At 39.1% G+C, this 144,179-nt stretch overlaps 4 protein-coding genes across 6 annotated transcripts; 1 reads left to right on the forward strand and 3 right to left on the reverse strand.

Moving 5' to 3' along the window:
• Positions 1-11,599: 11,599 nt before the first annotated feature.
• Positions 11,600-70,230, forward strand: LOC126413299 (protein PBDC1). Its single transcript, XM_050083202.1, has 5 exons — positions 11,600-11,734; positions 11,829-11,894; positions 25,141-25,200; positions 47,252-47,392; positions 69,960-70,230. Exons 1-5 carry the CDS (start codon positions 11,711-11,713, stop codon positions 70,167-70,169), a joined length of 501 nt encoding a protein of 166 aa, XP_049939159.1. The 5' UTR covers positions 11,600-11,710; the 3' UTR covers positions 70,170-70,230.
• A 31,917-nt stretch (positions 70,231-102,147) lies between these two features.
• Positions 102,148-116,350, reverse strand: LOC126413310 (nuclear receptor-binding factor 2-like). Of its 3 annotated transcripts, none has more exons than XM_050083213.1 (5): positions 116,123-116,348; positions 112,035-112,219; positions 107,103-107,243; positions 105,924-106,176; positions 102,148-102,905 (listed from the first exon to the last, which is right to left on the reverse strand). In XM_050083213.1, exons 1-5 carry the CDS (start codon positions 116,144-116,146, stop codon positions 102,633-102,635), a joined length of 876 nt encoding a protein of 291 aa, XP_049939170.1. In that variant the 5' UTR covers positions 116,147-116,348; the 3' UTR covers positions 102,148-102,632. The 3 variants fall into 3 exon arrangements, with proteins under 3 accessions (XP_049939170.1, XP_049939178.1, XP_049939187.1); XM_050083221.1 differs by lacking the exon at positions 116,123-116,348 and adding an exon at positions 115,864-116,017; XM_050083230.1 differs by lacking the exon at positions 107,103-107,243 and having other exon boundaries at positions 116,123-116,350.
• Positions 116,351-119,509: 3,159 nt separating this feature from the next.
• Positions 119,510-120,028, reverse strand: LOC126454904 (piggyBac transposable element-derived protein 3-like). The gene has a single exon (XM_050091136.1). It carries the CDS (start codon positions 120,026-120,028, stop codon positions 119,510-119,512), a length of 519 nt encoding a protein of 172 aa, XP_049947093.1.
• A 33-nt stretch (positions 120,029-120,061) lies between these two features.
• LOC126454920 (piggyBac transposable element-derived protein 1-like) lies at positions 120,062-121,177 on the reverse strand. Its single transcript, XM_050091138.1, has 4 exons — positions 121,055-121,177; positions 120,736-120,865; positions 120,381-120,661; positions 120,062-120,307 (listed from the first exon to the last, which is right to left on the reverse strand). The coding sequence occupies exons 1-4, from the start codon at positions 121,175-121,177 to the stop codon at positions 120,062-120,064; spliced, it is 780 nt and encodes a 259-aa protein (XP_049947095.1).
• Between the last annotated feature and the right edge of the window lie 23,002 nt (positions 121,178-144,179).

Consider the following 144,179-nt stretch of genomic DNA (forward strand, 5'->3'; position numbering starts at 1 on the left):
TAATTAAGTTAATTTAACAACATACTTAAGTTAATATAACAACTTTTTTTATTTTTTGTGTTTTTTTTTATTTTTTTAATATTTTTTGTTTTTTTTCTTAATTTATATCTAAAAATTCCTCTATGGAGTAGAAGGAGTTGTCATTCAGAAATGATTTTAAATTCTTCTTAAATACTTGTTGGTTATCTGTCAGACTTTTGATACTATTTGCCTAAGTGACCAAAGACTTTAGTGCCACTATAATTCACCCCTTTCTGTGCCAAAGTTAGATTTAATCTTGAATAGTGAAGATCATCCTTTCTCCTCGTATTGTAGTTATGCACACTGCTATTACTTTTGAATTGGGTTTGGTTGTTAATAACAAATTTCATATGAGAGTATATATACTGAGAAACTACTGTGAATATCCCTAGATCCTTAAATAAATGTCTGCAGGATGATCTTGGGTGGACTCCAGCTATTATTCTGATTACACGCTTTTGTGCAATAAATACTTTATTCCTCAGTGATGAATTACCCCAAAATATGATGCCATATGAAAGCAATGAGTGAAAATAGGAGTAGTAAGCTAATTTACTAAGATGTTTATCACCAAAATTTGCAATGACCCTTATTGCATAAGTAGCTGAACTCAAACGTTTCAGCAGATCATCAATGTGTTTCTTACAATTTAATCTCTCATCAATGGACACACCTAAAAATTTGGAATATTCTACCTTAGCTATATGCTTCTGATTAAGGTCTATATTTATTAATGGCGTCATACCATTCACTGTACGGAACTGTATGTACTGTGTCTTATCAAAATTCAGTGAGAGTCCGTTTACAAGGAACCACTTAGTAATTTTCTGAAAGACAGTGTTGACAATTTCATCAGTTAATTCTTGTTTGTCAGGTGATGATTACTATACTTGTATCATCAGCAAAGAGAACTAACTTTGCCTCTTCATGAATATAGAATGGCAAGTCATTAATATATATTAAGAACAACAAAGGACCCAAGACTGACCCTTGTGGAACCCCATTCTTGATAGTTCCCCAGTTTGAGGAATGTGCTGATCTTTGCATATTATGAGAACTACTTATTTGAACTTTCTGCACTCTTCCAGTTAGGTACGAATTAAACCATTTGTGCACTGACCCACTCATGCCACAATAGTTGAGCTTGCCTAGCAGAATTTCATGATTTACTCAATCAAAAGCCTTTGAGAGATCACAAAAAATCCCAATGGGTGGTGTTCAGTTATTCAGATCATTCAAAATTTGATTGGTGAAAGCATATATGGCATTTTCTGTTGAAAAACCTTTCTGGAAACCAAACTGACATTTTGTTAGTACTTCATTTTTACAGATATGTGAAGTTACTCTTGAATACATTACTTTCTCAAAAATTTTGGATAAAGCTGTTAGAAGGGAGATTGGACGGTAATTGTTGACATCAGATCTATCCCCCTTTTTATGCAAAGGTATAACAATAGCATATTTCAGTCTATCAGGGAAAATGCCCTGTTCCAGAGAGCTATTACACAGGTGGCTGAGAATCTTACTTATCTGTTGAGAACAAGCTTTCAGTATTTTACTGGAAATGCCATCAGTTCCATTTGAGTTTTTGCTTTTAAGCAAGTTTATTATTTTCCTAATTTCAGACTTACGACTTATCTTAGAAGAAAGATTAAGAAAAGGCAAACCTACGTTCCTAGCATTTGTAGACTTAGAGAAAGCTCGTTAACTGGAATACTCTCTTTCAAATTCTGAAGGTGGCAGGGGTAAAATAGAGGGAGCAAAAGGCTATTTACAATTTGTACAGAAACCAGATGGCAGTTATAAGAGTCGAGGGGCATGAAAGTGAAGCAGTGTTTGGGAAAGGAGTGAGACAGGGTTGTAGCCTCTCCCCGATGTTATTCAATCTGTATATTGAGCAAGCAGTAAAGGAAACAAAAGAAAAATTCGGAGTAGGTATTAAAATTCATGGAGAAGAAGTAAAAACTTTGAGGTTCGCCGATGACATTGTAATTCTGTCAGAGACAGCAAAGGACTTGGAAGAGCAGTTGAGCGGAATGGACAGTGTCTTGAAAGGAGGATATAAGATGAACATCAACAAAAGCAAAACGAGGATAATGGAATGTAGTCAAATTAAATCGGGTGATGCTGAGGGGATTAGATTAGGAAATGAGACACTTAAAGTAGTAAAGGAGTTTTGCTATTTAGGGAGTAAAATAACTAATCATGGTCGAAGTAGAGAGGATATAAAATGTAGACTGGCAATGGCAAGGAAAGCGTTTCTGAAGAAGAGAAATTTGTTAACATCGAGTATAGATTTAAGTGCCAGGTAGTCGTTTCTGAATGTATTTGTATGGAGTGTAGCCATGTATGGAAGTGAAACATGGACGATAACCAGTTTGGACAAGAAGAGAATAGAAGCTTTCGAAATGTGGAGCTACAGAAGAATGCTGAAGATAAGGTGGGTAGATCACGTAACTAATGAAGAGGTATTGAATAGGATTGGGGAGAAGAGAAGTTTGTGGCACAACTTGACTAGAAGAAGGGATCGGTTGGTAGGACATGTTTTGAGGCACCAAGGGATCACAAATTTAGCATTGGAGGGTAGCGTGGAGGGTAAAAATCGTAGAGGGAGACCAAGAGATGAATACACTAAGCAGATTCAGAAGGATGTAGGTTGCAGTAGGTACTTGGAGATGAAGAAGCTTGCACAGGATAGAGTAGTATGGAGAGCTGCATCAAACCAGTCTCAGGACTGAAGACCACAACAACAACAACAACAACAATTTCAGAGGGAGAAGTGGGTGAGATTTCAATTGTATCAAATTGCGTGGGTATGGCCTCTTCCATTAACAGCCTAGCATATTCTAATGAACACCTGGATCCTACTATATCCACAACAATTAGAAAATGATTATTAAAAATATTTTCAACTTCTGACTTTTTGTTCGTAAAGTTTTCATTCAATTTGATGGTAATACTGTCTCCCTGTGCTCTTGGTTGACCTGTTTCTCTTTTAATAATATTCCAAATTGTTTTAATTTTATTATCAGAGTTGCTGATTTCAGACATGATACACATACTTCTGGATTTTTTAATAACTTTTCTTAATATAACACAGTAGTTTTTATAATGTTTGATAGTTTCCGGGTCTCTACTCTTTCTTACTGTCAGATACATTTCCCTTTTCCGGTTACAAGATATTTTTATACCCTTAGTAAGCCATGGTTTGTTACAAGGTTTCTTATGAGTATATTTAACTATTTTCTTGGGGAAGCAGTTTTCAAATGCATTTACAAAAATGTCATGAAATAAATTATATTTTAAATTGGCATCAGGTTCACAGTACACCTCATCCCAGTCTAACTGCTGCAGGCTTTCCCTGAAATTTGCAATTGTTAAATCGTTGACTGAACGTACTACTTTGGAGGACTGTTTAGTTTTGCTGAATGGAGCTAACGTTACGTGATTTATTTACGTTTTCACAATACTAACACATACTAGCATGCAAAACGGCTTACCAACAAAAAAGAGGTAGCAGCTCGAAATGAAGAACATAAGTTCTCAGCTTCAGCATCAAAACTTAGGACAGAAGAACTGTACAGGCGAGTGATGTTGATATGGATTCCACTGGATTCAAAATTATTCATTTAGACCTTCTTTGCAGGCTATAAAGTTTTCATGTTCATGTGTTAGCTGTAAAAATATGGAATGCATTAATGTTGTTGAAGGAAGACGAGTGGGAGTGCCTTGTGTTTTGAAATTAATTTGTGATTTGTGTGGCTCTAAATTTTAATTTTCCTCCTCAAAAAAAAAAACTGACACTGGTCTCTGTGAAAGTAATTTTAGGTTAGCGTATACTCTGAGATGCCTTGGACAGGGCAGGGAAGGAGGTAATTTATTGTGTGGTTTTCTAAACATGCCTCGACCTCCATCAAGGTTTGAAGAAATAAATAAAGAAATGTCTGATACTGTATGCGATACTGTCAAAGTTTCTATGAAGAAAGCAGTGGAGGGATTGGTGGAAATAAAAACCAAAACGAAATAGGTCCTGGGGTAGATATGCATGACAGTGAATCCCCTACAAATGTTACTTACCTGTGTTCATCTGTAGATGGGACCTGGATGAAAACAGGTCACACATCTCTGTATGGATTTTCATCTGTTATTGGTATTGACTCAGGTAAAGTTTTAGATGTAAAAATTATGTCTAAATACTGCCACCAGTGTGCAACATGACAGTGCAAGAAGACAGTGAGAAACTGTGGAAAGAAAAGCATGCAGTAACATGCTCTAAAAATTATAGTGGCTCATGTGGGGGCATGGAGGCTGCTGCAGTTGTGACGATGTTCTCCAGATCTGTGGACCAGTATGGTATTAGATACATTAAATTCCTTGGTGATGGAGATTCCTCTTTGTTCAAAGCTGTAACAGATAAAAATACATACAGTACAACAACAGAAAAGTTGGAATGTGTTGGCCACATTCAAAAGAGTCTTGGTGGTAGGCTATGTCGCTAGCTCAAAGAGAAGAAAGGTGAAGTACCTGGAGATGGAAAACCACTAGGAGGAAAAGGCAGGCTTACTCTGAAAGAAATTGAATCTCTTCAGTTATTTTATGGGAGAGCTATCAGGAAAAATACACATAATTTAGAGGCAATGAGGTGTGCTGTGTGAGCAATTTTTTTTCCAACAGACCTCAATGCACAATCTGTGTATGAAAGACGATTGGTGTAGGTTCAACAACAGAAATGAAATGTATTCACATAAACACTCATTACCAGAACCTGTGATGAATGCACTTAAGCCAACATTCTGGTTTCTTACAAACCCTGATTTATTGAAAAGTGTCTTCACAGAAAGACACAAAATGCAAATGAAAGCCACAGTAATTTAATTTAGATTAGATACTCAAAAAGGACATTCTGTGGATTTGAAGTACTGAAAATATGTGTCTATGATGAAGTTTTGTACTATAATAACGGAAATAATCCCAGAATTGAAGTGCTGAAGAGAGTGGGTATAGCTCCTGGTGTGTTTACAACAAAAGCATTTTACATCATCGTTAAGAGCAGGATCAATAAAGCTAACAGATCAGTGCCTTACCTGCCAATACAGCCATGCAGTTCCAAAGAGGGGAGAAGAGAGACGTGAAGGATGAAGAGTATCAGTATGGATAATTTTAAAATTGAAGTAAGCTTATTGAATGTAGAAGTATGAGAAGAAAATCTTTGAACCTCATTTTCACATTTTTTTATGTTATTAGAAGGCTTTAATGTATATGTACTAATGCTATGAAATTTTCAGGAACTGTTCACAGCGTGTTGCTGACTCCCTGAAACTTAAAAACACGAGATCCTGCAAATTCATTTCGATTTTTGTATGGCTGTTTGTAGAAAAATAAGTCAATTTTGAATGTCCAAAATTAAAAACTCTGTTAATGATACAGTTTGTAACATAAATTAATGACTGTAGTTCAGTGGTCTTATAACCTTCTCAGGACACTACAATAAAATTTTCACATTAATTATATGATTGAAACTAAGTTACAGATTTTTATAAAAAAGACAATAAGAAAAATTAAAATTCAAATTTCTCTTTTGCTTTACACATGCAAAAATTTAGATTTGTGCATTTATAAATGTTTACATTTTCAGTTACATCCCCACTTAAAACTATATAAACAAACACCCCTGTACATGGGAATGAAAATTTACAATAAACGCAAGGGTAGAGATGTACTGAGCATGTAGATAGGTTCGCTGAAGAGAAACTATGTGATATCCTGGTGGAAAAACGCTACTATTCAACTGAGGAATTTATGAACGATGACATCACCATTTGAATAGTGTGACTGTTTAATATTACAGCATTGTGTATAATATTGTATACACATATAAATGTACTGTTACATCATCAGAAAAACAATTTAATAATATTACTATGGCTGTCATTTGTATATTGTGACCGTTTAATATTATAGCATTGTGTATAATTTTGTATTCATATATAACAATAATGTACTGTTACATCATACAAAAAACAATTTAATAATATTACTATGTCCAATATCAACTTGTACTGGTAAAAAGTGGTGTTAGGGAATTACGTGTATCGTAAGGCTGAAATTGACATGTCTCCTGTACAGTATGATCAGATGATATGTAAATGTATGTTACAAGTTGAATAAGATACAAATACAAAAAAAAAAACGCTACAGTAAAAATTTGAGCCGATTGCTATGGTTAATTATTTAGCTAATTGTGACCCATTGTGCAAAAATGACAAAAAAAACGTATTTGGTAACTTTGAACCTCTGGGCATCGGTAAAGGATAGTAATATCAAGGAAAATTTCAAAGTTTCTCAGAAATATCATAAGACAATATCGTACAACTTGTGACAATCTGTCATGAATAGAAATTTTAGAAGTGGTCATCCCCAGAATTGGTACTTTTTGGACCAAAAAATTGTGGTTTTTTTGTTATTTTCTGAAGACTCGCTCATGAACAAACGGTGCTTTTGGAAGATGGTTAAGGTCCACACTAGATCACACCTACTGCAAAAGAAGCAATCGATTTGTTCAATTTTTCTGGGCTGGAGAAAGTGTGTAATGTTCAATCAGTAGGTTTGATTTGTTGTCACAGTTGAAAACTGATAAACCACAAGTCGATGTAGGAGTAGGCAGGTCACATCAAACTTTCAAAAAGTGTTTGAGAAGTTAGAAGACAGAAAAAGTTATGAGAAGAAGAAAGTTTTATTGTTAGGTTGCTCACAGGACAGCACAAATGGTCACAGGTTTGTTTTATCCATTGGAGATTGTCACAAAGATACTGAAGGAACTGAACTGGAAGACTCTTGAATATAGTTGTAAACTATCCTGAGAATGTCTATTAACAAAGTTTCAAGAAGTGACTTTAAATGATTACTCCAGGAATGTACTACAACCCCCTACGTACTGCACACTTAGGGATCATGAGGATAAGATCACAATAATTGCTGCACACACAGTGGCATTCAATAAGTCATTAATCCTGCACTCCATATGTGAATGGAACAGGGAGAAACCCTAATAATTGGTACAATGGGATGTACCCTCTGCCACACACCTTATGGTGGTATGCAGAGTATTGATGTTGATGTAGCAGGTGTTGGATAACGGTTGCAGGATGAACTATGGTCAGGTTACCAGGTCACAAGTTTCTTTAAACCTAGTGCAACTCTGGGTGAGGTGACGGAGGATGTAGATTCACTTTGCAAAAACTTCATAAAGGAAGGCATCACGGAAAGTTTGGGTGGAAGAAGCAAAAATATAGACAAGGACCCTAATTATTCAATTGAGGGTGACAGCTAAAGATAGCTTCAGCAAAGAGACATACTGATGTTGGCCTCATATCTGTCCAGAGGTGCTATGACTGGCCTCATTTAAACTCATCTGGTATGAGAGTTAATTTAGAGGTGAAGCGGCTGCTTGGATAAGGTATGGAGTCTCCCCATATCAGTGTGGTTCCTGTTGACTCTATCAATAACTAGAACTATACTAGGCATGGTCTTCACCGCAACAGGATAGGGAAGGGGAAACTGTCAGGGCTAATAGCAAAACACTTAATGGGGGTCACAATCACAAGTTGTAAAGTACCAATGGTTACAAGTTACAGAACAGCAATTTTTAGTTTTGGGAGGGCAGAAACAAAAGATGTTCAGAGACAGGCTGAAAATGGCATTCACATTGATAAAACAGGCAGCCAGAAAGCAAATTTTAATATACACCATTAATGCAGAAAGCCTCTGATTGAAATTGGAGACATTAAAAAAACTAACAGAAGAATTAGGTTCATCCAGTTGTAATTCAGCCAGTGCACAAAATCAGCTATCCTTATTACATCAGAATATGTGATGGCTAAAGGAAAAGCTTAATGAGTTGCTTATTTGTGTTGAAGAATTAGAGTTGAGCAAACCAGTTGATACAATGTCTCTCTGAAAATTATGTGACCACCGGTATAGATATGTTAAATGCTACAGGATGCAGGTTAGCCTTTTGCCACATTTGCCAAAAACTGTTTTGATTTCAAGAATACTGATATTAATAAATTTTGTTGAGGGCGGTACTTAGAAGCTTGTACAGCAGAAGTAGTATTTCACAATAAGTCCTTTATAATAGCAAGTAATTTAAAGAGCACCTTTATGAAACTTCAATCTCTTCATAAAAAATCGACTGATGTCCCATCTCACAGTAAAAAACAAGGAAGTAGTAGTTGTTGGTGATTTTAATGTGGATTTATTGAAAAGCTCTGTCAGTGAATAATTATTGCAATCAGTAACATTTGTGGTAAGGTCTTATGGGACCAAACTACTGAGGTGATCGGCCCCTAAGCCTACACACTACTTAATCTAACTTAAACGAACCTACACTACGGGCAACACACACACCCAAGCCTGAGGAGGACTCGAAACTCCAACATGGGGAGCCGCACAGACTGTGACAAGGCACTTCACACTGCACGGCCACCCTGTGCTGCCAATCAGTAACACTGTCATTCAATTTTATTCCCATAGTGAATTTTGCAACTAGGGTATGTAAATGCTCTGAGACTGCTATTCATAAGAACTTTGTAGACAAGTCTAGGAAAAAAAGTCCTGTCACAAAACCATTTAAAAATGGGCTATCTGATCATGACATGGAGCATTTAGTGTTACATGTTGAAATTTGTGAGGATAAAAGACCTATTCAATATGAGTACAGGAGAGTAATAAATCAATCAAAAATTGAGAAATTTAGGAGATTGCTCAAAGACATGAAGTGGGTAGATGTTTAGAGTACTTCTGAATGAAAATACAAAGCATATTAACGTTGTTAGTCAAAGATTACTCATTTGGGCTGAGTTTTTTCTTAAGTTATTAGTGTTATCACTCTCTTATCGGCGGAAATTTTCTGGACTGGCTAAAATATGCTGAAGTTAAGCTTGTTTACAAGAACAGGGTTAAGGAGATGCCATCAAACTATCAACAAACTTCACTTTTGCTGGCTTTTTCAAAAATATTTGAAAAGTTTGTGTTCAAACATCCCCTAGAGCATTTGACTGCAAATATTTCACTGTTTGTGTATCTTAAGGGTTCCAATATAGAGAAAGCTATTTCCACATAGAATGAGAGTGTATTTAATTCATTAGATAACAAATTAGAGGCTACTGGCATTTTCTGTGACCTGTCAAAAGTCTTTGAATGTGTGAACCCCAAGCATTCTCTTAAGTAAATTAGAATATTATGGTACCATTGGCAGTGTTGCAAAATGGTGTGAGTCTTACCTAACTAACAGGAAACAAAGAGTGTCACTGCAAAGTAACTGTGAAGCAAGCAGTCAGTCTTCATCTGACTGGAAATTAATTATATGTGGCGTTTCTCAAGGTTCCATTCTCGGTCCATTTCTTTTTTCTTGTGTACACTAATGATCTCTAGTCTGTTACATTGCCAGACGCTAAGTTTGTTTTGTTTGTAGATGATACAAACATTGCAATAAGTAGCTAGTCAAGTATAGATTCGGAAATGACTGCTAATCAAATTTTCACTGACATTAATAAATGGTTTAAAGCTAATTCGCTGACATTAAACTTTGAAAAGACCCATTATATGTAGTTCAGAACTGGTAGAAGATTTCCTTCCCGAATGTTTTTAACATGTTGACATGCAAATCAAAGAGGTGGACAGTGTTAAATTTGTGGGATTGCAACTCAACAATAAATTCAGTTGGAAAGGGCATACCGCAAAACTGCCGAAGCAGCTAAACAAGTCTGTATTTGCAGTGGGAATGATGTTAGATGTAGGAGATATAAATATGAAAAAATTGCATACTTTGCTTACTCTTGTTCTATTATACCATTTGGGATCATATTCTGGGGTAACACGTCAAAATGAGCAGAAGTTCTTAGCGTCCGAAATAAGACTCATTTGTTTAAATTCAAGAACGCCATCCATGCAGAAACCTGTTCAAGGAACTTTTCATTCTAACCCCTGCTTCTCAGTATATTTATTTCTTAATGAAATTTAGTAGTATACATCTATTTCCAACCAATAGCTCAATACATAGTATCAATACTACTAATAAGAACAATCTACATAAAGAGCTAAAATCACTTACCTTGGTCCATGAAGGGATCCAAGACATTTTCAATAAATTTCTAGCAACCATTAAAATTTGGTTTAAGATAAAGCCCTGTTTAAACAGGGTCTGAAAGAATTTTTGATTGGCAAATGCTTGTAGTCTGTAGATGAATATCTTAACAGGGACTGTTACCGAGCTTACTGAAACATGACTGCTAGATTTCGGTTTTGACATCACTTGGCCACAACAGTCAAGATTAGGTATTTTGTGTGTGATATATTTATAAAAGTGCATAGCTATGTTTCATTTTGATATTAATTCTACATATATTAGCAGTTCCACTTCATTGTAACCTATCACCTATTTTGGAAATCTCCTGACAAATGATCAGAATAGTGAGCATTAATTCAACTGTTTTACCTTTTTATGTTATACTTTCTGACTTATTCCACACCCACGAGAATCATGTCATTTTTGGGTATATGGAATGAAAACTGAGTCTAATCTAATCTAAACTTTGACCCTGTACTGTAGGATAGCAGTTCTTCCAATAGTTGTCGAAATGGTCGCTAGGCCGATTGATATGCAAAACAGTTGATCTCTTTTGTCTGAGGTCAATATAACCCGAAATATGGTCCCCTGAAAAATTGCATTGAGGAGTGCGGCTTTTGGAACATATTGGTACCATGGCCTGATGTGTATGAACTGTTTGCGGTTTTGAAGATCTACTTCATGTTTAATAAGGAATTATATTTATTATATGGTTCGTCCAAATGAGTATTTTGTATGTATATCCGATATTTCCTGGATTTTGTTATGTTTAAATAATGCCAGACCTTCTCTAAAATAACAATAAAACTGGGCCAGTATGTCAAGAGATACGGCCCCATCACACATCTTTCACCGGGCACAGTACTGGCTCTCAGCAGCCATTACTACAATACATGGATCTCCAGGTCACTGTCATGTACGCGTCTTTTGCATTTATGTTCAGCGTTTAGTAAGAAATTATATTTATTCTGTATTTCGTCCCAGTAAGTGTTTTTTGCGTATATCCAATATTCCCCGAACTGCGTTACGCTCTAATGGTGTCAGACGTTCTTTGAAATAACAATAAAATTGGTTTGCTATATTTAGAGATAAGGTCCGAACACACATCTTGCCCCAGACCCAGTCCTGTCTCCCAGCGGCCCTGACTAACACAGCGATCTACGGGTCAAATAAAAAGAAAAACCAGTTTTTTTCCCCATACTATGTTGTAGACCATTTACAACGGATAAGCAAACAAAAACAGTAACATAGCTTACAATGTAGTAGCATGGCAGTATTCGTTATTACGATGATTCCACAAAGCAAGAATGTTAAATATTTATCGAATTCCTGGTTCTTTTAATATTCTGATATTTTATGCTTATTTAATTTTATCTGCAAAAAGGGAAAATTACCAAAACCCACTGTAATACCAAAGATATAGAGATTCTACCTCTTTGGTAAGTAGCGTGAATTGTGTGTTGGTTTTAGTGTCAGTTCGGCATGCAAAGAAATTCAGCTGGACGAGACGCTGAAGTATTGTCACACACTGGTTAATGGAAGCGGCAATATAAATGAGGAGCAATGGCAAAAGTGTCGGGGAATGTGGTGTGTAATATATAATTGTGTATTGAAAGGATTTGTTTATTTCATTCCTTACCATATTTTTGAAGATGATGATTTCTCATTTATTTTGTTTTAGGGAGCTGATGAACTGCTAAAGGGAGCTGGAATACTATCGCGCCCAGCGGAAGAATTTGAGAACGATGTAAGATATTTCGAAAATATTTGTCGTCTGCAGTATGTATGACAACACGACGCGGGTTTATAATGCTTCATGTTTTTGTGGAGAGTTTGTCCAAAAATAAATTACATTAAGATGCTGCAGATCACTGTGTTGTGTGAAGTACACCCGTATGATAAAGCTGTCAACCGCACCTGCAGCCACCACATACTAAATGTGTTGAAACGTGCTGCTAAAATAAGAACCATATATTTGCGTATACGGTTCGTTGACGGTCATTTGTGAAGTTTGCCCAGGATTTCAAGGCTAGGTTCAGTGGTACTTATCAGATGAATGTTTGTAATACTGAGTAGATATAAGGCCTTTGTTTGCATAATTAATTGACCTGACCCCTGTGCTAGATGTCAGGTTGTTCTCTGTAACAATTCTCATTTCAACTGTATAAACATCAAAACTTTGCAGCAATGTGGGCTACATTGCTCAGTGTTTCGTAACAGCAACTCATAGAAGCATGACCAGGGTGTAGCAACGTCTCTGAATTCGAAAGTATATGCCTTGGTTCCTTCAGAAGAAGATTTGAACTGTACAATTTTTGTGATGTGTGTTCGTTGGGTACCTGGTGTGCGTCATTCGGTTACCTCAAGGGGTGATAAAGTTGTAAAATTGTTGTTTCTTTTTAATGTTTTGGATTTTAGGTTGTGGTGATGTACTGATCTGTAACACAGACAGGTGTTACTTTGGTTGAGAATTGTTCAGGTGGCATGGAAGGGGTCAGGAAACTACCCACTTCGGCATTATGCAGATTGTTTCAGTTTCTTCCGAGAGAAGTTGAACTCCATAAATAACTATCAGAGAAAACAATAACTGACTCAGCAAACCCAGAATTACCAATAATTCGAGTTGTACCATTAATCACATGGGAGAATATGAAGATAATGTATTTCTCAAATCAATGCATATGCTTACTAACGTGTTATTGAACAAATACACTCCATGTCAGAAATAAGTTTTTAAAATCAAAAACAAGTTTTTTTAATCAGTCAATAGCTAGAGCTTTTTAATTGAGGAAGTGAGTCATTGTAACAACTGCTTTGAGCTCTTAGACCCACAGTAGGCTTTAGTTTTACTACTGTTACTTTGAGCTTCAATAATTGGTGTAACACAATTTTGTAGTGCTGTGTTGAATGATAAGGCAGTTACAAAATCATCTGACAAGTAAAGACCAATGGGAAATACTTTTTTGTTCACTGAGAAAACTTAAGTGTGTTCAAAAGTATACATTGTCCAGGTTGTCAGACTACACAGTGATTCAATGGTGTTCTTTACAGAATGAATATGCATTACCATCTGTCTTTCATCTTCACACTACTACAGGAAGTGTACTGTGATACTGTTTGTAGTTTATTGAAATAGCTCTTCAAATCAGCATTCTAAACACAGTTAGATTTGACCCCCTGATTTACCTCAAATTGCTTGCAGATTTGAAGATGGTGGTAACAACTGGCCAGCTGCTATACTGACTACTTGTTAAGGATGGAGTTAAGCAAAAAGATTACTGTAATGACAGTCATCAACCTGACAGCTTCATGTGAAACTGTTGACCATCAAAAGCTGCTGATTATAGGCCCATGATGTGATGTGATGTGTGGGAACTGTCTGATATACTTGGTTGGAACCATTCTCAACAGCAGGAGATCCTGTATAGTCAGTCTCTATGGGAGAGCAGAGGGGTATTGGGTAGAGGAATCAGAAGAATGGCTTAGCACAAAAGGAAGCATCCTGACGCAGATACTGTACAACATGTATGTAAAGGAAAAGTCGGCATCAAATTGTACCAGGCAATTCATTTACCCCAACAATACAGTAATAGCAACCTAACATTAGAGTGCCTCAGAAGTAGAAGAGAAACTGACACAATTATTGAAAAAACACACACACACACACACACACACACACACACACACACACACACACACACACACACACACAGTATTAAGATACCAAGTGAAAGTGTGTGCTCTTTAAGTCATTGGACTAATATTTAGCATGACAATGACTCAAATCTCTGTCCATCCATCCACATTTAGATTTTCTATTGTTTCCATAAATCACTTAATCCTGGTTTGGCTTCTTCAAAAGAGCTCGACCAGCTTCTGTCTCCAATCCAAGCTTATGCTCTCTTTAATGACCTTGATGTTGACACTAAACCTTAATACCCCTCTTGTCTATTAAGATGCTAACTGTCTGAAATCAAACCTCAGCAAGATGCAGTCAGCATTTTTTACTCCAATAACAGCATGGTGAGAAGCTAATGAGGTGAAAGACTCTAGCAGTGCTCACAGCTTAAATGTCTAGTTTAGAACTTTGATCTCACAATGATATGTAAACAGAGCTACATAAACACCCAAAGCCAAGATATAACAGGAACAGTACCCGTGTGCAGCACATCTCCAAATGCAAAGAAGGCAGACACTGCAGTAAGTGAGTCAGTGTGGATTGTGATGGGATAAGAAGCCAGAACTAGTACAGAATTTCTATTCGCACAGTGACATTTCACCCCCCCTTCACACCCAACAGGACATGGTGTCAGTGGTGAGAGGATAAAATTGGAAGCCAACCCTGAATGCACAGATCACAGCCCATTGATAAGACACCTCCAATCCAGGAAAAGCTTCATTCGGAGAATGCAGGTCCTCGTGCTTGCCTATCACAAGCACATAGAGGAAATGGATGGCAAAACTGGAGATATGCCCCAAGAGCAGAGCCTGCCTCTGGCAGTGAGATCTCTTACCCTGTCTGGTGAAGGATAAAAGTGGGAGTGCTGTGTTGCAAGGCCAACATGCAGAAGGTAGACTTGTCCCAGATAAATCAGATATTCTACATGAATGTGGCAAGATACAATGTATGGGCCACTGTCTTGTAGATGAATCTTGCACACAGAAGTGCTTTTTGAAGTTAACAGCAAGGCCATTTCAGTCAGTTTTTTTGGAAGCAACTGGATTAAGTGCATACAAGAAAGAAAGTAAAATAAGAAATTGCAGCTGAATCCAGGCAGAAAATGAATAGGCTTTTTAGTGTTGGTAAAAAATTGAGAAATTAATGTCAGTGGTCACAGTCGGTAGACTACAACACAGGTCATTTGAAGGAAATATCACCTATTTCTGTGTTTCAACATGTGAATCCAGAAAACTGGCTGTATTAAGTAGGTCATGGATAGTGTTGTTAGTCTCCCCTTCCATGTTAGTTGCTATAGAAAGGTAACTCTGGCAGTGGCAAATTAGCATTTGTAACTACTGAGTTGGGACATTAAGTACTTACAACCCTTTTCGATGACATGATGTAGGTATTGGTGGACTGCTTTCATTTCGTATAATCTAACCACATTCAGAGTATGTGTGTTCTTTTTGGGAAGATAATATGAATATAGAAACTTTTTCAATTCTACTAACCAGGAGTGCTATTGTTTGTGGTTGACGAGAAAATGTCTAACACCAGGTAGGTTGTACAATGTTCTCTGATTTTTTTAAAAAAAAAAAAAAAAAAAAAAAAAAAAAAAAAAAAAAAAAAAATCTAATAAGTAAAATTTTATTACAAATCAATATTAGGACATTATGATGTTCCTACTAAAACCAGGAAAATTACTAATCCTCAAACTAAAGACTAGAGATCAGTGTTGCAAAAACTGTTGTTAGTATTTCTTATTTATTTATTTTCATTTCTTAAAATAAGCTTTTATTCACCTCGCCTCTCTGGCAGCTCATTAAATAATATTGGTCCAGGCAGTCATTTTTGTGCCACCATAAAGCAATTTAAGTAATCCAGTTGTTACATAACACTTTAAAACTGGACACATCAGACTCTTGCATCACAATTTCCTCTACACATTTTGGAATACAACCTGATTGTTACAGTCATTCATTTTGCTTTAGTTATTTATCTAAACGTCAACTGTATTCTGGATTGATGTTCGCAGTAGAACTGGCTGGAGACGATAGTTCTGTGCATCAATTCTGCTGCCTTTTCTTTATATATATAGTTATGATGGATACTCTTTTTAAATCACTGGGAATAGTTTTCTACTTAAAAGCTCTGTGCTAATAGCCTGAAGATGTTAGGCTATCAGATACTCACAACAGTTGCTTTTTTGCCATCAAAAACTTCAAAAACAGAGGTAATAAAATAGTGCAAAGTACCTAGAGTTGCCAAAATTTATGCTGTTGCTGCTGCCATTATTACTGCTGCTGATGCTGAAGAAAAATTTGCTGTTGTCACAAGCACCACAGCTTTCGCTGGTTGGTGTTGACTTAAAAAGAGCAGCACATTTCATTACAAGTTCACTTAGTCAGCACAAAAACATCATGGGGATGATCTCTCAACTCCAGTGGCTGGTGCTGAAAGAGATCCATTAAGCATTATGTGTAGTTTACTGTTAAAATTCCAAGAGCATATATTCCAGAAGAGTCGCTGAATATATTGCTTCCTCATATGTATATCTTATAAAAAGACAATGAAGAGAGATTCAAGCCCACACACAGTTTTACCTGCAGTCTTCCTTACTGTGAACCTTTCATAACTAGAACGTGAAAGGGGAGAAAGTGACAGTGTTACTCAAAGTTCCCACGAACACAAACACAAGGGAACTTGCGAAGTGTAGGTGTAGAAACTGGCCAACGAATCTTTTTTTAGTTTAGTGTTTTTGGAAATTAATGTGCCCCTTAACCCCAATGTAATTTCAGTTTCAGAATTTAGTTTGTATTAATGGTTTTTGTAAATGCTTATGGCAGCCTGTGCATTATATATATCTAGCAAAATGGCATTCCCACTAAACACTTAAAAAAAACTGTAGTACACATAGATAGTGAAGAAATGAATGAGTACTGTAAGAGTAAAGATTCATACCTAAAAATATTTCATTTGTGATTTCCTGCAATACTTTTCATAAGGATCACAAGTAGTCAGGCAGCATGACTGTACCCATTTGCCTTGATAATGCTTTTCCATTTGAGAAATAGCCTGGTGGAACTGTTCTCCATGTGCCTAGTTTATCCTAACAGGAGCCCAATTGATTATTCACAAAATTTAGTTTAAGTGACATTTTACACCCCCTAAGGCATCTCAGTAGTTATTGTACAATATCATGCTAGTTCGCTGCCCCATGGTTTCGTGAAAAGTTCTTGCAGACACTTGTGAAAGACAGCCATTTCATTCTTGCAACATTACTCAACAAATCAAGAAAATGTTCATCAGACTTTAATTCTCTATATTGTGAGCCTGGTAATATTCCTCCTTTATTTATGATTCACTGATCCTTGGAAACATTTCTCATATGTCAATGAATCTATGTGAAATTTAGTCCACAGCTTTCACATAGGTTTCAATGAGACCCAGTTTAATGTGGATACACATTTTTGGGATCAACAAGATATGTGTGCACCACATTCTTCTGCCCAGAGAATAGGTAAGTCTGAACAGGGCATATTTCTCTCTAATGGAGTTTTTTAGTGACTCTGCTGTCCAGCTCTCGTAGAAATTTGCAGTTTTTTGTATGTGCAAGCTGCACTCCTAGAAGAACTGGAATTGCTTGAGATCTCCACATGTAAACGTTTACATTTCTCATGCTGGGTAAGTGAGACTAGCAGTTTAAAGTTCTCATATGCCTCTTCAGATTAACTGCATGAGCAGTTGGAACAGAGCGAAATTTGTTCCCATTGTGGAGAATTACTGCATTCAGGCCAACTTTTTTGGAATCGATGAACAGGCTCCTTTCCTGTAGACTTAAGTTATGGCTGAGTCTCTCCATAGCAGACTCTATATCGTTATGAAAAACCAAATTGTTTTCCCCGGGGGAAAAACTCAGAAAAAGAGAATGGTGGTTATGATCAACACTCGGAGGTGGTTCTTTCCTTGCAATCAAGAAGCCAAAAGCTTAAGCTGTTGCTCTGACAAATTGAAATTAAAAACAAAATTATGGAGATCCCCTTTGGACAAAAAGTGTAACCCATTTGATTCACAGTTGCCACCTCCTGTGGTTTTGTCACTCTATTTGTCTTCACTCATTGTCACGTTCTTTGTAGGCATTAGTATCAGCAGTTCTTCAGTGTGACGTAAAGGCTTTATGGCAGATGCTAAATTTTTTGCACTTTATTTTACAGGTCCACCTTGATTACATAATTTTTTACAGTTCACTATGACCTGTTTCGGCTACTGACATCTTCAGATCATAAAATATTCGGATGTAGTATCAACGTCAAACTAAACATGTAGGTACATGGTAAGCTGAACACTAGTGAACAGGGTTCGACAAGAGGTTCGCATACTTACACAACTTATTGGCCGAACTGCCTGTTTATGAGCCAAAAATATGCTTTGAGAATGGGGAGAGTTACCCCAGAATATAATACCATATGACCTAAGCAAATTAAAATAAGAAAAGTAGACTAATTTTCGTGTAGAATGATCGTTTACTTCAGATATTGTTCGAATAGTAAAAGTGGAAGCATTAAGTTTCTGAACAAGATCCTGAATGTGGGCTTCCCATGACAGTTTACTACCTATCTGAACACCTAGAAATTTGAATTGTTCAGTTTCACTAATCATATGAGCATTCTGCCAAATTAAAACATCGGGTTTTGTTGAATTGTGTCGTTTTGTGATTTAGCGTTAATTTATTTTATACAAGCCAAGAACTTATGTCATGAACTGCACTTTGACAAATGGAGCCAATGTTGCATCCAACATCCTTTACTACCAAGCTAGTGCCATCAGCAAACATAAATATTTTAGAATTACCTGTAATACTAGAGGGCATTTCATTTATATAAATAAGGAACAGGAGTGGCCCCAACACTGACCTCTGCTGCGCCCCCCACCCCACCATTTGACCAATCCCCCAATCAGACCCCACATCACAGCTATTTTCATCACTGTGAATAATGACCTTTTGCTGCCTGTTGAAAGTAAGAGGTGAACCAATTGTGAGCTACTCCCTGTATTCCATAATGGTCCAACTTCTGGAGCAATATTTTGGAATCAACACAAACAAATACCTTAGTTAAAAAAAAATGCCAAGCATTCGAAACCTTTTGCTTAATCCATCCAGTACCTCACAGAGAAAAGAGGATATAGCATTTTCAGTTGTTAAACCACTTCTAAAGCCGAATTGTACATTTGATAGCAAATTATGTGATATAAAGTGATCAATTATCCTTACATACACAGTCTTTTCAGTAACTTTAGCAAACACTGATGGCATAGAAATAGGCATAGAATATGTTGAGTGTCTCCATTCTAAGACTCGTTGCCTTATGATGGTGAGCAAAAAAGGAATGCTGGGACCACTACATTTCTTCCCTGGGCATGTATGCTTGCTGGTCGGTGTGGCCGTGCGGTTCTAGGCGCTTCAATCTGGAATCGCGTGACCGCTACGGTCGCAGGTTCGAATCCTGCCTCGGGCATGGACGTGTGTGCTGTCCTTAGGTTAGTTAGGTTTAAGTAGTTTAAGTTCTAGGGGACTGATGACCACAGATGTTAAGTCCCACAGTGCTCAGAGCCATTTGATATATGCTTCTTCATCACAGGTTTGGTCCAAGCTCTGTAGCCACCTGGGCCGCTAGTGACTTACTTCTCCACATGACACAGCTCCAGACCTGGATTCCATCCACAGCCAGATGATTCAATATTTGGATGTTACCCAGAGGCAATATCTGCTCAGGGTCTTTAACTGCATTTGGCTCACAGGTACTTTCTTGGCAAGGCAGTGTTGTCCCCGTTCTTAATCCCGGGAAGAACATGTCATCTCTCGACAGCTACCACCCGATTAGCCTAACGAATGTACTTTGTAAACTGCTAGAGGGGATGGTTAGTTTCCAATTATGTTGGGTACTCAAACCTCAGGGCCTTTTGCCAGGACGGTTCCTTTGAAAGGGCAGGCAGACTTCCTTCCCCACCTGTCCCGAAAACAGTGGGACCAATGACCTCGCTGTTTGGTTCCCTCTCCCGAATCAACCAATCGGTGATACTCCTTTCCCCCATGGACTATTATTCTCTTCTGTTATCTCATAGCCAACTGCTGGTTGATAAACTACTTCAGAAATGTAAATATTAAGGATTTCTGTGTGGTTTGCAGTACACTGATGCTCATGTTCTGTTGGAATTTGGTGCACCTCTGACCCACTAGGTCACTACTGGTTGCTGACACATGTGCCCCTGGATCCAACAAAAACTTACACTTCCTCTCCCTTACACACTGTTGCTCATTATACCTCTGCATGTGTACGTGTTGCATCTTATTTCAACAGGAATGGCTTCCAGTGGTCTTCAGGTTCCCTCTTATATTTAATGTTTGCTTCCTTCCTCTCTGTATAATCTTGACAGCATTGTTGCTGTGCGTGCTTTGTACACCCACATCTCATTCACAGAGAATATGCCACATCCCTTGACACATCGATCTATTCACATTCCATCGTAATCTAAGAGCTGAATGGAGGTCCTTAGTACTCGTGTGCACACCCTTGACATATCCAGTAACAAGCCTCTTTGAGTTCCCTTTGCTTGGCATCCTGCTGCAAAATTCCATTTACGTGTTTACTCAATCCAGCTCATATGTATATATGTTCAGTTTCCTTACACTGTCAGCAGGATCCTCTGTCTTCCCCCTGCCTCCTTTCGATAGCACTCAACCATTTCCAGTGTCAGTTCCTGGTCACGTTGCTCTGACAGGAAATGAGGCCACTGATGCTGCTGCCGAGGCTGCAGCTCTCATACCTCAGCCTGCTAGTTCTTGCATTCCCTCCAAAGATCTGTGTGTTGCTGTCTGTCAGCAGGTGATATCACTTTGGCATCATCACTGATCCTTTCCTTCATGTGAACAAGCTCCAGGTTATTAAGTCTTTCCCAGTGGCTTGGACGACCTCCTCCCAGCTCTCTCACCGTGAGGAGATCACTTTAACTAGGTTGCGTATTGATCATTGTCTTTTTAGCCATCACTGTTTAAGTGGTGCTCCCCTACCACTTTGTGTACATTGCGCTCAACGTCTGACGGTCTACAATTTCCTGATGGAGTGCCCTTTTTTAACTGGTTACATTCTCGTTTGTGTTTGCCGTCTGCGTTATCAGCTGTTTTAGCGAGCAACGCATGGGCTGTCAGCCACGTTTTATTCTTTATCTGTCTTGGCAAAATGGTGAAAGCCATTAATTTTTAGTTCTGGACATCCGTTTCTCAATGGTGTGTTTAACCAACCATTTTCCATGTCCATGTTTTTACCTGTGTTCTCTTCCATCGATAGGGATTGAGATGTAGTTGTTTTTAACTCCTCTTTGCCTTCGTGTTCTAGAGTTTTGACAAAGGTGCACATGATCCTAATTGTTTTTGCACCATAAAACAAAACAAAACAAACCATTCCTGTGAGAATCTCGAACTATTCTGCTTCTGAATCTGTGCAGGAGCCCCTGTTTTTAGTGCTCAAACATCTCTGTTTTCCTCTGAGCTTCCATGCATCTTACAGAGGCTTTTACCTCTCATGCCAGATATAATTTGGCTTCCTGCTACAATCATCAATGCCCACCCACATTGTTGGGCTCTCTACGAACACCAACTCCTCAGACTACCTTTCAGTGGCTAATTAGGCTAGTGGCTGATATATATGTTACAAGGTTTCATGCTCAGAGTAATGCGATTTCATCATTCGTCACTGCAAGCTTTTTCCATAAGTCCATATCATCTGCTTGCTCTTCATTGTGCTACTTCTTTAACCAATCATTAATTACCAAACTGAAGAACAAACAACATATTATTGTGCCTGATCATCATCTATCTAGATTACATATAGTGCTTCGCAACAAGAACAAAATGGTGGCACATAAAACAAGGTACTATACTGATTCAGCACATGGTGCATAATCCCCAAGCAGATTACACTGTGATCATCTAAAATGCTCCAAATAATGGTCATTGCTGTTGCCCGAAAACTCAGACACATCAGCCAAATCCTCTGGCCTAAACAAAGTAACTCTCAAGTTACGGCGACACATTCTCCTAGACTACCAAGTCTGTTGCACACACCAAGAGTAACTAACAGTTTTTCCACTGTTTTGTCTACACAGCAGGTTGTGGTCAGACATCTCACTGCATGGGTGACACACCCATACTGCCCACTGAAAATGATGTCACCACTTCTGATGCTAATTTGTGGCCAACCCCGGGGGTTGTAGAGTGGCCACATTGTCAGAATGTCGAATGGCTGAGAGTTGAGTCTGGATGGCAGGCCAATAAAAGTCGAGAGAGGAGCATCTGTCAAAATCAGTAATATGTTTTCTATTTATACATCAGCATTTCATTGATACGGGGAAGTGACAATGTCCCTGCCCCTTGGAAAGAGGACTGCTAGCAGACCAGTGGGCTGCTAGTGACTCGCCATTTGGCTGCAACATGTGCTCGTGCCCTGCTTTGGTGACACCTGCAGTCGGTGCCTGGCGTGCACCCTTATTGCATGAGCCACAGCATCAGCGTTGGCAACATGTGGCAGGAGAGGAATCTTGCAGGGATAGCCAACTCTGTGATGAATGACTGCACACAGGTGGCCAAAGTGTGCAGTCAGTAGGTGCACCCATCGCATTGTAGAAAGGCAGCTGCTGTGTCTGGTTGCAACCTGCTGCCCCTGGGCAGGAGTCCGGCTGCTGCTAGAGTGAACCGGGAAGGCCCACTGTGGTGTGGCACCAAGTCTGGTGGGTGGACTTAGTGCAAGTATCTGGTATTGCTGTGGAGACTCTAACCTGTGGCTTCTGCTGGCGACTCTATGCTGCCACCTCATCTGGCATAGCTCCCTCATGCTGGTAGAATACTGGGCTGCGATTTATTCTGCTACAAAATCAACACTATTTATTCCACATAGTAGCGCACTTGTTATGCCAATTCTCCGCTTCTCATCATTTACTTGGTAACACCACTAAAACTCTGTTGATGGCGAAATCCCCTTGCCTGTGCCATGCATAATAGCTCTGCTGGCATGTTACACAGAGTGAGCATAACCCGCTTGGAGTAATTCAGCACCATTACTGCCATAGCCCTAATGACAACACACTGTGCTCACCAGCTTCGTGCAGCTAATCCAATATTCCACTGTACCTTCTCACAGATTTGGATCTTAAAATGGTAGCGGCACTACAGTTTTGTCAAATTAACGGCACATTGTGATCTAACATATTCTCTGGCAGAGTGATATGTAGCCCTACATGTATCTAGTTGACGATTGATGTTTGTGGTCATTGAACTCTACAGTGATTGTTTTGCTTTTCTCACAAGGTGTCTTGGAAACATGAAATTAACCCTTTCAATCTCTCTGGCTACAATTGTGTACATTAACTTTTACTTTGTCTTAGTTGCAACAGAAGTATTTTTTCCCAATGGAAACCTGAGGTACACATTTGTGAATGTTCAACATTTTCATCATGCAAAAGTACTGCCAACTGGTGAGCATAACTATGAAAATATCAGGCAAATCAGTGTAGTGCAGCAGCTTGTGACAGTGCACAGTAGCTCGTGACCACCAGAATACACAGATTTGGTTGGTTCACTAATCCCACTGTTCAACTGAATATTGTTGTTGTTATTTTGCATGGTAATTGTTGAATTATCATTTTACTATTTATTACAATAGAGAAAATTTTCTAATTATAATTAGTAATTAATTTTATTCCATAAAATGAAGCCAAGTGAACAAAGTAAGTTTTGGAAATGGGTATATATTTTTATATAAGTCTTGCATATAAAATCATTTTAAAAAGTCACCTAAGAGGCTTGCCACATAAATAAAAATTTTCCTTCCTCCAGAAAAAATTCAAGTCAGGAAGGGTTAATCTCAACACTATCAAATTACTTAATGCTAGTAACTGGAAAATGACTCTTTCTGCACCCACATCCATACTCAGCTAACCACTGTGAAGTACATGGCAGACAGTACTTCCCATTGTACCACAAATAAGTTTCTTCTGTCACTTTTGCCTATGAAGCATAGGAAGTGTGACTGCATAAATGCCTCATTGTGTGCTGTAATTAATGTAATGTCTTTGTGTTTCCTGTGTGAGTGATACATAAGGTGTCACAGTAAATTTCCAGTTTTCTTTAAACTTCGTAAGTAGGCTTTCTCAGGATGGTTGAAGTCTATCTTAAAGTACCTGCCAGTTCATGTTCTTCAACATCCCAACTTTCCCTCAGCTCAAACAAAGATCTCATCTTTTGTGTTGGCCTTTATTTTATGTTTAATGTCCCTTGCTAGACGTATTTCATGTAAGTCACACACTTGAGCAGTGTTGCATGAGTGTTTCTTAACCAATCACCTTTCTAGCCTGATTGCATTTTCCCAAACCAGTGAATCAAAGTTTCCGTATACTTAACATTTTGAATGAGTGTATGTGACATTTCATTTCATATCCCTACAAATTGTTATATCCAGTTGTGTATATGAATTGACTGATTCTGATTGATTCTGTGTTTTGTTTAATGAACTGAATATTTCTGCTAATTTGCTTTCAGATAGCATTCATTACCAATAACTTCATTATCTGCAAAAATCTGAATGTCGCTGTTAATATTGACTACCAGGTCATTAACATTCAGCATTAACAGCAAGGGTCTCAATTCACTTATCTGGGGCATGTATGAAGTCACTTAGACATCTGTCAGTGGCTCTTCATCTAAGATGGCATGTGTCCTCCCTACTAAGTCACCTTTTGTCACACGTTTCATAGTATTTTTTATAAGTCAAGAAATACTGCACCCACCTGATTGGCTTCATTGATAGCTTTCAGAATGTCGTGCGAGAAAGTGAGTGTTGGGTTTTGCATAATCATTGTTTGCATTATCTGTGCTGGTTGGCATGTAGGCATAGAAGTAGTTATTCTGTTTGAGATACCATACTTCATTCTGTTAAAGTTCATAATATGGTCTGAGATTCTCGTTTGTTACAAGATGATAATCAAAGACATTTCTCTGCAAAGAATTACAAGGACTGATGAGTGTGTGGGAATTTAATGACTTTATGAACTTATTTTTGAATGGTTTATATAAAAAATACTCCTGATAATATATACAGTAACTAAATCCAGTACAGCTAATTCTAAAATCTTGGTGCATGTAATGAGCTGTTTTGGAGGAACCATTGCTATGATCACTGCTGTGTATGGAATTTTTTATTGCATTACTTAAGTAAGTTCTTGTGAGTTATTTTATGTACAGAAAACAGCTCATAATCAGTTTCAAAATATTTGTTTGCAGGCATCAGTGGAGGCGATGTGGGCTGTTAAGGCCTATGAACATGCAGAAGTATATTTCAATGTAAGTGATCAAGCATTAACATTTGAATGATACTAAGTGCCGTATTATTTAATCATTATGAGGAAAAAGCATATCAACATCCAATGCTGCATATTAGTGTTGCATATTCAACATTGGCTGTGCTGTCATAAAGTATCATGTAATGAGATATTGGAGTTCCATTTACACCTAAACAACAGATAAATATTTAAGCGACAAGGAGAGCAATGGATCTTTTCATTCTCAGTTACCAGGCATCTACAGTGGCAAGGAAAGCAATGTACCAATCTTTGATAATGATATAACTTGGTAGTTTTACAGGATTAGGTTTGAATGAGCAACACAGGATAAAATCTTGCAGGGAGTCTGCAATGCTGTACAGAACAATATGAAGAGGATAACAGGTGTCAGCAAGAAACTCAAAAGTGTAACAAAGCTCTGTCTACCCTAATTCATTGTTAACATTACAATGATGTGTACTGTTCCACTTTGAGATTTGTAAATTGCTTCATAGGTGTGACTCAGTGAGCAGTAAGTATCGGTCCACAAGCTCTATCTGTCCTGTGTATTTTTTGACACATGTTGTTTCCTTATCTTTTGAACTGCTATGTAAAAAATTCAAATAGCACTGTGGTTTGGATTCCATATTAACCATAAGTCCTCTTGTAATCAGCTTGATCAGTGAGAGGGGTTAAGGTATACCACCACCAATAGGAAAATCTTTGTGTTGTTCAAACCAATCTTCAGGTGTAAAATGTATTTTACATTCCACATGGCTTGATGGAAATGTTAAAATTGCTTTGATGTCACAATGACTGTATCCACAAGTGGCACTAGCATGAGGAAGAAAGATTTCTTACAACAGAAGAGTCTCTCTCAATCTAGAGTCTGAATGACCTCCACCTGCCCTCTCCATCCCCCTCCCCTCCTTCCCACCACACTGCCCCAACCAGTCCCTCTTCCCCACCTAAAGAAGAATAGTATAGTTCCCGAAAGCTAGGACTATTGTTTCGTGGTTTTATTGGCAGGAGTAGGAATTATGCTGCCTCTCTATCATCTACATCATACTTCACCTAATGGGGTGTGGCGGAGGGTACTTTCAGTACCACTTTCTGATCCCGCCAACCCTGTTCCACTCACAATTAGTGTGTGGAAAGAATTATTGTTGGTCAGCCTTTGTATTGGCTCTAATTTCTGGAATTTTCTCCTCGTGGTCAATATGCGAGATGTATGTGGGGGAAGTAACGTGGTGTCCAACTCCTCCTGAAAAGTATTGTCCTGCAATTTTAATAGTAAATCTCTCCGTGATGTACAACACCTCTCTTGTAACATCTGCCAGTGGAGTTTGTTTAGCATCTCTGTAAAGCTCTCTCCCCAGCTAAATGATTCCGTTGAAGAAATGCGCCACTCTTTGTTGGATCTTCTCTTTGTCCTCTATCAGTCCTACCTGATGGGCATTCCAGATAGATTAAAAATACTCGAGAATTGGGTGAACAAGCACCTTATCAGCCACTTCTTTTGTGGATGAGCTACATCTCCTTAAGATTCTTCCGATGAATCTGAGTCTGGTGTGTGCTTGTCGCGTTATTTGTTTTATGTGGTTGTTCCACTTACAGTCGTTGTTGTTAGTTACACATAGATATTTTACAGCAGACGCTGTCTCCAGCTGTTCGTCGTCAATAGTGGAGCTGTACAGTTGTGGATTTCTTTTCGTATGAATGCACACTATGTTATATTTATTCACGTTCAGGGTCACCTACCAGAGCCTGCACCATTCAACAATTCTCTGCAGGTTGTTCTGCAAATTTTTACTATCTTCTGGCGTTGCTACTTTGGTATAGACAACTGCATCATCTGCGAATAGCCTTAAAGAGCATCCAGAGCTTTCTACTATATGATTTATATACATTGTAAATAGCAAACAGTCCTATCACACTTCCCTGTGGTACTCCAGATATTACCTTTACATCTGTTGATTTTGTTCCTACCTGCAAGAAAGTCTTGAATCCAATTGCAGGTCTGCTCTAATACTCTATACTCTGTAAGCTTGTATTCTTTTCACTAAACAGCAATGCAGGACAGGGTCAAATACCTTACTCAAATCAAGGAAGGCATCAACCTCAGCGTCATTGTCCACTGTGCTGTGGATCTCGTGGAGGAACAGAACGAGCTGAGTTTCGCTTAATCTCTGTTTCTGGAATCCATGTTGATTTTTATGGAGGATATGTTCATTTTCCAAAAACGTCATAGGTCTTGAGCATAAAACGTGTTCCATAATTATGTGTTAGATTGACGTCAACGATGTAGGTCTCTAATTGTGTGGATCTTACGACCTTTCTTAAAAACGGGAATGACCTGCGCTTTTTTCCAGTCGTTAGGTGCCTTTCGTTGCTCAAGAGATCTATGATAAATTACTGCTAGAAGTGGAGCAAGTTCTTTCGCGTAAATTATTTTCTGATTGCAGCTGTCGAGACAAATCCAATGATTAGTAACAGTAAGGTCTCTGAAGGTCAGCGAAGGCTGAGAAGGTGGCATGAACGTCCATTACAGAAGAGGTGTTCAAAGTGATGGCCATTGGTATCAATGCAGTGCTGCAATCATCTTACGGATTGAGTGGTATTCCTAATCACTTCGGCACTTATCGAAGCACATGCTCTGACAATTCTCTCTCATATATTGTGCAAATAGTAGATATTTGCCGAATATGGCGTATCCATCTAACGTGCCATTGATATGTAAACACCGTTCGACAGTTCTGCAATAAGACACTAATAGGAATGGTAAGACTAGTATTGTCGAATCAAGTAAATGTGAATGATGTACTCCTTTGAAGACCAAGTCAATATGTTTCTCATTTACGGAGAATGCCAGTGAAATGCAGTGAGAGCTAGAGACTTAAACGCTGAAAGATATTTTCAACATTCTCACCCTACACTTTGTACATTTAAATATGTGTGCGATTAGTTGAGAAAAACTGGATCTTTAACACATCAGAAACATATCCGGCAAAGGAAAGTTACTAATGAGGAAACGGAAATTGGTACTCTTACCACTGTGATTCGAGGTCCTTGTATTAGTTCGCGTCAAATCGCAAGGGAATCTGGCATGAGCCAGAGTAGTGTTGTTCATGTTCTGAATCACCATAAATATCATCCTTACCATATCAGTCTCCACCAAGAATTAACTAGTAATGATTGTATGTGTTGCATTGAGTTCTGCCGATGGGCTCAAATTCAGATTCAGAGGGATGACACATTTATTAATTTGAATGTATTTACTGATGAGGCTACATTCACGAACCATGGAAATGTTAATTTGCGTAACATGCATTATTGGGCAACTGAATATCCATGTTGGTTGTGGCAAGTTGAACACCAAAAACCGTAGTCGGTGAATGTAAGGTGTCGGATTCTGGAGAACAGAATTAGAGGCCCCTATTTCATTGAAGGAAATCTTAATGGTAGGAAGTACACCACATTCCTGCATGAAACATTAGGTCTGTTATTGGAAGAAATACCTTTAGGAACAAGGAACAGAATGGGGTATCAACACAATGGGTGTCTGGCACATTTTTTTGCTGATGGCTAGAACTAAGTTGCAGAGACAATTCCCAAATCATTGGATTGGACGTGGAGGAGATGTGTCATGGCCAGCTCGTTCATCAGACTCGATGCCTCTGGATTTTTTCTTGTGGGGATTCGTAAAAGACATAAAGATGTTCCAACTACACCTGGAGATAAGCGAGAGAGAATTGTCAGGGCATGTGCTTCGGTAAGTGCCAATGCAATAAGGAATACCACTCAGTCCATGATAAGAAGATTGCAGCACTGCATAGATACCAATGAGTATCGCTTCGAACACCTTCTGTAGATGGACGTTCATGCCACCTTCGTGACTTTCGTTGACCTTCCAAGACCTTAGTGTTACATTATTGGATTTGTCTTGATAGCCGCTATCAGAAAATAAGTACCAAACTATAGCATCCCATTTAAAAAAAAAACAAAGTTGACCTTCATATCTCTGAAGCGACCTCACGTAGCAACAAAAAGCCAATGTCATATTATGGCCGCCGTTGTCCCATACAACTTTAGTCCCACAAACTTTTCACCTCCTATCATACTTTCGGAGTTATTCTTGGTGGCAATAGTTACACTCACCCTGTGTATCTACTGTTTATGTACTGTTATTATCTTAGAATTTACTTGTATACAATGGTATTTCTGAATGAAAATATTAACATTATAGGAAAAGATAGATTGCTACTTATCGTAAAGATAACACACTAAGTTGCAGACAGGCACAATTAAGACTCTTACCCATAAGCTTTTCAGCCAAAGCCTTTGTCAGTAAAAGAGAAACACACACCATTCATTCACACAAGCAAGCACACCTCACGCACACGATTGCGAACTCCAGCACCTAGGGCCAGTATTATTTCTCAAAGAAAATATTTTTACATGTATAAGTACTGAGTCTTCCCATGAACCACGAACCTCGCTGAGGTGGGATGGCTTGTGTGTGCGTCAACGATATATGAGGGTAATCCCAAAAGTAAAATCTCTTATTTTTTTATAAGTACAGAACTCTGTTTGTATGGCAGTTGGTCACACTGTTATGAAGAGTGCTTCACGTGCTGTGTGTAAACATGTGCATGCCGTGCTGAGGCGCTCAGTCTTGGCTTGGCAGCCATTGAGAATGGAGTGTCAGTTGGATGTTACTGCCAAGTGCGAATTGCACACAGTTATTAAGTTTTTGAATGCAAAAGGTACTGTGCTGATTGAAATCCCTCACCAATTGACGGAAGTGTATGGTGAGTCGTGCATGGATGTCAAAAATGTTCGTAAGTGGTGTAGAGAGATTGCGGCTAGTCGGACCAAAATTCACGACGATCAAAGGAGTGGGAGACCGTCAATTTCTGAGGAGACAGTGTTTAAGGTTGAGCAAAGCATGCACGAAGATAGGAGGATCACCCTGGATGATCTCTGCACTTTGGTTCCTGAGGATTCCCGAAGCACCGCTCACAGAATTTCGGGAAACCTCTCGGAGATGAGATACTGGCAGAAGTAAAGCTGTGAGTACTGGGCATGAGTCGTGCTTTGGTAGCTCAGATGGTAGAGCACTTGCCCGCAAAAGGCAAAGGTCCCGAGTTCGAGTCTCGGTCGGGCACACAGTTTTAATCTGCCAGGAAGTTTCATATCAGTGTGAAGTTCTCCTCAGCAGATAAGCTTGCAGTTTGTCTGCCATGCCCAGCCACCCATTCTATGCCCTCTTTTTGAATGACTTCCTTGTCTGCCACTATGGGGTGCATCCTTCTCTGTTACCTCAAAGAGTTCACTTTCGGTTACTGCTCCAGCAGCTTAACTTCACACTCCCTGCCACGTTCCCAGTTGTTATGAACCCTTCACTGCCTTGGCTTCATGCACTGGCCTGTGTTCATCTTGGAGTTCATTCACTTCCCACAGAAACTACTCCGGATTCAATCTATCGCTCTAAATTTTTTGACCTTCGCAAGCAACTTAGCGACAGAATCTTCATTTGCACTGATGGCCTTAAGAGGGATTGTGGTGTTGGGTGTGCCATCACCATTGACACCAACCATTTTCGATATTGGCTTCCAGAACACTGCTCAATATTTACAGCAGAGCTCTTCACCCTCTATCAGGCCATTCAGTACATCTGGCAGCACAGGCTTTTCAATTTTATCATGTGCTCTGATTCTCTCTGCCCTTCAGATCCTCTGTGTGCTGTACATGTCTATCCCTTAGTGCAACAGATCCAAGAAAGCTTTCGCTTGCTCACTTTTGAGGGGGCCACTGTGATGTTCATGTGGGTCTTGGGTCACATCAGTCCGATGGGAAACGAGGCTGCTGACACTGCTGCCAGGGCTGCAGTCCTCCTACCATGGTCTGCTAGCTCTTCCTTCCTTCAGATAATCTCCATGTTTCCATCTGTCGGCAGGTGGCGTCACTTTGGCATCACCACTGGTCTTCACTTCAAGGGACAAGCTCTGGGGAATTAAACATCTCCCACTGGTTTGGCCGACCACCTCTCTGTCCTCTCACCATGAGGAGATCATTTTGGCTATGTTGCGTATTGGGCACTGGCTTGTTAGCTATCACTATGTGTTAAGTGGTGATCCCCCAGCACTTTGCGCTCATTATCATTTCCTGACAGAATGCCCTCCCCCCCCGCCCTTTTTTTTAACCACTTATGTACTAGTGAATGAATGCCATTTGAGTTGAAGGCTGTTTTAGTGAATGATGTGCGGGCTGTCGATTGAATTTTACTTTACCATCATAGCAATATGGTGAAGGGCATTCAGTGTTTGGTTTGGGACCTCTGCTGTCTCTAAGGCGTACTTTGTAGTCTTTCTCCAAGAGGAAGTCCTTGCTTTTAGCTCTTTCCTTCTGTCAATTGGGCTTAACATATAGTCGCTTTTAATCTCTTTTTCTTATTAGTGTTCTAAGGTTATGACATTGGTGCTTATGTTATCAGTTGTTTTTATGCCCCATGGGAAAAAAAACCACCTATAAAAATCATATAGGAAGGTTGTGTAAATGTAAGTGAAGGAGAGCTGTAGGCACTGATTATACAGTAGTAAGAGATTTCAGAACCAGATTTTAAACTGCAAGAAATTTCCAGTGGCAGATAGGGATTCTGACCGTAATTTGTTGATTATGAACTGCAGATTAAAACTGAATAAATTGCAAAATGGTAGGAAATTAAGGAGATGGGACATTGATAAGTTGAAAGAACCAGACATTGTTGAGAGTTTCAAAGGGAGCGTTAGGCAATGATTGACTGAAACAGGAAAAGAAATAAAAAATAAGATGAATGGGTAGCTTTGAGAGATGAAATAGCGAAGGCAGCTCAAAAAGGTTGTAAAACGAAGCCTAGTGTAAATCCTCAGAACACAGGAACTACTGAATTTAATCGATGAAAAGCGAATATATAAAATTGCAGCAAATGAAGCAGGCAAAAGTAAATGCAGAGCTAAAAAATGATGATGACAGGAAGTGCAAAATGGCTAAGCAGAATATGCATAAAGGACAAAAGTAAGGTTATAGAAGCATGTATAATTGGGGGAAAGATTAATACCACCCATAGGAAAATCAGAGAGGCCTTTTGAGAAAAGAGAAGCAACTGTATGAATATCAAGAACTAGGATGGAAAACCAGTACTAAGCAAAGAAGGGAAAGGTGGAAGGGGTATATCAGGAGCTGTACGAGGGGAATGAATGTGAAGGCAGTATTATAGAAACGGAAGAGAAAGGAAATGAGATGAGATATATGTGATACTGTGAGGTATTTTGATAGCACAGAAAGGCCCAAGTGGAAACAAGGCCCCTGCGGTAGATGACATTCCCTCAGAACTACTGATACCCTTGAGAGAGTTAGCCATGACAAAACTGTTCTGCCTGGTGTGCAAGATGTGTGTGACAAATACCTGCTGGAAGAATGTAATAATTCCAATTCCAAAGAATGCAGGTGCTGTCAGGTGTGAATATTATTGAATTAGCAATCATGACTGCAAAATGCTGATGTGAATTATTTTCAGAAAATTGGAAAATTTGGTTAAAGCTGACCTCCGGGAAGATTTGTTTGGATTCCAGAGAAATGTGGGAACATGGGAGGACTCTACAACATATCTTAGAAGTCAGGTTTAGGAAAGGCAAACCTATGTTCATAGTATTGATAGACTCAGACAAAGCTTTTGCAATGTTGACTGGAATACACTCTTTGGAATTCTGAGGGTAGCTGGCACAAAATACAAGGAGCAAAAGGTTACATATAACTTGTACGGGGTTCCAGTAGTTATAAATATTGGTTGGTGTGAAATCAGTGGCTCAGAAGGGATGTGAGACAGGATTTAGTCTATCCCAGTTATTCAATTTGTCATTGAGCAAGTAGTAAATGAAGCAAAGTAAAATTTGGAGGACAACTTAGGTTTGCAGATTACATTGTACTTATGTCAGACACAGGGTTATAGATACAAAATCAAACAGGGGTAATGCGGGAGTAGGTTTAATAATGAATAAAAAAAATAGGAGTGCGGGTAAGCTACTACAAACAGCATAGTGAATGCCTTATTGTGGCCAAGATAGATACGAAGCCCATGCCTATTAAAGTAGTACAAGTTTATATGCCAACTAGCTCTGCAGATGACGAAGAAATTGATGAAATGTATGATGAGATAAAAGAAATTATTCAGATAGTGAAGGATACGCAAATTTAATGGTCATGGGTGACTGGAATTCAATAGTAGGAAAAGAAAGAGAAGAAAATGTAGTAGGTGAATATGGATTTGGGGCAAGAAATGAAAGAGGAAGCCGCCTGGTAGAATTTTGCATAGAGCATAACTTAATCGTAGCTAACACTTGGTTCAAGAATCATAAAAGAAGGTTGTATACATGGAAGAAGCCTGGAGATACTAGAAGGTATCAGATGGATTATATAATGGTAAGACAAAGATTTAGGAACCAGGTTTTAAATTGTAAGACATTTCCAGGGGCAGATGTGGACTCTGACCACCATCTGTTAGTTATGAACTGTAGATTAAACCCCTCAGGGGGCTCAGCATTTCGTTGCTGGGTACGGGCTTGGCGACCCCGGGGGGCCTGAGCTGGGGACTGGGAAGCGCCACAAGTCCTCAATACCGTAAGCTCTGACCGTGCTTCAACAACCACCGTAAGGCGCGACAGTGGAATGATGTATGGTACAGAGCACAGGGATCTTGCCTCAATCCCAAGGTGTGCTGCGCGCCGAGGAGACAGATGGCTGTTGAGGTAGAACAGTTGTCAGCGGGCGACCTCTGGGGAACCTGCCGCCCCCCGGTTGTATTAGGCTTACCCAGGCAAGCGGGGCTCTGTCAGGGTGGAATGTAGTCGAATTAAGTCTTGTGATGCTGAGGGAAATAGATTAGGAAATGAGACACTTAAATTAGTAAAGGAGTTTTGCTATTTGGGGAGCGAAATAACAGATGATGGTCGAAGTAGAGAGGATATAAAATGTAGACTGGCAATGGCAAGGAAACTGTTTCTGAAGAAGAGAAATTTGTTAACATCTAGTATAGATTAAGTGTCAGGAAGTAGTTTCTGAAAGTATTTGTATGGAGTGTAGCCATGTTTGGAAGTGAAATATGGATGATAAATAGTTTGGACAAGAAGAGAATAGAAGCTTTCGAAATGTGGTGCTACAGGAGAATGCTGAAGATTGGATGGGTAGATCACTTAACTAATGAGGAGGTATTGAATAGAATTGGAGAGAAGAGGAGTTTGTGGCACAACTTGACTAGAAGAAGGGATCGGTTGGTAGGACATGTTCTGAGGCATCAAGCGATCACCAGTTTAGTATTGTAGGGCTGTGTTGAGGGTAAAAATCGTAGAGGGAGACCAAGAGATGAATACACTAAGCAGATTCAGAAGGATGTAGACTGCAGTATGTACTGGGAGATGAAGCAACTTGCACAGGATAGGGTAACATTGGAGAGCTGCATCAAACCAGTCTCAGGACTGAAGACCACATCAACAACAACAACAACAACAACATGTCAGACACAGCAAAGGACTTGGTTGGTTAGTCGGTTGTGTGTTCCATATTTCGTTTGAACAGTTATTTTATTTAAATTATGTTGAGTGAGTCAGTTTCCAGGGTATGTATGTGTGATTGGTGTTAATTGAACTATAATTTTTTAGCTCATCTTGTGCAACCAGGCTAAAGAACAAGTTGTGGTGGGCCCTCTGCCTCACCCCTAAGTGTACCACTTTCTAAATAGAAATTCATCAATGAAATAGGAGTTGTCCAGGAGAAATGATTTTGTTATATTTAAAACTTCCTTTGTTGCCTGTCATGCATTTTATAGTATTGGGCAAATGATCAAAAACGTTTGTTGCTCTCTGTTGACCACCTTGCTGAGTCACAACTTTAACAATGGACACTAAACATCAGTTTTTTTCCTCTGGTGCTGTAGTTATGGACATCATTATTCTTCTCAAATTGTGATGGTTTATTTGTGATCATTAGCAATTATATTTATTGTGGTATAATTAAATAGCTTACCTCCTCGGAGAGGTATCTACATGACAGCTGTGGGTCAACACATATTAATAACTGCCCGATTTTGTGCAATCAACATTTTGTTTCTAAGAGATGAGTTACCCCAGAAAATTACTCCGTAAGACGTTGAGTGAAAATATGCGAACTATGTCAGAATGTTGATTTATTTTTTCCTAAGACGAGCAATTGTAGGAAGAACAAAAGTAGGTGAACTTAGTTGTTTTAGAAGCTCAGTAATGTTCTTCAGTTTCAAGTTTTCACTAGTATGTACACCCAATACTTTGGAGCATTTTGCCCTATTTACTGACTCTTGTTCATGTTCTACTTCAGTTGTTGGTATGGCTCTTATTTGTACTGAATATAGTGTTTTTTCTCAAAATTAAGGGAGAGTCCATTTTCAGAGAATCACTTAATTCTTTGAAAAACATAATTAACACTCTCTTCAGTGGCTTTCTCTTTAAATGGAATTTTTTATAACACCAGTATCATCTCCAGAAACGACCAATTCTCTTTGCTGAATTTTAAGTGCTTGGTCGTTTACACATAGAAGAAATAGGAGTGGACCCAAAATTGAACCCTGTGGGATTCAGTTTTTTTTTCTTATCAGTCACTGGAAGGTCAGTTGAGAGGGATGGGTACTGTCTTGAAAGAAGGGTATGAGATGAACATCAGCAAGAGCAAAACTGAGGCAATGGAATGTCGTCGAATTAAATCGGTCGATAATGAGGGAATTAGGTTAGGAAAAGAGACACTAAAAGTAGTAGACGAATTCTGCTATTTGGGCAGCAAAATAACTGATTGCCAAAGTAGAGAGGATATAAAATGTTGACTGGTAATGGCAAGGAAAACATTTCTGAAGAAGAGAGATCTGTTAACATTAAGTAGGTTTGAGTGTAACCTTGTATGGAAGTGCAATATGTATGATAAGCAGTTCGGACAGGAGGAAAACAGAAGCTTATGGAATGTGGTGCTATAGAAGAATGCTGAAGATTAGGTGGGTAGATAGTGTAACAAATGAGTAGGTACTGAATAGAACTGATGAGAAGCTCAGTAATGTTCTTCAGTTTCAAGTGAATCAGAACTTTTGACTGAAAGATTGGGTCGCTGGGTAGGGCACATTCTGAGACATCGAGGACTCTTCAGTTTAGTATTGAGGGGAAGTGTGGTAAGAAAATATAGTAGAGGGAGACCAAGTTATGAGTACAGTAAACACGTTCGAATGTATGTAGGGTGCAGTAATTTTTTAAATGGTGAAGAGGCTTGCAGAGGATAGAGTAGCATAGAGAGCTGCATCAAACTAATCATGGGACTGAAGATGATAATGCTGACGATGACATTATTACTTGTCACACAATTGTATAACAATCACTTTTACTTGCCATGTTGCTAACAGAAATTTTAAATTTGTGAATCTAAATATTCCTGTTCAGAAACAGGACTCTGGTTGTAGATTCGTGTTTGTTGGTGTTAAGCTGTATGAAAGACTCTAGTGAGTAGTGGGCTAAGATTCTCAACACTATCAAATAAACAGTGCCAATCAAGAATGCTAGCAGCTTTTAATTGTCGAATCCATAGCAAACAAAGCCATAGAGTGCTAATAAATTATATAGTAAATTTTCAGCTACAATGTCACAGTGTGTAACACTTGAAATTTTTGTCCACAAAATACTTTACATAAATTACAACCACGTATCAAAAGAAGCTTCCTATTCACCCACTCCTCCCTGCATTGCTCACAGAGACTCAGTTCATGAAATACTGCCTCTTACCTACAAACCACACCGTCTAGATGATCTATCCGGGTGCACTTACTTGACTCTTGAAACTCAACTACTTTGCTCAGCCTAAAACACCTCATTCAGTGTCCATTGTTGGCGTGAGCCAAAGCTACACAAAGACCTCTGCATTACGTAACACTAAATTTGTTAAAGAATATAGATAATGAAATGAATCTAAGTATAGTTGTGACAGTTTGCCATTTAGGTTTACTCAATAATTGCCAGTAAAATCAGAAATATATATGAAAGGATGAATTAATGAATGAAAGTTTGTCTTTATCTCATTCCATTTCTTGCATCATGCTTCACTTAATGCATTCTTTCTCCATAGTGACTCCCACAGCCAAAAAAGTTACAGCCTCTTTCCACTTTAGCATGACAGCTTCATGGGATTCACCGCAAAACTAGTCACTAGATTCATCAGTGAATCAACAATAAAAGCATTGCTGAAAATGAGACTTCCATATCTTTGGCAGGGATTCATCAGTACTATTGATTGTAGTAAAAGAGTTATACTTCGGACATCTGAATTGGTGTCATTCTGGTTCCCAGGTGGGCCATCAGTGAATGAATGCCAGTTCAAAGGGTTTTAATCAGTCTGTAATTTCATAATGTAGAAAAAGTATTTGCATGTTACTTGATACTTGCTGTACATCCTACAAATTCTGGTATTCTTTTTGTGAACAGATCTAGACATAATATTAGTCATATTTCAGTTCACCTAAAATAACTTCGTAATTAATTAGAAGAAAACATGATATCTTAGGGTTTCCCCCCATGCATACGGTGATTCATGAATCACTCTTAAAATTCTCTCTCTCTCTCTCTCTCTCTCTCTCTCTCTCTCTCTCTCTCTCACACACACACACACACACACACACACACACACACACACACACAACACTACTACTACTACACATTCAGAAATTCCTCTGTGGAGTAGGAGTTGTCAAGAGATAAAATTTCAGTTCATTTTGGAGGTTTACATTACATGGTAGGTGGCCAAAGATTTTATAGCTGAGTACCTTCTTCTGTGCGTTACTAAGACTGATTGATGGATGGTGTAAATCATTTCCCCAACTAATATTTTTTTAATTAATTTTACCATTTTTGTCTTTAAACTGTGATTGACTGTTGACAACAAACTTCATAAGGGAGGAACTGTACTGTCAGGTTGTTTTCATTGAGCACAACAGGTTAAAGAGACGTATATGAGAAATATATAAGAATTGTAAAAGAATGGACACGGAAAATTACATATCTATATCCCCAACTTTTGTTTGCTACAGAATCCTCAAACGTATTCTCAGTTTGAATATAGTAAATTTTCTCGAGACCAAGAAGCTTATGCCCACAAATCAGCAATGTTCTAGAAAGCCTCGCTCACGTGAAACTCAGCTTGCCCTTTTCTCACGTGATATACTGCAAACTATGGAAGAATGACAGCAAGCAGATTCCATATTTCTAGATTTCCGGACAGCATGTGACACAGTGCTCCATTGCAAGGTGTTAATGAAGGTATGAACATGTGGAATAGGTCCACAGATATATTGCTGGCTTGAAGACTAATTAACTTCTAGAATCCGATATGTTCTCCTCGATGGCGAGTGTCAGAGACCAGGGTATCATCAGGAGTGCCCCAGGGAATGTGATATGACTGCCGCTGTTTTCTGTATACATAAATGATTTGGTGGACGGGGTGGGCAGCAGTTGTTTGCTAATGATGCTGTGGTGCGCATTGTATTGTTGAAGGTGAGTTATTGTGGGAGGATACAAGAACAACCAGACAAAATTTTTAGTTGATACAATGAATGACAGCTAACTCTAAATCTATAAAAATTTAAATTAATGCTGATGTGTAGGAAAAACAAACCCATAATGTTCGAATACAGAATTAGTAGTGTCCTGCTTGACACAATCACGTCGTTTATAAATATTTGAGCATAACATTGCAAAGTTATGTGAAATGGAACAAGCAAGTGAGGACTTTGGTAGGGAAGGCAAATGGTCGACTGCAGTTTATTGGGTGAATTTCGGAAAGTGTGGCTCATCTCTAAAGGAGGTCGCATATAGGTGGCATGTGTGACCTTTTCTTGAGTACTGCTAAAGTGTTTATCTGTACCAGGTCAGATTAAAGGGAAACATCAAAGCAATTCAGAGACAGGCTGTTAAATTTCTTACCAGTAGATTCAAAGAATACGTGAATGTTGGAGAGGCGATTCAGGATCTGAGGTAGGAGTCCCTGGAGGGGATCTGATGTTGTTTTTGAGGAACACTATTGAGAAAATTTAGAAAATCAGCATTTGAAGCTAACTGCCCAACAATTCTACTGGTGCCAACATACATTGCGCATAAGGACCATATAGGTAAGACACAAGAAATTAGGCCTCATAGAGAGGCATATAGACAGTCATTTTTCCTTGCTCTATTTGCAAGTGGAACAGGAAAGGTAATGTCTATGAGTGGTACAGAGTACCCTCTTCTGTGCACCGTACAGTGGCTTGTGGAGTATCTTAGTAGGTGTAGATGTGGATGAGGTACTAGAGCAGACACCACATATTATCCTTACTATGTGCTTCTTTGCAATGAACACCTTATTCCCAATGATGAGTTGGCCCAAAATGTGATGTGATGAAACATTAGTGAATGAAAATGGGATAAGCAAGTCAACCTTTTTAAATTTTCATCTTGAAAATCTGATATTATTGGTAATGCAAAAGTACAGAGCTAAGATATTTAAGATGATCCGGACATTACTCACACTTGAGGGTATTGACAGCATAAACACCTAAGAATTTAAAGTATTGTTTTTTTATTGATTTACCCTCCAGTGTTACTTCTAATGGTGTGATCATCCCTTGTGTGTACCCCGGAATTACATGTATTGTGTTTTATCTACATTCAGTGATGTCCATTTGCAGAAGACGAGTTATTAATTATCAAGAAATTATTATTTATTTTTTTCAAATATTGAAGCTACTCCATTAGGCTTGATTACAATACTTGTCGACAGCTCGCTTAAGTTGTGTGGACTATCTGTTGAACGTGTTATCTGATGATGGCCTAAGAAGCTGAAAGCCGGTTCGTGATGAACTAATAAATATTATTGTGGAACATTAATATATTGCATTCAGGCTATTAATATGAAGATGAAGATGTATTGAATGAAGATGCTTACCATAAACTAATGACCCGACGCTGAGAACAATAAACATGACCACTGAGCTTGATGATAAGCGTTCATCGGGGGAAGAAAGTGCGGTAAAGAATATTCTCCCACAGGCACGAATACCACCTACTGTTCTTGTTCTACAGAAGATCCACGAGAACTGGATGCCCTTATGACTCATTCTATCCACCATTGGTTTACTGACATACTAACTGGCAAAGTACTTGGCAAGACCCCTCTTCACATATGGGTTACTTCGCACAGTCTTTTTAGAACTGAGCCGAGTTCACAAGTTGAATCTTTGCTTTATTGAGGGTGACATGTAAGTTTTGATGTGGTTGTGTGTTCATGAATGTGCCTATCAGACATCAATATGTTTTGAATTATTTGAACACACTTTCAGATCTTATTTTTTATACAGTGGCCAGTATTATGATCAGATCAGTGATGTTACAATGGGAAGCCCATTGTTGGCCACGATCCCAAACCTCTTCCTGGAGAAGTTAGAGGATATTGCCTGAGACGTGGCCCCATTAAAGACTAGTTGTTTGTTTCATTATGTTGATAGTGCCTGGAACAACCATTTCATTATGGAAAGAGTAGATGATTACACTTTGGCCTTCCTTGATGTCCTCATCTATCGCAAATGCAATGGATGCTTTGTCCACAGCATATACAGAAAACCAGTGCGCACTTATCTGTACCTACCTGCCATCAGACATTGCCTGAAACAGGAAAACAGTGTGATTATACATTGGTACATTTTGCAATAACACCATCAGACCCCAGTAATTTGTTGCATGTTGAGGCACTTCAGAGACAAATGGTACAGTGACTGCCTGATAAATGAAGTGATCTCAAACGAGAGTTGCAGTAAAACCACTGATGAGGAACAGTAAAATAAGTTTGTATTTCTACTGGTGTTCTTTGGCTCCATGTTAGATAAGCAATGTGCAGAAAGGACACAAAATTAAATCTATCTTCAGACCTTTGTCAGAAGCCTGGCAGTTCTCAGGATGTACAAAATACCCTGAGTTTGTGGGCAGTGCTATGTCAGACAGCGTGCACTGTAGAGGAATGCAGGAAAGAGCAGGAGAGGTTTTATTGCCTACAATACTTCAAAAAAATCTGCTTTAGCTGAGCATGCTGTAGAAAACAGTCATCAGGTGAAATTTGATGACACCTCTGTCATGGCTCTCACTAAAAATTTCAGGAATTAAAGAAGCCATTGAAATAAAAATCATTGAAAACTTTCTTAATAGAAGCAGTGGCCTGCATTCCAGAATCTAGTGATTGCAGGACTGCAGGACTGCAGTGGCCACATTGAACACCGTCAACATATGCTGATATATGTTGATACCATGGGCCCTCGGGATGTCACGGCTGGCAGGTAAGGGTGTTCGAGCAGTCATTCCACTTGACAGTGGCCAAGGGATACTTGGTGTAAAGCTTATGGCATTTTAACCACTTGATGTGGCTGGAAGACTGAGAAAATTTTACTCGGTGCTACTGCCACTTGTCTGTGCATTCTTAAACTAAATTTGTAGATTTCTTTTCTCATTATCTTCCAGGAAGCTTACCTTCAGTCAGTCACCAACTCAAAAGTGCTTCCGAAACTGTCTTAGTGTGGCCAAGTGACCACTTCACGCCACCAGATTGTCAAATTCTTTACCAGGTTGATTTCTTGGCACCTGAAAGTTTACCATGACAAAACTTTGACAAGCAAATGTATACTGATGTGTCGACAGAAGTTCCGACACAGTGGTATTTGAGGGGACCGCAATGCACGCTATAAGCTCACGAAGGATGACGTGAGGTCTGAAACAGGATACGTAATGAATGCTATAAAGAAAAGTACGTAGCTGCTGGAATACTTAACTTTAATCCATCCTTGTTGTATACATCGTTCTTGATGAGACATGCTTTATACGATAAGTATCAATTGCTATGTAAGGCTAATGGCGCCTTGCTAAGTTGTAGCCATGGACTTAGCTGAAGGCTATTCTAACTTTCTGCTCTGCAAATGAGCGAGGCTTCGTCAGTGTGCATCGCTAGCTACGTCATCCGTACAACTGGTGCGAGTGCTAGTCCGTCTCTCGAGACCTGCCGTGTGGTGGCGCTCGGTCTGCGATCACTGACAGTGGCGACACGCGGGTCCGACATGTACTAATGGACCGCGGCCGATTTAAAGCTACCACCTAGCAAGTGTGGTGGCTGGCGGTGACACCACATTCCTCCCCCGCAAATCGGCGAATGGTCGTGGTATAAGGTTTCCGCCCGCCGTGGGGAGGACCCCATGTTGACGTATGCGATGAGGTGGGGAGCCTAACAACAGGCGAGGCTGTGCCACCCGCACCCTGCCATTCGGTCCAAGGGGAGCTAGGAAACGCCTGAAAACCTAGTCCAGGGTGCACGTCAACATGCGGTGTATGCGCCCTGAGAGATACAGGAGGGGCCGAAGGGTCGACCTCCATTTGGTCGGGTCACCCGACGGGCGAAGACGACATCTGGTCCGGAGCGGGCAAGAGTTCCATGGCGGAGGACATCTGGTCACGGGAAGCGATCGGCGGCGCGTGACCCAGGGAGGCGCCAGGCGGTTGCAGCGACGCGTCCACTGCGGGCGGCGCCGGCAGGAGAACAGGCGGCGGCGTTGCGTCGCGATGGGGCAAAATGGAAGGCAGCGTTGGTAACACCTGGGGATGAGGCGAGCCAGTAGATGGGTCCCCAGGGCGCTGACCGGACGGCACCGTCGCTGAAAGCAGACGGGGAGCGGCAGAACCCGGGCGACGACAGAGGCGCAGCTGATTGAGATGCCGACGCACCCCACCAGAGGCCCCCAAAACCAAATACATCGCGCGGCCGAGGCAGTGAAGAATGCGCCCTGCGAGCCAACGCCGTGAACCGCGATAGTTGCGATAGAATACAACCTCGCCTGGAGCAAAAGCAGGAGTCTGCCGCTGCACAGGAACCTGATGCGGCGGATGCAGCAAAGACATCAAGGTTCGATGAGGACAACCATGGAGCAACTCAGCCGGCGAGCGACCATCTCGGGGCTGAGAGCGATACGAAGACAAAACGCAAAATCGTAGCAAGGACAGGGTCAGCAGCTGTGGCTGTAGCTACACGACGAAAATCAATCGGAAACGATTCGACCACGTCATCGGTTTCCGAATCAATGAACATGCAAGCAAGTTTGGAAGAATCGAATGCTCTATCCTCAGCAACAGGCAAACGGGACAACGCATCGGCATTTCCGTGCTTAGCAGTGGACCGATACAAGATATCGTAGCGGTACTGCGAGAGGAAAATAGACCAGCGAATGAATTTCTGCGCTATACGTGGAGGTACAGGCTTGTTCGGATGAAAAAGCGATGTCAAAGGTTTCTGGTCTGTGATGATGGTAAAGTGACGACCATACAAGAAATCATGAAACTTAGTAACACCAAATATGAGAGCCAAAGCTTCTTTCTCGATTTGTGAATAATTTCTTTGTGCTAACGAGAGCAATTTTGACGCAAAGGCAATAGGGCGATCATGCGACCCATCTTTGTGCGCAAGCACAGCACCGATCCCGAAATCCGATGCATCTACCATCAACAAAAGGGGTTTCTGGGGATCGAATGGCGTAAGGCAAGTATTTGAAAGCAACGCCGATTTCAACTGGCGAAAAGCACGTTCGCATTCCGTCGTCCAGACGAACGGAACACCTTTACGGCGTAATCGATGAAGTGGAGCTGAAATGGAAGAGGCATGCGGGCCAAAGTTATGATAATAGTTAATTTTTCCCAGCACACTCTGTAGCTGCTTCAAATTCTGCGGCGAAGGCACGGAGGTGCTCTGGACTGGGATGTATGCCTTGGGCATTAATTACATGTCCCAAATATGGTAAGTCACGAGCAAAAAACACACATTTGTCCTTCCGCAAGCGAAGACCATGTTGTCGCAATACCTGAAATAATGTTCGAAGATTTGCTAAATGTTCATCTGCTGTCTTTCCGGAGATCACAATATCGTCCAGATAGTTCGCAGCAGTAGGAACCGACGCACAAACAGTTTGTAAATATTGCTGAAACAATGCAGGGGCGGATGCACACCCGAATGGCAGTCTTTTGAATCGGTACAAACCAAGATGCGTGTTAACCACCAAGACGCGCTGGGATTCGGCGTCCACCGGTATTTGCAAGTACGCATCTGCTAGGTCCAACTTCGAAAAGTATTTACCCGGACACAGTTTATCAAAAAGATCTTCCGGGCGGGGTAAAGGAAAAGTTGCAATCACTAGTTGTGGATTCACTATTGCCTTGAAGTCCACACAAAGTCTCAATTTTCCGGAAGGTTTTGGCAAAATTACTAATGGTGAGGCCCAGAGAGAAGCCTGCACACGTTCAATTACACCTTGTGATTCTAAATCGTGTAATGTTCTTGCGATTCATCACGCAATGCATGGGGAACATTGCGCGCTCTGAAAAATTTGGGTTGCGCGTTTACTTTCAGTTCCAAATATGCTTCATAGTTCTTAGCGCAACCAAGGCCCGGTGCAAAAATGTCTGCAAATTCTTCACATGGACGAGAAACACTGGCGGAAGGCACAATCTAGTTCACTGAGAGGACCTGATTGACTATTGACAAGTTAAACAACTGAAATAAATCTAAACCAAACAAGTTCACTGCAGTAGAAGAACGAAGAACGTAAAATGACACAAGTTTTGTTTGTCCCTTGTATGTTGCAAGAAGAGTGCACTGTCCTAACACAGGGATCTGCTGTCCTGAATAACTAAGTAACTTAACAGTTGCGGCACGCAACGGAGGTTTGCCCAGTTGTTTGTACGTGTTGTGATTGATCAATGAAACTGCAGCTCCGGTATCGAGCTGGAATGATATCACTTTGCCTTCAAAGTCCAAGTCTACAAAAAGTTCATTGTCCTGCCGACGACAAGAGCGACTTTCTCGTGCAATTTGAACTGATACAGGTACATAAGCACTTGCGACCTGACGAGATTTCTGGCGACGTCAACGCACACTTTTTGTGGGACGCACACAGTCACTGTTAGAGAAAGTGGCACTGGACGGAGTGGAATTAACTACATGAATGTCCATGGGCGAAGGTTCACGAGCCTGAGTATTCGTGGTTCGATTCCGGCGCGAAGCAAAGGGCCTGGAATCGTTGTTTTTAGTGTCCGATCTGAGCTTTTTCTGGCAAACATTCTGAACATGTCCTTTTTTATGAAAGAAAAAGCAAATAGCTTGGCGTGACGGGCAATTCTCACGCGAATGTCTAGTAGCACACCGCGGGCATGATTTCACTGCATTTGCGTGCTTGCGCGGCACACGTGGCTGCGCGGACGTGCGCGAGGGCTGTTTACAGTTCCGTGCAGCTCGCCCGGCGGGCCGGTTAATGTGACACACAGCTGGCGAAGTTGCAAATGCTTCCTGAGCAAAGTCAAGTGTGTCTTGCCTATCCAATGTGCTATGCACGCGTGGGTTCGGATCCCATCCTCGTCGCCATATGATGTGTCGACAGATGTGCCGACACAGTGTGATTTGAGGGGACCGCAATGCACGCTAAAAGCTCATGAAGCATGGCGTGAGGTTTGAAACAGGATACGTAATGAATGCTATAAAGAAAAGTACGTAGCTGCTGGAATACTTAACTTTAATCCATCCTTGTTGTATACATCGTTCTTGATGAGACATGCTTTATACGATAAGTATCAATTGCTATGTAAGGCTAATGGCGCCTTGCTAAGTCATAGCCATGGACTTAGCTGAAGGCTATTCTAACTTTCTGCTCTGCAAATGAGCGAGGCTTCGTCAGTGTGCATCGCTAGCTACGCCGTCCGTACAACTGGTGCGAGTGCTAGTCCGTCTCTCGAGACCTGCCGTGTGGTGGCGCTCGGTCTGCGATCACTGACAGTGGCGACACGCGGGTCCGACATGTACTAATGGACCGCGGCTGATTTAAAGCTACCACCTAGCAAGTGTGGTGGCTGGCGGTGACACCACATATACTTTATCAGAAAGTAACCTACAACCAATACAAATTTCTCAAACAGCCAAGCGCAGCACTTAAGTGAGACCAAGTCTTAAAAATTTGTGTGAAAAGTTTTGAATTGAAAATGAAATTACATACTTCGGAAAGAAGTAATCATCATTTTAATTTCACAATGACAGGCTAGAGGAATTTGAAGTGTTTTGAAACAGTATTATTTCTTCGTGTTTCTTTATTAAAATATTCACTACTTGTGAGTTTATATTGAACTTTGTTTGCTAGTTTCAATTTACACACCTCCTTTTTTAGAAGAAAAATGAGCTTTCTGTCTTCCATCTGTTTGGAAGTATGCAGTAGGTACAGTGTTTAGCCTTACCATACCTGAGGGTGTGGATGCCTATCAAATCTTTTGCAGCCAGACATTTGTATGCACAAAAAATCTTGAGAAATGTCGCAGCAACAGTATCTTGTTTGGGAAAAGTATCTCCAGTTTCAGTTGTTGCTAATTTATGTTATTGATTAAGGTAATTATTTAAAATCTTCTTGTATGAAAGTGGATTGTAATATGTGGCTATGTTTGTATTTTTAGTACTACTCTTAACTGATTCTCTTCTATTGTTTACAATTCCCTCTGTCTTAAATGAGCACTAAATGTGTAGAATGTTTGCCTCTTTACTGAAATTAGAATAAAACTTTAAAATCAGTTTAGATTTAGGAAATATTTCATTCAACTTACTCTTCCTCTCAACTCGGACATTTCCACAATATATTCTTACTAATTATTGTTCTGAGGTGATACAATTAACAGCTCATGTTCCTAGAACAAGGTCATCCTAATGAATTTGCAGATGAAATAATTTTTCTATAAAATAATTCGTGCTTGTATTGTTAAAGACATCTGTAGCTTGCTAGTTGTAGTCACTTACTGTTCAAAGAGTAATGTTCCTTTCTCCTGTGGTATTTGTTCTCCTAAATTATGTTAAGAATATCTGATTTAACTTGAACAGGAATGATAAAAGTTGTTACACATACAAGCATTAATGCTACACAATGTTTATCTTCCAACAATTTTACTTTTCAGATTTTATGTTCAGTAGATCCAAAGCTTTTGAGACTGACACCCCATGATGACATGATTTACAAAATTTTCCGTGAGGAGTTTCCAGATATGAAAGTGGATATGCTAGTAGAGGATGAATTAAAAAGTGCACAAGGAAAGGAGGTAAACAGTTTAAAAAAAGTATTGTCTATTTCTTATCATTGTGAATTGTTTACATGTTTTATTTCTCTATGCTGGATGCTGTTTCATGGCATACTTGTTATAGAATTGGGTATCCACCTGGAGTTATGATTGGGGGACTGTTTTACCACTGGAATACTTTAACTAACACAATGCCGCTATCACATAATGGAAACTCCAGGTTGGAATACCTATAATATTAGGAAAAGGACAGATTGCTACTCACCATGAAGATGACACCTTGAGTTGCAGATAGGCACATACACATATAGGTAGCTGTTATGTTGAAGGAAGGCAGCAGTCTGGAGTGGGGCAGGGAGGGGAGAGGAATAGCAGGGTCCGTGACAAGTCTTTTGATGCCTGTTATGTGCATATATCATACATAAAATGCAAAAATGCAAGGGGTATCCTATATGCAACTTTTACAGCTTAAAACATTATTTCCCACATTTTACACTTTTTTATTTATTTTTTTGTTAGTTCCTTGTAAAGTGTAAAGGCGGGATTTCACTGTACTTTCAGATGAATTTGGAAAAACTCACAACTATTTTTTGACACCAAAAAATACTTCTATCAGGAAAGCAATTTCTCCACAGGGCAGTTGATGGTCAAGTTAAAATTCCTCTCTACAGGAAGAGAGTACAAGGATCTAGAATTTTCTACTGCAATTAACAAAACAAGCCATTAAAATAAAGTGTGTTATGTTCAGCTGCATGTTGTGCCATGGGGTCATCTACTTTGCTCTTGGCCACTGTTTGATGGTGGACTGCTGTTTGGCAGTCATAAAAAGCTGTGCAGTGATTGTGGCATAGCTGGATGCTGGCCCATGATGGGGTAGGATAGACCTGTGACAGGACTGGAATAGGAAGTGCTGGGTGGGTGGATTGGTTTTGCACATGGGTCTTCCATGGGGATACGATTCTTGTTGCAAGGGGTTGGGATTGGGAATGGTGTCGGGATGGACTAGGATGTTGTGTAGGTTGTGTGGGTGATGGGAGACTGCTTTAGGAGGGGTGGAAAGTATCTCAGTAGGATGCCCTTCATTTCAGGGCATGAAAATAGGAAATCAAAGCCCTGGACGAAGGACATGGTTCAGTTGTTCCATTCTGGAATGGTAGTGGGTGATGAAGGGGACACTTCTTTGTGGCTGATTCTTGGGGGAGGGGAGGGGAGGGGGGGGGGAGGATTCACTGTGTGAAGGGAAATGGCATGGGGCAGATCAGTTTGCGGACTAGGTCTGGGAGGATAGTACCTGTCCATGAAGACATTGGTGAGGCCCCCAGTATATTGAGCAAGGGAGTTCTTTTCATTGCAGATACACCATCCCCGACTGACCAGGCTCTATGGGAGGGATTTTTCGGTGTGAAAGGGATGACAGCTGTCAAAATCCACATCCTATTTTTGGTTGGTGGGTGTAATATGGACAGAGGTGCAGATAGAACCATCAGAGAGGGGGTCAACATCTAGGAAGGTGGCACACTATGTTGAGGAGCACCATGTCAAGCAAATGGGACAGAAGGTGTTAAAGAGATTGTGAAGGAATAAACATGGGGTGTCTTGCCCCCGAGTCCAGATCATGAAGATAGTATCAGTGAACCCGAACCAGACTTTTGGTGTTTTGGGAGGCTAGGAATGTCTCCTGTAGATGGCCAATAAAAAGATTGGCATAAGAGGGAGCCAGTGGATGCCCATGCCTGTGCCGCGGATTTGTGTATATACCTTCCCTTCAAATGAGAAGTAGTTGTGGGTTAGGATAAAGTTAGTAAGGTGTATGAGGCATGAGTAGTGGGTTTGGAGTCTGAAGGAAGTTGGGAAAGGTAATGTTCAATAGAGTTAAGACCATGGGCATGAGGGATGTTTGTGTATAGGGAGGTGACGTCAACAGTGTCGAGTACGGATCCAGGAGACAAAGGGGTAGGGATGTTGGAGAGTTGGTGAAGGAAGTGAGTGATGGCTTTGCTGTGGTAGACTTGGTTGTTGGAGATATTGGTCAATGAGAGCTGAAATTCTTTCAGTGGGGGCACACTAACCAGCCACAATGGGCTGTCCAGGATTGTTGGGTTTGTGGATTTTTGGGAACATGTAGAATGTGGATGTGTGGGGTGTTGTAGAGGTAAGGAGGGAAATGGATTCAGGGGCGTGTCCCAGGGAGGGCCTAAGTCTTTAAGCAGGGACTGGAGTTTGTGTTGGACTTTTGGACTGAGATCACTCTGGCAGACTTTATAGGTGGAGGGGTCGATAATTGACAGAAGCCTTCCGCCAGGTAGTCACTGCGATTCGTAACAGTGTTGGAACCTTTGTTTGCAGATAGGATGATTATGATCAGGATTTGTTTTGAGGTTATGTATGACTGTTTCTTCTTCTACTGAAAGGTTGGCGTTCTGAGGAAGGGAAATGAGGAAGGATGGTGAGGCTAATTAAGAGGTAAAGAATTCCAGGAAGGTGACCAGTGGGTGGATAGGTGGGAGGAGGAGGGGGTGGGGGTGGGAGAGGATCATGATTGGATGATTTTGGATGGAGTGATTGGTGGCAAAGGAGTGCTTACATTGCAGGGATCTGGAGAAGAAGAGTAGGTCTTCGATAAGTCCAGTGTGGTTAAATTTGAGTATAGGGCTAAAAGTGAGGCCTTTGGATAGGACTGAAACTTCTGTGGAGCTGAGAGTATTGGTGGAAAGGTTAACAACAGTGTGACAGGAATGTTTTGGCTCTGGATGTGATGGAGAGTTTGTAGAGAGTTTTGGGGTTTGTGGAAAGCTGAAAATATCAGCTAGGCATGTTTTAGCTGCCTTGAGAGGTGGACAAAGAGGAAAATTGTTGGTACGAAGGGGTTGGATAGTGGTGCCCAAAGGTGGCAGTAGGGTGTCAGCAGATTGGATAACTCATGGAGATGGTGTCTGGAAAGCTCCTCCAGGTGCTGAAGAGTGAAGGATTCAATTTCAGTGATGTGTTGTATGGAGTAGGGACTGGAGAGCAGTAGTGCCGTAGTACCTTAACAGAGGGAGCAGAGGTGCTTCTTGGATGCCTGTGGCATGGTGATGTGTTTTTGCAGTATCGTGTTTGTGAAGGCCAGGGATTGGTGGAATCTGAAGGTGTAGGTCATTGTGGAAGGATGGATGGGATCCAGAGGAAGGAATCTTTACAGTTAGGCTGTTGGAGGGGGGGGGGGGGGGGGGGGAGATTCCATTGTTTAAGCAGCATTTGAGAAACAGGATGTGGGACTGGATTTTAGTCAGGGAGAGGGATATTTTATTAAACTGGTGCAGAAAGATGGAGTAAGGGTCCATTGTGGCTGGAATATTGTAAAGGAAACTGGAATGTCACAGAAATGGGCAAAATAAGTGTTGATGGTTGTTGAGAGGAGTGGGATGAGCAAAAAGATGCATAAAGATGCCCAAAAATACACAAAGATTCACAGAAATATGGCCCCTCCAGATTGCTGCTTGCATCCCAAGTGACAACTGCATTCTGGCCTGAGATGTTGGAGTTGGCAGTCGTGTGTCTGTGAGGTGTGTGTGCTTGTTTGTGTGAATGGTGAGTGTATGCCTTTACTGATGAAGGCTGTGGCCAAAAGCTTTATGTAAGTGTCTTTTAATTGAGCCTGTCTTCAACTTGATATGTCTTCATGGTAAGTAGTAGTCTGTCTTTTCCTACTGTGTTAAAAATCACGTTATGAAGCTGAACCCGTTACAATGTCAATGCTCGCGAGGGACCAACACCCACAGAGTCTGTTTAAGTAGTGAACTGACAATAATAAAGATGTGTGTGGACCTTGTATTGTGAAGAGAACCCTAAAACCACTGTCAAATACGGTTACTACAGGAACATTTTTTGCAAAGGCTTTGGTGCCCCATTTGTTTATACTTGCTTAATATGCTCATCACTGTAAATTCCCACTGAAGTGGAAAAGCGAAGTGCCAAAAAGGAGAGCCTGCAAACCAATCTCAAAGTCTACATAATGAAAGCTGAGGTGCCCAACACAAAGCTGAAAGAAAATAATGATGCTGAAATAACTCTCAAGTATGACTGTCAGAAGAAACTAGTACCACCAAAGGTGGTTTACCAAGCAGCGTATTATTTCTGTCAAACATGCCTTACAACTTTACAATCTGTCAGGGCTCCTTGGAGGCCCCCAAGAACACACACACACACACACACACACACACACACACACACACACACACACACGTTTTCACACATTTGATTGGAATATGGCTATGCCAAAGGATCAAACCAACTAGCATTGATGGTTCACCACAGATTACCTCATCTAAATGTTGACGGAGCGAAAAAACTTCAGTTGGTTTCTGGTGGATGTAAGGGTAATAATGAAAACAGGACGATGATCAGCATGCTATGCCACTGGTCTTTTCTTGAAGCTCCTAGCAGTGTAGAAGAAATCGAACTGTGGTTCCCAGTAGTGAGCCACTCATTCATACCACCTGACAGAGTTTTCAGTAACATCGAAAACTTTGCAAGTTGAGCATAATTGAAAACCTGTCTTTATACATTCAGCACATTGAGAAATTTGCAACAGTAGTATGCCTAGGACAAAATGAATGTCCTGTTCCAAGATTTGAAAGAAAATGCAGAAAACTCAGTGAAAGTTACTGGTAACTTTCCAGATTCAAAAAGCAAACAAAATTGTGGTCATAACAAGTAAAAACGAGATGACTTGTACAGTTTCTGGAGAGTGCTTCTACAATTTTGAAGCTGGAGAATGGAGGAGCATTCTGAAGAGGGGATAAAGTTCAGCAAAGGAAACAGCCCAACATCAATCACAACAGGTGTAGAACTTCCATAAGCCAAATTTGGTGGAGACGTCGCAAAGCTTTTGGAGCTCTACTTTGGTGAAGACTGGGTGACCAGTAACAAACTCAGATTCTACACTGAGGTGCTGGATGAGCAGGAAGGCACTCCTAGAGTTGCTCCTGCTGCTGCCAGCCCGCAGAACAAGGAGGTAGCTAGAAGCGATGTTGAGCTGATGGACGGTGTTGTTTGTCACTGAAAAGCAATTTTCAGCCAGTTTCGTTTTCCAGAACTTTTTGTTGCTGATTTAACCAAGATGCAACTTTCCACCAATTTTTTCATTTTTTAAAATTTTGTTGATGTTTTACTAAGATGCAATTTGGAACTCATTGTATTTTCTGTAATATATTGTGATGTCGAAATATAGAGGGTGGTGTTCTCTTTTTGACGTTAGATAAGTCAGTTTTTCCCAGTTAAAAGATGTCACTCTCGTATTTTTATATGCAAATTTTGTAGAATTTTCAGACTTCTGTTCAAAATAAAATGTATTCTGTTTATATTCATGATGATTAAATTCTATTCTCCTGTCATTCCTAATGTATCACTGAGTAGCTGGTTTTGCAACGGAATGTGTGTTTTGTAATTGGATGCAGAAACCAACTCAATATTTCAATTAAGATTTTAATGTATAAAACATGATCACAGATTTCAGCTGTTAATACTGAGTATTTAATTAGTTTTTTTTACTTACTTTAAAAAAGAAATGAAATCTTTAACTTTAGTAATTTGAATGGGATGGGTTTTTCGTGATTATCTCAGTTTCACTTATCATGCAGTTAGCAGCTTTTGCATCTAGGCTACTCACATACAGTTGTAAACATTTTCAGCATTGCAAAAATGTTTTAAAATTAAAACATTGTTCGTAGTACAGCAAGTGTTCATTTGCATTAAAGCAAGTTTTATTTTTACTTTTTATTAACATTAATTTTAAAGTGTTGCTTTCAGCTTCCGGCTCAAGCACAAGAAATCTATTACCTACAGAGTCACTAACTTTCACCTTAAAAAATGATTTACAATCTTGTTATTCAGACCACTATTTTCATGCATAGTTTTGTTCCATTCAAGTCTTTCTTTAATTATAATGTTGACATGATCACACACAAACTTCTCCCCTTCATAGTTCATGTGTATTCCTTGCTGGGTGCATAGATTATGATGCAGTGTACTTACATCCATTATAGCAAAATTTGCATGGTCAGAACAGTTTGTTTTAATATTTGTGATTTCTTTATTGAAGTGCAAGCTATAAATCAAATCATTTCTGAGTCACTACAGCAGTGGCAGTATTTCTTGATTTGTTCTCTTCTAAAAAAAATCTACAGAGCTTCGAAGCAAACATGTGCTTCATTTTTTTGCAACATTGTTTGAGGCCATTATACACGTAATGGTCATCTTCTTGTATTACTTTCATTCGAACTACAAGGTGCAGTAAGGACATGTCTAATGAAAGTGAAAATGTTTAGGAGCCACAAAAAACTTCACAGTTAATTTGGAACACAAAGTCTGCACATGAAACTTTCCTGCAGCTTTTTCAGTCAAAGTTTTGTCACAGTACTGAAAGGAAAACTAGTTTGATAATGTGACATAAAAGGCAATTACTGTACATTTCATATATTGTACGTATGCCCGTTTCACAAAGTATGACTGCTACAATCATAGGAATTTTAAAAACTGTAATGAAATAAGAAATAAACAGAAAACTGCCAGAAAAACTTTATTAGTATTTTAGATATTACAAAATTGGGAACTGATAAGAATCTTCAAAAAAGTATGAGAATAGAGCAATAACAGGCGGCTTTTCTTTCCATTCATTGACTCTTCTTCTATGTATACTGTGGGCAGTTTGAGGTGTCACACACAAACTGCTGTGTATCTGGCAGGAATATGTTGTGTAAATTTTTGCAGCTCCTTCACTTGTTCAGTATTGGAACACTACCAGTGACGTATGCTTTCTCCAAACTTTTCATGAAGTAGACTCCGTAGGATATTGTAGCATTTAAGAGGATATGTGGGCTGTCAATATACTTATAAGCAACATTCTCCGATTTCATATCTGATTTATATTCGGTATATTTCAACTTGGATAATTGAGAAGTAATTTTATTTTGCTTGGGAATATCACTTCCTTATGTCTCATCTGATAAACACATCTATTTACACTTTACACTTCCTGGGCCACCATTTCCTGAAAGCTAGAATATCATCTACTTTGATGGAGAAATGTCCAGACACACTGCTCTTTTTCATGAGCCCACAATATTCTTCCATTGTATATGTTCTGTCACTCTTCCTGATGAGTCATTTAATGGCCCTAAAGTCCATGTCACAGGGTAGAAAGGAGTGTCTGCATATAGGCAAATAATGGGTTATAGTTTTAAATATTTTTGTTATCAACCATATTGAGTAGAAAACAAACCGGTGTATGATCCGTATTTTGTCCAGGTCATGTCACTGAACAATATTAGATACTGCACATCTTTCTCTTAATGTTTTGTTGAATGTAGTGCAACAAAAAGTTACAAACTTCATCAGAAATTTCCTTGGTGTTTCCTTCATGGTAAACATACATTGTTAGATGGCCAACACTTCCTACTTTACAGAAAGGGAACAACTGTGCTATATATGTCTTTGGGAACAGTGCGGAAGTTGCGGAAGACGTAGAAACTTCGAGGTTACCAATATGGGAAACAGGAAAATGGATAACTGTATACACAACAAACTGTTCCCATAAATGACTATACATACATATATTTCAGCGCAAAGAAAGATACACGTGTACACTGTATGAGGTACAAAGGCTGACTGGAACGTAAACATGGCGGTTTGTCAGAGCAGTTAGTTCAAAGATCATGTTTTATGTGGTCGATGTGACCTATCGACGCCACATGTCCATTCTGCGTCTTTTGAGGCCCTAGATGTCAGGGCAAAAGTGTTTCACGGCTTCATAGACTGCCAGAAGTTCTCTGTCATAAGCGGAATATTTCTTCTGTGCTGTAGACAGTCTTTTAGAGAAGAAGTGAGGGGTTGAAACCGTGTCATCTTTGCGTTGCTGTAGTACTGCCCCAACCGCGATGTCGCTGGTGTCCGCAGTGATGAACAACTTGGCAGATGGATCAGGGTGGGCAAGTATGACGGCGTGAGCTAACACTGTCTTTAGAGCCCTGAAGGCCTCTAGCATAGGTTCAGTCCAACAGACTGGTTTAAAGCCCAAAGTCTCTTTGCTGGACAGCCGAGTCCGTCAGTGGGGCCTGCACGGTGGTGGCAGAAGGTAGATGTCGGTGGTAGTAATTTATGGTACTGTGGGGCGGCGGGTGGAAATAAATTATATATGAATGTAGAATGTAATTTAGAAAAGATGCATTTCCCGGCCGATTAGCAACATATGTGGGGCGGCGGGTGGAATTATTGTTTATTTAAATGTTCCTTTTATTTATTTATTTAATGCTGTTGTTTGCCGTTCTCAACACTGGCTCTCTAACTACAATATTGGCAACCAGAAAGTGATTAGCAAAACATGTAGCCTGTAATTAGAATTCCTAGCGCCCACTTCATCTGAGAAATACATTTATAGCTACAGCTTATAGCTCTGAGGAATTAGGAGATTGTCTGGGATTCATAATCAAAAACGATTCTCTCTAAAATGTTCACTATATTCTGAAATTCACAGACCAAAAATAATCCACACAATCCAACTACCAGAGCAGTTCAGAGTCTAATGCGCTGATGCAACTATAACTGTTCAAATTAAATGTTTAAGTGAATGCTCGCCATAATTTGATGATAATGTTCATCAAATGCCACGCTAAATAACGGTAGAATGTCTGTCCCGCGGCGGCACGTGAAAATACGACATACGCAAACTGAAGATAGATCATTAAAGTCATCCCAGAATTAACACTTCACTCAAAAACGATTTCATGGTTACGCGTATCCCGAGTAACTTATTACGGCATCCGAGGCTGTTTATTGCAATGATACCGATGCGATGCGACTCCCGGCACAGGTGGTGCGCTAATCAGCGTCTGGAGAGAACTGGGGCCTTTTTTTCTTGCGCAGCGTTCTTATAAAGCCGCGGTGCGGACGGCTAAGGGAACGCCTGATCAAATCCGCTCTCCCGACTATTCGCTGGGCTAGTAATGCACCACTTTAAGTTATCGAATAAATCATTGCTTCCTTTGCTGATGGCCGATGAAGCTCTTAATTTAAATGTGCAATCAGCACACAGGTAAGTAATCATAATAAAAATCTGACGTGGGTAAGTCAAATATTTTGGGCGAGAGAATTAATTTAATTACACTACACGCAGTAGACGAGCTCTGAACTTGCCCTTTGGAGATACGCTATTGCTATAGTTTTATAGTTGTTCTGTTGAAACTTCTCACATCTTTATGATTATAGCGGATCTCCCTTCTACTTAAATTTAACATCCTACCCTTATTTATTCGCCTACTTAATCTATCTTGCTTCCTTAATTTCTAAGACAAAAACCAGAAAATCATGAATTTCAACTAAATTTTTAATTTGTGAGATCCAGAATACTGTTTCTACTAAATTATTATGAAAAAGGAATCTAAATATAAATTTTTAAGTTTCTAGCTATTTTCTGTTGTGCCAATGATTTTTACAGAAAAATGTCCAAATTTTGAAAATGGTTAAAGTTATTGAACTGATATTCAACACACATAGATTTACTATTACTCCTGACATGCTAGAAACATTTCAGGTTATTTACTTGATTTTTAAAGTATTGCGCAACATTTTTGACGTCGGAGCTAGTTACAGCGGACTAGGCTGGCACACAATGGAAAGACTGATGTGAATTTTATAAGGCGTGAGTAGGCTACTTCCGTACAGTACCCAGGAAACGTCGGAGCTCTTTGTACATAGCTGGGGTTGGCAATGACGCGATAGCCTGCACGTGAAATTTGGGAGGCTGTATTCCATCTGTGGAGATGGTGTAACCCAAAAATGTCACAGAAGACTGGCGCAATTGTAATTTATCTTTGTTGACCTCGACACTATTGGAGTTCAAGGTCTGGAGGACTTGAGATAAATGAACTTTGTGCTCCTCAGTCGACTTGCTGAAAACAAGGATGTCATCCAGGTATGCAAAGCAGAACTCGAACTGTCATGAGATTGTATCAATGAAACGTTGCCACATTTGTGCCGCATTGTTTAAGCCGAATGGCATGAAGTTGTATTGGAACAAACCAAGCGGTGTGATGATAGCAGTCTTTGTAATGTCTTCCAGCGCTACAGGTATCTGGTGATAGGCACGTTTACAGTCAATAACACTGAAGATTGTGGCACCTTACAACATATGGGTGAAATCGTTTATGTTCAGCACTGGGTAGGTTCAGCACATGATGGTACGAGCGTGTAAGCATCTGTAATCGCCACAGATTCAAAACAAACCATTGTGTTCGGTGATGAGGTGAATGGGTGAAGACCAATTGCTGTCCGATGGCTATAGAATGCCTGCCTGCAGAAGTTCATTAACTTGCTGGCAGGCCGCGTGCAACTTAATGGGATTGAGGCATCTAACCTTGTGCCTAATAGGAGGGCCGGCAGTGGTAATTATCTTGTGTGTCGTTCAGTCAGTGACGGAAGAGACTGAGAACTGCACATGAGGCTGAGTAATGTCCGGCGTAACCATTAGCGCGAGTGGGAAAAGGCAGCACGAAAGTCACATGCCTATTACATGAGCGCGGCATGCGCTTGTTTGGAGAGGTTGGCTGCACGCACAGCACGTAGTGGATCTGGGTGCACAGCGACTGTCTGTTGTTAGCTTTACCTTGAGTAACTGGTGCGGGCGAGAGAGGCGTTGGCATTGTGCAGGGAACGGCGATGGCTGCACATGGTTGGCGCGCGAGAAAGGGGGAATGTTTACCAACACATGGGGCGGCAGACTGCGCAGTGGGCATGTTCGCATCGCACATGCAACTGTCATTAGAAGCACTGTTTGAAACACATGGCACTGCACGTAGCGGGCGTGTGGTGGGTGCAGAGATAACTGAACGCGAATCGTCACATGCAGTGAATGTTTTTGAACTAACCTGATGAGTATCCATGCTGGTGCCTGCTGATGAAGGTCGAACAGGTGAAGGAACCGTGGATTGCAGTTGCAGAAGTGAGGCACAAGCCACAGTGAGCTCGTCAAAAGTGTGAGCAATGCGTTGTTTCAACTCGTCATTTTGCCGATGGAGTTGCGCCGCTGTGTCGTACTCTGACAGTAAATTAGTGACGCAGCTCACAATTTTGTCCGCGGGGGTGAAGCACTCACGAACCAAATCACATGGCGCGACGGAAACGGATCGACGAGCATAAGTGCCTGAGCATGGTATCTGAGTGTTAGAAGGGTGGTGTAGCACTGAACCTTGGACTATGTTCGGGGAGAGTTTGTAATGGGACAAGAAATCCATACCAAGAAATGGTTCATCAACGTCGGCGATGTAAAAAGTCCACGGGAAACGAAGAGAAGCAGATAGATGCACCATAACTTTAGCAGAGCCAACAGTTCGTAATGTTGATTCGTTGACAGCGTGTAGAAGCGACGTTGTCGGTGAAGAAACGGGAGGAGCCAATGATGTAGGTATGATGGACAAGTCAGCGCCTGTGTGGACTAGGAAAACAAGCCTCGACAAAATGTCTGTTACGGATAAACGACCGCTCGGCCGAGAGGACGAGTGGATGGAGTGCACTGTTTGAGAATGCCTGTGAAGTTCCCCACAGGACTCGGCATCATTTAGATCCTGCCGTCAGTATTTGTGTGCTGGCAAGGGTTCTTGGCCTCATCCCTGAAAATCTTGTGATACCAACAGTATGGATGAGCCGGAAGTGGCGGTGGTGGTGATTGTGTCTGTGGAGGAGATTTGTCCTCGTTGATCTGTTCTGAAATGTAAATCGGGACGTATGGCGCATGTACGATTCTTGAGTGCTCGGAAAGAGGAGAGAGTGAAGGAGTACTGCCCGGTGGTGTGAATGGTGTGGAGGCGGAACGAGCCCTGCCTCTGCCCGCAGATGGTGGCGTAGTGCCAACCAGCGGTGAGAGGTGTGCTGGTTGTTTTTGTCACAGTAGTGCATACAGCTGATCTTCAATGCGAAGGTGAGATCCGATAGAGTCGGAGTGTGGTAGCAGGTGTATCTGCAGGTCAGTAGGTAACTTGTCAGACCATACTGCCCAAAGGGTAACGTCCAGCATCGTATGTTCACTCACAAGTAGCCAAAGGTAGCGCCAGAATTGTGACGGAGTGCGGCCCCCCAGGTGTTCCTCATACAGGATCTTGATTATTAATTCCGGTGGCGAGCAGGTGAGTCAGTCCAATATTGTCTTCTTGGCGAACTTGTATTTTGGCGATGATGGTGGCGAAAGGAGGAGGTCACAAATTAAATCTGAGTGGTCATGGAGGTGTGTGATGAGACATAGAAATTTAGAGTTGTCGTCGGTCACCTTATGTAATTCAAAAAGGTGCTCCACAAGTGTGAACCATGAAACGGGGTTGTCCTTGTATAAAGGTGGTATCTTCAGCAGACGGTCGGTGGGGGCTGGGGGTTGCCTGCGGTAGGATAGGCTGTCGTGTAACCCAACACTACTGGTGTGGGCGTGTTACTAGCAAACACGTCCCGAACAACGGCCAGCTGCAATGTCCCTGATGAGTCACGGAAGCACGACGCAGTAGGCACGGTCGGTACTGTGGAAACGAATGGGTGAGCCGCGCCCAAGGTAGGCCCGTAAACTGGACCGGAGGTTGAAGGCACAGTACTTAAATTGTCCACCTTGGAAATGACACGGAAGCCCGGCACGGCAGGCGCAGATTGTACTGCGGAAGGAGCGAACAACTGTATGGTCGGAATCGGGGCCCCCATGAGTGAGGAGTGGGGTGGGGTGGGGGGGGGGGGGGGGGATGGTACTTGGTGTGGCAACAGTAAGAGTTTTCTGTCCATATCAGAGGTGCACTTCGTGTAGTAGGACCATAAATCACTGGCGAAGCCTGCTGGCGGTCACATTGTCGTGGTACAACGTTCCTGGATGACGAAGTGCCATCGGGTGTGCTCGAACCCATGTGGTCGAGAAACTGGGCCACAGATCTGCGGTTGAGCCTGGCAAACTTGATGTATAAAAATGTCCGTTATTAAATTGTGAGGAAGGCAAAACTGCCATGGCTTGATAGCAGTTGATCACGTGTGCGTTTTGCACAAATGGCGGCGTTGCACACGGCACTACTGCAACCGACATTGCGGCACGTAGAGGATCAAGGCACATGTGTGAATTTGGGTCCCTTTGAACACTACACGAGCGATCGATCGTTACACACTTCTGGAAATCGTCAACTTCACCTTTCACATGTTGGCGTGCACAGTCCGGTGACACGAAACCTGAGTCCATTGTTTGAGGTAACGGCGTAACATTCGGCTGTTGTAGAGCTGCAAAGTTTGAGGTTAATTTCATTGGAGATTGCAAATCACTGTCCATTAGTGGTGAAACAACCATTGGCAGGGGATTGGAGTAGCCTGGTAGTAGTAGCTGACCCTCCAAATCCTCATATAAAATGTTGGGTGAGGCAGCCATGGCGTCAAACATAAAACATGTTGATTCCACACAGTCGGTGCAGAAGTAGTGGAAGGCGTAGAAACTTCGGGGTTACCAGTATGGGAAACGGGAATATGGATAACTGTGTACACAACAAACTGTTCCCATAAAAGTCTTTACATACATATATTTCAACACAAAGAAAGATACACCTGTACACTGTACAAGGTACAAAGGCTGACTGGAACATTAACATGGCAGCTTGTCAGAGCAGTTAGAGTTCAAAGATCATGCTTTACGTGGTCGATGTGACCTCTCGACGCCACATGTCCATTCTGCATCTTTCAAGATAACCAGCACCCTGTGAAATTATGTTCCAGTGGTTATTTGTGTGACATTTCTCCATAGTGCATAGAGCTACAATCCATATGTTGAGTAGTACAAGCAAAGGAAATTTCAAATTTTGTTAGAGATACACTTTCTGCATCTTCTACCATAGTTCAGTGGAAGGTAGGCTTCTACAATATTTTTAATTCCCATTATTGATTTCAATGTGCTAGTCACTGCTACATCAACTTTGATGTTATTTTTTGCCATTATGTTTTGCCAGGTGTGGTATTCATTTCTGATAGTTAATTTTTGGGTACTATATGTTCCTACATTTGTCTTATTTCATTGTTTTTCAGTATTATCAAACAATGGAAAATCCAGGATGGAATGTAACAATATTGTTAGAAGGAAAGTTGCCGAAACTGTGATTTCAATTGCTTGAGGCTGTAGTTGTGTGTGTGTGTGTGTGTGTGTGTGTGTGTGTGTGTGTGTGTGTGCGTGTGTGTGTGTGTGTGTGCGTGTGTGTGTGTGTGTGTGCGTGGGTGCGTGTGCGTGCGGGCGCGCATGTCTTATTGTTGACGTAGGCCTTAATGGCCAAAAGCTTTCAATGTGAGAGTCTTTTTGTTGTACCTATCTGCGACTCAGCATCTCCGCTGTGTGGTGAGTAGCAACTCTCCTTCTCATAATATTTTTCAATGTTATGTTGAAGATGAAAATATGCTTAACAGTTATGTTATATTAACTGACATCAAATATCACACTTATTTACATTATTGAAAAGGAAACATTTTTTGACTCATTAAATGAAATCAGTTAGAAAAGATTCAACTGACACTATTGTAACACTGCCTCCCCCACAAAAAAATAAAAAATAAAAGAAATCTCTTCTGAGACTACTTATGCCACTGATCCTGAATACCTTACTATGGTGTGAAAACAGGTGTCTGGGATCTAAATTTGAAAATGAAAGAAACTGCCTTCAGCACATCACCAGACATCTGTCTCTGTCCACATAACCTGCTGGCATGGAAAGTTGGTTTTCCTTTAAATTATGAGGGGTGGATTGTACCCACTCATATCATCTTACACAGCTTAGACCTGCCTTTCTAAGTACACACAATAGATTCTTTGTCATATAGGCATTAATAGGTTTCATTATCACTGCTTTGGTTAAAAACAAGAACATAGAGCTGTGAATACAGACTTAATACATGCTTCTGTTCCATAAGAGTTCCTAAGCTAATTTTAAGGTGCAACCCAGTGTGTTTCAGTGTCCGTTTTCTTCAGATTTCCTGGTATTTTTGCACAACAACTTATGCCAAGTATGACACAGATTGGAGAGATCTTTACTGTAGAGCATCCATTGAACTGTGTATTTTTGTTGTCCACAAGTATAAATATGAAAGTCACCAAATATGAAGTTTTAGCTTTCGTAACATGCAAGTCAGCATTCCACCCACTCCATTTGCTTTCCTCAGCCATCATAGCACAGGACACGTGATATCATGCAAATGTGTTTCCGGCAGCTAAACAGAGCACTGATAATATTTGTTTTAATATCTGTTGAATATTATTGTTGCTATTTCATGAATGAAGTTTGTGGAAACAGTTTGACCTGTGGCATAGGCCAGGGACTAGGTTGAGTCGCAATGCATCAGATGCTGTCTTGATTTGTGTGTTGACAACAGTACCACTTCTTGTGTTTTTCATATTTGTGGTTGCATGTTATTAAAATGTCTCTTAAGTAACACACTGAATTGAAGATCTCCCGAAGACGTGCTGCCCCCCTTTTTTTAAGATAGGTTTTGTGAAATTGTTAGGAAGGTTAATGTTAGTGAATAAAGTTGTTATTGGAATCTAGTGTGGTAATGTCACATCTAGATATCTAGTTCTTTGTGTAATATATCAACTGTTATTTTGAGATTACAAGCAATTCTCGAAGTTAAGAAGATAGTTAATATCCAATTTCAGCATTTAATAACTATCATTTACCAATATTAGTAAACTGATAGTCTCAGATTTACAGGAATGGGAAAAATGCCAAATTTTGCAACATTTTGTAAAACTGTAATTTCAAATTTGTTGCTAAAATATTACAGTTTTCACATTATTTTTCACTCTAGAAAACTTTAGAGTGTCAAAGAATTTTTGAGAACTCGTTGAACATGTGTGCCATATGAGGTCTCCTTTATATGTGAATTGCACTTTATTAGAATTCCTGTGATGAATCTCTTTACCACCTGCCTTTCCTACAACTAAATTAGTCATCAGTTAACCTTAAAATAAGTCTTGGAAGATGCACCAGGCTATATTATAAACTTTCATCCACCTCATGATCTTTCATTTGTAACCCCATAAAGTAGCATGCATGGGGGCTGTGATGACATGTAAGACACTTTCCCTTTTCTGTATCAGTTCTTTTTGTGAAATTCTGTTGCTATCCAATGATCTCATGTCTCCAATAGCTTATATCCGTGTTACCTTTCCTCCGTCAGTTGTGGTTCTTCAGTCTGCTAGGTGGCAAGGTGAATGTGAAATTAGCTACATGTAATATGGTGTGGTACTTCAGATAAATAACAGAGGTTTCCTTATGTATTTATGACTTCCTAAAAGTGTAAAAATATAACTTGAGTCGTCATGGTTTATTTACTGGTCAGTTCTACAGTCCTTGTAAAACCTTGACCTCTTTCATTACCTGCCTCCATTCTTGTCTGCCATTGCTTTCCTTCTCAATTCCTGACTCCCATTTCTTTGAGGTCCTCTTCCATGTCTTCAGGCTATTTTTTTCTGCATCTCCTCTTTTCCATTCAGGCATTGCTATAAACATTTTCTTAATACTCAGAGTTTCTGACATTCTCTGTAGATGATCAGCCAATGTTGTTTTACCTCACTTGATTTTCATTACAATATTCACCTGTCTAAAAAGTGTTCATAGTTCTGCATTTTTCCTTGTTTTCTAATTTTCTTCCTCTCTCACTGCTCCAATATTATTCTGAAAATCCCCTATCTCAATAACCAGCCTTCTTCCTTTATAGTCATTACCTGGTCTTCCAATCCATAAATTTCTGTATGTCTTAATATAGTTAAACATATTTTGATTTTTATATTCCCACTAACATTTGTGGACTTAAATATATTCTACAAGGAATAATAGCAACAGTTTACACTTGTTATTTCCTGAATTTCTACGGCTGCCCTATTATCTTCTTCTGGGGGATCAAACCTAGACATCTAAACTCTTCCATTCTTTAATATTCTTTTCCATTTTTGTTGATTGAAGTCTCTCTTCTATTTCTACCATGTTCTCTAATTATCATATACATTGTATATCTAAAAACACAGATGATGTGACTTACTGAACGAAAGTGCTGGCAGGTCGATAGACACACAAACAAACACAAACATACACACGGAATTCAAGCTTTCGCAACAAACTGTTGCCTCATCAGGAAAGAGGGAAGGAGAGGGAAAGACGAAAGGATGTGGGTTTTAAGGGAGAGGGTAAGGAGTCATTCCAATCCCGGGAGCGGAAAGACTTACCTTAGGGGGAAAAAAGGACAGGTATACACTCACACACATACACATATGCATCCGCACATACACAGACACAAGCAGACATTTGTAAAGGCAAAGAGTTTGGGTAGAGATGTCAGTCGAGGCGGAAGTACAGAGGCAAAGATGTTGTTGAAAGACAGGTGAGGTATGAGCGGCGGCAAATTGAAATTAGCGGAGATTGAGGCCTGGCGGATAACAAGAAGTGAGGATATACTGAAGGGCAAGTTCTCATCTCCGTAGTTCTGACAGGTTGGTGTTAGTGGGAAGTATCCAGATAACCCGGATGGTGTAACGCTGTGCCAAGATGTGCTGGCCGTGCACCAAGGCATGTTTAGCCACAGGGTGGTCCTCATTACCAACAAACACTGTCTGCCAGTGTCCATTCATGCGAATGGACAGTTTGTTGCTGGTCATTCCCACATAGAAAGCTTCACAGTGTAGGTAGGTCAGTTGGTAAATGACGTGGGTGCTTTCACACGTGGCTCTGCCTTTGATCGTGTACACCTTCTGGCTTACAGGACTGGAGTAGGTGGTGGTGGGAGGGTGCATGGGACAGGTTTTACATCGGGGGCAGTTACAAGGGTAGGAGCCAGAGGGTAGGGAAGGTGGTTTGGGGATTTCATAGGGATGAACTAACAGGTTACGAAGGTTAGGTGGACGGCGGAAAGACACTCTTGGTGGAGTGGGGAGGATTTCATGAAGGATGGATCTCATTTCAGGGCAGGATTTGAGTAAGTCGTATCCCTGCTGGAGAGCCACATTCAGAGTCTGATCCAGTCCCGGAAAGTATCCTGTCACAAGTGGGGCACTTTTGGGGTTCTTCTGTGGGAGGTTCTGGGTTTGAGGAGATGAGGAAGTGGCTCTGGTTATTTGCTTCTGTACCAGGTCGGGAGGGTAGTTGCGGGATGCGAAAGCTGTTTTCAGGTTGTTGGTGTAATGGTTCAGGGATTCCGGACTGGAGCAGATTCGTTTGCCATGAAGACCTAAGCTGTAGGGAAGGGACCGTTTGATGTGGAATGGGTGGCAGCTGTCATAATGGAGGTACTGTTGCTTGTTGGTGGGTTTGATGTGGACGGACGTGTGAAGCTGGCCATTGGACAGGTGGAGGTCAACATCAAGGAAAGTGGCATGGGATTTGGAGTAGGACCAGGTGAATCTGATGGAACCAAAGGAGTTGAGGTTGGAGAGGAAATTCTGGAGTTCTTCTTCACTGTGAGTCCAGATCATGAAGATGTCATCAATAAATCTGTACCAAAATTTGGGTTGGCAGGCCTGGGTAACCAAGAAGGCTTCCTCTAAGCGACCCATGAATAGGTTGGCGTACGAGGGGGCCATCCTGGTGTCCATGGCTGTTCCCTTTAATTGTTGGTATGTCTGGCCTTCGAAAGTGAAGAAGTTGTGGGTCAGGATGAAGCTGGCTAAGGTAATGAGGAAAGAGGTTTTTGGTAGGGTGGCAGGTGATCGCTGTGAAAGGAAGTGCTCCATCGCAGCGAGGCCCTGGACGTGCGGAATATTTGTGTATAAGGAAGTGGCATCAATGGTTACAAGGATGGTTTCCGGGGGTAACAGACTGGGTAGGGATTCCAGGCGTTCGAGAAAGTGGTTGGTGTCTTTGATGAAGGATGGGAGACTGCATGTGATGGGTTGAAGGTGTTGATCTACGTAGGCAGAGATACGTTCTGTGGGGGCTTGGTAGCCAGCTACAATGGGAAGGCCGGGATGATTGGGTTTGTGAATTTTAGGTAGAAGGTAGGGGTGCGGGGTGTTGGTGGGGTCAGGAGGTTGATGGAGTCAGGTGAAAGGTTTTGTAGGGGGCCTAAGGTTCTGAGGATTCCTTGAAGCTCCGCCTGGACATCAGGAATGGGATTACCTTGGCAAACTTTGTATGTAGTGTTGTCTGAAAGCTGACGCAGTCCCTCAGCCACATACTCCCGATGATCAAGTACCACGGTTGTGGAACCCTTGTCCGCCGGAAGAATGACGATGGATCGGTCAGCCTTCAGATCACGGATAGCCTGGGCTTCAGCAGTGGTGATGGTGGGAGTAGGATTAAGGCTTTTTAAGAAGGATTGAGAGGCAAGGCTGGAAGTCAGAAATTCCTGGAAAGTTTGGAGAGGGTGATTTTGAGGAAGAGGAGGTGGGTCCTGCTGTGATGGAGGACGGAACTGTTCCAGGCAGGGTTCAATTTGGTTAGTGTCTTGGGGAGTTGGACCATTAGGAGTAGGATTAGGATCATTTTTCTTCATGGCAAAGTGATATTTCCAGCAGAGAGTACGGGTGTAGGACAGTAAATCTTTGACAAGGGCTGTCTGGTTGAATCTGGGAGTGAGGCTGAAGGTGAGGCCTTTGGATAGGACAGAGGTTTCGGATTGGGAGAGAGGTTTGGAGGAAAGGTTAACTACTGAATTGGGGTGTTGTGGTTCCAGATTGTGTTGATTGGAATTTTGAGGTTTTGGGGGGAGTGGAGCTGGAAGTGGAAGATTGAGTAGATGGGAGAGACTGGGTCTGTGTGCAATGAGAGGAGGTTGAGGTTTGCTGGAAAGGTTGTGAAGGGTGAATGAGTTGCCTTTCTGGAGGTGGGAAACCAGGAGATTGGATAGTTTTTTGAGTTAATATGTTGTCAGATTTTTAACATCTTATGTCATGGGACATTGTAACTGCAGCGTTAATAATGACTTACTGCTTCTTTTATGTAGATTATTGTCTAATTATGCAAACTGAAGGTGAAGGGGAAGAAAGAAATGGAAATGGAAGGAACTTTCTGTGGAATCAGTGGCGACAAGTGAAAAAGCATCCTGGGCTGGGACTTGAACCTGGGATCTCTTGCTTACTAGGCAGTTGTGTTAACAATTGTGCCACCCAGACACAGCGCTTATCACAAATGCTTGGATTGTCTTGACACACGCCCCAGCTGACTCACATTCCTCCTAACACCACCTATCTGCGAATCGATTATATGAATGAATGCATGGTGTCTGTTCTTTTGGCTATGTTCAAAGAACAGACAGCATGCATTCATATAATAATTTCTAGTGTTAGCACCTACCACTAATTCAGATGATGCTTGACAACATATAGTTCAGAAGCAGAATGGGATATCTATTTTCATCAGAAAGAAAGTATTCATATTAGCTTTCATAAATTTCTCCTGTACTTTCCTTAATGTAAATGGAGTTACGACCGATAGAATTTCCACTCAATCTCAGAACATCTATGACTGCAGAATTTGCTGGCTGCAGCAAATCTGATATCTGAAAGTTTATGTCCCTAGTTATTTGTGAAGCTAAACCTGTTGCATTGACTAGCCCTGGTTTCCAAATTGCTGCTGATATATTCGTATACATTTTTGCCTAATGCATGGCTGTATCAAATTGTCAATCCTTGATGCTATACACCATGTGAACATTAGACTAACAGTAGACCCTTATAAAACTGGCCCTAAAACTGGTCTTTGTTGAAACTGGAAAACTTTTACTTTTGATCCAGAAATATTGTGTGGACAGTAACACCCCCCCCCCCCCCCCAAATTGAATTATTTAAAAAATCAAACTCCTATGTTCAAAACAATTTCAACTCTCTGATTACTGTACAGATGAGTTGATCTGTGAAATATTTCCTTTCATTGTTTGGTGGAAGATAGCAAAGGTTTCAGAAAGGTTTGAAATCGTGTGTGAAGTTTGTTGAGGTTCACTAAGTGCTCTTCTCAAATACTTGGTGAATATGGTGTGTATAATCTGTGCACTGTGATTTATGCTGCATCAAGACATATACACAGTTTCTGTCTTTAATATTTGAGTTATTGTGTCAAACATTTAATGTAAGATTATACCTCTTAATTAGTAGATTATGGTAGCATTTTAAATTTTCAGATTTGGTAAAAAGTTTTGTGGAATACCAAAAATCAAATTTTTATTGGCCCTGGAACCCTTTGATAGGCAACCTGCAGCTGGGACCTACTGACTGGGTAACTGTTTGAGCCATTTAGTAATATAGATTGCTATGTTAAAGAGGTGGAATGAGAACAGAGACCATACATTTTCACGTGTAACCTACAGCAAAAAATTTCGTTGGGACTGTGTTTGGTGGTGAGCCAAAGTTTGACAATGGGGACTTTTAAAATTTATGTGGCAGTTCCTTAGTATTGTTAGTTGTATATCTGCTTCATATTTCTATTTGATTTACTCTCATAAATACGTTAAAATATTTCATATTTTTCCTTTCCATAAAATGATTGTAAATATACTTCAAACCCATACACTCAAAACTACATGATTCCAGTATTACAAACTTTGCAAGTAGATACTTTGCGTACATGCTTGAGTAATTAATACCTTATTGGCAGCAGAGTTTGGACACAGGTTGAATTTAAAATGACTTTAAAAAAAATGAATAAGATGATGATGATTTATTTTTTAGTTAACTTACTGTTTCCATCCATTGTATTTCAGCGTCGTCTTTACTGCTAAGTGTCCAGTGATATAAATTCTGTGTGAGCTGGAGGTAAAGTTTTAGTTTAAAAATATGTACTTTGAAATGAGCGTTTGTAGGCATTGTAACTTCAACAAACAATTTTTATTCTTTTGTCGTCTTGTTAAAAGTTCAGTCTCGATATTCAGACCAGTCTGTCAAAATACATCATCACTCCCTGTACAATACACAACAGACATGACTTCTCCTTAACACATGCATTGAACAACTCCAAGGGGGACAAAGGTACACAAACACTTGCAGTACAGCACTCTTACAGAATATCAAGTTTACTTCCAAAGGATTACATGTATGAGTGATACTTTTTTTTTTACACATTTTCAGAATAAATTACAAAAATAGTAATAACAAAAGTTTCAAATGTAATTACAATTTCATATCAAATTGAAAATACGAAAAATAATCATTTTAGGAAGAATACTAATTTTTGTATTAAATGAACACTAATTTAGTTATGAAGACTAATTTAGTTATGTTGTCAAATTACACTAAATGTGTAGTTACAATTTTGATAATCTTGGATCATGTTGTAAATTTGTCTATATCATACTGTACAATACATAGTGGGAAAGAGGTGCACTAACTGGTTCCATTACATAGCATAGTGAAATGCACAAAGATATGCACAAACCTGTATGAAAACTGTTTCATCACAGTTAAGAAATTCAAATGCAGCTGCTCAAAAGCCAACAGTCATACAAAATTGATAGTTATGCTGATGCTGCTGCTGCTGCTCCTCCTCCTCTTCCTCCTCCTCCTCCTCCTCCTCCTACTACTACTACTACTACTACTAGCCAGTATGATTTTTGTGCAGCTAACATTGATTTATCTGTCTAACAGAAATGGCGTCCTTTTTGTGAGCGGTTCAAGAACATTGTGGAAGACTACAGTTTTGGGACACTCTTACGACTTGATCACACAGGAGAGTACAATGAACAAAACAGTATCCTTGCACCCCGGATACAGTTTTTAGCAATTGAGCTTGCTCGCAACCGTGAGGGTCTCAATGATTGTATAAGACAAAAATATAGACCACGCAGAAATGACTGATTACAGATTTTGTTAATTTCAGGAGCAAAATAAAAAAGTGTTTTATTCTTTTGTGAATGAACTTCATTAAAATTTTAATTAGTATTAATCTTAGCAGAATACCCTTGTTCCTTTCTTCCTTAAGCAGTAGGAATGTAAATAAGTCTCTCTCATGTCATCCAGTGACCTTTCAGTTGTACAGTTGCATAACACTCCCTTCCATTTCCATACATAACTGCTTATGTTTGTACATCATGTTCCTAACAATCACTAATGTAGGAGTTATGTATGAAATCTGTGCACATGTCATGTGGCGTTGCAGACAAAAGACCAACTTGCTTACAGTAATTTATTATATGCTGGTCTGCTGCTTCTTTGCAATCTGCACTTTTTGTTAATTTTTTGTCATCCATAGTTTTATACTTGCAAAGATGCCTTTCTCCCCCTTCTTTTGTACTCCTAATTAATTTGAAATCCTTTGTTTCTAACTGTTTAAAAATAAAAAATTCCAATAAGGAATTTATTAATTTCTGAAAAAGCACAGATGGATTGGACAGTGTGTCATCAGAGCACACTGTCCACAAAAATGCAGACTCTTTAACTTTCAGAACAACAGGCTACAGTTCATGGCAAGGAAATAGGGAGAGGGGACAGTGGGACTCATCTTGTTTTCGGAGGAAGTGGGTCAAGATAAAAAGAGAGAAAAAATAGTACATCAGTAAGTAGTGTGCCAGTTTTAGGTCACAGATGATTAATGGAGACAGAAGTAAGGATGGATGTAGTAGAACAGACAACAAATGGTGGGAATAAAACAAAATATAATCAGTAGAACAAAAGGTAAGAACTTAAGAAAGTTAAATAAATAAAATGCACTAACACAACAGAGTAAGGAATGAGCGGGAGGTGGCAAACATAGAGTGAGTTTGGGAAGTTAATGGGATGAGAGGGTAAGTTGCAGAATATAGGAGGAACATGGCATAGGATGTGAGGATTCAATGATCAATTAGTTGTAATAGGCACTAAAGTCTCTTATTTAATGTTATAGTATGTGCTCAGTAACTGGGTACTATGTAGGTAGCTTCCCAGTGTCGATTCATGGTTCCTGTCATTTCTATAAAGAAATCTGCATATTAAACGCGTTGACTGGTATATGACACATGTAATTTCGTGGATGGGGTTGCCATTGATAATATACATTGCATCAGTGGTGGAGTACTCTCTTGAGATATGGAAGGGATGGATGGTTCCAGATGTTGAAAGGCTGGGTGGGGGTGGGGCTGGGGGAGAGTGGGGATACTTCTGTGTTTGGAAAGGAACCTCGTTCCTAAGAGTTGAGAGAGGGTGGGAGAGTGAAGACTGTCTGAGATTAGTTTTTGCACAAGGCCAGTAGGAGTGGTTGCAGGGAACGATGGTCTGCCAAAGTCTGGTATCATGTTGAACAATTTCGTGAAGGTATGTACAGATGCCAGAGCTGCAGGGGAGGGAGCTTTCACTGTGGAAGGGACTGCAGCTATCCAAATAATAGGTATCATTGTTTGTTGTATACTAAAGGTTGGAGGCATACCTTTGAGGTAAAAGTCAACAGGTAAAATGGAGATTTAAAATTTGGGGAAGGCCCAGATAAATTTCAGTTTGGAAAAGAAATTAACCTGTGGTAATAAGAATAAGAGTTTTTCACCTTGAATCCAGTCCACGAATGTACCGTCAGTGAATCTGTTCTAAGTTATGTAAATTAAGGGAGTACACTAAACTTTTTCCGTTGACTTACTTTTAATATGTTATAATTGTTTATTAATTTTTTGTTTTATTTATCTTTCTTTTCCTATACATCCATGTAACTCCTCTCCACTTTCTGTCATCTCTGAATAGAAGTTTGATAATTCTTACTGATGCATTATCTTTTCATCTTACTCCTTGAGATGCTTTTTGCATCATCTTTGTGCTTGCTTCCATCTTGGGACTAAATCAATCTTTATTGACATGGAGTCTGAGTGACCTATCCTCAGAGCTCTGACATCTCCTGTATTTTATCTTTTCTGTCTAAAAGAAGAAATCTGTGGTTCTGAATACTAGGAAATTAGTCTATTTTTGTGTGTGAGTACTGGCTGGCTCAACTGCCTACTTGTGAAGTAAGTAATTTGATTTTAGCATTATACATTATGATGAGTTAAACAAAAGCTATAAAGGAAGTAAAATTCCCATTATACAAAATTTTAAAGTGGGCAGAGAAGGGGATGCATTTCGAAAGGTAGCACTTTAATGTAACTGTGGACTGCTGGCAACAGTGGCAGAGCGGTTCTAGGTGCTGCAGTACGGAACCACGCGACTGATACGGTCGCAGGTTTGAATCCTGCTTCGGGCATAGATGTTCGTGATGTCCTTAGGTTGGTTAGGTTTAGGTAGTACTAAGTTCTAGGGGACTGATGACCTCGGATTTTAAGTCCCATAGTGCTCAGAGCCATTTTGTAACTGTGGACTAATATGCAACTCCCAAAATACAGAACTGGAAAGTGAAATTGTGAGCTATTTGAACGTGTACCAATGATGAGCAATGTACAACTATTTGTTACTCCTATTAAACCCTTTAAAAACCACTATTGGACTGCGTCCAACATCATGATTTTCTGCTACGGCTCTGCTGTCGTTCGATGTCAGACACATTTCCATTATTGTGCTTTCTGTCCACTCCGTTGCTGGAATTCGCTAGGCTCATGGCAGCACTTAGTATGAAGATCTGACAACTCAAAGCTTGTTGTATTTGCCTGTTTATAGTACAATAATGGCCAGTAGACAGTGTGGTGATATTGCTAGTTGGCTTCTCAAAGACCTTAGGATGAAGGAGAATTTAATGATGAAAGTGACTGGGAAGAAACTTCCACTGTGTGCAGTGATATAAGTTCTAGTGAATCAGAATCTACCGATGTAGTGGACAGCATTGAAGAGACAGCCTGTACCTATAGCAAATACCTGGAAAGTTTATTGTGATGGCAATGGCACTCTTATGAAGTTTCCTTTTTCTGCCCCACAACAAGATTTCACCATTCCCCATGGTGTTCAACCAAAATCAGAAGTTGAATATTTCCAACTTGTCTTTACTGACAATCTTATTAGTAAAACTGTGAATGCCACAAATAAGTACACTAAAACAAAAAAATGAAATCATGGAAAATGCAGGATGGAATGTAACAATGTGGTGGAAAGGAAAGTTGCCACTCACCATATAGTGGAGATGCTGAGTCGTAGATAAGCACAACAAAAAGATTGTCACAAATATAGCTTTTGGCCAGTAAGGCCTTCATCAAAATTAGATAGGACACACGCGCGCGCGCGCACACACACACACACACACACACACACACACACACACACACACACGCGACTGCAGTCTCAGGCAACTGGGGCCACATTGTGAGCAGCAGCTCCAGTGCTTGATGGAAGTGGCTACTGGGTGGGGCTGAGGGGGAGGGATAGTAGGGTAGGGGTGGCAGTCAGTGAAGTACGGTTGGGGAGTGCCCAGGTACGAGTGGAAAGAGGGTAGGGCAGCTATGTGCAGTCGGCAGGTGAGATGGAGGGCAGCGGTGAGGTCAGGAGGGGGGGGGGGGGGGGGGGGAGGAGGGGTGATAGTGGAAAAGGAGAGAATTGAAAAGACTGGGTGCGGTAGAGGAATGAGGGCTGTGTAGTGCTGGAATGGGAACATAGAAGGGGCTGGATGGGAGAGGACAATGACTAATGAAGGTTGAGACCAAGAGGGTTATGGGAACATACGATATATTGCAGGGAAAGTTCTCACCTGTGCAATTCAGAAAAGCTGGTGTTGGTGGCAATGATCCATGAAACAGGCTGTGAAGCAGTCGTTGAAATGAAGGGTGTCATGTTTGGCAGCGTGCTCAGCAACTGGGTGGTCCACTTCTTTCTTGGCCACAGTTTATCATTGGCCATTCATGCGGGCAGACAGCTAGTTGGTTGTCATGCCCACATAGATGCAGCACAATGGTTGCACCTTAGCTTGTAGATCACATGACTGGTTTCACAGGTAGCCCTCCCTTTCATGGGATAGGAGATATTTGTTACTGGACTGGAGTAGGTGGTGGTGGTAGGATGTATAGGACAGGTCTTGCATCTAGGTCTATGACAGTGGTACGAGCTATGAGGTAGGGGGTTAGGAGCAGGGTTTGGATGAGTATATTGTGTAGGTTCAGTGGATGGCAGAATACCACTATGGGAGGGGTGGGAAGGATAGTGGGTAGGACATTTCTCATTTCAGGGTACGGCAAGAGGTAGCCGAGACCATGGTGGAGAATGTAATTCAGTTGCTCCAGCCCTGAATGATTCTGATTTATGAGGGGAATGCTCCTCTGTGGCCGGATGGTGGGACTTTCCTTTTCACAATACTGTCACGCTAAAAAAAGATACAGGAAATCACTCAACTTACAAAATACTAAACTTGGCACCTGTGGAGGGACATTTCATTAGAAGAATTGAAAGGTTCTAAACTTGGCACCTGTGGAGGGACATTTCATTAGAAGAATTGAAAGGTTTTCTTGGAGCAATACTGAACATGTCCTTGAATTTAAATTAGTTGACAATTTTACAGAAGGCTAGCTAGAATGAACCGTGTTTGTCAAAAATGTTTCTTCGAATCTTGCTTTTTTTGGCAAATATTTTGGGCGTCACATTTAATTCCACCTGACACAGCTCAGGGGTGTCACGTATGAGAGGGAGCAAGGTGAAGAACTTTAGTGAGTATATTGACAATAAATGCAAGGAACTTTGTGTCGAAAAGAAATGTGGCTGGAAATGAGAGCACAGTAGGATTCAATGGAAGAATAAGGAAGAATTCAGTTAAAATGCTACTATCCAAATAAGCCTATGAAGTGGGGTTTGCCAGAGTGGCCGAGCGGTTCAAGGCGCTACAGTCTGGAACCACGTGACCGCTACGGTCGCAGGTTCGAATCCTGCCTCGGGCATGGATGTGTGTGATGTCCTTAGGTTAGTTAGGTTTAAGTAGTTCTAAGTTCTAGGGGACTGATGACCTCAGAAGTTAAGTCCCATAGTGTTCAGAGCCATTTGAACCATTTTTGAAGTGGGTTTTACAAGATTTCTGTCTGTGTGATTTAGAAAATGGTTCTTCCTCCTCACATTCTAATTATCGAAAGAAAGCTATGGAAAGTGTAATTCATCTCGATTTGTTTTCCAACCCAAATAGTGATTCATTTGGCACAGCTATTGTTAGCCTTTTAGGCAGTCACATTTTTAATGACAGGTTCTACACAAGCCCTCAACTTGCTCTGGAACTAACTGCAAAAAATGAAATTTCATCTATCAGGTACAGTTACACCTTCTAGGAAGGAGCTTTCCACCGATTTGAAGAAGAGGAAACCTTCTTAATATGGGTTATGTGCCTATCGGAGAGATGAAAATTGCGTATTTCATTCCATGGCAGTAGGCTAATGACTATGCTGAGTACACTTCTTAGTTCTCAAACCCAATTGATCACTATTATAGGAAGAGAGAGCGTGCACAGTTCCGAAACCCACTGTTATTTTGGAGTACACAGAATTAGGGTTTATGGGAGGAGTGAACAGAGCTGACCTTTACTGTGGTTGCTATGGTTTTAGAAGGTGGTCATAAATGTGGTGGAAAAAGAATTATTCTGGCTGATTGAAGTTGCTGTAGTGAACAGTTATATTCTATTATTAATAGATAAAAATGAATGTGCTAAACAATTCTAGTTGGCCATGTTAGAAATACAAATTCAAGGAAAAGGAGGAGGACCATCAGTATCTGACAAGGAGATACTACATGGAAAGATGCAGTTGTTAGTGATACAAAATGAAGGGAAAAAATTGTGAAAGGATTGCATGGTTTGCAGGAAACGCAAGAAGAAAGTAGGAAGAAGAGAGAGAATTTTCTACTCTGCAAAATGCAAGAGGAGGTGTAGTCTTCAACTGGGATAATGTTTTAAGAAGTACCATACAGAACATATTTATAGACAAACACTAACATAGTTTCAAAAATTACTGTAAAGGATAATAAAGGTGTCAAGTGACATCGTATTGCATTTTAGTTTCATTTGAAACACTGCAGTAATAACCTGCAATGTCTTACATCCTTAACAAGATAAAATAAATAACAGTTGGTAAGAATGCATTTATTAGGGAAAAAATGGATTGGAAAGGTCAAATTGAGTGATAATGATCATTAGGGTGCCAACTAAAGTATAAAGGTTCACATATATAAAGAGCTACATGATACAGAAAGAGAGATTGATTTTGCTAGTAATAAATCATTTGCAGGCAAACAATTATAATGCAGAAAAAGAAAAATTGAACCTTGTACAGTGTCGATTGTCATTCAGAAACCAGAGGATGATATACCAAAAAAGTAAGAGAGATGCTAATACACATGCAAGTGAAGATCTCATAAAGGAGAATGTTACTGAAGTTGCACAATGAGTGAGTAAGTATATTGTCTCTGTGAAATAAGACTGATGTTTTGCTTGAGAGAATCGCACCACAGTTTACTTATGAAACTAAGCTGTACGGCACTAGCCTGATTATAAATGCATGAAATGCGTTCTTGTTTGCGAATATAGACAACCAGCAACTGTGTAATGGAATGACAACAATGGAAATCCGTGCTGGAGTAGGAACTGACTCTGGATTTCCCACTTATTTCCAGCAGTTGTCCTTCCATTAGGCTATCTGGGCATGACTCACGGCCTGACCCAAACTTCCCTATGTCATCAACCATGTGCCTACAACTTGCATTCGTACATTCATTATGTTTATTACTGTGCAGGGGAGACATTTTAATTGAAAATTGCTTGCCCATGTCCGTGGATAGATACAATAATGCAGTACCTGTGTTGTTCAGATGTATGATGCAAAGTCTCCCTTGTACAGAAACATACATCATGAATGTACTATTGCAGGTTGCAGACACGTGGTTGATGACTTGGAAGTTTGGGTGTGGCCATGAGTCATGCTCTGATAGCCTAACGTTAAGGCGACCACTCACAATAAAGGGAAAATCTGAGTTCGAGTCCTGGTCGGGCATGGATTTTTCACTGTCGTCATTCCGTTAAACAACTGATGGTTCTCTACATTCACAAATGCATATACATTTCACGGATTTTACAACAGCCATAGTCGTCACAGTGCCTGTTCCTTCAGCCATGCATGCATGTATGTATGTATGTATGAAGGAACTTTCCATTGTACATTTGAACAACAGAGGCACTGAAATATCATAATTATAAACAGTTGTTGTCACCCACCTAGTAGTTTCTGCACAGTAATGAGTGATAAGTATTTGTGGAGTCTTAAGTTCCAAACATTACTTCACTGGAGGACCAGTCTGATGTCTTTCAAGGGGAGAGACCCTTACGTGATTCAGTTTAAGGTCTTATTTTACGCGTAATTGGAGAGAAGTTCTATAAAAGTGGACCTGAGAAAGTAGTGGTATCAGCACCACTGGTGCTGCAACATACCTAGGCAAATGGCTGTGTTGCTTGAAGTACTGTATGGCTGATGTCTATGTAAATAAAAATGTAAATCTTTATTTTTCATACTCTTATATCTTCGAAAGTTCTTCACTGATTCCCGTGAAATTTTGACACAATGTTGCATTCGAATAAGTGCATGTCTTTCTGTAGCTACTAGAGCACCATCTGTTGAAAGTAAATGTAATGTAATATAAAATCGAACCACTGTTAGCAAACCTCCTTAAAAGCTCTTGGCCGATTTACTTCAGATTTTTATAAAATACTCAAGCAGAAAGATATAGGCTATATGTTTTTTAAGCAACACTATACAGGTTTACTGTTAAAACCAACTGTGCGAAAGAAAATTCTGTGCTGTGAAAATGTGTAATTCTCTTTCCCAATGTCAGTTTCAACTATGGTAGCAGGGCATTTAAGCCATTAAACAAGATTCTACACACAAAGTGTGCTGCTTTGTTTTCTTTCTCAAAGTCAGTTTTAACAGAATACAAGAAAGTTGTATTCATGGCATATCTTATTTGATTAGAATACTTCTACAGAATGTGAATTGTCCGAAAATTTGTAATCGTATACGTTTGTAGGTGATAACTAAGCGAAGTACTGTCATTGAAGCCACTATCCTGTAATCAATAATCACAACTGATTTTCCCATTCATTCTAAGCAGCTTCAACTCTCAATCAAAGGTTTCATTTGCAACAACAATAAATAAGGGTCATGGAGGGAGAGGGGGGGGGGGGGGAGAGAGAGAGAGAGAGAGAGAGAGAGAGAGAGAGAGAGAGAGAGAGAGAGAGAGAGGAGGTAGGGAGGTGGGGGGGGGGGGGGGTGTTCGAAGGAGAGAGGGAGAGGAGGAGGAGGGAGAGAGGGGTAACAATTCTAGGACAGAGAGGGGAGGAGGAGGAGATCAGGACATATTTCCAATTCCCATATATATTTAGCAATTGTGAAGCATTTCTGGGTTCACTAGTATTGAATAATTTGTTTATGGTTTAATGTAAGTAGTCAGTAATAAGTCAGCCTCTGCATGTATTTGAGATACAAAATATTTCTCTGTAAACTAGATGTCTTTCTGCAAGAAGTACAGTTTTGAAGTTGTCAGTTTTATACCTCTGTATTGTACACGTGTACATTTATTGATTAGGGTTTATTTTCTACTTTTATCCTTGTACCAAGTTTGTAAAAGTTGTGTGTCCATGAGCTATGTGTTTGTGCATGAACCCTTAACCACACTGTGGGAAGTGTGACCATATAAGCATTCATAACTATGGTTTTTAGGTATCAGTGCTTAGGTCACTTGGAGCTATTGTCAAGTTATCAGAAATCGTCATCTGTACTTTACTCTTAGCTTCATATTAAAATTGTGTCATTATCCTTATTGTAAATGAACCAGAGGAATAAATGGTTTTAGGAATGACATTCATTGCTGGACACACAAATAATGGCACCCTCTTGCCATGCTGTACTGGATGGTTTTTGTTTTTTATGAAAGCAAATGGCTTACCAAACCATTTAGAGGATTTTGTTGATGGTGGCAAGGGCATTCTAATCGTGAGATCCTGAGTCAGCGATACCATGCGGAAGAAACAAGAGTTATCTTGTTAACAGCAAAAAATTTAACTCATAAATCCAATGTTACACAATTCTGTCTATATTCTGTGAATTACTGTGAAGTCATGGAGGATAATTTCTGCTGCATTTTCTACAGGTCCCTCCTCACATTACACTCGCAGCTGAAGTAAGTTAATAATGTGAGTAATAATTGACCTATATGAGTTATTAGTCTAATTTTATCTTAACAATTTCTGTGGGAATTATTCATAGTTTTATACACGGAAAACCATGCAGTTGTTTAAGATTTTTGAATAACACAATGGAGCACTCATTTAAAATTTGTTATTAGTTATTTGTTATCAGTAGTTAGTGCTCTTTTGATCCCGTGTACTATAGTTCTATAAGCAATCTCCTTTATCGAAACTGGTCATTTTGTTTACTTACAACTGGGTTAAATGGTCTCAACTACCTCTGTACTCAAACTACTGTATAGTGTGTGTTGAAGCAGGCTTGTTCACTGATCTGCTCTTGCGAGATGGCTGTCACTGACATCTTAGCAGTGAACAAATGGCCAACTCACAGTAAGCAATGGAAGGGGAGGGGAGGAGGATTCAGAACAAGGCAGCTCAGCACGAGGAACTATTGTCAATGAGTCTGTTCTATGGCTGCTAATAGTTCTATGGAGATGCCAACATCTAGTATTGCCCCGGCTCGAAATATCATAGATCGGGGGCTGTTGCACAGAGCACAGAGTTACGGTGGTGGTGGTGGTGGTGGTGGTGGTGGTGGGGGCTAGTCTCCATGTAATCCGTGTTTACATTTTGTGATTTTGCTGTTTCTTCTTCATTTACTGCTCTCACATCAAATGAAAAAAAGTGATTTCTTTGGCTGGGAGATATCAAGTGTATTAAAATACATTCACATAATCACAGAGGGCTAAAATATGTTATTAGTTTCAGATTTTATTTTATTTACACCTTTCTGACAGTCAAATATTAATCGCCTTGTAGAACGATGAAGTTATTTTTGTCGCCTTGCTAAAGAAATTCGGCTTTTATTTACCTCTTTTGCTAAGGCAGCCAATTTATTTGAAACGAAGTGTTTAATTCCACACTATTGATTAGTTACAACTGTTGGCTGCATTTCAAGTGCACGTTTTCATCTTCTAGCACATAGGGCATTATGGCATAATAAAGAACCAAACATGAGATAATACAGCACTGGTACTTTGATTTCTTGTTTGTTTTATGACATAATTTAGATCTTTTAGTGTTTTACACATACGGGCTTCCTCCGTCATCGTAGCTGTGCAAGCACGGGGATGCCTCTTATCTGGCGCTCTCTGGCAACTGCTGGAACAAACCTATTTCTAACAGATTGCAGGAAAATATTGCGAATTGTGATTTGAAAAGCGTTATTTTCAAAGTAAATTTCCTTTTACGCAAGATTAACTATGTGCGAGAATGTATGATGAATTTCTTAAATCACAGAGCGTTTGACTCTCATTTAAAAATCAACTCTTCGATGACAAGGCATTCAAAAGAATTTCGATCCCAGAAGATCAGTGATTTGTATCAGTATTAAACATTTGACTGGCACACGTATCTTAAAGTGTAAATCGCACAAAACAGATCAACATTATATGTGAAAGCTTATTGTCTCTTGTAGCTTATTAATCTTACAGGCAATGTTATACATGAAACCTTTGGTTTTCTTGTAGCAACACTATGTATATTAATTTAAACCATTAACTTTTCCTATTTGTGTGTTTTTGCGCTACTTAACAGTGATGTTGCGATTGGTTGACTACTCAAGTGTCATATGCTGTGAATATCTGCTGTTATCGGCTGGCGAGATCACGTGACATGAACTATGACTGGCTTACAAAAGCACACTGCAATCTCGGTTTCAATGCTTCGGAAAGTAACATGTAGTGTTTGTTGGAATCCAAATTTATACTTTCGTAATATGAAAATATGCAGCGTACATGTTGCTGCACAGCAAAGAACAGTCCAAAACATGTTTTTTTTCCCCCCTGTGTTTCATCTTCTAATGTGCCGCTGTATAAAACCATAACGTTTCAAATGATTGACAAATTTTACAGTTCCGAGGGAAGTATACTGTCACTTAGCATGGAAAAAGATAGGGAAATGCCTCACTCGGGAGATTCTGGGAGTTTTTTTTCTTCGTCCACATATACACCCTGTTAGTATTGAAGGGCAGCATGGAGGGTAAAAATCGTAGAGGGAGACCAAGAGATGAATACACAAAGCAGATTCAGAAGGATGTAGGTTGCAATAGGTACCGGGAGATGAAGAGGCTTGCACGGGATAGAGTGGCTTTAGATTAGATTAGATTAGTTTTTTGTTCCATAGATCCGTGCTGGTGCTGAGGAGATCCTCGTGGAGGTGGAACATCAAACCAGTCTCTGGACTGAAGACCACAACCACAACAACAACGAGCATGCATATAAATATACCGTATTTACCAGGTTTATCCCTCATAAAGATCTTGAATTGACATCTGCCACAGAACAAGGACAACATTTCATCAGTAACAGTGTGTATCCCAACAGAATAATATTTTGGCAGTAATTCATTCATTTAACCTTGTCATATTGCAACAAACTTACCACATTTCCTGCAATCGTTTCACGACTCTCTGTCATCAAATCTTAATGTTTGAGTAAGCTGCTGGAATCGTGTTCAGCTCATGGTTGCAGTATAAACAAATCTTCCTGAAGTGTAGGACCATAAATCTGTAACAGTTGGCTTACCGTTGTTTTCCTTCCCCATAATAATAAGTAGCCCTATATATTCCATGAGTTCAAGTCTGTCTGTCTTGGGTCTTTTCTGCCTCAATGCCTCTTTATTGGTATGCTTCATGATGATGACAATTTCTGGAGACAAAAACTTTTCAAATGATTCTCTTATTCTTCCTACTTTACCTTCATCTCCTATGTCTTCTCTTTCTGGCACTATGTTTTGTGCTACTCATCTTCTAATGTGATGAGGTTTGGAGGTGTAAATTTTTCCAGTGCTTGTAATATACTTGTCACTAACCTCGCAAGCTGCTTCGTCATTTGTTTCAGGTGTCCAGAGTTCATCTTCAGCATCTGTAGGTACTCCATCACTATCCACATCCTCACACACAACACATTCCTCTTCGGGTTTACTCACTACATCAGTTTCATCAAATTCAATTTGAGAATCTGTAGATACTTCCAAAATCTGTGATATTTCTCTGTCAGTGAGGACTGTCGATACATTTTCAATTACAGTTGTATCTAACACTTGACTAAGTGCCACTGAACAGGAAACAATAAAGAGCCAAAGGGAAATGAATCATCATTGAGACCATTGTTGCTGTCAACCAAGGTCAGGTAATGGAGTAAGATGACCATTGTGGGAAGTTGCATCTACTACCAAGGAGGGTAGACTTCATAACCAACTCCCCTTAAACTCAGATTTTACAATTGAGCTAAAACAAAAAATGTAAAACAATCATAGAATCTGGAAGGAGACTTCATTAAACACAATAAATATTTTTTACAAAATTAAAAAAAAATGAAGTGCCTTAGTAGATTCCAATATTTTCAAGAGGTGGGCATAAAGTAACACCCCCCCCTCCCCCCGCCCCCTTAAAAAAAAAAAAAAAAAAAAAAAAAAAAAAAAAAAAAAAAAAAAGTTGGTATTGTGAATGTTAATGAAAATAACATGGACACAGCATTATTCTCCTGATACATTTAAGAAAAATAAAAATCCTTTCTCCGTTGTAGTAGTAGTAGTAGTAGTAGTAGTCTTCAGTCCTGAGATTGGTTTGATGCAGCTCTCCGTGCTACTCTATCCTGTGCAAGCTGCTTCATCTCCCAGTACGTACTGCAGCCTACATCCTTCTGAATCTGCTTAATGTATTCATCTCTTGGTCTCCATCTACGATTTTTACCCTCCACGCTGCCCTACAATACTAAATTGGTGATCCCTTGATGCCTCAGAACATGTCCTACCAACCGATCCCTTCATCTAGTCAAGTTGTGCCACAAACTCCTCTTCTCCCCAATTCTATTCAATACCTCCTCATTAGTTATGTGATCTACCCATCTAATCTTCAGCATTCTTCTGTAGCACCACATTTCGAAAGCTTATATTCTCTTCTTGTCCAAACTATTTATCGTCCACATTTCACTTCCATACATGGCTACACTCCATACAAATACTTTCAGAAAGGACTTCCTGATGCTTAAATCTATACTTAATGTTAACAAATTTCTCATCTTCAGAAACGCTTTCCTTGCCATTGCCAGTCTAAATTTTATATCCCCTCTGTTTCGACCATCATCAGTTATTTTGCTCCCCAAATAGCAAAACTCCTTTGCTAGTGTCTCATTTCCTAATCTAATTCCCTCAGCATCACCCAAGTTAACTGGACTACATTCTATTACCCTCATTTTGCTTTTGTTGATGTTCATCGTATATCCTCCTTTCAAGACACTGTCCATTCCGTTCAACTGCTCTTCCAAGTCCTTTGTTGTCTCTGACAGAATTACAATGTCATTGGTGAACCTCAAAGTTTTTATTTCGTCTCCATGGATTTTAATAACTACTCCAAATTTTTCTTTTGTTTCCTTTACTGCTTGCTCAATATACCCTGTCTCACTCCCTTCCCAACCACTGCTTCCCTTTCGTGTCCCTCGACTCTTGTAACTGCCTTCTGGTTTCTGTACAAATTGTAAGTAGCCTTTCGCTCCCTGTATTTTACCCCTGCCACCTTTCTCCATAGTTAATACTAAATGCTCCGGTTTACCCCCTTGATATTAACTTGATTTTATTGACTTTTTTCAGAGAAAACAGTTACCTACCAAATTTCTTTACATTACTTTTAACTTGTCATACAGCTTTTGCAAACACTGCTACTTACCATGTTGTTATCACAACTTTTCAATCCTTGAACCTACATATGAAGATGATTTGTTAAGTTTACAATTTCTTTTCAATCTGATAGGGATTCTCAATTTATTTCTTTATGTTGAATGGGAGCTTTTCAATACATTTGTGCCAGAATACATGGCTCCACTATGAACTGTAAAAGAGGAGCTACGTCCAATTGAAAATTATTTTTGCAGCTTGTATTGCAATTACATAGATTACAGTTCAGGTGAAGCTAATTTTTTATTTTTTTATTTTTTTTTTTTATCGGCAACAAAAGCTTTCAATGAGTAAACATACTGGAAAGTGAGTACAATAATTCTAAGATTATTAAAATGGGTCCTACAAGATGTAATGTTATATGCTTTGCACAATATTGTTATTGCTCACTTGTACTGAATAAACAGTTTACTGTATTTACTTTAGGCACACAGCTCCAGAAGATAATTTCACAGGGCAACAAGGAATAAAAATATGCCAACATTCTTGTCTTTAAGTCAACACAGTGAGAGTTACTTCTAAGGGCAAAACATACTGAACTTGCGCTTCGTGATTAGTTTATCTGTGTGTTAACTCCATTTTATCTTGTCTTCCAACTGGACCTTCACACAGAGTGTTTAATGTAGTGTATGTACTTTAATATATACTTTTGTATCAATGAAAATCATCAATGTTTGAAAGTATAATTGGGTGGATAAAAAATACACTCAGAGAGCAGTGGCAGGACACAACACATAAAAGATGAATAAACATGCAAGCTTTGGGAGCCAGTGACTCCTTCTTCTGGCAGAAGCACTGAAGGGAAAGGAAGAGGGATGTAAGAAAGATGACTAGCAAGGTTCAGTAAATTGGACGATTTACAGAAAATCTCAGATCAGGGGAGACTTACCTGATAGGATCCCAGCCAATAAGTCTATGTAACTCATCCAATTTCGTAAATCTCACCAGTACTTTTCTTTCAACCGTTCTGCCAGAAGGAGGAGCCACTGGCTATGAAAGCTTGTGTGTTTGTGCATCCTGTCACCATTTGGTGAGCAGATTTTCTATCTATCCCAGTAACTTTTGCTTGTCTGGAATCGCTTAGTGAGGGTTGGTGAGATTAAAACTTAGGCTGTTAACTATGAATCTCTTGACGCTTAATATGTCATCCGAACTGTGTCTGGTAAGGCTGAGTTTGAATCATTGATTGGTATGCTTGGTTGGAAGATCATTTATGTACGTTAAGTACAAGAATAAGACAAGTACTGATTCCTGTAGAAACCCACATCATGAACCCCCAGTCTACAGTTTGTTTCAGGCCTGTGACACATTCTGTTGTTGAGCCCCAATACATCTTGTTATGAAGGTACACTCCTTCCATGCCAGAGGGATGAAATTACTGACATAAGACTTTGGGTTGTCCAGTAGAATTTTATGATCAGTACAGAGGGTTTGGCAAGGTCATAAAATCTTTCCTTGCTTAACTCTGAAAAAAATGTCCCAAATCAGAAAGGTGAATACTGGTCTGATACTCAAGTCCTGCCTCTCAGGGGAATGGTTCAATCCAAAATGTTGAAACCTGTCCTGAAATTTTTATACAAGAAGAATGCACTGAAAGAAACACAATCTGTTTTGTAGCTGCTACGCCACACTAAAAGCATTTTTAAAAAATGCTGTGAATTGCCAAGTTCTTAGTTTACCAGGTGGCTGAAGAAATGTACATCCCTACCATACCTGCAGCAGACAGCACATGTGCAACATGAAACACACTTATCCTTGATTGATGGCACATTGGTAAACAGATAACACGGCACAATGTGATCATAATTTGTGAAGAAGATTTTAGCTTCCCTGGCCCAGTTGTTCAGTTATTATTCGCTCGAATTTGCAACCCATTTAATATCCATACTAATTAGCAGTTGCATTTGTGGTGTCGCTAAATGTTGACAATGTAGAAAAAACTGAATTAATTTTCTTTGTATATACTTGCTAATAGCATGTCTTGATGCAGGTTCCACAGTTTCACAGTAATATGGTATACACACAGACATACATAGTGTATGTGTGTGTGTATCCAGTCAATGTTTTCAACCTTGCAAAGATAAAATCTGAAGAAGTTGGTATGCAATCGAAATCACCTACTTCTCCTGAAGACCTATATATGTGTTACTTATTAGCTATTTGCTTGGACATTCGTTCAAATGGTGTAAACATTTCATTAGAAAATGTGGAAACATTAGAAGAAAGAGGAAGTACTACATGTGCAGACAAAGTTGACACTCAGCGCAGTGGCTGATGGGAGCGAACATAAAGGCATTTCCCTTAGCTATCGGGCCAAGTGTCAGTTTTGTTTGCATAAATATTAACTGTGATGCTTCTGTGAATTGTGGTTTGAACGATGATTATTGCACTAATTACAGTCTAGAGCAAAAATACAATACCTTCCTAGGCCGGCCGGAGTGGCCGAGCGGTTCTAGGCGCTACAGTCTGGAATCGCGCAACCGCTATGGCCGCAGGTTCGAATCCTGCCTCGGGCATGGATGTGTGTGATGTCCTTAGGTTAGTTACGTTTAAGTAGTTATAAGTTCTAGGGGACTGATGACCTTATAAGTTAAGTCCCATAGTGCTCAGAGCCATCAGCCAGTACCTTCCCAGCCCGATGAAAACATGGAGAGTGAAAGTAGATTCACACTTGACGGAACTTCATAGTCACATCAAAAGATTCTCCTCTGCCTGTAGTTCAAATGGTGGCATTCTCACACACTTGTCAACAGAATGTCATTGACACATCATGTCACATCAAGGTTTCTTGGGAACGATGATTATTGCACTAATTACAGTCTAGAGCAAAAATACAATACCTTCCTAGGCCGGCCGGAGTGGCCGAGCGGTTCTAGGCGCTACAGTCTGGAATCGCGCAACCGCTATGGCCGCAGGTTCGAATCCTGCCTCGGGCATGGATGTGTGTGATGTCCTTAGGTTAGTTACGTTTAAGTAGTTATAAGTTCTAGGGGACTGATGACCTTATAAGTTAAGTCCCATAGTGCTCAGAGCCATCAGCCAGTACCTTTTTTGAATGTTTCAGTGGGCCATTGATGGAGTCATGTGATATTTCCCTATTGCTGCCAACAAGTAGCACCTTGGTATTTGTTTTGTTTAGTTCAGCAAAGCGGCATGTGTAGACAAACCTTATGCAGGCTATCAGCTTCTGCCATGGTGATATTGGACACCTAAATCTTGAATTTCTCTTCGTAATTTTTTTTTTTTTTTTGTATCTTGCTTAACAGGTAAAAAACCTCTTGTTTAGACATTCTGGAATATTTATAGAATGATGACTCCTCCTCTTCCAGCTCCTTATAGAGAGTGTGGAACTCTCCTTCACAGACTCGTTTTTTTTTTTTTTTTATTATTATTATGTTATAACACAGACTATTTTTGTTTGCTGTTCGTGTTCCTCATCATCAAGTGCAACAGTAATCATTGTAAGCTGCTTTAAACTAAATTTGGGCATTTTATGACACTCTACCATGTACTATGAAATAGCCTCTCTGGGCTATTCACACTTTACAGAATGTCACCGTCACATCCATGGCGTCAACAGATTCTCCTGTGTAGCTAAAATGGTGGCATTCACTCACACCATCAATGGAATGTCATTGGCACATCAAGTCAGTATCATGTCAAGGTTTCTCGGGAAGAATGTAGACAGATTCACACTTACCGGAACGTCACTGTCAAGTAACGATCACGTTTTTGAACGTCGACAGTGAGAGGAATTCCTGAGCATTCACACAACATGGCACGTCAATTACAGCTGGTTCTTAAAATACTCACCAGAGGCGCTAATTCGTAGTTCATGGCATATTGTCATAAAATGCTGAAATTTAGTTTAAATCAGTTCACAATGATTGTTGTTGCACTTGATGATGAGGAACAGAGAGCAAGAAGAATCTGGGTTAGAAAAACGTTAAAAAATAAATACTGTGAAGGAGAGTTCCACGAAGAGGAGGCGTCATCATTCTACAAATATTTCAGAATGTCCAAGCAACAGTTTTTTTTACGCAATAAGCAACATGGAAATAAAAATGACAAAGAGAAATTCAAGATTTATGCATCCAATATCACCTCGACAGAAGCTGATAGTTTGTCTACTGTATGTCTAGGTGGGCCGTTATAGTGTACTTGAAACACTTTTATGTATGTTTCTTGCTACCTGCTATCCATAATTAATTTATTGCGAATCTTATTTTAAACTTCTGCATGCTACATCAGCTTTACTTCCAGTTTTTATTTTCGCTATTCCACTGGAAAAATCGTGGGTACAGCACATTGAACGAGCTATGTATTTTGTGATTTATTCCTTCGGTGTATAGAATATAATGCTTTAACTGAGTATTGTCTTCAAGTACATATTTAAGATACTATCACTGTAGGAGTCAGTGGGGAATACTTTCGTGGTAGTTCACACTGTGTACTTAATTTAACAATTGCTCGCCAAGTAGGCTACACTATGGTCCGTTGAAATATTCTTCCTGAGAAACCTTGATGTGACACTGACATGACATGACGTGTCAATGATGTTCCATGGAAGGGGTGTGTGAATGCTACCATCTGAGATGCATAGAAGAATCTTTTCACACGACGGATGTGATGGTGACATTCTATCAAGTGTGAATCTATCTTGTTTCGACAGGCCATAATGTGACCTACTTGGAGAGCAACTGCTACATTAAATACACAATGTGAACTATTACAAAAGTATTCTCCACTGACTACTATTGCAATAAGGCTTTAATATGTAGTGGAAGACAATACTAAGTTAAAGTATTTTATTTGATACACTGAAGGAATACATCTCAGACTAAACAATGCGAATCTTGTTCAATGTGCTTTGTTCACGATTTTTCCAGTGGAATAGCGAAAAGAAAAACTGGGAGTAAAGCTGATGTGGCATGCAGAAGTTTAAAATAAGATTCATAATAAATTAACGATAAACAGCAGGTAACAAAAATATATGTAATTGTAGTTAAAGTATACCAGAATGCCCCATCTAGACATACCATAGGCAAATCAATATTTGTAGAATGATGACCCCTCTTCTTCCAGCTCCTTGTAAAGAGTATGGAACTCTCCTTCACAGTCTTGACTTTTTAACATTTTTCTAGCCCATATTCTCTCTGTTCCTCATTACCAAGTGCAATTGCAATCATTGCGAACTGCTTTAACCTAAATTTCGGCATCATACGATGATCTGCCATGAACTACGAATTAGTGCCTGTGGTGAATATTTTATGAACCAGGTGTACTGTCACGACATTCTTTCGACGTTGACGTGCCGTGTAGTGTGAATGCTCAGGAATTCTTCTGACTGTCGATGCTCAAAAAAGTGATGGTCATGTTCTGACAAGTGTAAGTCCTCCTTAATAGCCTTCAGTGACAAGGAAAAGGCTGTAAATTTTTTGGTTAAATGAAGGAGGGAGAAAAAGCTTGAAGTTATAGAATGTTTAAAATTAGTTGAGATTTTTGACATTTGGCTGACTGCAGAGGGACGTGGCGCCATTTGCCCAGGAAACACCAATGGTGAGCTGGCTTTCTCTACAACACCACACTACCAGTGGTTCTGCTAACCTTGCCGCACCACGAGTAAACAATGTCACGTGGTGTCATGCATTAGATGCATCAACATTCGTCAGCTGTCATTGTAAAGTCGTCATTGCCTGGCGTTGAAGTATTCTGTAGTCATCAGGTGTTCTGAACAAGTGTGTTGTAATGAGGAGGTATTGAATAGAATTGAGGAGAAGAGAACATTGTGGCACAACTTGACTAGGAAAAGGGATCAGTCGGTAGGACATATTCTGAGGCATCAAGGGATCACCAATTTAGTATTGGAGGGCAGCGTGGAGGTTAGAAATTGTAGAGGGAGACCAAGAGATGAATACACTAAACAGGTTCAGAAGGATGTAGGTTGCAGTAGGTACTGGGGGATGAAGCAGCTTGCACAGGATAGAACAGCATGGAGAGCTGCATCAAACCAGTCTCTGGACTGAAGAAAACAACAACAACAGTACCTGAATACAAAATTTGCAATGAGAATGTCGTCCGTGAATATGGTCACCGTTTGGGAAGATACGTTCTGCTGCAAAACATTCCTCGGAATTTGACAACAGTAATGGACGAAACGCTATGCCACTCTGTTCTGTTGCTTAAAGTTCCAACAATGCAATGGAGGAAAGCGGATATTTTGCTGTGGGTGCAAAGAAATGCTCCATGAAATAAAGTTGAACATAGCATGTATTAGACGAAGTTAATGGAACTTGTAGGGGCTGTATAAGCCAAAACTTCACGCAACCAAGTCTATGAACTGGCTAAAGGTAAAGGGCATAGGCTTTCTTCATATGATGCTCATTTAATGGGCCTAGCTCAAAACTAACGTGGCGAGAAACAACTAGTAGTTTACGCCCACTGAGGTTGAAAAGCTGACAAAAGAGGCCACTGCAAATGTTATACACGTCAGGACTGGTCTTGCATTGTCAGTCATACCAAGACGACAGTTGACGAGACAATGATTCATGAAGAATTGTGGTCTTGAGTTGTCAGCCTTGCCGATAATGTACTTGAGGAGACATTGATTCATCAAAAACTGTGAAGAGTTTTGAGGAGTATGTAACTTGTTGCCATGTTAAAATCGGCTTCTTTTGTCAGAACACAGCATAGTTTAGAAATATTCATCTCGCTAACATTCTAACGCAGCTGAACTTGCGACAGAGTCTTGAAGTAGTATATTATTAAACTAACAACTGAGTGCTTGTCAGGTAAGTAGTTTATGAAATGGCCCATTCTCAGTATAAAAATAAATGTATAACTCTTTCACATTGTTACAAAACCCACAGGTGTTCTTGTTTCACTGGCTATTGATGGGGCTCAGTAATTACATTATTTCATTGGGGAAAAAAAAAAAATTCTAATCGCTTTAAGTTTTGCATATCAGTCATATGGAAAATACACTCATCTTTGCACACTTTCATTTGTCAGAATCTCATTTCGATATCTCAAACGATTTATGAGATACAATGAATTTATGAGTATTTCATTCTAGGTTTTTTTTAATAAGCAGCAGCATGTAACCTAACAGGCACCAAACACAAATTCACAGCAACAACTGTTTTTAACTGCAAACGAAGCACTTCTGGCAGTAGTTTACCTATTATCGAAATATTATAATAGCTATGGCTATTAATGAAATGATAGGTCGTTACAAAATGATGGGTTGTTCGTCATGAAGCTGACGAATTAAACTATAAGATGTGCGAGAATGAGAGTTTATTACTGAATGGTTTCTGTAAAATTGTTTGAGAAATATTGCAGATCGGCCGACTTGTGTGGCTTGCTGTTCACGCATCATGAATGACCCAATTTTAACTTGTAATAACATTGAGACAAATGCCACTAGGTAACTGAAACAGCACTAGACGTAATCGGCATGGTCTAGCCCCAGGTTCCGCGCTGAGTAGCTGGGCATTGGACTGTGGTCGCCTGCTGATGTGTCTAGGAAATGCTGGCGGCTACACTTCCCTCCACGCACTCCCAATGAATTGTCAAAAGTCGCAACTTATTTGAGAGTCAGTGCACCATTACCGAGGGAAATCTATGAGACTATAGGCCCTCTGAATTGCAAGTGAGGTGGACATTACTGATTTCCAGGCTTTTCCAAACTGGTTAATCATATTCAGAAAATTGTATTGGAAAGAGAGCCACAAAATTACAAAGGCTACCTCAAGTAAATGTGTAAAGGAGATGTCATTAATATGTACTACTAAAGACAAATTGATAGCTTCTTGTTATCCCCTTACAAAGCCAATCAGGAACTGTGTGCAAACTGCACAGTATCATTTTTTTAGTCGATGAATGTATGACATTATTTGTATATGAAAATGCCAGTGATAAGTGTCACTGGATCGCTATTTCCGATGCATATCTGTCTCTTCAGGAACCTCAAGGCAATCGGGGGGTATAATTTAAAAAAAAAAAAAGAGGAGTGTTTAGTTGCAAAAGTCTTGATTGACATGGCAAAATATGTAAAAAGGGAGAATAATCTTCTTACCAGTTTCATTGCTCTCATTGTATTCTTGGCCTGGACATAACGACACCTCTGTCTTTAGTAGCTGGACAAAAAGACAATATAGTTCAGATTCTACCTGGAATTAATGGTCTGATTCAGGCCCTCAACAACGAAATTTTTCAATAGTGTGGACGATTTTTCGGAAACCTGTTGAACAATACACTCAAGATAGGTATTTGTGTTTTCAGGTTTATCAGTGTAACACTGTTAAAATCCAGCCATTTGTGCGGTGTCAGTTTGCATCAAGTTTTACGAATTTGATCAAGTATACGTAGTACGCATTACAATATGCAGAACAACAGCCATGACCATTTCTTACTCCATTCCAAGTCTGTCTAACTAAAACTATTAGATATTGTTAAGTGCCTGATTGCATTAATGTTTCTTTTATCAGGTGTACCTTGTGTATGAAAAATATTTTGTTTCCATCATACAGTACACAGATTGCAAATTTCAATTTTTGTGAGGTCTACAGAGAATAGACGAGGAATTGTTTCATTGCTGGTAAAATAAACATTATTCAAAAACTGTGATACAGGAGTTGTTATAAAATATTTCAAGTTAACAAATTAAAGCCCCAACTCCTGGAAGTCATCTGTAATGTAAGGTAATACGCTACTCTAATTTTGTTTCCTCTGCCAGACAGATTTGTAACAATTACGTTTCCAACAGGTCAACTGCCAGTATGAACTGCAAGTTACTTAAATAATTAACAATTTGAGCCAGTTTTGATATGGTTTAAATGCTTAAAATTTGCGTGTGCGCACTTTGGGCTTCCCTCTATGCAGCGCTACATTGTTTTGTGATGGCTGTGTCTGCTTATTCGCTGGATCACGCTTGAGAAGGTATGCACAAACTGCTGTTACAAGTGGGTCTTCTTGTAGCACAACTGAGTAACTTCATTTTGTTTTAGAATGCTTTGATGCACCTTAGCAGCTAAAATTTTGACAGTACACTTCTTTCGGCGTATTCTTCCTGTGAAAAATATTTCAGGGTGGATTTCAGCAAGTTGTTAGTTACATGATTCATGAACGTTTTGACAACCAGACAGGCATACATAATTTCTGTCCCAAACAGAGAGGCCCCTTACACATTTTACTCACTTAAATAAATCATTATTATACCATAGCCTACTTTCTCAAACAGAGAGGAATAAATCTAGTTAGAAGTAATGTGATTATCTCCAGTTTCATAGATGCGTGTTACTGCAGCATATTTAAGTATGTCAAGAGACCTGCACTGCATCATTGATTGAACACAGATAGTTTAAGGGTAATCCTGAGAAGTCAGCACAAGTTCTTAATATTATACTAGAAACACCATCACAGCCAGTTGAATAACAACTGTTTACTGAGTTGGTAAATTTTGTAATTTCCTTTTGGATTGCGTGTTTGAAACTTGGTGGTGCATAAGTAAATTTAATGCATACATGATGGTTGTTTATTAGTGCAATACTCCTCCCACTTTGGGAAAGTGAATCACTGAATTCAGTGACCAGTTATTTGTAAAAGTCACAATTTCTGTCAGAGCTATTTTCTGAGAACTCAGTTTCATTTAGATCACTTTTTTTCTTATTTAATAATGTTAAAAAGTCTGTTCTTTGAGTGTTTTATTTATTAGGCATAGTACATAAACTTTGCTTTTTTGGTAACAGACTCGAGGATTTTACAATACTGCTGGAGTGTCCTCACTGGGTGACTATGGGAGGATGCAGATTGACTCAGACAGAATTCACATTTGGTGTGATGAATGGCAGCTTGTTCTAAATGTAAGTTATCACAAATGAGCAGGAAAAACAATATTGAAATCTTTGAATATAGTATTAGTTGTGTATTGCTTGACAAAGACACATCAATTAAACCTCTACGCACAGTGCTGCAAATCGATATGAAATGGAATGGGCACATAAGGACAACAGCAGGGAAGGCCAATTGTACACATCGGTTCATTGAGAGAACTTTAGCAAAGTGTAGCTCATTTGCAAAGGAGAATGTATATGGACCACTAGTCAAACTCATTCCTGAGCACTACTCCAGTGTTTGGAATCATCACCAAGTCAGGTTAAAGGGAAACATTGAAGCAATTCAGAAGTGTGCTGCTAAATTTGTTACTGGTGAGTTTGATTAACTTGCAAGTATCGTGGAGATGCTTTATGATCTCCTGGGACATTCTGTTCACGAAAAGTTGTTGAGGAAATTTAGGGAACTAGCATTTGCAGCTTTCTGCAGAATAATTCTACTGTCTGTATTTTGTGTAAGGACCACAAAGACAACAAAATGTAGACCTTGTATGGGGGCATATAGATATTAATATTTTTCTCATTCAGTTCATGAGGGGAACAAGAAAGGAAATGACTAGCAGTGGTACAAGGTACCCTTCATCATGCACCATACGGTGGCTTGCAGAGTATGTATGTGTATGAGTATTTAGATGTAATGGAGTTTCAGTTCTTCACTATAATTTATTTTCTGAATTATGTAGCTATTTTTCTTCTTAGCACCCACTTCAAACCAGAAGGCCATAGGCAGTTCTATGGATGCTGCCATGAACCACAAGTTGTGTTTTTAACCTGTCTGTCAGATTAGTGGTCTTTACCATTTCAGCCAGCAGATTAAAAAAAAAAAAAAACTGAAGGCAGCCTCAGAACTTACAGAACACACATAATTTATGTGAATATGAACCACAATTTGTAGTTGGGAGTACCTAGTGCATTAAATAGCTGCCAGCAGAGCCATCTCCACATCACAGAAGAGACTCCACAACAAGTGTACCATGTCCGCAATGACTTCATTCCAGGCCTACCTAGTACTTTCCTGAGGAGCTTAATCAAATGTCTAATATCGGAATTCCATGTAATAAGCAACCCATCCTCTTGCACAGTTTTGCACATTGCAGAAAAGTTGGCTGCAGTCTCAATAGGTAAGGTGTGTCTTACTGGCTCAGTAGCAGTTTTAGCAATGGGAAACATCTCATATCTGTTAGTAAATTACATGGGGCAGCAGTATGACCGTACCCGTGTATGCACTCTTAACTAGAGATATTCAGCTCTGTCTCTGTCCATAATTAATCTTTAGGTGAACAAAACCAGGCATATCAAGCTTATTGGAAGGTGCAATGGTATCAGGCTTCAAGAGCAACATCCTGGGCAGCAGTCTGAAGATCAACAATATACTTTCTAGTTATTTGCAGACTGTGGATAATTCTCCCTGGCTTCATTCTCATCAAGAAAAATACCTGGACATATTTCACCATTGGTTAAGCCTAATTAAGGACATGAAAGGATTTAAAGCAGTGTGAACTTAGTCTTAAAAAAAAAAAGAAGGCTAAAAGTGGCTGGCTGCCAGAATCATGTGACACTAGCACTCACAAAGTATGTAAACTGCTATTGCTGACTGCTGCTCTATGGATGGAACATTACTGACTTGTAATGATCACAAATTCAGACTGAAACAGGTGACAGTGGTACTTATAGTGGCAGGAAACAACACTATACAGTCAGCTCACATGACACACATCTGCAAAATACATGTACACTGCAACAAAAAATAATAAACACTATTGAATACAGAACAATACACAGTTACTGTTCTCTTTGACACACAAGTGTACATTAAAATGACTAAACTACAAACTGTGTACAGATTAAATACTGCTGCTAGATTTCTTTTGATATTTCTATACACTGTTACCAAGAGGTATTTGTATGGTATGTTTACATGTTATTCATTGGTAGAACATTTAAAAACTGCATGCACTTCTTTGCACTATGCTTATATTTTGTAAGCACTGGACTGGGTATTACTAGAACTTTACCAAGCAAATTTCCTCATAGATAGCAGTGACTAACACCTAATTCACTATATAACATTAACAATAAGGACTGTAATACACGTTTCTGAAGCCAACTGGCTATTACTCCTGTGTCTTTAGACTGTCAATGCACCGTTCAGCCTGTCAAGAAATTTTCAGTCCAAACAGAAATGTGGTTAGATGTACCACATCAACATCTTTTATTTAGTAGGTGTCAGTGTGGTACTGTATTACAGGCTTTATGATAATCTATCTGTAACATTCCCCTTTGTGAAGAACATGAATTGGGTTTCAGACATGGTTTTGGTTTCCATGCAGGTAACTTTATTCCCGGTAGAATTTATATTTGAACACAGCATAGTTCTGGTCTTTGTTTGTTTACTTTACCAAGTGCACTGTGGTGTGAATGGGAATTTGGATTGAGAACGGAGGTGTGCTAGGGTAGTACATGCAGTTGTACAAAGTCTCTGTGTCAGGGTGGTGTAGTAGTTAGTGCATCTACCTAGTGAGCAGGAGACCCTGGTTCGAATCCCAGCCTTGGCACAAATTTTCATTTGTTGCTTCAGTCTGCATATATACATAATTGATGTTGGTCTTGAAAAGGTCTCTGGAAATAACATAATTTATGTCACTATTCCATCTTGTAATTTCCATTGTCTGAAGGTATATCTACTGTCATCATGTCACAATGATGCAAAGCTAATGTTGGCATTTGTTCTCTCTTGTTTGCTTTTGATTTTCTTTTATTTTTTAAGCTGCGTGTATTTTCTATGATAGTATTTACCATATTTCTTGATAAAGCAAACTGTAAAGACAGTTAAAGGGTAATTAACTTGGTAAAATGACTGTATACAACCACAGTGCTTGTTACATCATCATGTAAGTAAGAGAGTGATCACAGAAAATGTCTTCATTGACAGGCATGGCAGCTTGCTACAAATGCCATTACAGTTATTGGTGACAATGGAAAAGCACGCCATCTGCCCTGAAGAAGGAAAAGATGGACTAGCAACATACTGATTAAAGGTTTTTAATTAGCTCTGCAATAACCTCACCATTTTCATTGTACAGTGTTAGACATGAAAATGTGATGTATGTAGGCACCCTCTCCAAGAACCATACATCTTGGCTTGCATGCCTCGTCTGCGCAGATAGTCATACTATAGGTGCACCTATATCAGAGCAGTTCTGGAAAGGCCACATTAACATATGGTTCCTGAATGAGGGCAGAAGCGTTTTCAATAGTGCCAGAGGCAACTGTCTGGATGATTGACTGATGTAGCCGTGTAACTTCATGTGTGCCCATTCTATGTCGGTACTGCAAAATGCTGAAAGCAAGGGGAAACTATAACCATTTTTACTCAAGGTATGAATTAAAAAATGCCTTCAGTTACAATTTTTTGTGTTTTATTCAGTACATGATGCATTTCAGACCCTGTGGGCCCATCTTCAGGTGTAATTCGTCTTAATACATGATTTATTTGTTCTCTTAAATGAGATGAAATGCGTATTCCACATAATCCAAGAAAAGTGTTTTAACGTTTTAGTAACAGTATGAGTTTTTTCCTTTAGCGTTTTCAAGCATATCACTTCATTCAAGAGGCACATTCGCAAGCACATATTTGTAAACGTGCTTGTGAATGATATGCTTGTAAACAATGGAGGAACAAACTTATACTGTTACTGAAACATTAAAAATGCTTTTCTTGGATTATTTGGAATATGCATTTCATCTCATTCAAGAGAACAAATAAATCATGTAGGATGTTTTGGTTGTTTTCTACAGACTTGGTGACTATGCTGAAAAACAGTGTCCTGTATCTGCATTGTGGAGCATTCTATACAAGTTACTTGGCCTGCTATAAAAATGTGTGACTTGCTTTTTGAAGTCTCCTTATATTTCACAAGGGCATGCAGCTCAACTGTACTGGTTTAATGATGATAACATCCTCTTAGCTAAAATATCCCTGGTGTAAAACAGTCCGTCATTCAGATGTCTGAGGTGGGAGCCTACTCAGGAGGATGTTGTTATCAAGAAAACCAAGAGTGAAATATTACTTTCCCTTAAATGGATGGATATGTTAGAGAAATGGATGGGATGAAATTAGATACCATGCAAATTTGTGAGGTGTGGTGCCATGAAGAACAGTATTTGTGTTCAGGTGAGCACAGGGGTAAAAATACAAAATCAAATGGGGCAATACAGGAATAGCTCCAACAATGAAAAAGGAAATAGGAATGCAGGTAATCTACTATGAACACCTTATTGTAGCCAAGATAGATACATAACCATAACCAACACCTGCCACAGTAGTGCAGATTTATATCCCAACCAAGTCTGCAGATGAAGAGATTGAAACAATATATGATGAGGTAACAGAAATTACTTATGTAGTTATGGGAGGGTGGCTCATGGATGGGAGTGAAGCAGTGGTTTCATGGGATAGCAATGCAACATGGCACTGGCACTGAGTTTGTGCAGTGCACAATTAAGATGATGTGGAAGAATAGAATGGGAGGAGATCACAGGATAGAGGAAGGGGAGACTGCAGGGATTAAGATGGAGGTGACTGTAGAACTAGAGTTTAGCATGGACTGAGGCCAGGAGGATTACAGAAACAAAGGAAGTGTTGCAAGTGTAGTTCAGAGAATTTGGTGTTGGAGGGGAAGGAGCCAGATTGCACAGGTTGTGAAGCAGTCACTGAAATTGAGCCTGTTGTGCTTGAAAATGCATTCCACCACTGGGTGGTTACCTCTTTCCTCACCCATAGCTTGACAGTGGTCATTCATTCAGGTGTGCATAAGTTTCAGCAGAGCTGGTTTATGACAAAATTTCAATGATAAAATGAACAAATATAAAAGTAAAGCAGACAAAATGAAATACAGACATTTAAAAAAAGGGATTGACAGTAACAGCAAAATGGTCAAGCAAAAATGCAAAAGCAAGGAAAGCTCCACATTCTGGCCGCCAATCAGGACTGACTGATCGCCGTGTCAGCCACTGCTCGTCAACTGGGCACATGAAGTTGAGTACACCACATTCCAGTCGTCCACCCAGGAAAATTCCCTCGCAGTGCCAGCAATTGAACCCATGTCCTCTGCGTAGCAGCCTGGCAAGCTGACCACTGAGGTAAATAGTTGGACAAGTGGAAAGGGATAGACAACAAATGCAGTGTTGTAGAAATATACATAATTTGGAGAAAGATAAGATGTTACATTTACCAGGACTTGAAAAATCTTTGGAGAGAAAAGAAAAGCAGCTGTACGAATGTCAAGAACTCAGATGATAAGCCACTACTAACTAAAGAAGAGAACTCTGAAAGGTGGTAGGAATATATAGAAAAGCTATAGAAAGGAAACAAACCTGAAGACAGTATTAAAGGGAGGGAAGAGGAAGTAGATGAAGATGAGTTGGTGGATGCTATATTACCAGTGCAATTCAATACAGCACTGAAAGATTTAAGCTGAAACAAAGACACTGAGGTGGAAGGCATCCCCTACGATCCCTGGGAGATGCATTCCCCAGCTTCAAGAAGAATATAATAATTCTAATTTCAAAGAAGCCAAGTACTGACAGATGTGAATGTTACAGAACTATCAGTTTAAAAAGTAATGGCTGCAAAATACTGACACTAATTACTTACTTAGGAATGAAAACCTTGTTAGAAGCCGACCTTGGGGAAGTCTGTTTGAGTTCTGGAGAAATGCGGGAAAATGTGAGGCAATACTCATCGTATGACTTACCTAAGAAGTGTAGCGGCACAACTGTGGGCAAACCGATGCACTCACAGCAACACAACTTTCACACTGACTCAGATGGTGTGACTGTAACGTACACCTGGTCAAACAATGTGTGCTCCCACTCTCCCTACCCACCACAGCCCAATTCCCGTTACTTTTGGATCCTCCCCTCACAAGCAGTCTCCTTTATACTCTTTACTAAAATTCTCCCAATGACCATTTGCCTTCCCTACCACAGTTCTCACATGCTCGTTCCATCTCATATTGCTTTGCAAAGTTATGCCCAGATATTTAAATGACTTGACTGTGTCAAACAGACACTAATAATACTTATCCAAACATTACAGGTTTATTCCTCCTCCTCACCTTCATTAACTTACATTTTTCCACATTTTGGGCTAGCTGCAGTTCATCACACCAACTGGAAATTTTGTCCAAGTTGGTCTTGTATCTTCCTACAGTCATTCAACTTCGACACTTTACCATACAGCACGGCATCACCAGCAAACAACCACAGATTGCTACCCACCCTGTCCGCCAAATCATGTATGTAGAGAACAACAGCAGTCCTATCACACTTCCCTGGGGCACTCCTGATGATACCCTTGTCTCCTATGAACACTCACTGTTGAGGACAACATACTGTGTTCTATTACTTAAGAAGTCTTTGAGTCACTCACATATCTGTGAACTTACTCCGTAGGCTTGTACCTTCATTAACAGCCTGCAATGGGGCACCTTGTCAGATACTTTCTGGAAATCTAGAAATATGGAATCTGCCTGTAGCCCTTCATCTGTAGTTTGTAGGATATCATGCGAGGAAAGTGCAAGCTGAGTTTCACGTGAGTGATGCCTTCTAAAACCATGCTGATTTGTGGACCTAAGCTTCTCAGTCTCAAGAAATTTTATATTCAAATTGAAAGTATGTTCAAGGATTCTGCAGCAAACAGAAGTCAGGGATATTGGTCTGTGATTCTGTGGGTCCATTTTTTTACCCTTTTTATATAATGGAGTCACCACCACCTTTTTCCAGTCGCTTGGGACTTTGTGCTGAGCGAGATATTCGCAGTAAATGCAAGCTAGGTAAGGGGCCAACTGGGAGCAATCAGTAATGGAAATAAAGGAGAAATTTGGTGAGGGAATTAAGGTTCAGGGAGAAGATATTATTAGTGAGAGAGAGAGAGGGGGGGGGGGGGGGGGGGAGGGGGGCAGGCTTCATGATGGTATTATAACTGTGGAAGAGGTGCAAAGTACTTTAAAAATCTGTTGACTGGAGTGGATAGTGCCTTGAAAGGAGGTTGAAAGATGGACATTAACAAAAGTAAAACTAGGGTAATAGAATGGAGTTGAATTAAATCAGGTATTGCCTAGGGAATTATGATTAGGAAATGACATACTAAAAGCAGTAAATGAATTTTCATTATTTGAACAGCAAAATGACAGCTGATGATGGAATTTAAGAGGATATACAATGCAGACTGATAATAGGAAGAGATGAATTTCTAAAAAAAAGAGAAGATAGTTTATATCAAATATATATTTAAATGTTACGAAGTCTTTTCCTAAATGTTGCCTCTATGGATGTGAAACATGGACAAGAAGAAGAGAATAGATATTTCTGAAATGCATTAGTAAAGAGGAATGCTTAAGATTAGGAATGCTTAATTAATGGATAATTAATTATGAGGTACTGAAATGATATCAGGACAAAAGTAATTTGTGGCATGTGAAGAAAAGAAGGAATCTTTTGCTAGGACACATCCTGTGGCATCAAGGAATTGTCAATTTGGCAATGGAGAGGGAGGTAGGTAAATGTGTGTGTGTGTGGTGTGTGTGTGTGTGTGTGTGTGTGTGTGTGTGTGTGTGCGCGCGCGCGCGCGCGCGTGCGAGAACATATGTTAGCAACAAAAAATATTGTTGTTGAAAGGGTGCAATAAGTTAAAATTTTTCAAAAAAATTAAGTATTGGAATGTAAGTTGCTAGAAGTTTATTTAGGTACGAAGTGGATTCACATATATCACAGTGTGATTAAATAGTAGCAGACTAGTGTCTAAGGAGTATTGTCAAACATGTACTGCATGATATTGCTTCACTTATCTGAATACCGGGGCATACTGCTGATGTATATTGTTATCAACAGTGACACAAATAACATAGACAAATTCAGCAGCACATCACTGATTGCTAACACACACACACACACACACACACTTGCATGCTCATGTAGAATACAGCTGCTTTGTTAAGGAAATGTCCCATGTATAACATGTAATTGGTATCAACTGCCCAGAATCCTGCCTGTGTAAAACACAGAAAAAAATCATCACACATAGATATAAATAAAAAATGTTTTTCTCAGCGTATTCAATAACAAAAAAATATTTAATCTGGGATTTTGAAATTATATAGAAATATTACAAAATTGTATTCAATGAACCAGGTTTGTGGAAAAACACTAAACATAAAGCACTGAATTTCCTCCCGGTCAAGTCAAGTTCACAAGTGTTACAAATTGCACTTGAAAAATCAAACATAATTGAGGTGTGCTACTATCAACAAGCAGCTCACACAGAAAACTTCAGCAATAACAGTGTAATTCCTGAGATATAACATTAGGTGACAATGTCAAAGTTCGTCACACAATGTCTTCATGTATCAAATACATGATGGTGATATAAGTAGTAGCAAATACACACAACTTTGTTATTTACAATATTGGCACCTTTACATACAACTTTTCTAGAATTTCTACTTCTGTCTCTCTGTTACATACATACTTATTTCATAATATCTTAAGGGAGTTTTCACAACCTTGTAGCCATTATATAATGCTCATGAAAGCAATATACTGAAGTTGTCAAAGTGTACTATCTGAAGAAGCTCTCTTACTGAAGACAGAGAAGTCAAATTCTGGCATTTCTAAAGGTGCAAGAACAGGCAACTCACGGGGTGAGGAATTCGCATCACCCTCCAGGTCTCCACAGGGAGAGAACACAAAAGGAGAACTTCCACCTGCAGATCCTGCAGTCACTGTGTGATGGCAGTCTGAGGTACCATTAGTTTCACTGATTATACCTGTTCCAGGCGGAGCATTTTCACGAGCAGCTGCTTCAGCTTCCAATCTCTGCACCTGGAGTAAAAAAGTAACAGAATTAAACAGCAATGAAACATGTGTTTCAAACTTTTGCTTTAACACAGGACAGGGCAGGGTGTCCCATGCATCATACTGTGCGACTTTGAATAAGAAACTGATAAGAATATCCTTGTGCCCCCCCCCTTTTTTTTTTTACAAATACATAATGTTAATACCATCACAAAATACACATGAGAAATCACAATGGCACCTCCAAAATGTAACACAATACTCCTGGACTACTGACCAGCTGCTCTTTCACATACATATTTGTTGTTGTTGTTGTTGTGGTGGTGGTGGTGGTGGTGGTGGTGGTGGTGGTCTTCAGTCCTGAGACTGGTTTGATGCAGCTCTCCATGCTACCCTATCCTGTGCAAGCTTCTTCATCTCCCAGTACTTACTGCAACCTACATCCTTCTGAACCTGCTTAGTGTATTCATCTCTTGGTTTCCCTCTACGATTTTCACCCTCCACATCTAATTCCCTCGGCATCACCCGACTTCATTCGACTACATTCCATTATCCTCATTTTGCTTTTGTTGATGTTATCCTTATATCCTCCTTTCAAGACACTGTCCATTCCGCTCAACTGCTCTTCCAAGTCCTTTGCTGTCTCTGACAGAATTACAATGTCATCGGCGAACCTCAAAATTTTTATTTCTTCTCCATGTATTTTAATACTTACTCCAAATTTTTCTTTTGTTTCCTTTACTGCTTGCTCAATATACAGATTGAATAACATCAGGGAGAGGCTACAACCCTGTCTCACTCCGTTTCCAACCACTGCTTCCCTTTCATGCCTCTCGACTCTTATAACTGCCATCTGGTTTCTGTACAAATTGTAAATAGCCTTTCGCTCCCTGTATTTTACCCTAACCACCTATAGAATTTGAAAGAGAGTATTCCAATCAACATTGTCAAAAGCTTTCTCTAAGTCTACAAATGCTAGAAACGTAGGTTTGCCTTTCCTTAATCTTTCTTCTAAGATAAGTCGTAAGGTCAGTATTGCCTCGCGTGTTCCAATATTTCTACGGAATCCAAACTGATGTTCCCCGAGTTTGGCTTCTACCAGTTTTTCCATTCGTCTGTAAAGAATTTGTGTTAGTATTTTGCAGCTGTGACTTATTAAACTGATAGTTCGGTAATTTTCACATCTGTCAACACCTGCTTTCTTTGGGATTGGGATTATTGTATTCTTCTTGAAGTCTGAGGGTATTTCGCCTGTCTCATACGTCTTGCTCACCAGATGGTAGAGTTTTGTCAGAACTGGTTCTCCCAAGGCTGTCAGTAGTTCTAATGGAATGTTGTCTACTCTGGGTCTTGTTTCGACTCAGATCTTTCAGTGCTCTGTCAAACTCAGAACTGGGTTTCCATCTGAGCTCTTGATATTCATACAAGTGGTTCTCTTTTCTCCAAAGGTCTCTTTAATTTTTCTGTAGGCAGTATCTATCTTACCCCTAGTGAGATAAGCCTCTACATCCTTACATTTGTCCTCTAGCCATCCCTGCTTAGCCATTTTGCACTTCCTGTCGATCTCATTTTTGAGATGTTTGTATTCCTTTTTCCCTGCTTCATTTACTGCATTTTTATATTTTCTCCCTTCATCAATTAAATTCAATATTTCTTCTGTTACCCAAGAATTTCTACTAGCCCTCGTCTTCTTACATACTTGATCCTCTGCTGCCTTCACTACTTCATCCCTCAGAGCTACCCATTCTTCTTCTACTGTATTTCTTTCCCCCATTCCTGTCAACTGTTCCCTTACGCTCTCCCTGAAACTCTGTACAACTTCTGGTTTAGTCAGTTTATCCAGGTCCCATCTCCTTAAATTCCCACCTTTTTGCAGTTTCTTCAGTTTTAATCTACAGTTCATAACCAATAGATTGTGGTCAGAGTCCACATTTGCCCCTGGAAATGTCTTACAATTTAAAACGTGGTTCCTAAATCTCTGTCTTACCATTATATAATATATCTGATACCTTCTAGTATCTCCAGAATTCTTCCATGTATACAACCTTCTTTTATGATTCTTGAACCAAGTGTTAGCTATGATTAAGTTATGCTCTGTGCAAAATTCTACCAGGCGGCTTCCTCTTTCATTTCTTACCCCCAATCCATATTCACCTACTATGTTTTCTTCTGTCCCTTTTCCTACTCTCGAATTCCAGTCACCCATGACTATTAAATTTTCGTCTCCCTTCACTACCTGAATAATTTCTTTTATCTCATCATACATTTCATCAATTTCTTCATACATATTACCATTGTAAAACTTACGTTTGCAGATTATGAGAGAAAATTATTTAACAAAGCTCATTTCTCTGCAAAGGAGTTTAGCTGTGGGAAAGTGTAAAATCAGAAGCAAACAGAATATTTTTGTTTTAGAAGCTACAATGTGCAGCATAGCTTACAAAATGCATGAATAATGAAACCCAACTGACACTACTTCATTCGTCAGTTGATCACTGTACCATTATGAACAACTTGTGTAAGATAGTAAATTCCATTATTAGTACTATCACAAGTTTTCTTCATTTATTGCACATTAATAATAAAAATTAAATAACATTTTTAGTGAAGTATCCACTGGAAGTGGCATAAAGATCACACACTGGATCTCTCTGAGGCACTAGTTTCTGTGGAGTGTGTTGTCAACTTGTGGGTGATGCACCATTGAAATGAAAACAACAGCATAAAAATTCACACATTCAATGCATTTTTACTCTCTAATTTTTTGTGAGACATACAAAAAAGTTGTATCACTAAATTTGCTTCACACACTGGCAAAGAAAACACCAAAGAAGTCAATGCCCATAGCTTGGAAATTAATGAAGTTGAAAGAATGTATTGGTCTTTGTTTCATGACCTGCCAGTCATTACTTACCTAAATAACAAGAGATTACAAATATCTTTAATAAGTTAGCAGTAGTTAAGCACTTCACCACATATACTGGTAATTCATTCTTCTGCTACACACACAAAACACTAAACTCAGCAGAGGAACAATATGCTCACCACAGATTGCAGGCGCTCTGTTTCACGCACACTGGCATCTAGTTGAGTGATGAGCTGCATTACAAGGGCCCTCAATTGACTGTTAAGTGTTCGAAGTTCCTCAATCACTGTTTGTTCATCCTTAGGTCGTTTGCTGCCCTCTATGACAGCAGCTACTGGCTGTGCACATGTTTCTTGTGAGTCATCAGCATCACTTCCTCCATCACCATGACGTACAAGCAACTGCAAGAGTGAGTCTGCTTCTTCCATTGTTCTGTAATGATGATAAGGCTTTAATATGCAGTGTTCAATACCCCAATAGCTTACATATAAAACAATTAAATCTGTAGTTTTTTCAAATTTGTCAGCATGATTAGCTCCACATATGTACTCTAAAGAAACAGTAGTTTTTGTTTTGATTTCCAAAAGGCAGAGCATAACTGAACAGTTAAAAATTAATCCTGTATCATTTAGAATTATAATCAATTAACATTCACTATATGAAGATGATTCCTAATCTGACTGTAGCAGAGACAATGAAAACTCCCAAATAAGTTACACACAAAATTCTTTGCCTGTCCAGTACTGGAAGCAGAGATCTAAACGTATAATGAATTCCACTAGGAAGATAGTTTATGCAAAACAGAACAACAACTCCATGCAGTTGAAATTAGATCATTACAGTTTTACTTCTGGTTATAGTCAGTTCAATAGTCTGCAAAATGATTCTATTATATAATCACAAACAACAAATCAATAATTTGCATCTACGGTTGTGCTACTGGAAACCAAATAATATAAATGGACTTTTAATGTGGCGGATTCCAGAGAGTATGAAGATGGTACAAAAATAGATTGTACATCATATTCATTTACAAGCTTATAACACAGGCTTTACTCTTGACAATAAATTAAGCCATTTAAACTGGAGAATAATTTTTGCAGTAGGAATGTAATCTGTCTACTTTTCATTTTAATGGGTGTGTGTTTTTATGACACTATCATTCAAGAATTTTGTAATAACATTTTAGAAAATGTACATAAGCCAAAAATCTTAAATACACCAGATTCGCTGATAATAATCGGGACCTTCTGCATATGTTAGTGCATAAATATTTTCCAGCTACCTAAAATAATACAATTTTATTAAAACAAAATCTCTTAAGCATGCAGATTTCAACTTGTGCTCCCTTTACTCACTTGTAAATGGCTAACTGAAGATTATTCTTTCCCTCCTCTTGTTGCAGAGAAGATAGATTTTCATCTTTCACAAACTTAAAGGACATCTTCTTCTTATTTTCAAGAGCTCTCTTAAATGTTTCAAACTGATCCTTCTTCAACCTGCATTAAATTGAATTGAGTCAAGCCTTCACAAAACCATAAGAGGTTAGGAATAAGAAAGGACTGCATATCATACTTTTAAATTCGGTTTGAGCCAAATCTTGTGTTATTTTAATCTTCCATAAATCAAACCTTATTGCCCTGCATCAAATTCAACATTTTTTTTCATTTTCTTTACTTTGTTAATATTCTGGGCCTTACTAAAGCAAAACTGATATAGATTAGTGTTTTACTGTCATAAAGATGACTCTTCATTTGTTTTTTTATATAACCAGTGCTATAAACAATAATATAAAACATATGATGTATAGTGCTATTTTTCAAACTATCATATGGAACATTTCTGAAAATATATATATATATATATATATATATATATATATATATATATATATATATATATATATATATATATATATATATATATAGAGAGAGAGAGAGAGAGAGAGAGAGAGAACCAATGCATAATTTTTTTGCATGCCAGCATTTTTATGCTTGGTACTGCTCATTTATGACAGAATTATATGATGTTCAAATGTTTTCCAATATTTGCCAAAAATTATACACTGTAATTATACACGTTTACTTATTTGCAGATGATATTCTGTAGTCATATGTGCACCATATATCGCAGCATCAACAGAAATTGCAAGGTGGAATTTAAACATCTATAACAGTACAGATAAGTGCTCACTCAGTAAGGAAGCCCCAGCCATCAAAAGGGCTGGAAGGCAACCACCAAACAACAAAATAAACAGGTACATGATTTGCTGCTCAGCATAATGCAGCTAGAACCTGTCCTTCACCTGACTCTAACCGCACACTCCTTTAAACACACTGCCTGCCCCTACAGCAGCTTCACACCTCTCTTGGTACTCTCTTACTTTTTTCTAGCTTACTTGTGTTTTACTTTACTTCTCTCTTTCGTCTACATCTTGGTCTTGCAACTTTGTTTCAGCAGCCCTTTTCAAGATATGTTATACACCAAGACTTGAACCACAAAAATTCATATCTGGTTTGAAACCCATTGTGATTGTTGTGCTTTTTTTTCAGAAAAAGGCACTACCATTGCCATGCAGAATTGCCAACTTTCCTCTCATCCTCACTAATAGTTACGTTTAGTCAGTATTGGTGTAAATGGTACATAACTGAAGGCAGACTCATTTCTTAGTAGGCAACAGACAGCCTAATAACATGCAAATTAATTAGTGAAGGTCTGGTTTACACATTTTTAATGTGTCTAATTCTTTTTTCCACTCTTTTGTGTACCTTCATAGCTCTTCAGGAACATTCTTCTCCCACATTAAAGACTTTGTCCCTTTCTGGCACACAGTTTTAACCTACTGAAAAGTTTCAAATCAGTGCGCACTCCTCTGCAGAGTGAAAATACATACTGAATTCATTTATGAGCATCAAGAACTGTAGTGGATCAAGCAGTGAACCTACAGGAGATAATGTTTAATATTTCCTCACTCTGAATTTAGCCTTATTTCTGTGGTGTAAATATTAACAATCTTTACTTTCAGTTATTAAGATATGACTCCATTCCTGCATGGAGAATGCATTTGACACAATACCACTGCAGTTTTCCTAATGCACAGCTGAGTGGTAATGTGGCAGACTATGGATCCAGAAGTCAGTGGTTGGATCCAGAGCCGGTCTTAGAATTTTTGTGTGTCGCTTAACACTTCTTTTACCTCTGGCATGTCTATTAATGTGAAAAATGCCAAGACACACTGCTTCACAGCCTATGCTGCACTGTAGGTTCCCCTATAACTGGCTGGGTAAACAATGCAAAGGCCACACGTAGACAAAGGCATTGCACCTCCAATAGGCCTTCTGCGAAAGCAGAATGGTATTCAAACCAACCTGTGGTTTCATGACAGCAGTAGAATTTTACCATCCACACAACTGAAGAACCTGACAAGATCACAAAAAATACCACTTTCTAATTTTTCTTGTATAATTGTACAAGAAGTTTCTGAGATCATATGCTGCTTTTTCTGTAGCAGCATCCAACCTGAGCCATCATCAAACAGTTATTCTGAGAATGGTGGTTCAGTATTCTATTGTGCAAAATATTTTCTCAAAAATTTCTGGGAATATGGAAAGGAGGAAGATAGGTGTATAATTAAGATCACTTGCTTAACTCTTCTTTTATAAATTGATGTTACTACTGATACTTTTGTATAACTCTGCCCCCCAACTTTACCCATTCCTTCTGAAACATCTCATCTACCAGTGCCTAACATTTCCTCATATCTCAAATGGCTTTAGACCACTCACCTGACATTATTTCTCGATTGTCATTAGTTTTATTATCAACTATCTGTTTCTAATTTAGCTTGAATTACAAAAAAAATTAAAGAAATCTTTGAGTATCCTCCATGTTTTAGGTTACTATACCATCTGCCATCTATTCTCTACCCAATACAGTTTGTTTTGTTTTCTTTATTCTTTTTTATTTTAATTTGTTGTTATTATAAAAGTTTCACATTGCTTTGAAGATATTCCTAATAGTTTTGTGCACTGTGGCATATTCTATTATGTTTACCATTTACTTGAAACTCTTACCTTCTCTTTCACAGTTGCTTTATTCCTACTGAGAGTTTCTTTTGCTTTCTACTTTCTTCATAATTACAATATCTCTCATTGTCTGCATAAGTATCGTTTTTAAATCATTTCCATTTGTGTTTATATCTACATAAATTAATTTTCTGCGCTGCTGAACTTGGTGCTTACTTTACTTTGGTATACTTCCATACACTTAAATAAATTTTCATAATCAACATTCTGATTTCCTGCCTCATGAGTCTTTATAGCTTTTTTTCTATTTTTATTTCGCGTCTTGCATGTATCTGATCACTTAAACCTCAAAATGGTTTGGGATGCTCACATCCTATACATCATCTTTATTATTTGATAAAATATAGAAAATTTCATTTTTCAGTGCATTTGATTCTTGCCAATTCCATATTCTATTTTTTCCCCCTTCTTCTGGAAGACTGTGTTAGGAAGAAACACCATTCACTTACTGGGATTTTTTTTTTTTTTTTTTTACAGGGGAATATTTCTGCTGTTTTCTTTCTTTCTTTCTTTCTTTTCTGTCTGATGTGGAAACCGACATCCTAAGGTGCATAGGAAGGATGACCAAAGTGATGCTGAGAATATTGAAGAAGAAAAATGTAGTTTGAGTAGACAAGTTTGTTTGTGGTACCATATATAAGTGATACTTCATGCTATTTTATGTATATTTTACTTCTCAGTGTTTCTATATTACAGAAAAAACCTGTGCAGCTTTTTGTATATTTTTCTTACATTCATGACTCTTTTATGCTTATTACTGATACTTTTCTGTTTAAAAAATAATCCTTTAGTACATAATATTTTGTTTCATATTTTTTCTGTTTATGACACATTTTTACACATTTTGCATATTTTATTTAAAACTGTAATATTGTTATAATATGAGCCATGGACAACTAAAATTATTGCTTCTACAACTGCTATTAAAACCACCACTGCCACTGACATCATTTGCATTACATTTTTGTAGGGAGGACTTGCTATCATTTATCAGTTTCTGCAATTCGTCTTATATTCTGTCTTCCTCATCAACATATGAACTTGTTAGTATACAGATATGAATGACTTTCACATAATATCTTTTATTTATTTATAAAATATATCTTATTATTCTGTCTGAGAGTCCTTCCATATATAAATTTTCTTGTTTACGATAAAGCTGACACCTGAATTCCCTCCCTGTTCTCTCCATCTGTAGTAAAACATACATCCAAATTTTTATTCTATTGTTCTTCATTTCTCCTCCCACTTTAGATAGCCGTCATATACCCCAATTGGTCTTATTTTGCTCCTCTCTCAATTTCAGAACCACAGATCCATAAGTTCTACTGTTTCTTCTCGTTAAATAAAAAGTGTAGATGCACTGGGATTTCTAAGGTTCTTGTTACTGCCTGTTTACCCAAATGTCACGTAGCTGTGTGGAGGGGCACAGGCAGCTGGATATACCCCATGGCTTAAAACCATTACCTGCGTTTCCTCAGTGAATTCCTCTCTATAGTCTTTCACCAATACCAGAGTACTGGTGTCCCAGGAACTCATGAAAGAGGCCATCCAACAATACTACTCAAGGTTCACCAGAATTTCATGACCAGAATAGGGTGGCAAGGCTAATTCATTCAAAGCCTGGGACCAACAAGGCCAGTTTGTGTGCTAATCACATGTCAGTGGGAACTTCAGGTGTCCAGTCAATATTGCCATTAAATAATCAGCCTTCATGTCACTTCTGATATATTTAGTCCAGAGGGTAATTCACTTTGACTAACCACAATGTCAGTAGTATTTCTGACAAATGACCCATCTACTTCTTTTCTGCTGATGTGTCATCAAAATTGTTACCTTATGCATAACAGCAGTAGGGCTCAATCATTTGGTTCAGACATTGTGATCTACTCTTATTGGCTCCCTTAATCCTCAGTAAGACCTGAATATGTCCTCCTCCACCCCCCCCCCCCCCACCCCACCCCATTCTTAGTGCACACACTTTTTACAACTAAAGGTAAAAATATCTGCTTGTTCTACATCACAGATACAGCCATCATAGTTAAGATAGGGAGTTCATATTTTTTAATGTAGGAAAAAAGAATCAGTACAGGAATTATAAGAAAATAACCATTAATCAGGGGTTTTCACATATTGCTTCTAAATTCTTGGTTTTATGTATATTGTGGGTGAGAAAAAAAAAAAACTGTGATACAAAAAGTATACCTTATTATTTCTTGCTGTCTCACATGATAATCATGCTGTAAATGTAGTGATTCAAGAGCTCTAGTTACACTAGTAAGCTTCATTGCTTCTTTCAACATTGATGCAGCATTTTGGTGGCACTGCACAGCTTCATCAAACCGTTTGTATCGGAGATGTGTGTCAGCTTTGCGGTGCTGCTGATGGGCCTGGGGGAAAAATGGTATCATAATATATCAAAATATTTGTCATGTGTATAGCCTATGAAGTAAATAACAAACAAATTAACCAATAATTTCAAATACTTTTTTCATAAATGTGGTTTTGAGTCAGTTGAAGATCTGCACAAGATAAGGTAACTGTGTTGTAAAGGCATGGGTGCTGTATGCCTGTGATTGAGTGAAAATGTTTTCTTCTTTCTTTCTTTTTTTCCAAATATGTCAACTGACAACATGATATTTAGAAAAGTTTATGAAAATATCAGTTTTTTCGAGTCAGGAGTTTTAGATAAATTATATGATGAAGAAAAACTTTTTTTTCCCATTGAAAATAAAAAGTGACTGAAATGGTTAAGATTCAGAAGGAAGCTGTATGAATCGTGAAAGACATTCATATCTTGTAGAGTACTTTTCAAGGAACTTAAAATCTTAACACATCCAGCTTTGTACATTTGTGAAAACGTCTGCTTCCTAAAGTCACTTGGGAAATCAAAATACTGAAAACCCACACTCATAATTATGAACTGAAAACAAGAACGATTTTCTTAGGAAGTTGAGCACCACAGGCTTGTATCAGAAAAATGTTTGCATGACACGAATTAACAGACTTCGAAAAGGAAAGGTAGTTGGAGCTAGGCACATGGGACATTCCATTTCGGATTGTTAGGGAATTCAATACTCCAAGATCCACAGTGTCAAAAGTGTGCTGAGAATACTAAATTTAAGGCATCACCTATCACCACTGACAACGCAGTGCCTGACACATTCATTTAACGACCGAGAGCAGCAGCGCTTGTGTAGGGTTGTCAGTGCTATCAGGCAAGCAATGCTGTGTGAAATAACCCCAGAAATCAATATGGGATGTATGATGAACATATTTGTTATGACAATGCAGTGAAATTTGGTGTTAATGGGCTATGGTAACAGACGACCGATGTGATTGCCTTTGCTAACACATGATATTGCCTGCAGAGCCTCTCCGGGGTTTGTGACTGTGTTTGTTGGATCCTAGATGACTGGAAAACCATGGCCTGGTCAGATGAGTTCCAATTTCACTTGGTAAGAGCTGATGGTAGGGTTCATATGTGGTGCAGACCCCATGGTGCTATGGACTCAAATGGTCAAGAAGGTATTGTGGAAGCTGGAGGTGGCTCCACAACGACGTGGGCTATGTGTAATGGAATGGATCAAGGTCCTCTGATCCAACTGAACCAATCATTGACTGGAAATGGTTATGTTAGGCCACTTGGAGACCATTTGCCATCATTTGTGGACTTACATGTTCCCAAACAACAATGGAATTATTATGGAAAAATCCTGCAATGGCAAGAATTTCCCAGTTATGGATGACTATAGACTAAGCCTGGCTCAGTATTTCTGCAGGGGCTTCCATCAGCTTGTTGAGTGCATGCCACATTGAATTGGTCACTACACTTGGCAAAAGGAGGTCCAAAATGATGTTAGCATGTATCCCACGACCAATAAAAAGTTTAACTAGTAATGAAGTCCAGTTTAAGAGACTTTATTGGTGGCCAAATTCCTTCTACTCCCAAGAAAAATTTCTTAGTGGAACCAATTGATGCTGAATATATGTTATAAATATCAAATAACATGAGTGTTACATAAACTATATCTGCACATCAATGTAGTAATGTAATGAATGTAAATTAATGTTGAAACTGATTCTGGTGATGTATGGCTACAATAGCCTAAGAATTATCAAGTGTCCTTCACTGTACTGAATATTTACTCTCTTTGTGACATGTCCACTACTGCCCCATAAATGAAAATATGATTTACATTTGTTTTAACATTTTCTACATCCATGAGGAGGATTTCACTTGGGATGTGGAGAAGGGACATTAGCATAGCTCTTTTTTTTTTTTTTTTTTAACACTTTTTATTAGGTTGCTTTCTCGTCTGTATGTTCAAACAAATTTTGAAATTAATTTTAAACCAATCATGATGAGCTAAAGACTTGAAATTTTAAACAAAACTCAGAACTGGATGACAATAAAGTATCTCCTCATCTGCCTGATCCACCTAGCACCTGTAGAGGGGGTGTGAAAGGATTGGTGACACCTTGTATCATGGTAGCCGTGCAGTAACAGTGTGTCACACGGCTGGCATCAGCATACATTCCAGCTGGTGTGCGAGCAGATGGGCATCGCTGACTGGGGGTGGGGTGGGGGGTGGAAGCAGGGATGGATAGTGAGAGGAGGGAGGCAAGATGGACATTGGGGGGGGGGGAGATTGGAAGAGAGACAGGGAGGAGGAGGGGGGGGGAGGGGGGGGGAGGAGGAGGGGGAGGAGGAGGGGGAGGAGGAGGAGGAGGAGGAAGAGGAGGGGAGAGGGTCAGAGAGAGGGAAAGATGTGTGCAATGTATGTGATATATGTATACATGTGCAAAGGCACGTGTAAAATCTAGTATGTTTATAAATAATTATTTAAGTAAAAAAAATTAATACACTACATTTTTAAAATAGATTAAAATGTATAAAATAATTATTTAGTAAGATACATTTTTAAAAATTGGACTAAAAAGTGTAAAACAATTTTTTCTAGCCCTATACAGATTTCTAGCTCCATAGAGATAGTCCTGAAAATTTGTGATTGTGAATTTTTAATAGCTACGAAAGTATCTGAGAGATTTATAACAAAAAACATGGGACAGATGCAATAAATAATTCATGCATGACTAGTTAGCCTATTACATATTGCATGCACGCCACATTTTTTGTTATAAATCTTACATGCATTTTCACAGCTTTCAAAAATCCATAATCACAAATTTTCAGGACAATCTTTTTAGCCTGGTTTAAAAATATTTTAAATTTTTATTTTTATTTTTATTTAAATAAGTTTTTATGTGCATGTTCCTGTTTTATGACATGTTCTACAGTCTTGCTATGGAACAAAAAGTTTATCTAATCTAGTATGTCTTTACAAATTTTCCACTCAGAACATACATATTCACACACTTTCACTTCACATTACTGATAACACAATGATGGGATGCTGACTCAATCCTAGCTACCATGAAAATATAATGCAAGCCTTAGACCAGATGCTGAAGTAGTCTCTCCAGCAACAGTTTATGTGATAAGTTACAAGTATGATAAGTACATGATGATAATGTCTCATGGGTTGTACAGTGGCACATAATTACTTACTAAATGCATTGTATTATTCCATAACTTTATGTATATATTAACTCTTTCATACTTTACAAATATTTTAAGGTTTTCTTTTTGTATGAACTCACTGTTGATTTATGACAGTAAAATGTGACAGTTAATTTTCCTTCTTTAGTCTGCACATTAAATCTGGCAAATCCTATCACTTACATGTTTTTGTGAATGCAAAATAAATAAATACAAAAGAAACTTGATGTAACATTGACTCTACCACTCTGCATACAACTTGAACATCGAATCCAAGCAACAGCATTGTAGCTTTGCATTGTGTACTTGAAAGGGGAAAAATATATGGGAGATTGCATAGAGCCTGGTCAAATGTAAATAAGAGCCTGATGGTCCTAATGAGATCAGGATAAATAAATATCACCACCGCGATATAAAGACATACTCCCATTGTAAGTAAATTTTTATCTACAGCCTCAGTTATTAGCTTACCAAACAACAATGGCATTAACGACATTTCAGTGATGATCTGTGAAAATAAATATTACATCCATCGACTTCGTAACTGCGCCATACAAATTAAGAAACAGCTGTTATCTAGAGACTGATGATAATCGCAACTTATGAGCTCAAACATATGTCGTCACGCAGCACAATGAAGGCGAACAGCATTGGATACAACTGAAACCTCGGGTATCATATTTACTAAAAAGATATTTCTGTCCATATTGAGTTTCATTCATATACTGACCACGTTTAACGCAGAAGATTCCATTGCGTCTTGTTTTACAATACGAAGAGGGAGCTCATAAAGGGTGTTTTCCCGTAACTTCAAATAAAAAGTAATAAATCAGCCTTCGGCTATCAGATGTCATTTCTCAAGGCACAATTAAAAAAAATAATGTATATCAGATGTAAACATAACACCTAGCAGATGTCAGATTTCGTTCTTCACTTGTTTCTCGGTGCAAGGAGCACAGAGCTGCAGTGGAACCAATAGTTCCCTTGTCATCACAAAGGTTTATCAATTTTTGCAGAGTTGCAGACATGACATGCGGAATGCTCTTTACTTGCGTGCGGAAAAAAAAACCTTGCTTAATGTTCCGAACCAACAATGTCTGTAATAAAAGATTGAGGTTTCGAACAGTTTTTATGACTCAGACCTTCGGATTTACTGAATTTACAAATTACCTGTAAGTCACGAGATACTGGGTTAGTGTTCGCCATTTCAGAAATTGAAGGATTGACGTGACTGCGCGTTTCGCACTTATCTTGATTTCTTAAATTTTGATATCAAGGGGGAAACTGCACTTGTCTTACTGTTAGATGTTTTCTTTCGGAAATCAGCAGTAGGAGAGACGTACAGTTATTCCATAGGCAATGGGTTTGATCCAGCCACATTCGCGGCTTGTAGAGTTTAATAATTTTTTTTCTGTGTACTGTAAGATGTAATGTATTATCTACTGAATAGAAAGCAGGAAAAGAAATTACATTTCGCCGACACGAATGTTGCCTGAGACTGCACATTCTTCAATGGATAAAGACGTACAAGGCAAGCGTATGTAACCTTGCGGATTTATGAAGCAAAAAGTATATCTTATCCAAACAGTCTTGATACTCGCTCGAAAAGATAAAACGAAGCCACCGAAAACTTAAATCTAGATAAAAATTTGACCCAGTTGCCCCATAAATGATCAACGCCTTAACCATTGTGCCTCAAGAGGTGTAGTCAGGTGTTCCTGGTTTCCATTGGAATAGGCTAGTAGCCGTGGATTACTAGTTTCAGAAATGTTGTGTTTGAAAAACAAATCACATATCTTGGGAAAACAAAAGCTGTAGAGAGAGTAATGTAGGATTAAAGGGAGAAGACGTATCAATTTTGGCAACACATACTGGTATGTTGGAAGCAACGTGTGTGCAGTAGAAAGAATTTTGTAGTAATTTACAATGAGTGGCCCAGGACAGCTTGAGTAGCTGGTGCACAGGTGCAGAAGTGTGTTTGTAGTGCACTCTGTAGGCAAGAGTGCCAGGGATCATCCCATTGCTTTTCAGTATGCTCCAAGCTCAGTATATACCATATTGAGTACATTAGTGTCGGCTAACTAACAGACACAAGGTGAAATCTTTGACACTTGAAACACATTATTTGCAAGCAAATTAGAAAGCTGCCTAAGAATTTGGGTTTTATATACCCCGTGTATATTCACCAAATATATAAGGTTGGTTTGTTAAGTTCTATTAAAAAGAAAAAAAAAAGTTTATTTCAAAAATAACTCTCACTTCTCAAGACAATCTCATCTGAGGAATACACACTTGGTCCAGTGATCCTCCAACTTTTTCATCCCATTGGAAAAATAGGTTCTATTGAACTCGTTAAAATACTTGTTGACTGCAACTATCACTTCCTTATTTGACAAAAATTTCTTCCCAGCAAGCTTTCAAGTTAGGGAACAAGAAGTAATCCCTTGTGCTATGTCTGGTAAACAGGGTGGATGAGGAACCAATTCAAAGCCTAGTTCATGCACTTTCACCATAGTTATCGCTGATGCTAGGGATGGTGCATTATCCTTGTGAAAGAGCACTTCTTTTGAATGACAGCCTTGGTCTTTCTTTCAATCAACACAAGTTTCAAACAGTTCAACAACAAAGCAGAATATGGTCCAGTTATGGTTTTGCCTTTTTTCCCCCAAATAATCTGTGAGGATTATTCTTGGGAGTCCCAAAAAACTGTGACCATCACCTTACCAGCTGAAAGAATGGTCTTTGCCTTCGTTGGTGCACTTTCACCAGCCTTTGTCCATTGTTTTGACTCTGGTGTGTAATAATGAATCATGGTTTCATCAGTAGTCACAAATGGGTGCAAAAAGTCTTGCGGATTGTGATTAAACATTGCCAGACAGTGTGTTCAAAAGTTGTACGGGATGCACTTTTGGTTGACTGTGAACAATCATGCCATCCACCTTATATACAGTTTCTTCATAGGCAATTCTCCATGCAGGATATTATGCACTCGCTCAGTTGAGATGTCTACAGTTTTACCACTCTTATGAATTCTTATTCGGTTGTCTTGCCTTACCATATCATACATTTTGTCAGTGGTTACCTTTGTGGTGACCTCAGTTGGACAGCTGGAGTGTGCTTCGTCTTTGGTGCTTGCCAAACCATGTTTAAATTCATTAATTAAAAAGTAAATGACCAGACAAAGTTTAAATTAATTAATTAAAAAGTAAATGACTACAAATAACCAAATAGGTTCGGTAACTACAGTGAAAAAGCTTGTTATAATGTGAAGGACAATCAAACAATTTAAAATCAGAGATGATAAAACAGTTTATATTAAAACTGAGTTATAGTCCAAATCTGCAATAGCTGTGTATTGTGTCTTGAAAGCAAAAGTAAACGGTCTTGAATGATGGTGCAGAGTCTGTGTGAAGTTCAACCAGTTCTATTTTGATTTGTGCAACAATCCAAACCTTCAAATGAAACTGTTTGGTAACAGCTCAAAGCTCAGTTTTTTCCGTTTTCAATTCCAGCTGACACACTAACCAATTCAGATTGCTGCCAACAATGAACTGTGCACTGTACATATACGATTCTTGGGATAATCAAACTTACCAACTGTGAAGGCACAACAAAAATGTTCCATTCTTTCATGGAAATTTACCAGACTTATCAAACCACCCTTGTCTATACCAGACAAGATACCTCTGAGTGGATAGAAATTTAACAAATAATTTCTGCAGGAAACTATTTGATGAAGATGAGAATTATTTTTCAAAAAGGTCTTAGAGTTGCACAAATAACACATTTGAGAAGTGAGTGTGTTGTGGGAGATGAATTAACCCATTAAGTACCATTTTTTTCTTCAATCTGCATTTATTTTTGTGTTGCCTGATTGACATAGGGATGAGGAAAAGGAATATAAAATTTAAAAAAAAAACAATAACTTTGAAATAAATAATTTATTTTGATTGATCCTCAAATGGTTATCATGGCACATGCGACTCTCTTTTGACACTTTCTTTTATTTTTTGTGCCAGACAACAAAACAATCAATATGAAGTCCCAGATTGTACACAATGTTTCCTCACATTTTTCTTGCAAATTGCAATTTTCTTTGCTTCCCCAGTGTTGTGTGTTAAATCCTATGTCTGTTTCCAGAAGTCTTGAGTTCAATTGGAACACATGAAAGGGATGATTTTGGGTATGATGGATGTCCTGCCCTTTTCGGATCAGAAGCAGCTGATGACTGAACAAGATGTGCCCTTGCCACCATCCTCCAGAATTGAAGCAGTGGAATACTTTCCTTCGAAAGGCAGTAGATAACACGTGTGTTGACCAACGCTACATCTAATGAATGGGTGAACAATGGGAAGTACCATTTCTTACTTTGAATTCTCACATGATATTTCTCCACGTTCCAGACCAGTTTGTTGACACCTCCCATATGATTGTTATATTCTGAAATCATTCTTGGCTGTGGAACTTGCACTTTTTTGTTCTCAGCTTTGCTCCATCTCTTTACTTGGCTTACTGGATACACTATCTCATGGTTTGACAAGAGCTTTACACAGTTGTTATCCTTCCACATTACTATCATAACCTCCATATTCTTGTCAAATCTATAGTCATACGCTCCTCTTTGTTTCTTCTTCATGATGTTCTCAGATCCTACTGGACAGTTATTTATTCACTTCATACAGGCAGTCCCAGATACCCATACTCTCATTTCTGAGAGCCATTTTATCAAACGGAAGCTCATACAAAAGTTATCAAAACATATTTTGTGAAGTTCAGGAGTCTGCAGAAAAGAAATCATATTCAACACTACTGATCCATCAAGCCCCGGAACAGAAACATCATTTGTATCCTTCGATTTTCCTTCATAGACTGACATGTGGTAACAGAAACTGCTTTGAGAACAGCACATGGTCCACTGTTTGAATCCAAATCTCACATTGTTTCCCACAAATAAACTGTTTTAGTTAATGGTGTCCATAATATCATACCATTTGCTCATCAATGCTCAGGCTGTCAGAAAAAACTTGAAATGTCATGAAATTATTATTCAGTAAATCCATCAACGGATGAGTTTTAAAAAGTTTATCCCTTTCACCAGGTGGGATTCTGTTCAGATGTGTGTTATCATTGAAATGAAGGTGGCACTTTGTTTCCAGGTAGCTGTTGTGTCTCATACACTGTCGTACACACCTTATGTCAGAGTCTTCATCTTCATTCCAGTATAGCTTTTCCTGTGGAAGAGCGTGGTATCCAGTGAAGAGTAGTATGCCTATGAACTTTTTTTTTGGTATTCATAGGATAACTCATAGCTGTGATTATTATTCTGTGTAACATATCGGAAACTTCCACTGACAATCAAGTTCAGTACCAGTTCATCAAAAAATTCTTCGAAGCACTCAAGAGCAGATTTTCCTTTTAATGCTGCTACCAAATTAGATTCTCGCTGTCCAATTTCTGCTGTATCAGGATAGGTCTTAGAGTGTCACATCTGTTGTCCAGTTAGAAGTGACAATAGCTTTCTCCTTATTCTTTCATTGTCCTGCAAGTTCCTCATTTTTCTTTTTTCCATTGGCATGAATTTCCAAGGAACGTGGCACATCAGATGGACAGTATTTTCAAATATATTTTCATTGATATCTTTGCAGTTAGACATCTCACTTACGCTATCTGGAGGGAGTTCGACAATGCCAATGGTCTCATTCACATCACCATCATCATCAAAAGAAGCCATGAAGTTCAGGTCATTTACAATTTCTTCAGTTTCACCTCGTAGAAAGTGCTTCATAGTGACTCATTATACCTGAGGAGCAAATAAAAGCAAAATAAAGTTTTACGCGGAAAGTGCCATGAGCCCCAAATGGAGATTGAAGGTTAGGCAGGTGTCGTGCAGAAATGAAATAGGTCTTTGAAATAAATGATTGATAAACATCTTCTCATATCATTACAGAACATGCCCGTACACAGATATTGGAAGTTATTTACATAATAACATGACTTACATGGTTTTAAAAATGTGCAACTCTTGTAATGCTGAAAAACATAGCTCCTTCACAGAAATAAAAGTGTACAACTCACTCATTTAACAACTGATGAAACTTCAATGCAAGCACTTGACAAAGGTCTGGACAACAATGGGAAATGGTAGCATTCGCTGCCAGCATTATTATAATTGCAAAATTTCTATTACAAAGACAAATCCCCAAATGGGGATCATGGCACTTAATGGATTAACTTCCAGTTATGTGTCTCTAAGGCTCAGTGTGTGATGTAATGACGTGAAATGCTATAATTTGTTATAAGTGTCAGACTATAAATATATAGTCAGTGTTCACATAAGTCACATCCAATGAAAATCTGTAACACAACCATCTATGTGGCATGCTTATAATTATGTATTATTTATATTTTAGGACAATTAATCTGAAAAAAATGCACCACATTTAATGAAAGCATGAAAACCATCTGAAGATGAATCATAATGATTCGAAACTGGTAACGGTACCCTTTGAATAAAGGAACTGATAATAAATTTGTGGCTGGTTGGTGTCTCAACACCATCAACATTTGTCTTCAAATAACAGCCACGGTCTCCGACCATCTCATCATATTACAAAATTGCATTAATGTTAAAAGCTGTTACAGTTGTAAAAAATATTTATTTCCAAAAAAGAAAAGCACAACCCAGTTCTGGAACATATGTCCCATCTTGAGATGTATATTAAAATGTGAGTCCACAAAGACTGCATAACTGTCATTAAAATATGTTAAAATAATGCGTCTGTAGTATATGGCATGCAACAGAAGTTTAACATATTTTATCCTATTTTAACTTGAGTTATGCAACCTTTGTGGACTCTATTTTAAGATGCACCTGGAGATGCCACATATGTCCTGAAACTAGTTTGTGCTTTCCCTTTTAGAAAAAAATAATTTTTACAACTGTAGCAGATTTTAACTCTGATGATGGATAACAGTTGTGGGATGTCATGTCAAGAGAAGTGTGTGACAAATGTATAGGTATGGGACATATACGTATGGGATTCTTTTCTGTCACTTCTTTCACCTCTGGCAATGATTTGTTACAGCGGAAACTGTGAAACTGTATCTGAGTAGCTAAGACAGTACACCGGATAAGGGCATATCACTTATAGTAAAGCACTGCAGTGTCCTCCATCTACAGGGTGATTATAATTGAAGTTAAAGGTTTCAAACTGCTGTACAAATAACACCACTGGTCAGAATGATGTCAAATTGAACAGAATATTATTGGAGAAGGGGGAAAATGTATGGCAGAAGAAAAATAAATAGTTACAAAATATAGCAATAGATGGCACTGTAAGCATCATAATTTAACAGTGGTCAACTACAAATGACAAATGGATCATACAACAATGCCTAAGGTGTACGTTTGACATTAAACAAACTGTAATACTCAGTATGCATAGGTATACAGGTAAGATACTGTTAGTTACATAAGCCCATCTACCATGGCAAGGTCATATTACATTGGATGGGAAAAATCAGTTTTTAATTGTCCTGAGGCCAAAAACCACATAAAAAGCATCAGTCACATCAGTTTTTAATTGTCCTGAGGCCAAAAACTGCATAAAAAGCATCAATCACATCGGTTTTTAATTGTCCTCAGGCCAAAAATTTCATAACAAGCACCAATCAAAATCAAATCGGATATTAATTTTCATGTGACTGGTACAAAACATGTTCAGTATGCTGTCCACCATTTTCTGCAACAAGTTGAAACTGAGAAACACCATGTTCCACATGCCGCGCGGAGTGGCCGTGCAGTTAGAGGCGTCATATCACTAATCGTGCGGCCCCTCCCGCCGGAGGTTCGAGTCCTCCTTTGGACTCACAGCATTGTCCTTAGCATTAAATTAGTTTAAGTAGTGTGTAAGTCTAGGGACCAATGACCTCAGCAGTTTGGTCCCTTAGGAATTCACACATTGTTGAACATTTTTTGAAGGTGTTTCACAACTGATCAGATTGTTTCTGGGGTCACATTCAGAGTGTGTTGCGCAATGCGTGCCTTCAATGCAGCTAAGTTTGCAATTGGAATGCTGAACACAACATGTTTCAGTTCGCCCTACAGTCAGAAGTCATATGGATTAAGATCAGGTGATCGGCTGTTGGGAAATGGTGGCTGATAATTCTAGCATTTCTGAAATTGTGCTTCAGCAGTTGCTTAACTGGATTTGCAATGTGCGGAGGTGCACTATCTTGCATAAAAATGATCCATCCACACTGTTGGAGAGCTGGAATGATGTGGTTGTGCAAAAGACACTCATAGCGCTTACCAGGGATGGTACAGGTAACAGGACCAGAAGCACCTGTCTTTTCGAAAAAATATGACCCGATGATAAATGATGCCGTAAACCCACACCACACAGAGATGTTTTCAGGATGAAGTGGTACTGGTTGATTTGTGTGCGGAATTTCTGTTGCCCATATTCGACAGTTCTGTGTATTGACGTATCCTGTCAGATGGAAGTGGGCTTCTACTGTCCACAAAATCGTCCATGGCCAATCATTGTCCACTTCCATGTGAGCAAGAAATTCTAAAGCGAAGGTCTCTCGTGCTGGCAGGTCAACAGGAAGCAACTCATGCACATGGGTACTTTTGAATGGATAGCAAAGAAGGATGTTTCATAGGATTTTACACACCGTGCTCACAGGTATGTCCAATGTTCGGGCAATTCTCCATGTGCTACACGTTTGCACACCACCACTCATCTCCTCCTGCATTGCCTGTGCCCACTGCTTCCATTGATGTTCAATCAATTCATTTCCTCTCTCTATCAGGTTGCACACCAAAAGAACCTGTCTTTTTGAATTTCCAGATCATTTTCCAGACCCACGGCAGTTATCAGACCAAAGCTTTTTTCAAACCCTCCACTGTCTGGAATGCCTGCAGAGTAACGTGTGCACAGTCATCATTCTTATAATACAGCTTTACAAGCAGAGCATGATCCTGCATTAAGACAGTCATGGTGAACATCACAGACGTGGAAGGAGGAAAAGCTGTGTACCCGACATGTTTATACCAGCTTCAATGGGTCATGCGCTTGCCAGGTGTTTTCATTTATGTATTCTGACACATACAGCACTATCTATTGATCAGTTTTCACACTATTTTTTTTCTTCTGCCATATGTTTTCCCCCTTCTCCCATAATATTGTGTTGCAATTTGACATCATTCTGACCAGTGGTGTTATTTCCACAGCATTTTGAAAGTTTAACTTTAATTATAATCACCATGTGTATCTACATACATAATCTATAACCCACTGTTAAAAACATGTCAAAGAGTACTTGGCATTGTTAACAAATATTAAGTTTTCTTCCTGCTCCTGTTTCACTGGAATGTGGGAGTGCCTCTGTGCACTCTAGTGTTAATCTAATCTTGTCTTTTCATTCACTACAGGTGTTATACGCAGGGGGAATCAAGTGTATTTCTAGATTCTTCACTTAATACTGGCTCTAGAAACTTTCTGAGTTTTTTTGCTAGGCAATTGATGTCTGTCTTTGTGTTTGCCACATCAGGTTCCTTAGCATTTTTTTAAAACTGTACAGTGTAACTGTTTATGATGCCCTTGTTCATATACATTGCATACTCCCTGTTAGCCCTATTCTGCATGAGTCTCACACTCTTGAGCAGTGTACTGGAATGGGGCACATAGGTTTCATTGGAAACTGTCTGCACATTCCCAGTATTATATAAATGAACTGAAGTCTGGCACCTGTTTTACCCATGACAGTGTGTATGTGTTCATTCCACTACACATATGTACGTATTGTCACATCAAGGTATTTGTAAGATATGACTGATACATCAAGGTATTTGAAAGACTTGACTCATTCTAATTGTAATTCAGTAATATTGTTTTCATAGGATTCTACTTTCTGCATTTTGTGAAATGCACAGTTTAACATTTCTGTACATTTGAAGACAGTTACCAATATGTGATCTTGCAGGTTTTCTTGGTGTGGCTGGTTAATAGTGTGCTTCTAGGCATCCTGCAAATTTGTTATTTCCATTTTATGCACAATATTTCAATAACCAACCCAACCATCTTCTTTGGGTGCTGCAAGTTTCACACAGTGTGAGACCAACAATAGTTCATGGCCTGCTTGAGTCCAGGCAGCAGACAGAGCAGCAAATCTTGCAGCACCCGAAGAAGTCGACTGAGTCGGTCATTGATATGTAAACTGGAAACAATAACTCAACAGAAAAACCCAGAATCTCACTATTAATCAAGTTACCAATCATTGGGTCACTTTGAAACCTTATCAAATCTGAATGAATATTAGTGCAGAGTGTTTCAGATAGTGTGTTTCAGATAGTATAAGATTATAGAAAACTGCATTTTCTGTAGAAAGTCTGAAGTTACTGTTAATACTGTCTGCTGGATCATTAATATACAACATGAACAGCAAGAGTCCCTATACATCTCTCTGAGGGTATGCTTGTAGCTACTTCTTCATCTTTTGATGACTATCCATTCAAGTTAACGTACTCTTTCCTCCTGATCAAGGAATCCTCAATCCAGTCACAAAGTCTGTTTGATACCTCATATGATAATATATCTGTTAATAATGTTCTTTTGATATACAGTCAAACGATTTTTGGAAATCTGTAAGTATTGCATTTTTATGATGGTGTTTTTTAACTTTCAGATTGGCATGTGTGAAAATATCGAGTTGGGTCTTGCATGACTGAAGCGTTTGGAATCCATACTGGGTGGCATATAGGAGCTCATTCTCATTGAGATACCTCATTGTGTTTTATCTCAGAATCAAACCAACCTGTGGGTGAAACCAACCTTTCAGTTAATGACAGTTTTACTTTTCTTTAACATGTATGTCCCGTAAAATTATGATATTAGCTTTCTTGCTGCAAAACTGCTGTGTATTTGCTTGCTTCAACGTCACATATATACTACATCAATGGATGTCCAAACTAAATGAGCTTCATGGCCCTTTATGATCCACACTTTGATTTACAAGCAATTGTTATTAAGATTTAGTACTGTTTGCAAGATATGTTTGGTAATATATTTTTTTGAAAGATGAGAAAAACCTTTAACAAATTTTGGTGTCACAATGACACACTAATAGTTCTACTTACAGTACATTCTGTGTGATTGATTTTCATTTGAAGCAAAGCCATATTAGTGTTGTGTACAGTTTATGTTTTTTTATCACTCTACCAGTCTACAGTCTGTGGACACACAGTTTCTTCTCCAATCCCATAGAAATTTGGGGTTACTTATTGAGGCAAGATATTGAAAATTGTGAAACGGCAATGTAGCACACTGCGATTTTCAATGGGTATCATGCCTGTTTCCAGTTTTTTAATTATTAAACTTTTAGATTGCTTGGCTAGTCCTTACCTTCAGCAGACAAAATAGTAAGTACTTTTGATAACCACATATAAAACAACAGAAATTATCCCATCTTTTGGAACTATGGGAACGGGATCGGTAATCGGGATATAGAAAACTTAATTCCCATATATGTCGTAGCTCGTATATATTTACACTTGACACTGCGTCCATACAGAATGAAGTATATGAACTATCGATGCCACAGAACTATTAGTTCTGTTAGAAGTGGTTACCATTTTATCTCTTAAAGGCCAGCCATTTAGTCTCCATATAATCCTATGGTTTTCTCAAATGAATTCCCCATTTGATATAATTATGAAGTTGTCAATTTAATGCCATAGATTTGTGACATAGCAAGTTGAAACTATTCCATCTCTTACGACTTCAACTCCTGTTAATACCTATTGTTTTTCTTTTTCCATTTGCTTATTTCTCAAATCTTGTACATTTTCTAAGCAGCACACATATGGGAGTTATTTCAATATTTCAAAACATTAACTACACTATTTCCCATGTAGATTCATTATTTGGGGTAATAATTTTGATGTGCTGGTTCTACTGCTGCACATATTTTTCCTGCGAAATAGTTTAATTAAAAGCTATACTTCATTGAAAATCCTAGCTTATTATGTATTAAAAAAAATAAATTGTGAACTAATTAGTATTTCTGGGCGTAGTGACACCAGCAGTTATAAACACTGGCTGTTCAACTTTCAAATAATGTACTTCAGATTCTGTGAAACTAATTAATGAGATAATTAATATTCAGTTTCAGAAATAGCTACAGTTTCCATTATAGATTATATGATTGTTAAATTCCGACCTTTGCCATTATATTTTTGTAAACCTTAATTTTATGCACATGATTACATATTTTATTAATTGATTAAGTCATTAATTAATATTTCTGCACAATTTTCAATATGGCATTTGTACTCATAAGTTGGGTTTCCGTACATGGATGCATAAAATGATTCGATAAGCGTTTTGAAATTCCTAAACCACCACATTTTACAGAAATTTTTATCAATATGTATAGTCCACCCAAAATAGCAAAATCTAACATAGTCATTTTTCAGATGATTATGTAGTTTGTGAAATAACAATTTGTTCATATGCTCATCTGTAACTAGTCAGATGTCATTCAAACTTGGCAGTCTGCGCCAAGTCCCTGTTGAGTTAACAACTTTGTTGAGTTCTGTCTCCAGTGTTTGCTCATTCAATAGGTATGCAGAATTTGTTCACAAGAATATTGTAGTGGAACATGACATTTTGTTAGGAAATGCCATGGTGTGCTCTTCACATGAATGTAGAGAGAAAAACTATTCTTTTAATATAACTGAACTAGACTGGAGTGAAACATGGTCACCAGACTTCTGTTTATGCAGAGCCAAGAATATATGCAGGAGGTGCACCTCCCATGGGCATTAGTGATGAACAGAAGTCATCAATTGCTGTGGTGGACCTGTTATTCCATGCAGCTGCTGAGGGAAGGTGTTATGATAGACTGCCAAGGAATAACCAAAGAGCCTGCATTAGCAATGAACATTATGGAACTCTGGTTATGAATGCTTTACATTATCTGAGGAGAGAAATGAGCTCTTTTTCCCGCTAATTCTCGAAATCTGTGGGGAAGAGGATCTGAGTAGGGTGAAGAAGATTATTGGCTGTGACTGAGTAGCAAGACCAGCTGTACAAGATAAAGTTATAGACAACCATAGTATCCAGAAGATATTACGAGGGTTGTTTGGGAAGTTCTTGGAACAAGATAGAAAAAAAGTACTTACATCACTGAAACCTTTTTTATTTTTCAATGTAGTCTCCTTGTAGATTAATGCACTTGGTCCAGCGATGTTCCAGTGCCTTGATCCCTTCTCGAAAATGAGTTTCCTCCAGGCCTGCAAAATAGTTGTCAACTCTGGCTATGACTTCTTCGTTTGAAGTGAATCTTCGTCCACCAAGAAAAATTTTCAGTTTTGGGAAGAGATGGAAGTCTGACAGAGCCGTATCAGGTGAATAAGGTGGGTGTGGCAACAATCCGTACCTTAATTCGTGTAATTTTGCCATGGCGTTGGCACGTGTGACAGCACACGTCAAGAGTCATGGCACCCATCTTGCATATAATTTTTTCATTTCTAAATCTTCAGTTAAAATGTGATATACCCTTTCAGATGACACCTGGCAATTGTGTGCGATTTCATGCACTTTAAATTGGCGATCCTCCATGACCATTTTGTGCACTTTTGCAATGATTTCTGGGGTAGTGACACATCTTGGCCGACCACTCCACAGATCATCATCTAAGCTCTCCTTACCAAATTTGTCCACTTGGCAACAGTTGAATATGAAGGAGCAGAGTCCCCCAGTGTGTTCTGGAAATTGGCACGAATGTCCTTTGCTTTGCTTTCGTATCTTTCTTTACTAAGTACTTAATCACTGACATCTCGTTGAACCGGTGTACTGCCGGTGGTCGCATTTTTCCAACACAATATTTCAACGTTGTATCTCGGCGTCTTCATCACGTGCTTCCTGTGAAGCACGTGATGAAGACAAGGAGGTATGACGTCGAAATATTGTGTTAGAAAAATGCAGACCACCGGGAGTACATGCAATTCGATGATATGTCACAAAATCACCAGGAAAGTCTAAGAAATTACTTAAGCATTGCTCAAATCTCGATTTTATCCATCTTCGCAAATCACTACACGGGAACAACAACAGAGCCACATCACCACCACAGCTCTCTTCCGAGAGCACAGAAGTGGCATGTGTTTAAGGGCAACAGCCCAATGAATATCACGTGAATAATTCGTTGCGCTGGTACTGACCTCTCGCAGTTATACCGAGAACTTTTCAAACCACTGTTGTAGCAAGCAACTTGAATCTACAAAAGTCCTAAGCTATTTCAGGAGGACATATGTAACAGGTAGGTTTGATGTCTCCCTGTGAGCGCTAGGCACACAACATATGATTACCATTAAAGTCAGAACTGAGTGAAGGCAAGAAAAAGAGACATTAAGATGGATATTTGGAAAAAATAGTGAGAAATATTAAATAAATATGTGTTGCCAGGGGCAATAACAGCAAATGGTTATGGAACAATAAGGCTTATAGGAGAACATGCATTATCAGTTCCACTAAAGAAATAGTTAAAATATGAAAGAAGAAGATATCTGCCAAGGTTTTTGTAAGAAAAGGAAGAAATCTCACAAAAGCAAATGTTCCACCGCTACAATGTTGTGCGTGTGTGAGAAAATATGAGTACAAGACACTTACATAAGTTTTGCATTACAGAGGGGAAACAAAAGTGAACAATACATAGTGTGGTTGACTACAATAACTGGGACCACTGCTACAATATTCTGCATGTGTGAGAAAATACAAATTTGAAGGGTGTGGAAGAATTTTGGCAATTTTGTAGCAGCCATTGCGCATCACATTGCTGATCCACAAGACATTGTTTACAGTGCTGGACAGTCATGTGACATTGTGTAATCATTGGCAGCCCAGCAGCAGCATGGTGCAGTTGTTGAACACAACACAGCCCCAAAGCTGTCACAGTTCATCCCAAGCATGCTGTTTCATCAGCGGGTGAGCTGTTGTTATTACAATTTAAAGCATTATTTCTTTGTGATGTGGTAAAAAGAAACTAGAGTAACTAGCTAGTAAGTAAATTCCAGAAAAGGAGAGAGGCAAACTTTTGTCAAATTACAAGGTCTGTCAATGGCAAGAATAAACAACATAACAGTAGGTCAAGAAATGATAAACCCAAGAAATTTGTTAGCAAAGGAATAAACAGAAGTGGTGGGAAACGGAGAACATTCTGTAGAGGGGGCTGGGATTTGGGGTGTGTCGATGTAAGATCAAGCCCATATGTCGGCAAGCTCATAGCATTTACACATACACAGCCTGTGAAGGAATGGTTATTAAAGGAAGAAGAGCAGAATAAGACTAATGAGAATAGTAAACCTATATTAATAGAAGACATAAATAATCATAAAATTCATCTACATCTAAGTGGATACTCTGAAAATCACATTTAAATGCCTGGAACAGGGTCCATTGAACAACCTTCACAATTCTCTATTATTCCACTCTTGTATAGAGTGCAGAAAGAATGAACATCTGTGTCTTTTTGTGCAACCTCTGATTTCCCTTATTTCGTCATGGTGATCATTTCTCCCTGCGTAGGTCGGCGTCAACAAAATATTTTTGCATTCAAAGGAGAAAGTTGGTGATTGGAATTTCGTCAGAAGATTCCTCCACAGTGAAAAATGCCTTTCTTTTATGATGTCCATCCAAAATCCTGTATCATTTCAGTGACACTCTCTCCCTTATTTCGCAATAATACAAAAAGTGCTGCCCTTCTTTGAACTTTTTCAATTTATTCCATCAATCCTATCTAGCAAGGATCCCACACTGTGCAGCAGTATTCTAAAAGAGGATGGACAAAATAAAACACCTGACCACACAAAAAAGTAAGTAAAAATGAATATAGGTGCAAAATGTTGCGAAAAACTAAATTACATTTAGGTTAATGCCTAACAAAATATCTCATCAACATTGTTTGGTTGCAGATGACAAGCAAACTGTAATAAGTAATAGACAAGTGGTCCTGAAAAACCATGCAAACCGAGTGTAAAGTATTAACAGGAAGAAATGAATTGTTTGTTTGAACTAAATATCCACAAATTTTTGTAATTGAGTAGTAAAAATGTTCACATTACAGACTAAATATACCTGAAGCCCACTGATGATGGCGCAGGGGTGCTGAAACATGTTTGTGAACTTAAAAAAACGGTGTTTTGCATATCTGCCGGACCTTACACCCAACTCTTCTAGGTAGTTTGTAATGTCCAAACACAATATATGCTCCAGAATCCTAATGCATATCGACGTTAATGATATGGGACTGTAATTTAAGAGAAGCTTTTATTAAGTGATTTAAGCTGCTTCACTACTCCGAGGTTATCTAGTTCTATGTCACTCATGTTTGTAGCTGTTCTTGATTCGAATTCTGGAATATTTACTTCGTTTTCTTTGGTGAAGGAATTTTGGAAGGCTGTGTTTAGTAACTTTGCTTTGGCAGCACTTTCTTCAATACTGTCTCCATTGCTATCATGCAGAGAAGGCATTGATTGTGTCTTGCCGCTAACATACTTCACATACAACCAGAATCTCTTTAGATTTCCTGCCAGGTTTTGAGACAAAGTTTCATTGTGGAAACTATTATAAGCATCTTGCATTGAAGTCTGCTCTAAATATTAAGCTTCTGTAAAATATTGCCAGTCTTGGAGATTTTGTGATTTTTTAAATTTGGCATGTTTTTTCTGTTGTTTCTGCAACAGTATCCTGACCAGTTTTGTGTACCGTGGGGTGTTAATTTATTTGGTATAAATCTCTCAATTGCTGCCGATACTATTTCTTTGAATTCAAGCCACATCTGGTCTACATTTACATTGTTAATTTGGGAGGAATGGAGATTGTCTCTCAGGAAGGTGTCAAGTGAATTTTTATCTGCTTTTTAGAATAGGTATATTTGTTGTTTATTTTTGGACGATTTGGGGGTTACAATATTCAGACTTGCTATGACAACCCTGTGTTCACTAATCCCTTTATCCGTTTTGATGCTCGTTATTAACTCAGGATTATTTGTTGCTAGGAGGTCAAGTGGGTTTTCACAACTGTTTACTATTCACGTGGGCTCATGAAGTAACTGCTCGAAATAATTTTCAGAGAATGTATTTAGAACAATTTTGGATGATGTTTTATGCATAACTCTAGATTTAAACATGTATTTTTGTCAACATAGCGAGCATAAATTAAAGTACCACCAACTATAATTTTATGAGTTGGGTATGTGTTTGAAATGAAACTCAAGTTTTCTTTGAACCTTTCAGCAGTTGTATCATCTGAATTGGGAGGTCAGTAAAAGGATTCAATTATTATTTTATTCCAGTTGCCAAGAATGACCTCTGCTCATACTAATTCACAGGAACTATCTACTTCAATTTCACGACAAGATAAACTACTTCTAACAGCAACAAACACACCACCATCAACTGTGTTTAGCCTATCCTTTTGGAACACTGTTAGGTTCTTCACAAAAAATTTGACTGAACTTATCTCCAGCATTAGCCAGCTTTAGGTGCCTATAACAATTTAAGTATCAGTGCTTTCTATTAGCACTTGGAGCTCTGGTACTTTCCCTACATAGCTGTGACAATTTACAACTGTTATGCCGATGGTTCCTGTATCTACATTATTCCTGAGTTTGGCCTGCACCCTTTGTGGCTGAAGCCCTGTTTGTGTTTTCCTATGACCTGCTAACCTCAAAAGCCACCCAGTCCAAGCCACACAGCCCCTGCTACCTGCGTAGCCACCTCCTGTGTGTCGTGGGCTCCTGACCTTTTCAGCGGAACCTGAAACCCAACCACCCTATGGCGTAAGTCAAGGAATCTGTAGCCTACATGGTCGCAGAACTGTCTGAGCCTCTGATTCAGACCCTCCACTTGGCTCTGTACCAGAGGTCCGCGATTGGTCCTGTCAACTATGCTGCTAATGGTCAGCTCTGCTTTCCTCTTGCAAGCAAGACTGGGAGCCTTTACCTCTTCTGTTAGCTGCTTGAAACCAGAGAGAATCTCTTCCAATCCAAAGTGACACACATTATTGGTACCAATGTGAGTCACCACCTCCAGCTGGCTGCACTCTGTGCTCTTCATGACATCCGGAAGGACCCATTCCATGTCTGGAATGACTCCATCTGGTATGCGCATGGAGTGCACATTGGCTTTCTTCCCCTTCTTGGCGACCATGTACCTAAGTGGCCCCATAACATGCCTAACATTGGAGCTCTCAATTATCAATAATCCCACACTTTGTGATTGCCCGGACATTGCAGGCTGAGAGGTTTCCTCTGAAACAGGACAGGTGACTGCATCTGGTGTGACAGTGCTAGCCACAGTCAGAACCTGGAACCTGTTTGACTAACTGGGGAGGCCTTAAGTGCAGCCCCCTGGGAAGTCTTTCACCACCTTCCATGCCACCTCCCACTCAACCACAGGGAATGGGCCAGTCTCAATGTGAGCAGTAACTGGGCTGGCCATCGGTGAGGACCGATCGGAGGACTCGGATGTGCTGGACGTCTGTTGGATCCCTACGGCCAGCCCACAACAGTGGTGCCCATCCACTGCAGCTTCAAGCTGTGTAACGAAAGCCATCAGAGCCTGGAACTGAGAGCAAAGTGTCACAAACTCGGCTCACATCCGCACACAACAATCGCAATCCCTACCCGTACTAAGGACCAATGTCTACATAGATTCAGGCAGCGAAATTTCACTTGTGTCGGGATCTTTGCTAGAGATTTCAAAACAAAGAGCGATGTATTCCACACTTCCAGTGACTAGAATGTTGTTGTTGGCATTACTTGAACAAAAGTTTACTTTCTGATTCATACCAAACTGTACATACAATTGCTACTTCGTATTAATTGGCTTCTAGCATATAGGGTGATACTAGACTTTGCCACAAAAAAGTTAAGATGTAAATATAATAATGATAACTATATAATACCATTTAAGAACCAGAACTTGGTGTGCAGGAAGAATTACGAGATACGTTTAATCGCCACATTGAAAACAATAACTTCAGAGAATCAGGCTAGTTCCCAATATGTTGTTGTTGTTGTTGTCTTCAGTCCTGAGACTGGTTTGATGCAGCTCTCCATGCTACTCTATCCTGTGCAAGCTTCTTCATCTCCCAGTACTTACTGCAACCTACATCCTTCTGAATCTGCTTAGTGTATTCATCTCTTGGTCTCCCTCTACGATTTTTACCCTCCACGCTGCCCTCCAATGCTAAATTTGTGATCCCTTGATGCCTCAGAACATGTCCTACCAACCGGTCCCTTCTTCTTGTCAAGTTGTGCCACAAACTCCTCTTCTCCCCAATTCTATTCAATACCTCTTCATTAGTTATGTGATCTACCCATCTAATCTTCAGCATTCTTCTGTAGCACCACATTTCAAAAGCTTCTATTCTCTTCTTGTCCAAACTATTTATCGTCCATGTTTCACTTCCATACATGGCTACACTCCATACAAATACTTTCAGAAACAACTGCCTGAAACTTAAATCTATACTCGATGTTAACAAATTTCTCTTCTTCAGAAACGCTTTCCTTGCCATTTCCATTCTACATTTTATATCCTCTCTACTTCAGCCATCATCAGTTATTTTGCTCCCCAAATAGTAAAACTCCTTTACTACTTTAAGTGTCTCATTTCCTAATATAATTCCCTCAGCATCACCCGACTTAATTCGACTACATTCTATTATCCTCGTTTTGCTTTTGTTGATGTTCATCTTATATCTTCCTTTCAAGACACTATCCATTCCGTTCAACTGCTCTTCCATGTCCTTTGCTGTCTCTGACAGAATTACAATGTCATTGGCAAACCTCAATGTTTTTATTTCTTCTCCATGGACTTTAATACCTACTCCGAATTTTTCTTTTGTTTCCTTTACTGCTTGCTCAATATACTGATTGAATAACGTCGGGGACAGGCTACAACCCTGTCTCACTCCCTTCCCAACCGCTGCTTCCCTTTCATGCCCCTCGACTCTTATAACTGCCATCTGGTTTCTGTACAAATTGTAAATAGCCTTTTGCTCCATGTATTTTACCCCTGCCACCTTTAGAATTTGAAAGAGAGTATTCCAGTCAACATTGTCAAAAGCTTTCTCTAAGTCTACAAATGCTAGAAATGTAGGTTTGCCTTTCCTTAATCTATTTTCTAAGATAAGTCGTAAGGTCAGTATTGCCTCACATGTTCCCGTGTTTCTGTGGAATCCAAACTGATGTTCCCCGAGTTTGGCTTCTACCAGTTTTTCCATTTGTCTGTAAAGAATTCGCATTAGTATTTTGCAGCTGTGACTTATTAAATTGATAGTTCGGTAATTTTCACATCTGTCAACACCTGCTTTCTTTGGGATTGGAATTATTATATTCTTCTTGAAGTCTGATGGTATTTCGCCTGTCTCATACATCTTGCTCACCAGGTGGTAGAGTTTTGTCAGGACTGGCTCTCCCAAAGCTGTCAGTAGTTCCAATGGAATGTTATCTACTCCCGGTGCCTTGTTTCGACTCAGGTCTTTCAGTGCTCTGTCAAACTCTTCACGCAGTATCGTATCTCCCATTTCATCTTCATCTACATCCTTTTCCATTTCCATAATATTGTCTTCAAGTACATCGCCCTTGTATAGACCCTCTATATACTCCTTCCACCTTTCTGCTTTCCCTTCTTTGCTTAGAACTGGGTTTCCATCTGAGCTCTTGATATTCATACAAGTGGCTCTCTTTTCTCCAAAGGCCTCTTTAATTTTCCTGTAGGCTCCCAAGATGTATTGCAGATATATTCAAATGGAAGCTTATGAATAGAGTTGTTAACTAATTCTCAGAAAGAAGAGTTGTATAAGATACTGATACAATATGAAAAAGTATTTTCAGATAAACCAGGAATACTGAGAGAGTACACAGTAGTTATAAGATAAAGAACAAGGCATCCTTCTTTTGCAAAACATATCCAGCACCCTTGAGTACATGACCAGCAGTACAAGAATAGAGAGATAAAATGGTAGAAAATAATATTATGAAATATAGCCTTAGTGTTTAAAATAATCTATTGGTGGTGGTACGTAAAGCTACAGGAGGAGTTCATTCAGTGCTTGATACTCGAACACTAAAGAAACATATGAAACGGAAAGAGACTGAATGGTTAGTACTGACAAAATTTTAACAAAATCCAAACAATAGAGATATTTTAGTTCAGTGGACCTGACTGTGGTGTATGGCAGGTAAAACTTGATGAAGCTTCTATGAAGTTTATAGCCCTTTTGTATGAAGGTAAGTCCTACTAGTTTAAGGTTTTGCCATTTGGTTTGGACATTCCAGTAGCAGTATTCATTAGAACTTTAGACGTGGTGTTAAGAGAGGAACTCTTACAAGCTCTAAACATTTATGTGGAATAATTACTGTTGATATCCAGAACTTGGGAGGAGCATTGCACTCTATTTACAACAATTTTGGACAGATTTTACACAAAAGTCATTACAATTAAGTTATATAAATCACATTTCAGCAGAGGAGAGTTAAATTTTTACAACATTTGTTAGGGGTAAATGGAACACAAGCTGATCCAGAGTGGAGTCATGCAAGATTGTCCAGAACCCCAGAATGTAATACAATTAAAATCATTCCTTGGATTAGTAGAGTTTTTCCCACCATTATATTCATGACCCACATTTGTTAAGGATTCTTAAGTAAAGATAAAAATGGGTTTGAAGAGATGCAGAATCAGAAGCTTTTAGCAACATTAAATTAGCATTAGTGGATGCAGCTGTTTTGAAACATCCATGTACCAATTAACCATTTAAATTTAGTACTGATCCTTTGGAATATGGAGAGGTTTGTGAACTGTTTCAAGGTGAATGGGATCGTACTACAGGAGACAGTAGCATTTGGCAGTAGAGCTTTGACCAAACATGAGTTGAATTATACAGCAACAGAGAAAGTTATTAGCCATCACCTGAAGCACACAAAAGTTTCAGACTTTGATATGGGATACCAAAATAGTGGTGTATACTGATTATAAAGCTCTAGCATTTCTCATGATATGGTGGGTGTTATTCTTACAAGAGTACCAGATTGAAATCAATTACATAAATGGTTCACAAAATGTGGTTCCTGATGCCCTATCACATCTTCCATTGGGAATGAATGATATGGTAAGGATGGAAGGTCCTGGAGTAACTTACAGTACAGTTTTTTTAATTATGTTACACTAAATTGAAGTATGGAATTTAGCGATGTGCATAAAGAAGAATGTAGCTGACACTCCATTGTAGATTGTGGATTGTATTTTATTGGTCCTGTTGTCTACATAGCAGCTTATGCATAAGACATTGGACAAGTCAAGTTATAAATATACAGGCTGAAAGTAATTTCAAGGCGTACTTTTTTAAGCTTACAATAATACACTTTACACACAAGTATTTATATAACACATTTCATAAATTTAAATATTCATCAATGGAATAAAAGCAGTGATGTTGTAAATATGACTTTAGAGATTTTCCAAATGTATTGACCTCAGTGATAGCTTTTATGTTTTCAGGAAGTTTGTTATAAAGCTTAACTCCCATGTGAAAAGTACCTTTTTGGCACAGTACTGTGCTGATTTGAGTCATATGTAAGTTCCTGTTTTGTCTGGTAAAGTGCTCATGTATATCACAGTTTTTTTGTTGCCTCTGGTCCTTGCCTATTACATTTAATTTAAAGAACAAAAGGATTTCCATAATGTATACACACGGTAATGGGGGAATACCAGATTTCTTAAACAGGGGTTTACAAGAATCTCTAGGCTTGCACCCAAACAAGATTCTAATGGCCCTTTTTTGTAGTTTAAATGTGCTATTAGCTATTTTAGAGTTTCCCCAGAAGGTGACCCCATATCTAAGACGAGAATGAAAGTACGCATGATATGCACTCATTACTGTTTTCTCACTACAGCATGATTTTAATGAACAAAGAAGATAACATGTTTTGCTCAGTTCTGTATTGAGACATTCAATATGCTTATTCCATCTGATGTTACTCTGCAGCCAAAGTCCTAAGAATTTGCTTTCAGTACTGTTACCAACTGGTTCGTCATTGATAGAGACTGATGGGATAAACATGTCCTTGTTAGGAACATTGTGGAATTTTAGAGCAACGGTTTTCTTACTGTTTATTACAAGCTGGTTACTCTGTGCCCAGCTACTAAGTTGTTTCGTGACCGTGTTTACTGTCTGCTGTAACTGTTCATCGTCGTCTCCTTTTAATAGAATCATGGTGTCATCTGCAAATATGATTGATTTGTGTGCATCAATATTTAAGCTTAGATCATTTATGTACAGAAGAAACAGAAGGGATCCCAATACAGATCCTTGGGGTACACCACATTTTATTTGTTTATAGTCAGATAAGTGATTAGATACAGTTTTTAGTTCAATATTTGTGTGCTTGACGCACACTGCCTGCATACGATTTGTCAGGAAGGAACTGATCCACTTGTTGGACAGACCTCGAATACCATATCTTTCTAGCTTTGATAGCAGAATTTTATGGTCCACCATGTCAAAAGCTTTTGACAAGTCAATAAAGACTCCTATTGTTTCCTGTTTTTTGTCCATCAGGTTTAGGATGGAATTGATGCACTCATAGACAGCAGTTGTCGTTGACCTCTTATTTCTGAATCCATGTTGTTCATTACATAGGATGCTGTTTTTATTTATAAATTTCATAAGTTTCTCGTACATAACTTTTTCCAGTACTTTAGAGATGCAGGAGGAAATTGTGATGGGTCTGTAGTTATTTACATTGTCTTTATCCCCTTTTTTATATACAGGAATAACTTTTGATGTTTTTAACACATCAGGGAAAGTGCCTGCCTGAAGTGAGCAGTCGCATAAATGTGTGAGTACTTCAATTAGGTTTGATGCGCTCTTCTTTAACATTGTTGCAGGTATACCATCAATACCTGCCGATTTGGAATTTTTTAGTCCTTTTATTGCTTTAGCTACTTCATCTTGTGAAACAGAACTGATGTACATTGATCCTCTGCATGTACTTATTTTATATTCATTTGCCTGGATGCTCTTAAAGTTTGATTGTAACATATTTTCAGCAACACCTGTGAAAAGTTGTTAAATGTGTTAGCTACTTCTAAGGGGTTTGTTACTTTTTTATTTTTATGTGATAGTGTTATATTTTTCCAAGGTTGTCTGTATTCTCCACATTCTTTTTTTATAACACTCCACATAGCCTTTGATTTATTAGCTGAATTATAAATGATTTCATCATTATGCATTGTTTTTGCTGCTTTTATTACTTTTCTTAATATTTTGGAGTATTTTTTATAGTATGCGCGTACTACAGGTGAGGAATTTTTTGAGTTACATATTTCATGAAGTAGTCTTTTCTTCTGGCATGAAACCCTTATTCCCTTTGTGATCCAGCTGTTTGTTCTAGAGTTTCCCTGTATGGTTAATGTTTTCAGTGGGAATGCAAGTTCAAAGAAATGGGTTAATGTATCAATGAAAGTGTCGGATTTTTCATTTATATCGTTCATTTTGTACACTCCTAGCCATTTTTCTTTCTGTAATAAGTTGTTGAAGTAGTTCACATTATGCTGATTATAGCTTCGATATGCTGTTCTAAGAGACATGTTGTTAATAATACTGCCTTGTACTTTTATGCTTAATATTTGAGCAAGATGATCACTAAAACCTGCATTGAAAATTTTTAGTGAGGTGTTGTGTAAACTCTTCTTTACTAGAAACTGATCAAGAGCTGTTTGACAAGTTTCTGATACTCAGGTAGCTGCTTTTACTTCAGCCTTTAAATTGTAGGACGTTGCAAGGTTCAAAATGGTCTCCCTATTTCCACTATTCGTGAGGAAGTCAATATTGAAGTCACCACAGATTATCAATTCACAATCTATTTTATTTACTTTATTTAGCAATGACTCCAATTTGTTTAAGAAAAGTTCAAAATTCCCGGACGGTGATCGGTAAACTGTAGCAATAACCAGGTTGAACTGAGTAATTTTTATAGCTGCAATTTCATAATCCTTTTCGACATTTGCCCTAGTTAAGTCAGGTAGTGTAATAAAATCTACATTTTCCTTTGTGTAAATTGCTACCCCACCCTGTTTGCTGTTTTTCCTGCAGTAGTAAGCAGCCAAGACAAATTTGTTTATTTTTGTATTCTGGATTAATTCTGGGTTAAGCCAGTGCTCAGAAATGCATAACACTGAGATATCATTAAGTTCATGTGTTAATATAACGTTAATTTCATCGATCTTATTACGCAGGGATTGCACATTATGGTGATAAATTTTTAGTTCGGGCATATTCACAATTTGGTAATTGGGAATCAGATTTACAGCATCACATACCTCTAGTTTAAATTAGGAACGTCAGCAGCGTTGTATTTTCATTCTTCTTTCTTGTTTATTTTGTTTTCCTCGCTGTTGGAAGGATGTTCAGGAAGCTGATAAATTGTTCTATCCCTTTCAAGTCTTTCTTTGATTATTTCACTAACACGATCACAAACAAATCTTTTCCCATCATAGTTCAAATGCATTCCATGCTTCGTGTGCAGATTTCCATGCAGCTTGCTTATATCCAGTACATCGCACTTAGTGTATTGAGAACACAGTTTCCTTATTTTAATGTTTGTTTTCCGAATTTCTTTGTTTACACACGAATTATAAATCAGATCATGCCTATGAGGAAGTGTGGCAACTACTGTGTTTCTGCATTTATTAGCTTGTAAAAAATTCTGTAGCGTTTTCACGCAAACCTCTGCTTCATTTTTTGCCACATCGTTTGAACCCATTATACAGACGATAAAGTCATTTTCTTGCATTAATTTCGTCTGAGAGTTAATGTCTACAACATTTTTACATCCCGCTCCCGGTTTCACTACACTAGTTACTGCTATGTCGCGATTTTTCTCACGGAGCATGCTGGATAGATTCCTGCCATGACTGTCTGCTAGTAATAGTACACTACTCTTTTTCCCTGATGATCTGTGTTTGTTGTTGACATTATTTGAAAAAAACGCTATTCATTTTCAGTTCACTGCCTTTTTCAAGTTCACGATCATTTGGAGAGTCGTTATCACAGTCACTTGTTTGCAAAACATGATATTTGTTTTTCTCCGAAAATGTGACATTTTTAGCAGACTTTGTTGTTCTTTTTGTAGTTGGAACACTATTTTTGTACGGCACTTTTACCCACTCGGATGATATATTACTTTTGTCTTGCATCACTTCACTTAGTGTTGGCTTCGATCGCAGATCCCGATTTTCTTTCTTGAGTGAGTCAATATCGCTTCTTAAGGAACTGACTATGAATTGTAAGCTAGCAATTCGTTCTTTTAGCGTTGTTATTTCAGTGTTACAATTCTTACAAACTCCCTTTTTAACAGCATAACTATAACTATTTCTCAAGTTAGATTCACACACTTCTACACTCGCGGCCATCTTGTGTAAAATGATAAGTGGTCCGCAGCTAAACAAGATTTAACCTCAGACAGTATAATGTCAGAGTTGATGTTTCATAAAGATGTGTGATTTTGGAAAATGAAGAGAGTAAACTTCAAATGAAACTATGTATACCTGTCAAAATAGAATTAGACTTCATTATATTTATTCACAAAGCATATGGACACTTTGGAGAATGGAAGTGCATAAAGCATATGGTCAAATTGTATTGTTTTAAGAAATTAAGTAGAAAAGTATTATCAGTAATAAGAACCTGTGAAGTATGCCTAAAGGTGAAGTAAGACAATACCCTAAAATGCCTAAGGGACTTCATGACTTTCTGCAGTGGATTTTTTTCGGTCAACTTCCAACAGACATGGATGGAGTAACATATATATTTGGCTAGTAGAGTGCTGGTCCAAATATCTTAAGCTCTATCGTATCAAATGTGCATGTGCTGAATCAGTAATTCGCTGTATGAAGGAGTATTTCATAGATGTGGGAAAACCATGCAGATTGTTGAATGACAATAGTCCACAATTTATCAGTCAGGCATTTAAAGAATTTTTAGCCTGGCAACAAATAAAACATATAGCTATTTCCAAATGTCATCTGCAAGTAATCTCTATGAATGAACAATGAAGGAGCTTTCGCATCTTTGCAGGCATATTGTTCTAGAAAACATATATCTTGGGCACAATTAATTTCTGAATTTCATGTACTGATAAATGAAATACTACACATGACAAGGATTATCAAATGCGAAGGTAATGAATAAACCTTTCATAGGAGAACCATTGTTAAACTTATTTAATTGCCCTGAAAGGGAAGAATTAACTGTAAATGAACCATAGAGACAAGTAGAAGATAACCTACAATATAATATGCAGCAACACATATGGCAACAGAACAATACTGCCCAGGTACCAGAATTCAAAATTGGTGATTTGTTTTTAATAGTGATCATCATTTAAGTTCTAATGTGTAAAGAGAGACAAGTAAATTTCTTTCCTAAATACATGGAACCATATTGAATACATGGTATACAACATCCTACAGCATCATTCTAAAGCATCTTTCTTAGTAGAGCCAGAAAATGGTAAAGAAAAGGAATTATATAATGTAGAAATGGTGAAATGATTTCAGCCCAGAGTGTAACTAGCTGATCTACATTAATATGACATAATTATAACTAATGTTAAATGTTACGTGTTTAGAATAAGTACATATAAATCAATAAAAATAAAAATAATCACCAAGAACTTTTCTTTGTGGCAAAGAAAAAAAAGACAACAGATGACTTGGCATAAAGGACCCAAAGATTAATGATCACACACACACACACACACACACACACACACACACACACACACACACACACACACACACACACACATTGGTAACCAGGAGGATCAAAGGACATCAGGAAATATATTAGCCTGATATGTTTTTTGGAAGGCGGACTGCAGTACCATAATATTCTTTTCTTATAAAACAATAGATGACTAGCTAACACTGAAGAAGTACAGTGATTACAGGTAAAAAGGGGATGTGATAGAAATGGATAGAAGTATACATAAAATACAAGGAGGTGGCCTGAACAAAGTAGACTGGAAAGTGACCAGAGAGTCAGAAATGTCTGGTGGACAATATATTTGAAGGAAGCTTGAACAGTACTGAGTCTTGAAGGGAAACAGTGCTTGAGGTACTCCTTGTTAGGGTAATGGAGGGATGTGGTGTACCTTGTTATGTTAAGGTATGGAGTTGTGTTGGGTGGGTTACTCCTCATAGATGGGATCTTATATCAGGTTCAGGTGGACCCGTAGCAGGGATGGCCCCAACCATGTTTTTGTTGATGAGTGGAGGAGGTAGAGGGGTACATCACACCATATTTTGACTAAATAGAGGAAACGGGTTCCTGGGAAGATGGAGAAAAGAATAAATTTAGAGGAAATGAAAGGGCAAATGCCTAAAATATGGTGAAATTTCTTCCAGACTAAAGAAATGAGAAAGAAAAATAATAATTTATGTGACTTTCCTGTTCTCAGCTTCATTAGTGGGGTGCTATCATGTTCTGATGTTTTATCCTTATATTAAGTTACTATAAGCTAGTCTTTAAAGAAGTACTAAGGCACAAGCACATTCTTGAGTTCTAGAGATATACAGCATGGTCCATTGATCATGACCGGGCCAAATATCTCACGAAATAAGCATCAAACGAAAAAACTACAGAGAACAAAACTTGTCTAGCTTGAAGGGGGAAACCAGATGGCAGTATGGTTGGCCCGCTAGATAG

The sequence above is a fragment of the Schistocerca serialis genome, chromosome 1 (assembly GCF_023864345.2).
Source record: "Schistocerca serialis cubense isolate TAMUIC-IGC-003099 chromosome 1, iqSchSeri2.2, whole genome shotgun sequence".
Lineage (NCBI taxonomy): Eukaryota > Metazoa > Arthropoda > Insecta > Orthoptera > Acrididae > Schistocerca > Schistocerca serialis.

Coding starts and splice junctions, on each gene's coding strand:
- LOC126413310 (XM_050083213.1), bottom strand. CDS start 116,146: ATGGAATCTTCTGCGTTAAACGTG. Junction 112,220..116,122: donor AATCTTCTGCGTTAAACGTG/GTCAGTATATGA, acceptor TTTTTCCCCCAG/GCCCATCAGCAGCACCGCAA. Junction 106,177..107,102: donor CTTCAGTTAGCCATTTACAA/GTGAGTAAAGGG, acceptor TCATCATTACAG/AACAATGGAAGAAGCAGACT.
- LOC126454904 (XM_050091136.1), bottom strand. CDS start 120,028: ATGAAGAAGAAACAAAGAGGAGCGTATGACTATAGATTTGACAAGAAT.
- LOC126454920 (XM_050091138.1), bottom strand. CDS start 121,177: ATGAAGCACTTTCTACGAGGTGAAACTGAAGAAATTGTAAATGACCTG. Junction 120,866..121,054: donor TCGAACTCCCTCCAGATAGC/GTAAGTGAGATG, acceptor TGACACTCTAAG/ACCTATCCTGATACAGCAGA. Junction 120,308..120,380: donor TGAGCATTGATGAGCAAATG/GTATGATATTAT, acceptor GGATTCAAACAG/TGGACCATGTGCTGTTCTCA.
- LOC126413299 (XM_050083202.1), top strand. CDS start 11,711: ATGGCAAAAGTGTCGGGGAATGTG. Junction 11,735..11,828: donor CAAAAGTGTCGGGGAATGTG/GTGTGTAATATA, acceptor ATTTTGTTTTAG/GGAGCTGATGAACTGCTAAA. Junction 25,201..47,251: donor ATGCAGAAGTATATTTCAAT/GTAAGTGATCAA, acceptor TTTACTTTTCAG/ATTTTATGTTCAGTAGATCC.